The 144,179-nt window shown below is 38.3% G+C and overlaps 1 long non-coding RNA gene across 6 annotated transcripts; it reads left to right on the forward strand.

Moving 5' to 3' along the window:
• The first annotated feature begins 9,048 nt into the window (after window positions 1–9,048).
• On the forward strand, window positions 9,049–113,443 carry LOC112650297 (uncharacterized). Of its 6 annotated transcripts, XR_003130087.3 has the most exons (10): window positions 9,054–9,378; window positions 12,157–12,296; window positions 22,435–22,488; window positions 46,150–46,274; window positions 58,630–58,699; window positions 58,808–59,108; window positions 60,636–60,815; window positions 79,273–79,332; window positions 79,527–79,655; window positions 81,398–84,179. It is a non-coding gene; the product is annotated as an uncharacterized LOC112650297 (long non-coding RNA). The 6 variants fall into 6 exon arrangements; XR_007413932.1 differs by lacking the exons at window positions 79,273–79,332; window positions 79,527–79,655; window positions 81,398–84,179 and adding exons at window positions 26,651–26,850; window positions 112,921–113,443 and having other exon boundaries at window positions 9,049–9,378; XR_007413931.1 differs by lacking the exons at window positions 79,273–79,332; window positions 79,527–79,655; window positions 81,398–84,179 and adding exons at window positions 10,888–11,045; window positions 112,921–113,443 and having other exon boundaries at window positions 9,050–9,378.
• The last annotated feature ends 30,736 nt before the right edge of the window (window positions 113,444–144,179 follow it).

Consider the following 144,179-nt stretch of genomic DNA (forward strand, 5'->3'; position numbering starts at 1 on the left):
TGCCTCCCTTTGCAATTATTTTTTTAAAAAGACCACTTACTGGTAAGTTCAAAATATTCCTTGCTGCTATGACTTATGGCAATTCCTTTTTTTACTAAGAAGGATAACTTGGAGGACATTAAAAGGGTAACACTCATCCAATGGTTGCCCTGATGTCAACAGTTTTGACAGTTCTCTGACATTTGTCAAGACTCACTAAAATTACAGGATTCTTTCATGTTTTTGAATGCTATGATATATGAGATTCATGTATACTTTTGAGGAACAAAAAATACTTGAATTTAGAAATATCATAGGCAAACGTTGAATGCAAGCAAAGTAACTATCACATGTAATTTCTGAGACTATCTGACCACCTCCTAGCTCTTTAATAGCAATGACTGAATCTAATAATCAAAAGCCACTTTTAACATGATTTGAGTTTGAAGCTATCTATGATAACCAAATAAAAAAAGGTCAGATAATATTAAAGAAAAATTAAAATTTGGTATATATCATTGTATTAAGGCTAAGAAGTTCATATATGAGAAAGACATGACCTCTATATAATATGAAATTATGTCTCTTTGAAAGATCAAGCATCAAAATTGATTATGCTAATCAGCTGTTAGAGTAATCATTAATATTTATTTTGGTGTTAATGAGGGGTCAATAGGTAAAAGAGAAGAAATATTCCATTCTTGGTACAAATATGTTCCCTACTACATTTCCACTCTAATTTTTAGATATTTGCCATCCTATAGGTTTGGTATGCTGCCTACTATTTCATCTCTGTGTGTGACAGAATTGTAGTTTGTTTTCAAACTTGATGCAAATCAACATATCCATTACTAGCTTCCATGATCAAAGGCCAAAGATACTTTAACTTTTCCATCAAACCAAACTATAAATGATGGCTAGAGTCTGATAAAGCATGACAAAAACAGAACTAAGAAAATGGAAAAACTGTATTTGATAGAAATATGATAAATGAATTATCCATTGAACAGCCACCTGAGTTAATGCTAGCAGTTTTACAATATTTTTTTAATGTACGATTCTCCTCAGAAAACTCCAGTAGCCATTTACAGTTCCTTAAAATAATAAAAAGTTTAAAAAATTATCTTCTCTAATCTGCTCAACTGAGAAAATTTAAAGATATATTAAAATCAGTTTCACTTAAAAAATTCAGTTTTCAAATGAAAGGCTGATTGCAATAATTGACATTAAGTGCTGTTTTGAGTAGCAAACCAGTGACTTCTTAATTGACATTAAACAGAAAAAGTTTGTGAAATGATATTAGATTAACATTTACATTAAATTAATAAAAAATAGTTTGGAGTATGAGAAAAGAACTTTCCCATTAGTGGGAATTTCCATTAATAGAGTTGATATTAAATGAACTTGATAATAGTAGGCATGGGGGAAAAGATGTCTGGCTGCCTCGAAATGAAAGAAACTCAGTGAGCAGGGAAGAAACTGCTAGAAATGGCATCAGCTTCAAGAGAAAAGACTTGATTTTTGTTAATGAGGTAGTTAAAGAAATAGCACAAACTGCTTAGCAAAGAAATAAAAATGGAGGGTCTGTTCAATTGCCCAGAGAAAAATTTTTTTTATAAACCACAGCTTTTGAAAGCTGATTATCATCATGTTTTGGAAAAAAGTAGTTTATAGAAAAGTTCCTTCAAGAGGAAACAGAAATGGGATATTATTTTCAACAGGCATGATTTAAGAGAACAATTTTAGTGACTAGTCAGTTTTGTGCTCTTTGTTTCTCAGGTTTTATGAGCATCACACTAAAAAATAAAGCCTCAGATGTTTACTGACTAAAATATTGAAGTACTCTCAATGTTTAATCTATGGTTACAGAGTCATTCTATACGTATATGTAGGTAGATTACCCCAAAGAAGACAAAAAAGTAACCACTGATCATCCAAATGCCGGCTGTGGTCTTACTATGAAGATTAAGTCCCTATGAAGCTCAGATAATTATGCTTCAGAATGCTATTTTCCTATTAGCACCATTAGGATTACCATATGATAGGAATGAAAGATCATCCCAATGAATGATGGTTTTAGCACACTGCTTTTTTCCAAAACACAGAGGCTTCAAAATACCCAACACTCATTTGGACAGGATTTAGTTACTCACACACAGGATCCTTCATTTTACTTCTGAAACTAAGGACATAAACAGTGATGGACAGGACCAAATGTTTTGGTTGATGTCGCTGAAGGCATTGACACCCATTCCCTGGGATGGCGTTACCCAGGTGGAGCATGCTACGGCAAGTTGTAGGGAATGGTAGCCAGTTGTGGTGTTCTCATTGCACTGGGTTAGAAGCATGTTTGGCTGTGGTACTGGCTGTATGGCTTCCCTCTGTTCTGAGCTAGGTTGGCCCATATTCTCAGTCAGCCTGTGACCTATTTTTTAAAGTTCAGTAATTTTCTTTTCTCCAGAATAAGTCCGAATTAGTCCTCTTGGTTGCAAATAAGAACCTTACTGATATAAGTAACTTGCATTTAATTACATGGGAATATAACAACATATACTGAGTATTCAATAAATATTTGTTGAATGAATCGAAAACGTGAGTAAGACTCTTGATTCTCAAATATAAATTTACCTTATCTTGACACTAGTGTCACTGCTAATAAATGAAATGTCTCGAGGAAATGTATAAGCCGTCCTTGAAATACCTTTACCAATGACAGACAGCTGTGAGCACTCTCAGGGAAAACAGCATAGAAAGCTGTACTAACACTCCAAAGAGGATCTTGAAACTCTTGTGATCTGCATCACAGGGACATGTGTGCAAAAGTAAATCTGAGGATAATAGAGCCTTGTGGTACATCATCTCAGAATCAACATATACCTTGTTACAAGTGGTTTTGGTATTTCCACTCTAAAAAAGTGCCTCATCGGGATGCTGGCTGGCTCAGTTGGTAAAATGCCCTGAACTGTCAGAATCTTGATCTCATGGTCATGAGTTCAAGTCCCACCTTGGGCAAGGAGCCTACTTGAAAAAAAAAAAAATCAGATATCTGACAAAGTCAGAGCCTGCTCCACCTTGTGGGTAACCAGCTGTGGGATTTGTCTGGGAACTGAATGTCATAGTCCTCAGCACCCTGGGGATACGTGAGGTCCTGACACTTGACCCATGTTCTCCAGACACAGCTCCTTGGGCCCCCTCCTTGGGGTAATAGCCTATTCTCTTTAAAAAAAAATAAATAAAAAATAAAAAAATAAAAAAGTGCCTCATCTACTAACCCTAATTTCTAGTTTGTGAAAAACATACCTGATAAAGATATAATGATTAGCAATGAAATGTATATGACAGTGAATGTATATTGCACTGTTTCCACACAGGGCATGCAATGACTCTATGAGAGAAGCTAGTAACTTCTTTTAGAACATGTTTGCTCATTACTGATGACTCTCCTCTGTTCTTGTGAAATACCATTTCATTAGGCCATTTAGTAATCCATCTCAAAACTTGACAGGACCAAAAAAAAAAAAAAAAAAAAAAAAAAAAAAAAAAAAACTTGACAGGACAGAGAGTGTCATCCAAGAACTTAGAATAAACTTGTGAATCAGGGAAATACAAATCAAAACCACAATGAGATACCACCTTACAACAATTAAAATGGCTAAAATTAATGACTCAGGAAACAACAAGTGTTGGCAAGGATATAGAAAAAAGGGAACCCTCTTATACTGTTGGTGGGAATGCAAGCTGGTACAGCCACTCTGGAAAACAGTATGGAGATTTCTCAAGAAGTTAAAAATAGAGCTACCCGGGATCCCTGGGTGGCGCAGCGGTTTGGCGCCTGCATTTGGCCCAGGGCGCGATCCTGGAGACCCGGGATCGAGTCCCACATCGGGCTCCCGGTGCATGGAGCCTGCTTCTCCCTCTGCCTGTGTCTCTGCCTCTCTCTCTCTCTCTCTCTCTCTCTGTGACTATCATAAATAAATAAAAATTAAAAAAAAAAAATAGAGCTACCCTATGACCCAGAAACTGCACTTATAGGTATTTACCCAAGGGATACAAACACCGTGATCTGAAAGGCCACTTGTGCCCCAATGTGTATAGCAGCAATGTCCACAATAGCCAAATTACAGAAAGACCCCAGATGCTACTGACAGATCAATGGGTAAAGAAAAACTGGGAGATACACATACACACACACACACACACACACACACACACACACAAATGATGGAATCATACTCAGCTATCAAAAAGGATGAAATCTTACTATTTGCAATGACATGGATGGAACTGGGTGGTATTATGCTGAGTGAAATAAGTCAATCAGAGAAACACCATTACCATAGAGTTTCAATCATATGTGGAATTTAATAAACAATACAGAGGATCATAGGTGAAGGGAGGGGAAAATCAAATAAGTGAAATCAGAGGGAGACAAATCATAAGAGAGACTCAACTTTAGGAAACAAACCGAAGGTTGCTGGAGGGGAGGTGGATAGGGTGGGTGATGGGCATTGAGGAGAGCATACGATGTAATGAGCACTGAGTTAGTTATATGCAACACATGAATGACTGAACTCTAAATCTGAAACTAATGACACACTATATGTTGACTAAGTGAATTTAAATAAGTTAAAAAAGAAAAAAAAAGAATAAACTTGCAAACCAGTAGCTAAGGATATAATAATTAGAATATGTCAAAATAGTGTTGCAGGTATTAACTGTGGGTTTAATAAAGGAGAAATCAAGAATCCTAGAGCAATTGAGAGTTGATCTCAACAGAGTGCAAACTGAAGTATGTGAAGTCCCTTAACAGATGGACTCTGGCCATGGATGTATGGCATTGGGGAGAGCAGTAGGAAGACTGAGAGGTAGGGATGTTTGGTTCTTCAAAATTTCAGTGAAATATTTCTCTTGTACTTGGGTCACACACTGGGTTAAAGGGAAGTCTTGACTGGCAGGATTCTCTAGTTATAAAATTAAGGCAAAATGTTCATGGGATTTTAGATTTCCTCTGGTCCTAATCCATTTGCTGTATGGAGGGTTATGGAAATTGGCCAGTTTTTTTTTTTTTAATATTCACTCAGTTCTTCATCATATTCCATAACCAAGGTCTAATTTTTTTTAAGAGAATGGCTTTTTAAAAAAGATTTTATTTATTTATTTATTCATGAGACACACACACACACAGAGAAAGAGAGAGAGAGAGGGAGGGAGGGAGGGAGAGGGGCAGAGACACAGGCAGAGGGAGAAGCAGGTTCTGTGCAGGGAGCCTGACGTGTGACTCAATCCCAAGTCTCCAGGATGACACCCTAGGCTGAAGGCGGCGCTAAACCGCTGAGCCACCTGGGCTGCCCCCAAGGTCTAATTTTTATAAAATAAGAAACTAAAAAAAATATTTGGAATTCCAGGAAGCAATGCAGAGCTCCAGGTGCCATTAGAGAAACTCAATAGAGGTCACAATATATTTAATGTCAACTAAACAGAGCTACAATTGTGACTTGGTTTGACTTGACAGCCACGGAGTTGATTTCCAGCCACTTTTCATTAGAAAGGTCACACACCAATCACAGTAATTAGAAATTTTTTTGTATTAGGCTTATACAGCTTATGAAGACCAGTAAATAGTTACAACTTCAAAGGTACAGTCTCTACAATGTTAACCATGGGTTTTTAAGACATGGAAGCCATCTTGAGTTATCCTCACTTGCACTGTGGAGATTGATTTTATAATAATATTTTTGATAGTCACTGTTAACAAGTAGAAAGCCCCAGACAACGAGACAACCTACAATGGATTAATCATGTTAAATACACAAACGTTCCAAGATGACAATCCTTCTGAAAGCTCAAGCATTTCAGACACTGTTTTGAAAGATGCACGGTGAATCTTACTTTCCAATCAACATCAGCCTAAATGATAGCAATTCTTTGCTGAAGGCAATTTTCTGCTGAGTTTATATGTATATGTATGTCTGTTTAGCAAAAACATAAATTGCAAGATTTTATTTTTTGCAGGAAAAAAAGCAGCTGTTGGGAGCAATGCAGGCTTGAGGAACTCCTGCCTGGCAAAGCCGGGGCCTTGGCTCTTCCTCTTCTCTTATTCAGGATATTGCTCATGTTATCCTCTCTTGACTTGTTGTTCATTGGCTTTGTTACCATGTAACATGCTATATGTTTAATTATGGTCTCTGCTAAACGGAGGTCAGAGGTGTTTGTTTTGTTCAATGTTTAATCTCCAAACCAGAAGCACCATGACACCCAGTAGGGGGCTCAATAAATACTCATTGAATGAGAGGAGGAAGAAGCTGCTGACTTTTCAAGAGCTGTCTTTCCAAAAATACTCAAGTCCCTACTCAAGTATCTACTTATCTTAGAAGTGGAAATGCAAATGTATAGGCAGAGTTTTTATCAGTTTTCATCTAAAGCCACAGGAATGGGGGTGGGGTGGGGGGGAAGGTGATGGGCCTGCCAAGTGAGCAACAACCTGTGACACAGAAGGTATTTGAATTACCAAGGGACAAGGGAAATATCAGTCTACTGTCTAAGAGTACAGAGGACTATCCGGGGACTGATAGTGTGAAGCAGAAATCCTTTGAGTACAAATGACTTCCTCTTCCCTTGCCTGGGTCCATGAGCCTTAACATGGGCGAGGGTTCTTCTCTGCTTAAGTTTCTGCTTCATGTTCTATACCCTTGATTCCCTTGCTTCTCCAATACCTATGATAGGTAACAGGCCACTAAAATATTCTAGTCCCACTACCTAAAAACAGATTGGATTTTTGTCTTTAAGTTCTGATTCCAATATTCCTAGGGAAGACCTCTGTTTCATTCAAATTGGACCAAATGACCACCTGTGGAAGATTAACTATATTCAATGGACAGAGTCACACTGTATTAACAATAGGATGATCAAATAGCCTCCCCAAATGGGCGTGACAATAACTATGTAGTTTTTGAAATACTGTTTATTGAGCCACAAATAGGGTTTTATTATAATTATACTGTTTTAAAAAAAAAATCTTACTCAGAACTATCCCAAGAAAATTTTCTTTCCACAAGAATGAGATGATTTAAATCCATCTACAATAAAGCAAAATAGAAAATTACTTCCTTATGTCAATTATCAGAACATTAAAAAAATAACATAGGGTTTTAGGACCAAATAAGAGTAGGTACTCAGTAAATATTTGACAGATAAAGAGATGAAGGAGACTTGAGGATTTCAATGACCTTTTATTGCTCTGAGATGCTAACTAGAGAAATTCTACAACTGTTATTAAACCCTCTATTTGAGTAGGTCTGGATTCAGACCACAGCTCAGCTACCCTGAGAATCTGTGAGCATTTCAGAGATCCTTGGAGGAGAGATGACATCTCTTTGAAACATTCCCTGTGACCAACTGAGCGAGACAGGGACTTCTTGGTATCAGAGATAACCACGCTTCTCTTGCCAGCAGTGCTTCCTCAAGGACTTCCATCCTGCAATCCACTGGTTTAAATAACCTTCCTAAGGGGTCAGGCACCACCTCTGCCTCTAACTCTTTCTGCATCTCTCATAAATAAGTAAAATATTTTTAAAAATATTCTCTCTATAGATCTTGAAGGACAGAAAGAAAATTCTGCTAAATCGTGGTTATCGATTTAGATATTCTGATTTAAATTTTTTTGTTGACAAATAAAAATACTTCTTTTTTAAAGATTTTATTTATTTATTCATGAGAATATACAGAGAGGAGAGAGAGAGAGAGAGAGAGAGAGAGAGAGAGAGGCAGAGACACATGCAGAGGGAGAAGCAGGCTCCATGCAGGGAACCTGATGTGGGACACAATCCTGGGTCTCCGGGATCATGCTCTGGGCTGAAGGCGGTGCTAAACCACTGAGACACCTAGGCTGCCCAAAAATACTTCAGATACAATACTTTTAGAGGTCCTATTTTTTTTTCCTACATGCAAAGTACCTTACGCTGAGAAATGACTCTAAAACACAAAATTCCATAAAGATACTGCTATGATCTCTTGAAGATTTTTCCAAACTTGGATGTCCTAAAATAATGGGCCTTCTTAATTCCATTCTTTTTTAGTGTAGAGTATATATTTATTCATCTAAAAACAAATCCACTAAAATACTCTTCCCAATACTGGATTAAAATCAAAGAAGGGAGGGGGACTAGATTCTTAAAAAAACAACAGAAATAACAAAAAATCCAAAGAAACCCCAATATCATAAAACAAAGAAAAGCTGTGAAAATGTTCAATGTTCCACATTAAAGGAAACTAAAGGGATAAGCCCAATGACAACAAAGTGTAACATATGACTCTGAAGAGCAGATTTTGTACTAGGTGAGGAAAACGCTCTCAAGAAGGTTATTAGATAAACTGACAAACTTGGAACATGCCCGGGGATTATTCTACAGATATAAATTTATATATCAGTAGAGAGTTATACAAGAGAGTATCACTGATCTTAGGAAATACATAATATTTAGGGTGAAGGGTTACAATGTAGGAACAAACTTTGAAAAGCGTTAAGATAGAAGAAGGGGAAGGGACAAGAAAATTGGTGAGGCAAAAATGGGAAAAATAATGTGAGGAAAGGGTATATGGGTTTTTGTGTGTGTGACAGTTTTATTTTAGCAACTTTTCTAAGTTTGAAGCTTTTTCAAAATTAAAGTTCAAAAAATTATATTTTACTCCAATCAACACATTGTATAATGTAGGTACAGCACTTGAAAATTAAGTCTCCTATGGTGCTTGAGCTCTCACGATCTCAGTTAAGAATTTCTCTTTTCCTTTGTAGAATTGTCATTCTGATCATCTGTGTGATTTAGTCACATGCCCAGGGCTGAGAAGTTGGTTCACTGCCTGGGCATCTCACTGGCTGCTGGATGTGGTCAGGGCAGAAGTCAATGTATCTAGTGGAGTCCTCCAAACCCATCTTGGCTTATTTTAATACAACTCCTCATGATGCCTCAAAACAAGTAGGAGATCCTGGACAAATGGCTGAAGCTGAAGATGTAGCAGTTGTGAACAGGACTGACTCAAACCAAAAGGATGTGCGGATGCTGTAATTAACAGAGAGACCCCTGTGAAAGCCATGTGGAAAGATGCAGAGTGAATCGACTCCTGGAAGAGGGATGATGGGTAAACAATACCAGTGACTCTCCTACTGGTGATAGAGGCACAGTAGAAATGAGAAGTCAAAACATCAGTGTTAACTAGTCACATTGGAGAAAGGAGTTCCAAATAGAGTGAGGCTATTTTGACAGTTGGGGGTCAGTAGAACTTGATATTTGAAACAACTGCTGGCAGTTCATATGCATTCTTTTTAGAAGTCTAAAAATACCGTGTTGGCCCTGTCAGAAACAGATGAAAGATGACAACTTATAGTTTGTTGCTACCAATAGTGTAAGTCCTTTATATTTCTATCTTTGTGACATTCAGTTTCATTTCTTTGTGTGTATGTGTGTAGGGGGTGGAGATTGTATAACCTCAATAAGCTGTCAGGTGTCAAATGTAGAAAAGTCTCCATTTCTTCTTCTGGAAAGATGAAAGATCACTTAGAATATGGCCTCAATTATACATTGTAAAATGTTATCTATTTGCCCTCGATTATGCAACAGTTAGAAGAGTGCCTGATATAAATTTCATTCCCAGTCAGGGAAGAGAATTTTAAGATAGCTATATCCTACCTGGAAAACATGGTCTGTCTGTTTTGGGTGATGTCATCTGCCTAATGAAGAAAAGATAATTCGAAAACATAACAGAAACAATGTCCTTTTCTATTTGTTACTCCCAAAATGACTAGTATCAGAGCCTTTTTGCTTTCTTCATCCTGTGCCAATTTCAATGATTTTTGTGCTTTTTCTCTGCCAGACACTATAGTGTTTTTACATTTATTTTCTTATTTTATCCTTATTCTTATTTAACAGATGAGCAAAATGACACTAAATGGTAAACATTAACTCCCTTCCATCTCAGTTAATGAGAAACAAGTGTTGGCAGAGCACGGACTGGTTTCAAGTTGAGTGACTCTAAGTCCTAGGTTCAAAACCATAATAAAATTCTGCTTTCCAGTGAGCAATGGCCTTTATTCCTACATCAGCAATTTTCCTTTTGAAAAATGCATTTAAGAGACCTCATTTACCCTTTGCCAATCATCAAAAATACACTGTGATTCTCTACAGGTGTCTTTCACATGTTTGTAACTCTATAGATTTGAATAATACCTTAAGAGCCCGATGTCATTAGAAATGAGTTTATTTCCAATGCATTCTACTCTTGAGGAAACTAAATGTAAGATAATGATTTTAGGTATTAAGTTGAAAGCTGTCTTTATACCCAATTTCTAACCATCTGTCTATATGTATCTTTTGGAAATCCTATTTTACTTCTATTTGAGTAGCTTCCAATATTTTAAGGCAGTTATATTTTGTGCTATTTTGTTCTCTGTAAAAAACTTTTCAGATCATTGGTTGTTTACTTGGCTCCAATGAACAAAACTTATCCCCCCCCCCACCCCACGCCCCTGGAAGGTAGAGATGAGGCCAACACTTTTAAAGGGTCCACTTTTCCAGGATCAGACTTGTGGTTTTTCTTCGATCTCCAAACCTCTCCAGATTTCACCCCAAGTTGATCTCACTGGCTCTATTTATCATGAGTTAGAACATCACTGGCAGAGCAAGCACACCTTTAGGAATCAGTGTGCTGCCTTGGTTCGCATTCCAACCACTGTGAGTGAATGATTCTGGGGCTGCTGGACTGGAGCAGAAGGCCCATCCCTCCTGCATCTTCCCCTTTATTTCATGCAACAATCCTCTCAAGTAGATGTTACCACTCCCATTAAATAAGAAAACAGCCTACAATAAGCCCTGAATAAAAGTTCCTCCCCTTTCTTTTTCCCATTCTAACCTGCAGTTGAGAGCAATTATGCAAATGGCCAACACCATGGAATCCAAGACTCAATACCAGTTCTTTGGATTCCAAAACCTCTTTACTTTCTATGAGATACACTTTTTCAACTCTGAATCATTTTCTTGAATGAAGTCATACGTGAAGCTCAATGTCTAAAAAAGGTGAATATGCCATTTAACAGTAAATAATGCTGAGTTCTGAGTTAGATTTAAAACGTTTACTCACTCCAAAATCAATTAACAAGACAATGAGGCTTCTTGGATGCTGAATACAAGCTTTTAGTTTGTGGCTATAAATATTATTTATAGTCATAGCATATCAACATATCAAATTTCTTTTCTATGTTTTACATATGTGCCTACAGATAATGTTTCAATTAAACTGATTCAGTAGCTTCAAAGTGGAAGAGGAGCACAATTTTGTTCAAAGTGCAGTCATTAAGACTGAGAAGTACTCACATTGCTTATCCTTGAGTCATGGGAGGGGCCAGAGGGGTTCTGCAATCATACTGCTGGTTTTCAAATATTAACTCTTCTAAGAGACTGGCCTTGGGCAAATGACTTAAAACCCACTTTCTTATCAGTAAAAAAAATCAGTAAAACCCCACTTTCTTATCAGTAAAATGTTAGAGCTTCAAAGATATTAGCTATTGTTTTTAGGTAGAAATATTATGTAATATATTATAATATAGAAGTTGTACAAACTATAAATAATATATAAAAGTAATGTCATGATGATTAAAATCTGAAACATTCTTGCCTGCAGACTATTACATAGTATGGACTTGTTCTACAAGCAGATCTTACTTGAACCTTTTTAGGCATTGAGTAGCCTGAAGAATGGGAATGGTCGATGTGATATTCCATTTTATTAGCACAACCATTCCTTGAACTGAAATTTCAAAAGGGCCAGTCCTGAGCTATAAACCTCTCAATAAATAACACACTTATAACAAGTCCAAACATGTTCCCGGTAGGGTCGTTGAAGCTTTTTCCCAAAATTGAGTTAAAAATCAAAGTGCAAGGCAACCCCTATGTTAATATGCATTATGACATGAACTACTTTTTTTACAGGTTTAATATGGATTACTATGTTATATAGAGAAGTTTAAATCAGACGCTTTGTGGGACATCTTAAGTATTTGTAGAATACTGTTGGAAAATCTCTGATCGTGATATATATTGAGGCTAGAATGTTTCCTTATTAGCTGATCAATATTTCTTCCAAAATTCACATATGCTTGCCTTTTTTTTTTCTTTTTGTCACCAACAGGCTCTATCTACTTGTTTTAACCAGATATGTCATCAAACTTTTCTAAGCCTATTTTCTCATGGTAAAAACAGATATTAATGGTGCTCTAAAGATTAAGTGAAATAATATTTATAATGTACTTACCAAGTCCCTACAACATGGTAAGTATTCATTAAATAACACCTATTGTCGTTACTGCTACTGTTTTTCTTATATTACATATGTTTATGTGTTTTGAAGTGCATACATTAGAAACATTATTCTAAGAAGTAAATTAGAAAGGTCTCCACAACTCTGTTGACTCTCCAGAAGCAAATATAATTGATTTTACTAGCTTCAAACTCAACTTTCACATATTAAGGGAGCCAATTGTGGGGAAACAACTGGCTTCAATTATATGTATGCAGATGGTTTTATAATTCAGAATACTGCCCATGTGGGAGAATTTGGTAGGTGAATAAAATAAGAACTTTAATGACATGATCGCTTTTTATGTGACCACAGATTTAACTAATTTAAAATGCTTGGTGCTTGGTAGATTGAAGAGAGTGCCTGGTTTGAATCTGAATCAATTTTGCTGCAATGGAAAAGCATAGAGCAAACAACCTCCAAGGAGAAATACAAAATCCCCCTCGAAATTTATTTTTACCTGTTATACAAGTAACCTTTACTGGTAATAGGCTCTTCTTTCTCTTTGAAACCATGTTACTTTAAATACTTCAAGATTGCTATTGGTCTGCTAAAAAATATATTCCTAAATAATAGCCTAGAAAATAATTCAATTACAACATACTTTAATATAATCAGTTTATACAAAAACACACACATTAGAATAGACAATCTGTCTCATTAACATTCAGCAGACATCTCGCTCAGCTGGAACTGAACTTATTTCAGACTCACACATACCAAAATCTCAGATAGATTACAAGTATATGGGTATGCACAAAATTAATTAAAATACACTTTATAAGTGGTTAAGGTGCTAAAAGATTATTTCGGTGAGTGCATCTGCATATTTTTATGTCATACTGTGTCATTGCCTTTTCAAATTTGAGTAAATTACAGTTTTGCAAACCATAATTACATTGGCTCATGCTTGATGGTTATGCTTTGTAATACTGAGCCAATATTAATCAAGATTTCCTAAATTTATATCTCATTCCCTGTATGTCATGTTACTGCTTATGTGCTTTGGATAATTATACTCATCTATTGCTTTTATTATGTGGTTGGATACCACTCCCTTAGTCCCATAGCTTTCATCCAATTTAGAGTATTCAGACCAGAGTTTCAAATACCCTTTCTTTTTTTTTTTTCCTTTTGGCCAATACTTGTTACTGAGTGATACTTTAACCTTTCTGTCCACAATCCTACCTACTCATCAAAAACAGATTGCATTTTGTTGCAGAAGAAAGATGTGTTCAATACAACTTTGCCAAGAAGATGGTTATTGATATGTCTTTGAAGGGTAGCTGTATTGCTTATATACCACTGGGGACTAGAGAAGTGAGACCTAAATTGCTTGTGGTACCAAGCAAAAGCAAAGTGGTTTCTTTGCAATTTAAAAATCTGAAATAAAGTAGTCTCTATGCCTTTTGCACATTTCAAAAAAGAGTTTTTAGTAAAAAAGTGGTCCTTGGAAATAGCCTAAAGAATAAAACATGTGAATTATGGGAAATACTGTCTACAAGTACCCTGAAATACATTAGGGTCATAGTCTTAAGAATGTCATTAGATTTAAAACTAACACAGTAAAATAATTTATAGTTGCTTTGCAAATCTTTTTCAGTTCCTGTAAAGTTATCTTTGCAAGTACCAATGCATACTTAAAATCTTTAGAAAGGCTATAGTAGTTCTCTGTGAAATTTTTTATTTCAGAGAGATTTCATTTGATGGCTTTTACCAACTTGGGCATGTCTCGTTTGATATCTAAGAAAGCCACGTGGAAGTCTGTGGTTAATGCAAAGGGAAGTGAGTGACTTGTAGACATAGTAGGAACTACTTAAAAAAAAATCTTTTTTTTAAAGATTTGATTTATTCATGAGACACACACACAGACAGAGACATAAGCAGAGGGAGAAGCAGGCTCCCTGTGGAGAACCCGATGCAGGACTCAGTCCCAGGACCCTGGGATCATGGCCTGAGCCTAAGGCAGACGCTCAACTACTGAGCCACCCAGGCACCCCCACAATAGGAACTTATTAAAAGTTTGTTGAAAACATATATACATATAACAGTTACATATAAATGAAGCTTCACATGGGGTACAACTGAAATGCAAGAACATGTCCCTTTATGCTGTCCAGTGAGAAAGGTCAACTTCAAAATATGTGTTTGCTAACGGCAATTAGAGAAAATTTTCTTTTGGTGGCCCAGTGTGAGATATAAATACAGTTTTTCTAAGGCTTTCCTGAACAGATTTCTTGTTAAGGTTGAAAACCATTCTTGGCATTTTTTATTTCTTCATGATCCCTAATTTAAAAATTGCCCCTCAAATTTGAGTGTGTTTAGTGTGAATCAATTCAAACTGTTTATTTCCAACATTAAAGATTTGTTTTCCTTTCTTACTCTGCTCTTCTCAATAAAGTTCTTCTCTTAACTTAGCACATGGTATCTGAGATTCTTCACGTTATTCTCATCATTACTGTCATCAATGTGAACATAAATGCTTATGGGGAACCTATCTATCTTCACATTTTAGTCCTTTGTGCTACATACATGAGAAGATACAACGTTCATATGCTCAGCCCTGAAAGAATTTCCCTTTTCATGAGATGGTGGGAGGGTTATGTTCTTAAATGCTACTCTTGCCTCCAGATTCTTCCCCTCTCACACAACCTTCTAGAATCTCAACAGACACAAACATGCAAATTCCCAGTAACTTGACAAAATGATATAAATTTATAAATCTCTTCAATCCCCTTTCCACATCTCAATGCAGACATGGAGAAATGCAAAAGAACCCAGCAGGGGATAAAATCAAGGTGGTCTTTAAGACTGAACTTTAAATGCACTGCCAATGGGAGAGAACTGAAGTCTCACTAATTGCATGTGCTTGCAGACCACCTCTGTCCACTCAATGGATGATAACTAAGCTATGCAAATAAAAAAAATGAGAATGTCAAGTAATCCATACACACTTGTATTTCAGGAGAGAGTGAATTTAAGCTGGAGATAAAAATTAGGGTGTTAGCAGCATTTTGTTGGTATTTAAATACATTAGAGTGGGTGACATTATAAAGAGGAGGCCTAGGATTGAGCTCCAGAACACTACAGCATGCAGAGAACAAAACAATGAATAGGAGCCAGCAAGATGGATTAGGAAGGAACTGCCAAAGAAGTATGTGGAAAATAAAGAGAGTGTGTATCCTTGAACCCAAGGAAATAACATTTCAAGGAGGGTGTGATTAGCTGGTTAAGGAATCACATGGCATGAAAACTGAGAATGCTTGTTAGATTTAGCAATATGGTTATCTTTGGCAAAATAAGAGCAGTTTTATGGCTTGATGGGGGAAAATATTTATAGTGTGGGCTTAAGAGAGACTAGAATAAAAGAAATTGGATATACCCAGTATAAATAAATATTACACATCTTATTGTGAAGGTAAAAAGAAACGGAGTAAACATACAGAGCTTTACACTGTGTTCCAACTTAAGGTGTTACCAATTTAAGATAATATGTTAACATATCTTAAATTGGCGGTTGTATGTAAGCCTCATAGTAACCACAAAGCAAAAACCTATAGTAGATACACTAAAGAGAATGAGAAGGGAATCTAAAGATACACTAAAGAAAGTTATCAAACCACAAAGAAAAAAAAGGAAGAGAAGAAAGGAATAGAGGTGAAGTGTCAAACATCCAGAAGACAATTAATAAAGTGGCAATAACTATATAATTATTAGTAATTATTAAAATGTACTAAATCCAGGGCATCTGGGTAGCTTAGTGGACTAAGCATCTGCCTTCAGTTCAGGTCATAATCTCAGAGTCCTGGGATCAAGCCCCTCATTGGGCTCCTTGCACAGTGAGGAGCCTGCTTCTCCTTCTCCCTTTGCCTCTCCCCCCAACTCATGCTCTCTCAACTAACTAACTAACTAACTAACTAACTAACTAACTAACTAACTAACTCTTCCAGTCAAAAAACAGAGTGGCCAAATGGATGAGAAAAAAGACCCACCTACATGCTGCTTACAAGAGACTCAATTCAGATCTGAAATTCAGATCTCAATTGACACACATCTGAAAGTGGAGGCATGGAAAAGATGTTCCACGCAAATGGAAACCAAAAGATAGCTGGGGTAGCAATATTGGTATCACACACACACACACAAAAGGGCTTTAAAACAAAGACTATATTAAGAGACAGAGAAGGGCATTATATAATGATAAGGGGGTCAAATCCAACAAAAGGATTTAATATTTGCAAATAATTAGGCACTTGAAACAGGACCCCCCAAATATAGAAAGCAAACATTAACAGATGAAAGGGAGAAATAAGACAGCAATAATACAATAATAGAGGACTTAAAAACCTCTCCTTAAATCAATGGATAAATCATCCAGACAGAAACTCAATAGAGAAATATAAGCCTTAAACGACACATTACACCAGATGGACTTAACAGACATATACTGAACATTCCATCTAAAAGAATACACATTCGTCATAATGCACCTGAAATATCTCAAAGATAGATCATATGTTAGGACACAAAACAAGAATTAATTAAAGAAGATTGGAATCCTACCAAGCATCTTCAACCACAATGGTATTAAATCAAATATCATTTACAAGAAGAAAATTGGAAAATTCACAAATATGTACACATTAAACCACATGCTACTGAACAACTAATATGACAAGGAAGAGATTCAAAGAGAAATAAAACATACCCTCAAACATATGAAAATGGAAATAGAACATAACAAAATTTATGCAATGCAGTTAAGAGCAAATCTAAAAGGGAAAATTACAGTGATATCTACATCAAGAAAAAAGATGTCAAACACCTCAAGTAATAAAACTAACAACACCAAAAACCCAAAGGTAGTAGAAATAAGGAAATAACAGAGACCAGAGCAGAAATAAATGAAAGAGAGACTAAAAAGCCAATGAAACCAAAAGTGTATTTAGAAAGATAAAATTGGTCTTTCAGTAAACTCACCAAGAATAAAACAAAACTCAAGTAAAATAATCAATGAGAATGGAGATAATACAACACATACCACAGAAATGTAAAGGATCATAAGACACTAGTATGAACAGTTATACATCAACAAACTGGATAACCTAGAAGAAATGGATAAATTTCTAGAAATATATAACCTCCCAAGACTGAATCATAAAGAAATAGACCATTTAGTAATAAGGAGATGAAATTAGTAATAATAAAATTTCCCAACAAAGTTAACAGGACCAGATGGCTTCACTGGAAAATTCTAGCAAACATTCAAAGAAGAATTAATAGCACTCATCCCAAAATATAGAAAAGGAGAGAACACTTCCAAATTCATTTTACAAGGCCACAATTATTTTGATACCAAAATTGGTAAAGACATCACAAAAGAAAAAAAAAAAAAGATCCCAACATTCCTGATGAACATAGATGAAAAAATCCCCACCAAAATATTGGCAAAGTGAATTGAAAAAAACACTGAGAAGATCTTACACCATAATCAAGTAGGATTTATTCCAGGAATGCAAGGATTGTGCAACATCCTTAAATCAATCACTGTGATGGACCACATTCACAAAATGAAGGCTAAGAATCATATGATCATTTCAATAGATGCAGAATAAACATTGGACAAAATTCAAAATTCAATTTTGATAAACATTCTCATCAAAGCAGATGCAGAGGAAATACGCCTCAACATAATAAAGATCAGAAGTGACAAGCTCACATGTAATATCCTTAAAGCTGAAAGGATGAAACCTTTTCTTCAAGAACAGAAACAAGACAAGGATGCCCACTTTGGTCACTTTTATTAAATACAGTATGGTAACTGCTAACCTGAGCAATTAGGTATGGAAAAGAAACAAAAGGCAACCAAACTGGGAAGTGAGAAGTAAATCTGTCACTATTTGCAGATGATACACTATATGCAGAAAACTCCAAAGATTGCACCAAAAATCTGTTGGAACTATTATAAAAATATACTAAAGTTATAAAATACACTATCAATATACATAAGTTGTGTTTCTGTACACTAATATTGAATATCAGAAAAATAAATTAAGAAAACAATCCCATTTGCAGGTATATCAAGAATAATAAAATGTCTAGGAATAAATTTAGCCAGAAGGTGAAAGACCTGTACACTGAAAAATATATAACATTGATTTAAAAATGAAGAAACTAATAAATGCAAAGATATTTTGTGCTCTTAGAGGTATTGATATTGTTATAATGTTCCTATTATCTATCAGCGATCCACAAATACAATGCAATCCTTATTAAAATACCAATGGCATTTTTCACAGAACTAGAACAAATGATCCAAAAATGTATGTGGAACCACAACAGACCATGAAAAGCAAAAGCAATCTTAAGAACAGCAAAGCTTGATGCCTGGGTGGCTCAGCGGCTGGGCACCTGCCTTTGGCTCAGGTCGTGATCCCAGGATCCGGGATTGAGTCCCACATCAGGGTCCCTGCAAGGAGCCTGCTTCTCCCTCTGCCTGTGTGCCTCTCTGTCTGTGTCTCTCATGAATAAATAAATCTTAAAAAAAAAAAAAAAGAACAGCAAAGCTGGAGGCACCCCACTTCATGATTCCAAACTATTTCAAAGCAATAGTAATCAAAAGAGTATGATACTGGGCTAAGAATAGACACATAGATCAATGGAATAGAAGCAAGATCCCAGTAATAAATCCTTCATATGTGGTCAACTAGTTTATGACAAAGGAGTCAAGAATATACAATAGGAAAGGACAGTCTTCAATAAATGGTGTTGGGAAAATTGGACAGCCACAGGCCAAAGAATGAAACTGGACCACTATCTTATACCACACACAAAAACTGATTCAAAATGGATGAAATACTTGAGCTTAAGACTTAAACGTTAACATTCCTGGAAAAAAAGCATAGGCAGTGAGCTCCTTGATGTCTGTCTTGTCCATGACCTGATTTTGGATCTGATTCCAAAACACAAAGGCAACAAAAGCAAAAATAAGCAAGTGGGATGTTATCAAACTAAAAATCTTCTGCATAGAGAAGGAAGCCATGAACAAAATGAAGAGGCAACCTATTGAATAGTAGAAAATATTTAGAAATAATATATCTGATAAGGGACTAATACCCAAAATGTATGAAAAATTCATACAACTCAATAGCAAAAAAATGATTTAGAAAAAATGGGCAGAGGAACTTAATAGACCTTTTTCCAAAGACAACCTACAGCTGGCAACAAGCACATAGAAAGATGCTAAATGTCACTAACCTTCAGGGAAATGCGAATCAAAATCACAATGAGAGATCACCTCGCATCTGTCAGAATGGCTAGTATCAAAAAGATTAGAAATAACAAGTGCTGGCAAGGATTCTTATTGCACTGATGGTGCACTGATGTGCAATGATGAAATGTGAATTGGTACAGCCACTATGGAAGACAATATGGAGTTTCCTCAAAAATTAAAAACAGGACTACCATAAGATCCACCAATTTCATTTCTGGGTATTTGTCCAAAGAAAATTAAAACACTAAACCAAAAATATATTGACCCCCATGTTAATTCCAACATTATTTATAATAGCTAAGACATGGAAATAGTCTAAGCATCTACTGATGGATGCATGGATAAAAAAATACGGTATAGGTAGGTATACAAAAGACTCTTTTCATTCACAAAAAGGACTAAAACCTTGCCTTTTGTGACCACATTTACAGACTTATGGACATTATGCTAAGTGAAGACAAAGACAAATTACCATAGGACCTCATTTATATGTAGAAGTGCAAACAAGCACAAACAGCAAGCTCAGAGATAGAGAGATTAGAATTGGTGGCTGCCAGAGGATGGGGGGAGAGGTGAAATGGGCACAGGTGTCAACAGGTACAACTTCCAATTGCAAAATAAAGAACGAAAAATAAAATCTATAAAATAAAGAATTTTCTATATGGCATGTTTGAAAATTGCTAGGAGAATAGATCATAGAATAAGTCCTCACCACAAGAAAAAAATTTTTTTAAAGATTTTATTTATTTATTCATGAGAGATACAGAGAGAGAGAGAGGCAGAGACACAGGCAGAGGGAGAAGCAGGCTCCATGCAGGGAGCCCAATGTGGGACTCGATCCCAGGTCTCCAGGATCACGTCCTGCCAAAGGCTGTGCTAAACCGCTAAGCCACCCGGGCTGCCCCCAATTTTTTATTTTTAACTAAGTATGATGACAGATGTTAACAAGACTTACTGTGGTGATCACTTTACAATGTATACAGATATCGAATCATGTTGTAGCCATATCCAAACAGCCATATCCAAACATTACATGTCAATTTTATCTCAAAAAAAGAAGAAAAGAAAAAAATGGAGACATCCAGCACAAACACACACACAAAAATTCAAATTTTATTTTCAAGGTAAGGAGACAAATGAAGGGAGTGATAGGTGGCAGGGAGTGGGGATTGAGGTTTATAGACAAACTGCTCTTTAAATGGGAAAACGACTTACATATTTGATTGCTATTGGCAGAAATTTGGAAGAAAGACAGAAAAAACCTAATAATTGCTTCAGTCATCTTCTTGAACATAGAGGGGATGGGAGGTGCACAAGTTTTGGGATGGGGTGAGCAAGGAGTAGAGACACTTGATCTATATTTGTAGGAGTGACCATCAAATGGGTATAAATGTCAGTAGGTGGGAGACTACTTCTGTCACCATCCTCTGGGATAACCATCACTTTTGCAAGTCATGAAAATCCTGAGTCTACCTTTGCTCTCTTGATCGATATTACCAATACTATTCTTAGAAACCAGATTAATTATACAAGTCATCATCTTCTTTCAGTAGACTCTGGGTGTACCCACATTTCTCTATAAGCCAAAAGCACATTGCTGATGGTTATCTTCCTTGATACACAGAGACCACCCCCACTCTGTCTTTATTCACAGGTGTGTTATAATTTTTCCAGAAGGTTTGGTTAGCCAAAGTAGGACCATCTATTAAGTAAAATATTAAATACTAGTACACTAGTAACTACTATTTGTATAGTGCTGTGTGGTTCCCATGACATTTCCTATACTTTACCTTATTTACTCTTTGAAAACATCTGAATTGTGGACTTTTTTTTACTGTTACCATTTCATAGGTTAGGAAACTAATATAAAGTGGCATAGCCAAGATAAACACCAAACAACCAACCAAACAAAACCTATGAAGTGGTGAATCCAAAGATTCAAACTCAGATATTTCGATTTCAACAGTATCCAAATATACTGCACATGGGGTCTCCATCTCCTAATTCTCATTTACCTGTGAAAGCATTGGAATTTAAAAGTTTTTCAACTTAAGGGAGGAAACAGACAATTTCCTTGTGGGAGAAAGTGTCAGCCTTTAACAAGTTTACCAAGTTTAAGAGTGACATTGACATTGGGTGTGAGAGCGGGAACTATGGGAAACTGGTAGATTTTTTTGCCCAAATAGACTGCAATGTGTTTCTGAGGCTTTTTGTTGTTTTTATCATATCACAATCGTTTTAAAATAATGATGATTATAGCAATCTCCAGTAATGGTGTCATTGTGTATTTTATGACTGTATGTATATATATGTATTTATATGTATATTACATATTACTGTAAATTCTAACAGTAGTAGGATGATAGAGATTGTTGGCATTTGACTTGATCAAGGTCAAGGGTAGATGTGACCTAACCTGTGGTAGGTGAAGCTTACAACTGAAGTCCTCTTAGTACATGGCTTCGATTCTAATCACAGAAAAGGAAGCATGTTTTGTTGAAATTGGTGCTGAAATTAGGAATTCCACACGCCAGCATGCACTCGCTGCAGAACTGGAGTAAAGAGACCAGAATCAATAGGGTGAGGGCTCATAGCAAAGTCTGCAGGACACAGATTTTGGGTCACCTTTTTCTAACTTCCCTCTGGTCCTGAGCTGTGGGCATGGCTATCTAATTACTTGCAACTGGATACTCAACTCTTTGAGGCCAAAAGAAAAATATAAAATTTACAGTAATTTTTCTGCCAGTAAAAATTAAGGGAAGTACCCAATTTATTAGGTAAGAGCTAATTTACCATGCATATTTAAACAATCTATCATTTGCACTTATTTTTTTAAGGTCTTTCCCAACAGGATGGAGCTGGCACTTGATTTCTGATCCTTGTTTTTAAAGGTGGGTATAGTCATTCTTTATTTCTCTTTAAGTCATCAAGAAGCCAGGCACTCCTGGCTCCTATGTCCTTTTCCTCTGCCACAGGTGATGCACCACCAGTGTTGTATAGATCACTTCTGCCACAAAAAGGAACCAAGGCACCAGTGAATTGTAGTGGCTTTTAAAAAAGAGTTGGAAAAAAAAATCAATAATAAATTATCTTCCTATACAGCAGTTTAGGTTCTTTGCACGTCCCCTCTGACATGTAGATGTAGTTATAAATTGATTTAGTTGGGGACCGTAAAGAATCTCACTTGCTCTGGACTGCCTAGTGAATGTGCATTAGCAAAATAAAAATAACGCACCTTGTCAGGGGGCCTTTCTAGGAGCAGTGGAACCCACCAAGGTTGTTTTTTTTTTTCTTTCTTTCTTTCTTTCTTTCTTTCTTTTTTTTTTTTTTTTTTTTTAATACTTTAATGAGCTGGGCCCTGGCTTCCATGGGGAGACACAGCAAGTGGAGTGCTTCATAATTTACTGCTGTAAAATGATCAGGATTCATGTTGTCTATAAAACATGAAAAACATTCTTCATTCCTCACCAATTAGATCATAGTTACAACTCACAGTTCCTTTGAGCTTAAAAGAAAAAACTTAACTGCTAGACATAAATGAAGGCTGTGGTTAAATTAAACCCTTCAACAGCCCAAACAGGCTTGAAAGAAATGCCTTCTGGATGTTATTAACACGCATATTTAAGTGCTATTTTTAAATTTTAACTGCAAGCCATAGCTAGCACAAATGTTTAGAATAGCTATTCTGGCATCACAGTGTTGCTTTCACATTTTTTTCATCTTTACAATGTTTTCCGATAATTATCTCACCTTTTATTGTTTTAAAAAATTTTGCAGAGATAAGAAATTGCTTTGTGGCAGTAAGTGTACTCTCTTGCTTTGTGGCAGTAAATGTATTTGAGGAAGCCAAAAGTAATTTATGGCAAAGTCGCTGTGTAGTAAAAAGTTCAATGATCACATCAAGAGGATCACGTTTCAATCTTCCATGAGTATTCTAAGATTTGCCACAATTGAGAATTTGAACCCAGTAAATTTTTAGATGTTTTATTTGTTCATAAATACTGAAAAATACATTGAAGAATTTAAATATAACTATAAGAAAGACAATAAAAGTGAACCCCTACCAAACAATGTCAAATCTGGGTAAATTTCTCCTGTGTGTATGTGTGTGTGTGAGATCGAGAGAGAGAATTTGACTTTCCATATTGTCTATTTGACAGCAAATACATTTTCTTATGACAGTATATACATCTAGAAACATGATATATTAGTTTTCCACGGCTTCTCCAACAAAATACCACAGCCTAAGTTCCCTCAACAACAGAAATTTATTTTCCGAGGTATGGAAACTCAAAGTCCCACATCAAGGAGTTGGTAGGTTTGGTTTCTCCTGAGGCCTCTCTCCTTGGCTTGTAGATGACCACCTCGTCTCTATGTTTCCACATGGCCTTTTCTCTTTTAAAAACCTATTCCTGATATCTCTTCTGCTCCTCACAGGAACATCAATTCTATCTGGTTAGGGTCTCACCCTGATGATCTCGTTTAACCTTGATTATCTCTTTAAAGGTCCTATCTGCAAATAGGGTCACCTTGGGGGTTAAGATTTGAATATATGATTTTGTGGAAGACACATTTTAATTGGTAAGACAGGACCTTAAAAGTTCACATTTTATTTTATCCTCCAGATACTGTATACTTTTATAATTCTCCTGGTTTCAACAATTTGAATTTCAGATAGATTCTGCTATCAAATTGTCATACTCTTATCTACACCTCACATATGAAAGAAATACATGTGCATTTTCAAACATCTTTGATAACTTCAACAGAAATTATTAGAAGTAAATTATTTGATTGAAAGAACATTTTAAGCCCCTGCCTCCTCCCACCATGTGAATATACATGTATATACACATAATGCTTTTGTTTTCCACGAAATTTTTACCTATGCCAATGTCTTATAGGTACCATTTTACATTTTCTTCTAGAAAACCTATAGTTCTTGCTTTTATGTATAGACCTGTGATCCATCTTGAGTTAAGCTTTGTTATGAGATACTGAGATTCATTTTTTTTTTCTCACAAATATATCCTGGTGTTGCAGCATCAACTGTTCAAAAATTTTCTTTTCTCTATTATATGGACTTGGTGCCTTGATTGAAGTTCATTTGACTGGACATGAATGGGTCTTTTTCTTGACCCAACAGTGTTTCATTTGTCCTTATTTCCATCCTTATTTCTACTGTCTTGATTACTTAAAATTTTATAGTAAATTTGAAATCAAGTAATACAAATCCTGCAAATTTCTTCTATAAGATTTTGATGACTCTAACTCCTTTATATTTCCTTTTAGTTTTTAGTATCAACTCATCAATTTCTTTTAAAAATTTGCATTTTGATTGGTGGTAAATCTACATGTCAACTTTGGGATAATGAACATCTTACTATTTAGTCTGCTACTTCATATGTTTTTTTCTCAACTTATTTAGGTCTTCTTTCATTTCTCTCAGCAATGTTATGTAAGTATTCAACATATAGAAATTGCACATATAGTGATCATTTCTAGGTGATGTTATGATGCTATAATGTTTTCTCGATTGCATTATCCAATTGTTTGTTGCTAAAATTTAGAAATAAAATAGAATTTTGTATATTTACTTGTATACTGTGCCCTTGATAAATTCATTGACTATTTCTACTGGCTTTTTGTTGTCTGATTTTATAGGGTTCTTTACATACACAATCATAGTATCTGTCATGCTAACAATTTTCTTTCTTTATGCTATTTATCCCTTTTCTTGGCATATTGCATTGGCAAGATCTCCATGTGACACTGACATTATGAAAATGACTATTTTTGTTTTGCTTCCAATTTTAGTAAAAGAAGTATTCAGTATTTTCACTATTCAGTATCATTTTAGCTGTAGGCTTTTCAGTTAAAAATGCTTTTCAGCATTTAGCTGTAGGCTTTTCTAGATGTGTATACTGTCATAACTAAAAGGCTTTTAGTTACCTTTTATAAACTCTAAGAAGTTTGATTCTATACTTAGTTTACTAAGAATATATCTTAAAATTATGGTTGCGTGCTCAAATCATTTTTTCTCTATCTATATTAAATGTTCTAATCATATATTTTTTCTTTTTTATGCTCTTAACATGGTGAATTGCATGGACAGATTTTCTCATGTGAAAATTTTTCTCATGCTTTGCTGGGATAAATGTCATGACGTGTTATCCTTTTTACATATGACTGTATTTGATTTGCTCATATTTTGCTAAGAATTTTTGTATATGTTTATAAGGGATACCAGTCTATAATTTTTTCATAATGTCTTCATTAGATTTTACAGCTCAATGGGATGTCTGGGTGGCTCAGCGGTTTAGCACCTGCCTTCAGCTCAGGGCATGATCCTGGAGTCCCAGGATCAAATCCCACATCCAGCTCCCTTCATGGAGTCTGCTTCACCCTCTGCCTATGTCTCTGCCTCTCTCTCCTTCTCTCTCTCTCCCTCTCTTTGTCTCTCATGAATAAGTCAAATCTTAAAAAAAAAAAAAAAGAAAAGATTTTACAGCTCAAGTTGTACAGTCCTCAAACATGAGTTGGGAAATGCTTTGTGTTTCTCTAAATTCTGAAAATAAGTTGGGCAGTTTAGTATTTTTATTTTTTAAAATTTTAACAGAATTTACTTGTTTTTCAATTACAGGATTTCTTCTTGAGAAGGTGTTTCATTTCCTTATGAGATATAGAGCCTTTTAGATTTTTTTCTTCTTGTGTCAGTTTTGAGAAGTATTTTTCAAGGAAGAAGTCCATTTCACCTAAGCTGTTAAATTTATTGGCATGGTAATGTTTTTAAAAAGTCCCCTTACTATACTTAAAAAAAAAAAAAACATAATATCTGGAATCATGTGCTTCTATCAGTTACTCAGAGGGGCGAGCAAGATCTACAGCTATGATTGGACACTGGACACGGGTTACTCCATTTTTTCTGTCTTTTTGTTTGTTTCAGGTTACTTTGAACCTCAGCTCTAAGATGGTCACATTTTATTGGTGAACTGAGCTTTTATCATTATGGAATGTTCATTATCTCTGATAATCCTCTTTTTTTCTTTAAAGATTTTCATTTATTTATTCATGAGAGACACAGAGAGAGAGGCAGAGATATAGGCAGAGGAAGAAGCAGGCTTCCTGTGAGGACCCAATGTGGGATTCAATCCCAGGACCCTGGGATCACATCCTGAGGCTAAGGCAGATGCTCCACCACCGTGCCACCTAGGCGTCCCTCTGATAATCCTTCTTGTCTAGAAACCTACACTGTGAGTAGGTTTAAATTAAATTGTTAACACTACCTTTTTTATGCTTTGAGTTTGCATAGTCTTTTTACTGCTTTACTTTCAAACTTTGCCTTTAAATATTATTATAGATACTTGTAAATAACTTGATAACTGATTCATCCAGTTAATGCTGAATTTTAATCATATACTAGTTAGTAAATATTATCAACCTCTAGAAAAGGTCATCCCCCTTCTTTTGTCATACTGCTAATGTAGACAGATAAATTCATATAACCTACAGTTGAATTTGGGTGAGATTGTGTGATAGTTTTAGATAAATTTAGTATGACCTCAAATGGTTTGAAGGTGAAACTAAAATTTTCACTTTAACGATGCTTGCAATCTGGGCATTAGCCAGATTTTAGATATCTCTTAATGTTTTACATCCTAAATGCCAGTTTTTTCTCTGTTTTACAACCTGGTTGACAGCTTTGTGGTTCACCAAGGAGTTTCTTTTTTCCTCTCCAGTCCTTACCGGCTTTCTAGGTTTTTAAAGACTTTGTTCAACCTATTCCTCTGCCTCCAGCATTCGGAACATACTGCCTTACCCATCAGTGAAAGTCCAGGGTACCTTTGAGAGATTTTATTCCTTCTTTTGCCCTAATCTCAACCTTTGGCAGGCCACTGCTGGGTACTTGTGAACATCAGAAGGGCCTGGTCAGTGGAGACTTCTGTTTCCCCTGCCTTATACCCTGCCTCCAGCAAGCCATAGCAGTGAATCCCCTAATTGATTTAGAAGAATTTTCTCAACTCTCCTTTTCCCTTACAAGCTTCAACATACCTTTCCCATGCACTCATTTAGGCCTTTACGAAATAGGCCTAGATGTAGGTTTGTTTTATGACTGAGAATCCTTAGTACTGTAATCCGTCTTGTCTGCCCCCAAGACCATTAAAAGTTAATTAAAATTTCAACAGGCTTATTCCTTTGGCTGTGGTGGTTTTCTTCTCTTCCCACTGCTCCAACAACACTTAAAATATCCATAGGTCTTTCTCCCCTGGATGAGCCCAATGCTTTTAAAATTTAGTTCATTTAGTTATCTTTGTGCCTTAAGCTCTGATTTTTTTTAAAAAACCAAACTGTATCTTGCCCACCTATCCAGCTTGTATTCTCATTGCTAGGAGAGAAGCAACAGTGTTTTGTGGCTTTCCATATCTTAATTGGTAATGCAGGGTCCCTACTGGAATTCTTGCAAAATATAGTTCAGCTAATTAATCATTTGGCAAAACTGGTAACTCAACATAACCAAATTTGCCATCCTGAAATACACCCTATTTCTCTATTTAATGTTTATATACTTTTACACAGTTCCCACTTTCAAATATTTACCCAGAGAAACAATTCTTAACTGTGTTTTAAGTTGAAAACATTTGAATACATGAGAAACCATTAGCCAGGGTAAGCGAAAACTCCCAGTCAGAAATAAAAGGAGGGACATTATAACAAATGCCTTAGAAATAAAAAAAGATCATAAAAGACAACTATGAATAATTATATGCCAGCCAACAGGATAACTTAGTAGGTAGATCCCAAGAAACATACAACCCATAAAGACTAAACCATGAAGGCATCATAAGTCTGAATAGATCTATAACTAACATGGAGATTGAACCCAAACCTCTCAAATTAAAAACAAAGAACAAAAAACCAACTAACCCAAGACCAGCTGGCTTCCGTGGTAAATTTTACCAAACAAAGAGGAATTAACATCAATTTTACTCTAATTCTTCAAAAATATTTATCACTTCCAATGTCATTTTATGAGGCCAACAGCAACTGAGACCAAATCCATACAAAGATACCAGAAGAACAGAAAAACACAGGATAGTGCCCTTGATGAATATAGATGCAAAAATCCTCAACAAAATAATAGCAAATCAAATTCAACAGCCGACTAAAAGAATCATATACCACAGCCAACCAGGATTTATCTCTAGTATGTAAAAATGGCTCAACATACAAAAATCATCTAATGTGATACTCCATATTAGTAGAATGAAGGACTGAAATAATATGGTCATTTCAAGAGATGCAAAAAAAAAAGAATTTTGATAAAATCCAACACCTTTCATAATAAAAACTCTCCAACTCAGAAGAGATGAAAACTACCTCAACATAATAAGATATCCTACCACTAACATTGCACTCATGATGAGAACTTAAAACATTTGCTCACAGATCAGGAACAAGGCTCAGATGCCCAGTCCCATAACTTCTATTCAACATAGTACTGGAAGTCCTAGCCAGACAAATTAGGAAAAACAAAAGAAAGAAGGAAAATGCATACTCAAATTGCAGTGGAAGAAGTAAAATTGTCCATTTGCAGATTACATGATCTTCATATGGAAAACCCTCGATACTCTATCTAAAAACTGTGAGAAATAATAAATTCCGTAAAGTTGCAGTGTTACAAAATCAACATACCAAAATAAGTTATGTTTTTATACACTAATAATGAATTGTCTAAAAGGGAAATTAGGAAGATGATTACATTTACAATAGCTCTAGTAAATAAATACTTAGGAGCAAACTTGACCAAGGAGGTCAAAGACTTACCGACTGACAACTACAAAAATATTGATTTGTGAAATTAAACAAGACAGACCTGACACCCTAAAAATCTTTGAAGAGAGCACAGGCAGTAATTTTTCTGACTTTGGTCATAGCAACATTTTTCTAGATATGTCTCTGGAGGCAAGGGAGATATAAGCAAAAATGAACTAAAGCACAGCAAGGAAAACAATTAACAAAACTACTACTAAAAGACAACCTGCTGAGTGGAGGAAGGTATTTGCAAAAAACGTATCCAAGAAAGGGTTAGTATCCAAAATATATAAAGTGCTTACGCAACTCAACACTCCAAAAATAAATAAATCCAATTAAACATTGGGAAGAAGAAATTAACAGACATTTCTCCAAAGATGTCATCCATCCAGACGGCCAACAGACATATGAAAAGATGTTCAGCATCACTACTTATCAGGAAATTGCACATCATACAATGAGATACCCACCTCACACCTGTCAGAATGGCTAAAACCAGCAACACAAGAAATAACAAGTGTTGATGAGGATGTGGAGAAAGGGAAACCCTTGTGAACTGTTAGTGGGAATGAAAACTGCTGCAGTTATTGTGGAGGACTGTATGGAGATTCCTCAAAAACTTAAAAATAAAACCTCTCTACAATCCAGGAATGTACTACAGGATATTTACCCAAACTATAAAAAAACACTGATTCAAAAGAATATGTACACTCTATGTTTATAGCCACATTATCTAAATTGCCAAATTATGGAAGAAGTCCAAGTATCCATCAACAGATGAATGGATAAAGAAGATGTCATATACATACACAATGGAATATTACCCATAAAAAGTGACATCTTGCTATTTGCAACAACATGGATGGATCTAGAGAGTACAATGTTAAGTGAATTAAGTCAGTCAGATAAAGACAAATACCATATGATTTCACTCTTATGTGGAATTTAAGAAACAAAATAAATAAGCAAAGGGGAATAAAGAGAGAGAGACAGACCAAGAAGAGATTCTTAACTACAGAGAACAAACTGGTGGTTACCAGAGAGGAGGTGGGTGGGGGAGGATGAGTGAAATATGTGATGGGGATTTAAAGAGTCACTTACTATGGTGGGCAGAGTAATGTATAGAATTGTTGAATCACTAGATTGTACATGTGAAACTAATATAACACTGTATGTTAATGTAAAGGAAATAAAAAGAAAAACAAAAATGAAACAACACCAGGCTGAGAATGGGATTGCACTTTCAGACCCAGGAAAGATTAAAATAGAAGTAAAATAAAATCAATATGTTAACCTGATATGTTAATTAGATGCAATATGTGAATTCAGAAAATAATTTTCAAATTTAATCCAAATGCATTATAAATATTATAATGTAATAAATTTCATAGCCACATCTTCAAAAATATTAAGACACAAATGGAAAGACAACCCATGTTTATGAATTGGAAGAACTCATATTCCTATTGAAAATAATCTACAGATTCAATACAATCCCCATCAAAATCCTAATGCCATATTTCACAAAAACAGGAAAATAAATTCTGGAAGTCACAAAAAGAAAAACCATGAGTAGCCAAATCAATCTGGAAAAAGGAGAACAAACCTAGAGACATCAGAGTTCCTTTCAACATATGTTACAAAGCTAGAGCCATCACATTTCCTGCTTCCAAATTCTATTACAAAGCTACAGTAATCAAAACGATTTGGAACTGGCATAAAGATACAAAGACCAATGGACCGCAAAAGAGAGCCCAGACATAAATCTAAGCATATATGGTCAACAGAGCTCTGACAAGGGTGCCAAAAATGCACAATGAGGGAAGAACAGTCTCTTTGACAAAATAGTGCTGGGAAAATCAGACAGCCACCAGCAAAAGAATGAAGCTTTTATACAAAAGTCAATTCAAAATGGATTAAAGACTTAAACATATGACCTGGAACTGTTAAAATCTTGAAAAATCAACATAATGGAGGAGACTCATGACAGTGGTCTTGCCAGTGCTTTCAAGTAGAGGACACCAAAACAGCAAAACAAAAGAAAAAAAAAAAAACAAAACAAAATCAGACAACAAAGGCAAAATTAGACAAGTGGGACTACTAACTAAAAAGTTCTGTATAGCAAGGGAAACAAAATAGTGAAAAAGCAAGTTAGAGAATGAAAGAAATGTATTTGCAAATCATTCATCTTGTAAGAGATTAATCTCCAAAATATATAAGGAATTCCTACAACTGAATAGCAGAAAACTAATAACCTCATTTAAAAATGTGCAAAAGACCTGAAGAAACCGTTCTTCAAAAAAAGACCTATAAATGGCCAAAAGTTCTATGAAAAATGCTCAACACCATTAACCATCAGGGAAACATAAATCACAACCACAATGAGGTTTCATCTTGCACCTCTTAAGATGGCTAACATTGGTAGGGATGTGGACAAAGTGGAATCCCACACACTTTTCATAGGTATGCAGAATGGCGCATGGAAGTTTTTCTCAAAAAATAAAAAATTCAGAACTCCCATATGACTGACCCAACAGTCCCACTTCTGTGTATTTATCTGAAGGAACACAGATTAGTGCCTTGAAGAGACATGAGCACTCCCATATTAACTGCAACACTATTCATAATAGCCAAGATGTGAAAATCACCTGAGTGTACACAACAGATAAAATGTGGTATAAGAAACATCAGAGAAAATGTGGCATGGCATATATATACAATGGGATACTATTCTGCCTCTCAAGAAAAAAAATTATGCCACAACATGATAAACCTCAAGGATACTCTGCTAAGGCATACAGGCCAGACACAGAAGGTCAAGTCCTGCACAATCCTCCTTCTAGGAGGTATTGAAAATAGGCTCACTGAAGTGGTTGCCAGGTGTTGTTGAGGGGAAAGAAGAAACGGGCAGTAGCTGGTTAACAGGCATACATTTTCAGCTAAATTTAGTTAATTCCTAGAGATCTGAAGAGCAACACTGTATGAAGAGTCAACAATACTGTACTGCACACTTAAAACTTTAAGAGGGTACATCTCCTATTAACTGTGTTTTCCACAATAAAATGTTAAAAAGTTTAAAAAAAAAGAATGTTTCAATACATTAGCATGTTTATGCAAAGCTTTGCAAAAGACTAAGTATTTAATAATAATGAATGATGAGATATGTTGTTTTTTATTCCTGTGTTGAAATACACAGCAGCAAAGAAAAAGATCACATTTTTGAAGCCTCTGTAATATGAAAAAAAAAGGTCAAGTTTTTTTCAAAAGGGATTCTTTTGAGCACTCAGTAAAATTAAATACTGCAGCAGGGGCTGATTATGCATAAATAAATAAAATATACATGGAGCTTATATAATGTAGAAGAGACAAGATAGTAAACAAACATCGAATCACAAATTCTGGTGTAATGGCGGGTAAAAGCAAAGCTGCAGATCTCAAGCATCAGCAAGTCCAAAAGCTTTTCTTAGCAAAGTTAAGGCCTTATGAGAAAGATGCAGTCACAAGAGTGGCAGGAACAGCAGTTCAGGCAGTGGGAACAGCATGTCTAAGGAGTCTAGGAGGAGCCAGAACTTAGCACAGTTTGCAAGCTAATGAGATGTTGCAGGACTGAAGCACACCCCACGAAGAGGGAGTCGCGATGTTAAAAGGTTGAATAAGGTGGCCAGGGACCTTTACATTCACAGCTTTAAAGGCTTTAGAAAGTTTTAAAAGTAAGGGATTTAGAATTGTTTCTTAGTACATGTGTTTCTAATCTGTTTTTTTTTTTTTATTTTTAAAGATTTTTTTAATTTATTTATTCATGATAGTCACACAGAGAGAGAGAGAGAGGCAGAGACACAGGCAGAGAGAGAAGCGGGCTCCATGCAGGGAGCCCGATGTGGGATTCGATCCCGGGTCTCCAGGATCGCGCCCTGGGCCAAAGGCAGGCGCCAAACCGCTGCGCCACCCAGGGATCCTCTAATCTGTTTTAAATTGATTTTAAACATGGGGCAGTTTAAGTTATTAAACAAGTATATCTTTTTTGAGTGGAGTGTTAATTAAAGAGAAGCATAACAAGTAAAGAGACTAGATAGGAGTCTCCCTAGCAGTCGAGGTAAAAAAAAAAAAAAAAAAAAAAAAAAAAGAAATGTGGTTTACACAGATCGTGACCTGTTTTGTAAAGCAGGTTGCTAAGTAGGATGCTGGATTTGAAGCTGAGGGGCAGGTGTAGCCTGACACTAACTTGGAAAGTTCGCAGAACATAGTTTTAAATCAGAAAAAATCCAAGTACAATAAAGTCTGCACTGTGTGAGTTCAATTATTGTGAAGAAACATATAAGTAACTTCCCAAATAGAGTGTTATTGGTAGTTGTCCCTGAGTGGTGGGATGATGACCGGATTTATTTCCTTCCTCGTGACCTTAAATATTCATTGAACATTTTAACAAATCTTACTGCCTAAGGGAATTTTATTGAAAATATTCAGAAGGATAATAGTCTCTGAGACTTTGGCAATAGGTGATTCCTTCCATCTCTTTTTCTCATGGTTCTCTTGACCCCCACTGCAAATGCTTTCTCTCTCCAAAGCATTACATTTTAATTAGGAAAAAAAAAAAAGCCACTTCCAATACTCTAATCGTCTATTGGCTTTTGGTGTTTGGTGTTGCAGAAGAAAATTCTGAAGCCTTGTACTTTCCTTTCTTTGGATATAACTTCCCCTTCTCCTCAGATGTGCACAGAATCATTTTCAATCTCCAAACATATGCATCATATTTCTTGACCTTTCTTCATTATTTTTTCTATAGTTATTGTTAAATCCATGCAGTATGTATATTCAGGCCTTTTAATTTTTTTAACCAATAAAATTTTCTAGTTTTTCTTTAGTACTTCAAGCCAAATGGTACATTTATTACACAGACGCACTTTCTTGATCTTTCCTATCTTTTCTCTGTATTTTATTCCCTTTTCCTTCTGTGGCTTTTGTAAGCCAGGTTGCCTTTTTACTGCATGAATTCATTTTCCTTCCCTCCTGCAAGCTATTCACTACACTCATCACTTTTTAAAATTTGCAGTCCAATTTTTATTATCCAGGGAATCTTTTGTGATTGCAGGCGATTTCTTCCTTCTAATTTATTCTCCTAAATGCATGTGCACTTTATTGACTTGTGAGGAAATGAATCAAATTAAAAGGATTATTTTTTTTTCCAAAAGTGGTTTCTCTAGATTTTCAAAGGCCCCAAATTTTTTTTCCCTCTGTGTTTGCCTATTGTGGACAAAGGCTCTCCCCATGGCCTCATTGATTGCTGTGCCTGGACCTTGCCTTTTCCACTTCAAGTTATTCTGCTCCCAAAGGGAGATGTGCATTGGGCTTCCTGTTTGCCTGGCATAGAACCTCAACCCCAGAAAGGTCCTTACATGAATGTGGGGGGCATGCTTCTCTTTGAGAGGGACTAACATTGCCAATTAGTTCTTCACACCACCTCCTTCCCACTTTGTCCTCCGGCATAAATTCCAAGTTTCTGGAGTGTGAATGGCACCTGTTTTGGTTTCCTATTGCTGCTGTAACAAATGACAGAAAAACAAGTAACCCATTTATTATCTTCATATCCTGCCTAAGATTTATTATCCCCTATCTTCTGGAGATCAGAAGTTTGGTTGGGACTGGCCTGATCCTCTGTTCTGGGCCTCACAAATCTATAATGTCAGGTAGGTTAGGTTCTTTTTTGGAGGTCTTGTAGGTCTGAGGTCCCCATTTTCTTGCTGGCTGTCAGCCAGGGTCTGCTGTCTGCTCCTAGATGCTACCTGCATTCCTTCCTATCTGGCCCATCCATCACCAAAGCCACGATGACATAATGAATTCCCCTTACCCCTCCAATCTCTCTGGCCTTTTTCCCCCTTACTTCCCTCTTTTGCTTTTAAAAGTCCATGTGATGATTAAATTGAGCCAAAAGTACACATAATCCAGAATAATCTCTTTATTTTAAAATCAAACAATTTTTAGCCTTCAATGCATCTTCAAAATATCCTTTTTTTATATAAGGTAACATAACCAACAGGAGGCAGAGGTCATAGATGCATAGTCATCCTACCACCACATGCTTCCCAGAAAACATGGAAGAGAATGAGAGAACTAAAAAGTAACATTAACATAAAATGTTAGAGAAGTCATTCATTCTTCAAGAGAAAGCAAGCATAGACTACCTACTGTTATTCTAACTTTCTATAAATAATGAAACAACTAGGATAGTCCAGGATTATGCATATAAATATGCCCTAAAAGATGAAATGCTATGCAAAGAATTCATAATCTTAAAATTCCAACAAGCTTATAAAGCAGCTAGTTGGGTATCCTTCTTTCCCTCCAGATTTTGTCTATTTATTTGAGAGAGAGAAAGTGAGTGAGAGCACAAGAAATGGGAGGGTCAGAAGGAGAAGCAGACTCCTCACTGAGCAGGGAACCTGATGCAGGGTTCAATCCCAGGACTCTGGGATCATGACCTGAGCCAAAGGCAGACACCTAACTGACTGAGCCACCTGGGCACCTCCACTTGAGTGTCTTTCACACAAAACTCTAAAGGTTACAAAAAACAAACAAACAAAAAAAAAAAACAAAAAAACCCCAACAAAACCTCTAAAGGTTAGTAAGCTATTTTGGAGAAATGGTGTTCTGGATAATCTATTTAAAATTCCAGAGGGAATTAGAAAGTACTTGTTTACTTTTAATTAACAGTCATTAAATGGAGTGTTTAGGTAAATTTGATTTTATAAAAGAAAAAGAAAAGGGTAAAGAAAAAAAAAAGAATTTATTCAGTGAAACCTTTCTGTGAGCCAAAGAAGCTAGTTAATTAAAATACATGGATTATAAAGGTTCAGTGAACAGGCTGTCAGGGTATATGTCTTAATTCACCTGTTTTATGTAGTACTTGCTTGGACAGTAAGCACAGATTTTAGAGTGCACCTTCCTAATCTGTAGTTATGTACACTCCAATGGCAATAGACAATACACACTTATCAAAAAAGGACCCACTATAGGAGATACCCACTTCTAGATATTTGCAACTAGCCTTCATACTAATATCCTTTCATATTTCACCCATCTTTTTCAGGGTGATAAAAATGAAATGGTGTTAATGAAAGCAAAGGTTCTTCTGCAACATTTTCTTTAAGATTTTATTTATTTATTCATGAGAGACACAGAGAGACAGAGAGAGAGAGAAAAAAAGAGAGAGGCAGAGATATAGGCTGAGGGAGAAGCAGGCTCCATGCAGGGAGCCTGACACAGGCCTCCATCCCGGGTCTCCAGGATCACCCCCTGGGCTGAAGGCGGCGCTAAACCTTAGCTAAGCCATCCTGGCTGTCCTGCAACGTTTTTATTTTTTTATTTATTTTTATTTTTTTAAATTTTTATTTATTTATGATAGTCACAGAGAGAGAGAGAGAGAGAGAGAGAGAGGCGCAGAGACACAGGCAGAGGGAGAAGCAGGTTCCATGCACCGGGAGCCCGACGTGGGATTCGATCCCGGGTCTCCAGGATCGCGCCCTGGGCCAAAGGCAGGCGCCAAACCGCTGCGCCACCCAGGGATCCCTGCAACATGTTTTTAAAGATGAAATTGAAAACTTCTGGAAAGGCTGGTAATGGAGGAGTGGGTTTAGAGACCATTTTCCACTGAAGCCAAATACAATTACAAATACAAAGCAAATTCTGAAAAAGCCAGAGAGTGAAAAAATACATGCTCACTCTTTAACTCAGGAACCACAAAAAACTATAAGGAATTTTAGCCACAGAGAGAATGAATTAAAGGAAATGAAACGGACACACCTAAAGCCAATACTAGGGAGAAACGTACTTCACCAGGCAGCTGGAGAAGTAGCCTGCACATTCAAAGCTCAGACTGAGTCTCAAAGACCTAGAACCCTTCTGAAGGAGGCCTGGTCAGTGCCTGGAGGAAGGCTTCTGCGTGGAAGGTAGGCAGCCCACCCAGGACCTCCAGCATGGCACTTGAGGCTGGCTGACTACCCTCGGAGCAGCTTTGTGGGAACAGAAACAGCTCAAGTCCCTTTCTCTGAAACGGAGCTGTGAAATGTGCTGTGGGCATTGGCCAAGTGATCTTCTGGGTGCAGCCATCTCTCCTTTTACTCAGCTCAAGAAGAAGTACTTGTCCAAGAGGGATTTAAAAAAAAAAATCAGAAAAAAATCAACACCTGGTTCTATCTCAGCTGTCATCAGCAGTAGGTAATTTTTTTTTAATGATGATTTGAGTTGCTCATTGTTTAGTTCATATTTCTTATGAGGCTCCTTCCCTTCTCCTTGGTGGCTGAGGGTTGGTCAGGAGGGAGGTTATGGGTGAACTGTTTGTTGTTGTTTAAATAAATAGAATAAAAAAGTCAAAACAAAAACAAGGCAAATATATTTTCAAACTAATTCCTTCCAGTCAAGAAAAATAACCATCATAACTAAAACAATAATTCAATGAAAAAAAAAAAACAAACTATATGTAAAAGGAGGTGGAGGGAAGTCTGAATGTGCCAATTCTTTAATTTACAAAGAAAAGGGTCACTTGTCAGGGATTTCTGGTTTCCCATCCAGCAGGAAAGGAGCTCAGATGTTGCTACTCTATTCTAACAACTAGCAGAAATGTTTATAAATAGATATATCAAAAATGCTTCTTAGATGCATGAGAGAAGGTAAATCACAGGGCAAACTACCACCACAGAGTGGGAAGACAGAAAGGAGGATATAGAAAATCCCAAATTGGAGTAGAAACTTTCAAGGAAAACAATACCAGAGAAGGGAAATGTGACATGTAATTGATGAATTGCTGGAGCTTCAGTATGGACAAGCCTTAGTGATAAAAACTCCAGGGGAACCAGTTATGGAGGATCCCCCACTTTTTAAAGTTCTAACTCTGGGAAATCTACCAGATTGTCATGGTGAATGTCAGAGAAAATCCAGTTATGCTTTTGGCAGGAGGGCAGAAAAAGGATGCATGTTGAAATATGCCAGAGCACTCTGTTACCTCAACAGAATTTATCCTACCAGAGTGTCAACAACCTGGAGGAAGGAAAATATCCAAACCAGCCCCCACTGGCTGTCTGGTTCCACCTAACTGGGAGTGCAGAAGGAAATGAAAAGCAAAGGTGAGGAGCATGGTCCAGGAAACAAAAACAGTTAGGAGCATGGTTTTGCCGGGAAATGAAAACCTAATCCCAGAACTACAGAAAGCATCCTCTTCCCCATACCTTCTCACTACATTACTAATGTAGTTCCTTTTCACTAGTACCTCATGTCTACTTCTCACAAAAAAATTACAAGTCATACCAAAAGGCAAAAACACAGTTTGAAGAGACTATAAAAGCATCAGAACCAGAGACAGATACTACAGGTATGTTGGCATTATCAAGGAACTTTTTAAAATTGTGATTAATATACAAATGGCTTTAATGGAACAAGTAGAAAAGATGTAAGAACAGATGGATAATATAAAGAGAAAAATGGAAATTCAAAAAAACCTGCTAGCAATCAAAATTAGTAGAACTTTGAGTGGGCTCATAGCAGACTAGACACAGTTGAGGAATGACTCTCTGAGCTTGAGTATATAATGGAGAACTTCAAATCTGAAAAGAGGAAAAACTGGAAAATATAGACACAGGGATTAAAAGTAAGTATAGACACATGCTAACACTAATTAAGATCATTAATTTTATATGTCAACTTGACTGAATAAAAGGATGCCTAGATAGTTGGCAAAACATTTCTGTGAGTGTCTGGGACATTGTTTATAGAAAAGATGAGCATTTGAACTGGTGAACTGAGTAAAGCAGATGGCTCCCCACAATGTGGGCAGGTATCATCCAACCTATTGAGGGCCTGAATAGAATAAAAAGGTAGAGGGAGGAAAGGTTAATTCATCAGCTCTCTGCTTGAGCTGAGACATCCATCTTCTTCTGCTTTCATGGTTCTTAGTCCCTTATCTCAGACTCAATTACACCACTGGCTTCCTTGGGTATCTCACTTCTAGACAGCAGATCATGAGATTTCTCAAATTCCATAATCATCATGTGAGCCTGTCCCTAGAGTAAAACTTCTCATCCATCTATCCATTCATCTCCTATTCTGTGTTCCCAGAGAAAACTCTAATACACTAAATGAAAAGAAAGCAGGAGTAATTGTACTATTTCAGAACAGATTTCAGAACTTTCAAGGAAAGTTATCAGGGATACAAGGATAAATATGACATTCCATAATGATAAAGGAGTCAATATTCAAAGAAAGCACAACAGTCATTAAAGCATATGCACCCAATATCAGAGCAACAAAATTCCAAGGAAAAATAAATGAATCTACTCTTTTGATTCCGTATTTTAACACTCCTCTATCAGAAATGGACAAACCAGTCAGACAGAATATTAGTAAGAACACAGTTGAATTTAAAGCACCATCAATCAGATGGATATAATTTACTTCTATAGATTACTTCAGCAACAGCAGAATATGCATTTTTCTTAAGCTGTTACGGAACATCCCCCAACACAGACCATATACTGGACCATACAACATATCCTAATAAATTTAAAGGCATAGAAATCATCAAATGTCTGTCCTCAGACCACAGTAGGATTAAATTAGAAATCAATAATGGAGGGGTGCTTTGGTGGTTCAGTTAGTTGAATGTTTGTCTTCAGCTCCAGTCATGATCTCAGTGTCTTGGGATTGAGTCCTGTGTTGGGCTCTCTGTTCAGTGATGAGTCTGCTCCCTCTCCCTCTGTGCACTCTCTCTCTCCCTTTTTCTCTTTCTTGCAAATAAATAAATAAAATATTTTTAAAAAAATCAATGGAAAGATAGTTGGAAAATCCTAAATGTTTCAAAATTTAACAATACACTTCTGAATAACACATAGTCCATGAAGAATTCTCAAGAGAAATTTTAAAAATATTTTGAACTAAATGGAAATAAAATAGAACTTAACAAAAATTGCTGAGATGGAGTGAAAACAGTATTAGAGGAAAATTTATAAATTTTATAAATAAAATTTAATATATAAATATTTTTAAAATTCAATATTTGTATATTAAATGAAAATATTAGGAAAGAAGAAATGTCTAAAATTAATAATCTAAGCTTCCATTGGAGGAAAATAAAAGAAGCACAAATTAAATGCAAACTAAAGAAAAAATAGTGAGACAGAATTTAATGAAATTGAAAATTGCAAACCAAGAGAGAAAAACCAATGAAACCAAAGCTGGTTCTCTGAAAAGATCAATACAATTAATAGCCCTATAACCAGACTAAGACAAAAAGAACTGACATAAATTTCTAAAATCAGAAAGAAGGGACATCACTACAGATCCACGGAGATTAATAAGGTAATAAAGAAATACTATGGACAACTGTATGCCCACAAATTTGGTAACATAAACAAAATGGACCAATTCCTTGAATGCAAAAAAACTTATGAGAAGAAACAGACAATCTGAATAGGCCTATATCTATTTTTTCAAGTGAATTATAGCTATCCTCTACAATCTCTCTTAGAAGACAGAAGCATAAGGAATGCTTCATAACTCATTCTATGAGACCAGCATTATCCTAGTACAAAATCCAACAAGCATTACAAGACAAAAACAAAAAGCTACAGACCACTCTCTTGAACATAAATGTAAAAATCTCTAACAAAAAAAAATTGTAAATTGAATCCAACAACAAATAAAAGACAATTACACACCACAATCAAGAAGGATTTATCCTAGGTATGCAAGGCTGCTTTTACACTACAAAATCAGTTAACATAATCCAACTCATCAACAGGCTGAAGAAGAAAAGAAAACCACATGATCCTATCAATACATGCAGAAAAGTCATTTGACAAAATCAAACACCCATTCATGATAAAAACTCTCTGTGAACAAGGATTAGAAGGGAATTCCTTCAACTTGATACAGAGCAAAATAACCTACAGCTAGCACTGTACTTAATGATGAAAAACTCAAAGCTCTCCTGCTAATATCAGTAACAAAGTGAGGATGTTCCCTCTCAGCACTGCTTTTCAACCTTGTACTGTAAGTCCTGGCTCATTTAGTAAGACAAGAAGAGTGTACAAAAGGTATACATACTGGAAAAAAAATAAAACTGTCTTTAGTAGTATATGACTAAGTATAGTCTATGTAGAGAAACTGAAAAGAATCAATATGATATCTCCTGTAACTATTAAGTTACTATGGCAAGATTGTAAGCTACAAGGTTAATATACAGAAGTCAATTGCTTTCCTATATAACACAATGAACAAATGGAATTTGATGTTAAAAATACATTACCATTAATTTAGCAACCCCCCAAATGAAGTACTTAGGTATACATACAACAAAATATGTCTAAGACATCTATGAGGACGATGCAGATGAAAAATGTCAAAGAAGAACTACATAGAAAGACATTCCATGTTCATGTATAGACTCAATATGGTCAAAGTAGTTGGTTCTTTCCCACTAGATTTGAAGATTCAACTCAATCCCAATCAAAACCCTATCAAGCTATTTTGTGGATAATGACAAACTAATTCTAAAGTTTCTAGGTAGAGGCATAAGACCCACGAGAGTGAACACAATATTGAAGGAGAAGCACAAGATTGGAGGACTGACACTACCTTACTTCAAGACTTAGTATAAAGTGACATTGTCTTGGTTGTATAGCTCTACAGTTAGTCTTGAAGTAGTTTACTTTCTCATACAATTTTTCATTTTCACTTATTTTTTTATTGTGTCTTTTACTCACCTCTTGCACTCCAGTGTGTACTGGTGAAAGAAGGGAAAAACAAATCAATGAAGAGAATCGAGAGCCTAGAAGTAGACCCACATAAATAATAGTCAATTTTTCTTTAAGAAAGGAGCAAATGCAATGCAATGGGGCAAAGGCAGACTCTTCAACAAACAGTGGTGGGCCAAATGGACATACATGTGCAAAGAAATGAATCCATACACAGACCTTACACCATTTACAAAAAATGACTCAAAATGCATCAGGCACCTCTACATAAAATGAAAAAACCATAAAACTCCTGGGAGCTACCATAGAAGAAGATCTTGGCGGCCTTGGGGATGGCTATAACTTTCTAGACACAACACCAAAGGCACAATCCATGAAAGAAATGTCTAATAATACAGATTTCATCAAAAACTTCTGCTCCATTAAATATGGTATCAAGAGAATGTGAAGAGAGGCTATAGAATGACAGAAAATATCTTTAGAGGCATATATGATAAAGGATTGTTATACAAAATATACGAAGATTCTTAAAACTCAACAACAAAAACAAAAATTTAAAAAGGAGGCAAAAGACCTGAACAGACACCAAAGAAGATATACAGATGCCAAATGAACATATGAAAATATTTTTTTCATCATATGTTGTTAGGAAATTACAAATTTCAAAAACAATGAGATACCACTCTACATACCTGTTAAACTGGCCAAAATCCAAAACAATGACAACACCCAATGCTGGCAAGGATAGGGAGCAATAGAGACTCTCATTCATTCCTGGTTGGACTGCAAAATTGTACAGCCACTCTGGAAGACTGTGAAACCATTTTGGTGGTTTCTTAGAACACTAGGCACACGTTTACCATATGATTTAGTAGTAACACTCTTTGGAATTTACCCAAATGAACTGAAACCTTACATCCACACAAAAACCTGCCCTCACGTATTTACAGCAGTGTTATTCTTAATTGCCAAAACCTGGAAGCAACCAGGATGTCCTTCAGGAGGTAAATGGGTAAATAAACTAAGATACATCCAGACAATAGTGTATTTTTCAGTGCTAAAGAGAAATGAGCTATCAAGCTATGAAAAGACGTGGAGGAAACTTAAATGCTTATTACTGTGTGAAGAGAACCAACCGGAAAAGCTTTTCAAGGTGTATGATCACAACTCTATGACATTCTGGAAAAGGCAAAAGTTCGGAGACAGTAGAGTTCACTGGTTAGCAGAAGAATAAAAAAATCATTCAGTGTGTTACTACGATAATTGATACATTTGTCAAAACTCCTAAGATGTACAATATCGAGAGTCCCATACAAACTACTACAGACTTTGGGTGGTAATTACATGCCAGTGTAGGTTCACTGACTGTAACAAATGTACCAGTCTGGTGAGGGATGCTGGTAATCGGGAAGGTTGTATGTATATAAGGAGAGGGAGTAGAGAGAACTCTCTGTACTTCCTTTCAAGTTTGAGATAAAGCTAAAATTGCTCTAAAAAGAGTTTAATTAGAAAATTAACTGCCATTATTTCACTACTTAGAGCATTAACTGTACAAAGATGGTGTTCATTTTTTAAAGACATAAATAAAACAATACAATTAAAGAGTGGCTAGGGTGGAGAGAGAAAAATGTCAATGTGTCACAGAAAATTATGAGAAAAAAAGAAATCAATCAAAAAGTATCCCCCAAAAAGAAAACAAAATAAAAATTTATAAGCATATTATATAATATGAGTGACCTTAAATATTTGAAAGAAAAACCAAAGATACTTGATTGAATTCCAGAATCCAAGTATGGTTCATGCTGTTATATTTACATTTAGAAGGAAGTAACTCAGAAAATGGGTAAAATGCATTAGGAAAATGCAAAGAAATATAAAACCAAGGGTCACCATATTAATAACAGATCCAACGAAAATCAAAATAAAAACCATTCAAAGGGATAATTTTTTGAAGTACAGTTGACAAACGATATCCTATTAGTTTTACATGTACGTCCCAGTCATTCAATATTTTTTTACATATGAAATCATCTCCACAAGAAGTCTAGTTACGATCTGTCGCCATACAAAGTTATCACAATATAATTGACTGTATTCCCTATGCTGTACATTACATTCCCATGACTTACTTTTCATTTATTTATTTTTTAAAAAAGATTCTATTTATTTATTCATGAGAGACAGAGAGAGAGAGAGAGAGAGAAAGAGAGAGAGAGAGAGAGGCAGAGACATAGAGTGAGAAGCAGGCTCCCCCGGGGGAGCTCAATGGGGGACTCATCCCCAGACCCAGAATCTCGCCCTGAGCGGAAGGGCTCAGGCGCTGCCCAGGCAGACGCCTGGACTTACTTTTTAACAGAAAATTTGTTACTCCCAGTGCCATTCACCTATTTCACCGAGCCCATACAAGCTCCCCCATCTGGTAACTATGGTTTCTTGTATCTGTGAGTCTGTTTCTGTTTTTATTCCTCGGCTGTTTTTTAGAGCCCACATGTAAGTGAAATCATACAGTATTTGTCTTCATCTCTCAGATTTAATTCATTTAGCAGGATGCCCTCTAGGTCCATCCAAGTTGTCATAAATACTAAGATTTCATTCTTTTTTATGATTGATATTCCACATAATACACATACACAGTATATACATAGCACAACTTCTTTATCCATTCATTCACCAACAGACACTCGTTGCCTCAGGATCTTGTCTACTGAAAATAAAGCTACAAGGGACATACAGTTGCAAAAAGGTGTTCATATTAGTGTTTTCATTTGCTTGATAAACATCCTAAAGTAGAATCAGTGGATATAATAGTGCTACTTTTAATTTTTTGAGAAGCCTCCATACTGGTTTTCCATAGTGGCTACACCAAATTACATGCCCACCAGAAGCACAGGAGGGTTCCTCTTACTCCATAGTCTCACCAACACTAGTTATTAAGAAAAATAGCAAATTTAACAGGTAGGAGGTGATATCTCATTGTGGTTTTAATTTGCATTTCTCTGATAATTACGAATATTTAGCATCCTTCATGTCCCTGTTGGCCATCTGTATTGTGTTCTTTGGAAAAATGTCTATTCGGGACCTCTGCCTATCTTTTATTTTTTTTATTTTTATTTTTTTTAAATTTTATTTATTTATGATAGTCACATAGAGAGAGAGAGAGAGAGAGGCAGAGACACAGGCAGAGGGAGAAGCAGGCTCCATGCACCGGGAGCCCGATGTGGGATTCGATCCCGGGTCTCCAGGATTGCGCCCTGGGCCAAAGGCAGGCGCCAAACCGCTGCGCCACCCAGGGATCCCTGCCTATCTTTTAAATTGTTTTTTTTTAAAGACATTAAGTCATGGGGCACCTGGGTGGCTCACTTGATTGAGCGTCAGACTCTTGGTTTTGGCTCAGGTCATGATTTCTGCTCATAATCGCTAGCCCCCTGTTGGGCTCAGCACTGGGTTTAAGCTTTCTTGGGATTCTCTCTTTCCTTTCCCTCTGAATAGCAAAGATGTGAGACTCTGTTTAGCAAGGAATGCTTTGAGATGTAATCATTTCGGTATGGATGTCTTCTGCATTTTTTTTTTCTTTCTTTTCACACGTAGGCATATTCTAAACCCACACATGAGACTTGATCCTGTCAAACAATGTTGATTACTGGTCCCAAGTGACTTCAGCTGTGGCTATGAGCTGACTTTGTAAATATGCTCAGATATGCTTGCTAAAAAGAAAATGTCAACATTCAAACAAGATCACTTTGTTACCAAGGCCTAAGAGCACATGACTACCCAAAAAAGGCTGAATTACAGGAGAACAAAGATGAAGAACAGCTCACTGCTTTGTCAAAAGAAAACTAAAACTAAATATTGGCAAAAATACTATGGTTTGTTTTTAACATAGATTACCTTTATTTGTTAAACAAGAAAATCATATTGTACCCTGAACATTGATTCTTGGCTTAAAACAAGAGTTAAAAAAAAGAATTAGCCAACCCAAATTTTTGGTTTTTCTTTTAGGAGGCCCCAGGAGACCCTTGATGTAGCTCACCATTCTCTCCCACCCAGGTCTGAACAGTTTTAGAAGAAACTCAAGTGGCACATGGGATCAAATTCAAGGACGTGGCTTCATTCAAGCTTTCTAGGTAAGTAGTGTTGAGAACACAGAATGTGGCCAATGTATCTCCCCATGTAGACCCAGGCAAGTGTGGGAGACATCCCCCAGAGGATGAGCACTGGATCTTGTACTTGGACATAACACACCCCACTTAGTTTTCCTCCTTCTCCTGATCTCCACTGTTGCTCCTTCCTTTTGTCTGCACTTCTAAATGTTGGAGTGACCAGGGATTAGTCCTTGGGCCACATTTATTTTTCTGACAACATTCACATTCCAGGATGATCTCAGGCAGGCCTGTGACTTTGAATTCCACTTCTGAGCTGATGTCAGGTTTGGGCTTCTCCTCTGAGCACCAAACCACATCTCTAATCCCCTGATTACTCTCTGCACCAGATGTCTAACAAGCTTCTTAAACTCAGCTTATCTAAAACTAAACTCAGAATTTTTACTGCCGGCCCCATCCCAAACATGTCTGACCTCAGTCTTTCCACCTCACTTAATTGCAAATTCATCCTTTAGTTACTCACTTCAAAATCTTTGACGTGCATCTCCATCCTTAATGCTTATCTTTCCTCACACTGTGCATCACCTGTTGGCAAAACTTGCCTACTTCAAATATGCTCAGTAGCCCTTTCCTCCTCACCACCTTCCCTGCTCGCACCATCACATCACTTCTCGACTTTTGCAATGACCTCTTCTTGTCACAACCTCCTCCTTCCTCAGATGAGTCTTAGGACAGGAGACCAGTGATTTCATTAGAACACAAGTCAAATTAGGTGAATTCTGGGCTCCAGCCGATTATTGCCAATAATCGGAATTATTGCAGGAATTCTCTGCTTTAGCCCCTGTGACTCCCTTCTAAAATTCTGGCCCCCAACCCTTGATATTTCTTCTCTCTGCTCCACAGTTTTTCCTCCAACACTTGCCACTTTATTTGTTGTATTAATTTTTTAATCTTAATTGCAAGAGAGTTAACCTACAGTGTTCTATTAGTTCCAGGGGTATGATAGAATGATTCAACAATGCTAGACATGGCTCAGGGCTCATCATGGTAACACTTGCCACTTTAAAAGCACTTCTGTTTCTTATGTTTATTTTCTGTACCTCCTATTAGAGTAGGGGTTCTTTGTCTATTTTATTCATATTTGCCTATTTTATTTGCTTCGATTCCAGTGGCTAGAAAGCCATCTGACATTCATAAGCTCTTGATACTATCTGTTGAATGAACGAATGGTTGGCTCATGTCTAAGAGGAAGAAGGGGGGAATTGAGCCCAACATGCTCAGGTGTTTGGCCCAAATTCACCATCTTGCCAGAACTGCCCTTCCCTAAAGCAGAGTGAGGAAAGGAGCAAAAGGGAGTCCACCTGTGTTGGGATGCACGGAGCACCAAGAACACAGGAGGAGGCATGAGTAATAGGGACTAAGGTGCTCTCAAAGCATATGCTTGGTTTTCATATTCTCAGTGAAAACCCAAGGTAATACTGCAGTTACAATCCCAGGGAATCTAAAACTGAGGTCTTCCTACTATAGTCTGAGAGTCCAGTATGGCCTGCAAAGGGTTTTCTGTACCACTCTTGACTCAAGAATTTCCTTTCAATTTTGCAAAGATTACAAGGAAGAGCAGGAGGGCAGCCGCCTAATCAAATACATCAACTCCCAAGCAAGAGAACATTTGAGTTTCACTATGTTTAATTCTCTATGTGTGATCTCATCTGTGCCATCAGTGCTACACTCAGAAATCCCCCCCCGCAATACACACACACACACACACACACACACACACACACACATACACTATCATCTTTAGGAAGCACTGGATGACTCTGAAATTCAAACATTCTGCATTTACCCCCATCTCAGTGGGAAAACCAGCGCTTCCTCCTGACACATTCTGGGGCCCTGAGTGAAGAGCAGCAGGGTTGAGTCTGTCCTTAGCTTTTTCTTCCAGCCAGAGCCATCAGGTGCTCTCTGTAAGGGCACTTTGAAGAAGAGGCTGACACTGCAGTGCATTTGGGAAATGGTGTCTGAGAGACAATAAAAGGGGCCTTGGCTGAAAGTATATTAAGGGATCACAGGAGTACATCTTGACTGCATGCTCTGATCTTTTGATTCAAAGACACACATCTTCTCATCTCCCAAGGGGCAAGGCCAACCTAACACAGAATATAGACGAAGCCTCACAAACAGGGTTGCCAACTGCATGTCACAGATAATTAGTGAGAACACGGCGAGAGGTGCCCTCAGTGCAGAAGAAAAGCGGATTAGGGAGGAAACTCAAGGTGTGTGTGTGTGTGTGGAGGCACCAGCCTAGATGTGCAAGGCAAACAAGCACCGAGGTGGCACTGGAGCGGCTCACTGTTTACCTGGGGCTACGCTGAGGAGCAGGGAGAGAGTAGGCTGGCACTTCCTGGTGACTTTGCTGAGCTACTACTTTGCTTATTTCCCTTACATCCTTTTTCCCAGAGTAGCAGGAGGCTGGTGTGAGTGGGTGCGAGCAGAGAAGGCCAGGTGTAATCATTCAAATAGCAGATTCTGGCTTCATGTGTGGTTAAGAGTGGAACCAGCACAGTCCCATTTTATATTCATTTTATTTGTATAATGCACTTCTGTACATTGTATACAATGTATGCAAGTACATTGTATTTGTGCAAATGTATATATACACTTTATTTGTGTCACTTCCCAATAAGACTTGAGGATAATTATCAAAGGTATGCCTACCATAAAATATAAGTATTTGAAGTTGTGAGATGAGAAAGTAAACAGATTTGGACATCTGTGGCCTACAAACAGGTGTTGTCATCAACTTTCACATTTCTTTCACTTTGCCATCAGCCAACTCTTTTCTCCTGGTAAAGTGACAAGGGTCTCGCAACTCATCAGTCCCTGTGAGCCATCAACGAACCTCCATAAAACAGTCTTCTTATTCCTTCCTATAAGCCAATTGCCCAGGAAACTTGTGGAACAGATCCCCTAAGCTTTCTGATTCAAGATGCTTCTCTGAATTTGATGTTGTTTTTGCCACTGAAATTTTCGAGACACGGAGCAAATGGAACATTGTTCTGTCTTATCACTGATCACCAATTAATAAATAGAGAAATGGTCAGAGAGCAAAACTAACAGAGCTGATGAGCTGCCTTTTCCCCCCATATTTTTCTAATTCTTTTTAAACTTACTTGCTTACCAGAGATACTGCGAGTTTTTTTTTTTTTTTTCAAAATTTTACTCACTTCTATCATTCCACTGCAATTTAATTGGGCTGTTTCTCCACCTTCCACATCCTATTCACTCACTCCACAGGCTCCTGCCTCCTCTTCTGCAGAAATGAAGATGGGTGAAGGTTTCTTTGAAGTCATTTCAGCTCCCATGAGAGTACATGCTACATCGTTATAAAAAAAAAAAATACTGTAGTACAACTACAGACATAGCCAAGCATGCTTACCACAACTCCAAGGGCTTCCAGCCTTATCTGGGTTCTTTAAAATTATGTTCCCTTTAATGAATAGATGACACCAGCAGGATAGATGCCAATAACCCTGATATTTAACTATACTCTTCAGTTGCAAAAGCCATTATCCAAGGATTCTTTCTGGGGGCATTTTTTCTTAATGGGATGCCCTGCCATGGTAGGAACCATGCTGTCTTGCCTGTCCGCAGACCTCCAGACTAATATATACCAGAGCTTATTCAGCAAATCCATTTTGATATCAAAATGCATCTCCAATCTCAACATGTTTGAGAATGAATCAAAATGTCTTCACTACATGGTGCTCATTTCAATGACTCTATCCCAATGAATCACACTTCCAGCCATGCAACTGCACAAGCTCCCCAAACAGGCATGTGTGAGAACATTTCAAATCTTAACCCTCCACTCAATTCCATCACCAATCGTCTTTATTGTACATCTGAAATTGTTCTTAGGCATAACATTTTCCCTTTAATGCCACATGAACCTTGTCTGTAATTCAGCCATTTCTAACATTTGTTCCAGTGTACACCCCTTCTACTTTTTACAAAGAAGCTGGGATTTTCATTTAACAATGCAACTCTGATCAGAGTATCCACACTTTATTTGCATGGAATGCACATAACCCTGCAGTGATTTTCCTTTGCTTTTATGATCAAGGCCAAAATCCTCAACACACTAGTAACGGCTCCTACATGGCTCTGTCTCATCATCAGCCATACTCATCTTTCCCTTCCTCCCATTCTTCTAACACTCCACTCTCATTCTGCCACAGGACCTTTGCACATGCTGTGGTCTTGCTGAGTAACTAGCACTCTCATATTCCACTTCTCAGCTAAGTGTCCCTTTATCAATGAAGCCTTCTCTAGGCTCTCAGGCTACATCACATGAATTTCTTATACTCTCCTCTTTTTTTTCCCCCTTAGATCAATGACCTGAGAGTTTGTAATTTCATTTTCATATCAACAGTGTGATTTCTAAATTACTATTTTTCTCTCCCATGAAACTGTCAACTCCACAAGCGCAAGAGCTGTTAAGTTCAGGAACCACTCTACCCGAGTGTCAGAGTCAGATATGAGCCATCAGCAGGTTGACTGAATAATTAACAATTTTAAGACACAAATTTATGGGCTTTGCCTTAGACTTACAGAAGAAGAGTCTATAGATTAGGTTTCTAGACTCCCTCTTTTAAAAAAGTATCTCAGTGTGATTTTGATTTACCCATGGCTGGGAACCAGCTCCCTGGACATCAACTGGGTGTCCTACAATTAATCCAATTCCACAGATTCAAAGGCTCAGTCCCACGAGACTGTCCTCACTTTGGAAGACAGTCTCAAGTAATGGGACCCCAGGGTAACCACACTTCTGTCCAACTTGGCTACAAAACCAGGGTGTCCTATAACCACCAACCACCAACCCCCACCTTGAGGTTTTATAAGTTACTGAAACAGTTCAAAAAACTCAAGGAAATATTTACTATAGCTAATTTATTATAAAAAATACCGATGAATAGACAAATGAAGAAGTACATGGTATAAGGTCTGGAAATGTCCCAAGCACAGGAACTTCTGTTCTTGCAAGGTTGGGGTATACCACTCTTCTGGCACATGGAAGTATTCACCAAAAGCACAAATTCTCTGAAGCCTCCAGTTTAGGGATTTTTATGGAGGCTTCATCATATAGGTATGATCAATTATTTTTTTTAAAGATTTTTATTTATTTATTCATGAAAGATATAGAAAGAGAGAGAGAAGCAGAGACACAGGCAGAAGGAGAAGCAGGCTCCATGCAGGAGGCTCCATGCAGGAAGCCCCATGCAGGGCTCGATCCCGGGACTCCAGGATCACGCCCTGGGCTGAAGGCAGGCGCTAAACTGCTGAGCCACCCAGGGATCCCCAGTATGATCAATTATTAACTCCATCTCATGGCACTCTCCCCTCCTGGGGTTGAAAGTTTCAAGCTTCTAGTCATGGCTTATTCTTTCTGGTGACCCACCTTCACCCTGAAGCTACCCAGGAGCCCACCAGGAGTCACCTCATTAGAACACAAGATGATCCTATCATTCAAAAAATTCTAAGAGATTTAGGAACTCTGTGAATGACCCTCCTATCACCTCTATTACTCAGGTAATTCTTTTTAGAAGCTCTGTGTAAGGAACTGGGGACAGAGACCAAATATAGTTCTCATGTCACAACTGTCTTAGAAAACATCCCCATAACGCAGGAACTTTTCCTACAACTTCAAGAGGTGATCATCTTAACTCTGATTAAGCATTTTCAATGTGTGTGAGGGATTGGTGCTAGTCAAGAGTCACAGCTTAAAAAGCTGTCTATTTCATTTTAGAAGAGCACTCCCCTGTAGAATTTGAATTCCAATATATGTAGGTGTGTGATATTGAAGAATCTATGTAACCTTTCTGAGGCTTGGTTTTCTCACTTGAAATTGTGCTTATTTTAAAGCATCACTGAATCACTGAACAAAAACTCCACATATAAGTACTATGAGAAAAATATGCTGTATTAATCCAAGACATTCATGTTAAGAAAAAAAATGCTAAGATACAAACTTTAGGCATCTTTAAGAAACATTTGAGTTTCCAGAGAAAGATGGTGGTTATTTATATTCATCTCTTTTTATCTATTATATGGGAAAAAAATTCAGATCAACAAGTATCACAAAGTTTTTCAGAACCCACACTTACAGCCTGGGTAGGATCAGCTACTACTATAGATTTCCAACTCTGTTCAACAAGGCAAATCAAAACTTTGAAGCAGCAGACCAAGCTCCAGAGCTCAATGCACAGGGGGTGGCAACTATAGGAGGGCAAGACAGGATCAGAGGCCTAAGGACAGAAAATGGATGAAAATCATCTCCTTAGAGGAGAGACTCACACTGTAAATGTCAAACTGAAAGAGTGCTGAGACACAGTGGTTCTGTGCACTGGCTGCTAAAGAATCCACAGGTAGAGATTTGGCAATGCAGGAGCATGGATCAGAATCTCAAGAAAATACTATTCTGGGGAATAGGAATTGGAAAGGTTTTTTTCTAGGATTAGGGGTGAAGAGGAAGAAGGAAGCAAGTATTGGAAATTAAAGAGTCTAGGGGCACCTTGAGTGGCTCAGTGGTTGGTCATCTGCCTTTGGCCTAGGGTGTGATCCTGGGGTCCTGGGATCGAGTTCTGCATCAGGCTCCCTGCAAGGAGCCTGTTCTCCCTTTGCCTATGTCTCTGTTTCTCTGTGTCTCGCATGAATAAATAAATAAAATCTTAAAAAATACAGGATCTATTGAAATTTTAAAAATAATAGTAAAATCAGGAGACATAAAGTAACCCCTCTCCACCAAAATCAAGCACTATTGTTTTTCAAGACTGCAATGCAATGAACAGAGGAGAGGGCACCTGCAAACTAGAAATGGGGTCGGCCAAACGTATGCTTACCCCTGCCTACATATCCCATTATTGCTCATACAGAAAGAGAAGCCATTTCAAAATGAGCATGCACTGGCAAACAACATCCACAAAGGTATTATTAATAGAGAAAAAAATCTGAAGAGGTTAGCTGAAAAAAATTCTCCAATAAAGATAAAGCGGGTGAAAACCTAACAGCACAACCTGAAATAAACATTCTCACACAATCATTTGTAGAAGTATGACAAATCAGATTCAACTAAAACATATATATATATGACATCGAAGAAAAAGGTAAAATAGCCATGAGATGGAAAATAAAGAGATAAAAGACACGGATAAAAGATAGAAGACCAATCACATAACTAGAGAGTTTGAAGAAAAGCAAAGCAATGCAATGGCATATTTAAGTCTTTAAAGATGCCATCTAAGAAAACTTTCTAGAAAGAAAACGATGATGTTAGATATGCCAAGACTCCACTATAAACCTAAAGTATATAACCCAAGCTCATCGGTTCTAAGATATATCCTAGTAAAACTGTTAGATATTAAGGATACGGGGGAAAAAACATCCCCTGAGCCTCCAAGTAAAAAACAAAAACAAAACTAAGTTACTCCAAATAAAGAAAAATCAGGTTGGCATCAGACTTTTACACAGAAATATATAAAGACAATGGAGAGCAACATTTGAAAGAAACTTTATTATTGTTTAAGATTTTATTTATTCATGAGAGACACACACAGAGAGAGAGAGAGAGAGGCAGAGACACAAGCAGAGGGAGAAGCAGGCTCCATGCAGGGAGTCCGATGTGGGATTTGATCCCAGGTCCCGGGGCTGAAGGCAGCGCTAAACCGCTGAGCCACCTGAGCTGCCCTGAAAGAAACTTTAAAGACAAAGTGTGAGCCAGGACTCTTAATCCAGCTAGCCTCTTCAGACAAACAATGGGAATGTGCTAACACCTGGGGAACACGGTCCCCATGAACAATTCCTCAAGATCTGTGAGGGCACCAGCTTAATAATAAGCATTAAATATGTTTAATCACAGATTTAAAGTTAAAGGAAATGTGCGTGGTCCACATGGAAGAACAGGGCATATAGGTTATGTATTCTGCCCCTAGTAGAAATAATTCAATAAAAAGTAATTCAATAAAGGAAAAGTACACTAAGAGAAGTTAGATATGCTCACTGATTATCCAACAGGTGGAAGTCTTTTAAAACAAAGCATAGGTATCTAAATAAGGGAAAGAGGACTAACACACAAATTATTACCATAAATGTAACCAGTATCACAAAAAAAAACAAAAAACAAAAACAAACAACAAACCAATTCTTCCTAATAAACAAGGGTGCTCTGGAAAAAGAGGCAAAGAAAATAGAGCACAGAGAAAAAGAAAAGTAGTAAACACAGCTTGGTAGGATGAAGCTGGGACCAAACACATCATTTAAGTAATCTACACATTCATGATGCAAAGTAAAGATCAGTAGTTTATTACAGAAAGATCTTCTACTTCTCATTGATCATCCTGAATGCTTGGAATACTAGAGTCAGCTGGAGCCAATATCTTCCCACCAGCTGTACCCCATTTAGCTGTGGTGCCACTGTCATGGTAACCACTGATTTAGGCACTAGACCAGAAAACTCACTTCAAATTTCCTACGGGGCAATGGTTGGTAGGTGTTATTCATTTAGCTTTGCCTTGTCTCATCATTTTCAAAATCTGTCCCAGCACTAATTTTCATAACCAGCTGGAGTTTAGACTTCAAAGAGGACTCCCCTCCCTGCAAGACACAAACAGTCTCCACTTGGGGTTCCTCTAGCATTCTCTTACGCTGCTGCATTAATTACCACACAGCGATCCATACTCCCTTTTCTGCATCCTCAGGGGATCACGAGCTTGCAAAGAACTTGGGAGCTCTGTCTCCAGCCTGCAGTACACTTCTATATAATACTCTATGTAATAAGGTATATAGATGGGATCATATAGGACATATTCTATTTCATATAATATGAAATGGGCTTATTTTACCTACTTTAAAAATTCAGTCACCCAACAAAACCCTGTTACATACTAAATGCAAAAAACTGTTTAAAGCACATAAATCATGAAAGCTAGAAATAAAGGGTTGAGGAAATGTATACCACGAGGATACTTTTTGTGTTGAGCACCGGATGTTTTATGTAAGCAATGAATCACTAAATCCTACACTTGAAACTAACACTACAGTTTATGTTAACAATCTGGAATTGAAATAAAAACTTGGAATAAACAAAAGACACTAGTGACAGCAATTCTGAGAGCAAACAAGCTAGAATTCAGACCAAAAAGCACTAAATGTGACAAAGACCTTTTAGCTTTTGCAAGTATATGCTTGTATATAGTAAATACCATTATATACAATACATATACCTGTAAATAGTAAATACCAAATAGAAGCAAATCACTAATACGAGGGTCTTTAAAACACTTTTTCTCCCTTCCTTTGCCTTCATATCCAGGCTCCCAAGGATCCTACTCCCTCCAACCCCCAATAAATCAGGGTTCTCAGCTCCCTCCAACCCCCAATAAATCAGGGTTCTCAGCTCCCTCCAACCCCCAATAAATCAGGGTTCTCAGCTTTTATTGTGCATTGCCATCACCTGAGGAACTTCATTTACACTGATCCTGTGCTATGTCATCTAGAGATACCAAGCCAGTGTGGGAGACAGTTGAGCCCTGACAATGAGGCTTGCCAGGTATTTCCAATATGCTTAGCTGACTGAAAACCACTGAGAAAGATGCACAGTGATGGGAAAAGTAGCAAAACATTCTTTCTACATTAAGCATATTCACAATAGCAGGTAGGTCAAGTTTTAAACATCCCTAAGATAATATATAAATTTAATGCAGTCCCAGAAAACATACCAAAAAGTTTTCTGGGAGCTAGAATAGGTACTTCTAACATTCATATAAAATGAGAACATAGCTAGGAAACTCAAAAAAAAAAAAAAAAAAAAAAACCATTGAAAGGTTGCCTAGCCTTAGGATTTAAGACATTATCAAAACTCTAACTAAAATAGTGTGGTATTGGTGCATGTGTAGAATGACCAACAGAACAGAATAGGAAGTCCAAAAATGAACCTCAAAACGTAGAAATTCAGTGAGTGATAAATAAGGCATACCAAGTGGCTGGGGCGAAAAGGTGGGGTTGACAACAAATGTTCCTGAGACAACTGCTGAACATTAATTTTGGACTCAGACCTTATACCAAACAGATAGGAGATCCAAATATACTAGAATAAAACATGGGTTAATTTCTTTACAACCATGATGTGGAGAAGCCTTCTGTAACTCGGATTCAAAACCCAGTAGCAATAAAAAAAAAAAGGAATAAATTCACATAAAGGAAGTTCGCATTGCAAAATAATGTCAAAGAATGAATATAAATTTGGGAGAATACAACTGAAATGTGTTTATCAAGTAAAAGGCTAATTACTACAATAACTTACAATGAAAAAAATCTCACACTGATATAAAATGGGCAAAATACATTAATGGTTCACAGAAAAATTTCCAACAGAGGCCTTGGAAACTATGGAGAGATGTTCCAGCACACACTAAAAACCAAAGAGTAAACTGAGGCATCAAAGTCACAATCAAAGCCATCCCTTCTTTTCCCATTAAATGATTCGAGGCTCCTTGGGAAAATGGTGGCTTTCAGGTTTGGGGTGGTAAAAAAAATGATTAAGTAAACCCTAAATATTACATTCTAGAAAGCAGAAAGTGCTCAAAAACTACTGAGGGTATGCCAAGTGGGCATAGAAGTGGCTACTATTGGTCCAATCTGGGACAAGCAAAGGATCAGAAACATAATGAAAGTACTACATTATGGAACTGAATTTGAAAAAGAGATCTAATGAGTTCATAACGGTATTCAAGAGACAAAGAGGGAGAGAGAAGAACAAACAAGAAGGCTTCTGCTCTTCTTTCAGCAGAATGCCAGTCAATAAAAGTAAGGAAAAAGCAACACAGTAAACACCACCACTTACAAGTCCCCAAATAAGAAATGATTCAGGCAAGGATCATCAAGAAATGCTAAAATGAACCGACCCAATTTTAGGGGGTGTGTTAGTTTTCTACTGCTTTTTTGTAACATACTACCAAAAATTTAGGAGCTTAAAATAAGACAAATTTGTGAACTTACAGATGTGGGGGTTAGAAGCCTCAAAGTGGACTTGCTGTGCCAACATCATAGTATCAGCAGGTTTGGGTTCCTTTCTGGAAGCCATAGGCATGAATGTGGTTCCTCACCCTGTCCAGCTTCTAGAAGATGCCTGCATTGTTGGGCTTGTGGCCCTTTTTCTCCACCTTCAAAGCAAGCACATTTTACAACCCTGATCATTCTACCTTCAACACATGTCCCTCTGACTCTGTTAGCTATCCTCTACTTTCCAAGTCACTTGTGATTATATTGGACCCACCTAGATAACCCAGGCTAACTTTCCTATATTCAGGTCAGCTGGTTAACAATCTTTTTTTTTTTAATTTTTATTTATTTATGATAGAGAGAGAGAGAGAGAGAGAGAGGCAGAGACACAGGCAGAGGGAGAAGCAGGCTCCATGCACCGGGAGCCCGACGTGGGATTCGATCCCGGTCTCCAGGATCACGCCCTGGGCCAAAGGCAGGCGCCAAACCATTGCGCCACCCAGGGATCCCCTGATTCTATTGGACCCACCTAGATAACCCAGGCTAACTTCCCTATATTCTGGTCAGCTGGTTAACAACCTTAATTCCAACTGCTACCTTCATTCCCTTTACCTATCCTTTAACCTAACAAATTCACAAGTTCCATGGACATCTACAGGCTGTGGACATCTACAGGATGTGGGGATAGAGGTGATATTATCCTGTCTATCTTAGTAGGGCAGAAATTTTCATGGTCTCCAAGTTTTATACCCCAGATTATTCTTGATTCTTATAAAGGAATGAAAAGTACCTTTATAAGATAGAGTTCTAGCTTAATTAAGGGCTCAAATGTAGCTTCACCAATAATGGGATAAATGAGCCTCCAGGTATAAAGCAATAAGAATATTAACTCACTCATGTAATTTTTTGCCCAAAATATGTAATATTAATTAAAACAGGAAAGAAATCCACAAATTCAGGCTGAGACACACAGCCTATGACAAACAACTGGCCCAGATTCTTAAAAAAATCGCAATGGCATGAAAGAAAAAAGCAGCAAGTCAACTATTGGAGATTAAGAGAGCCCCAAGAGATGTGACAGGGGAATGCCGTGAGTTATCCTTGATTAGATCCTGAGTTGTAGGGGGAAATCAGCAAAAGAAATATTTCTAGAACAATTCGAGAATTTTAGATCTGGTCTGTTTAACCTGTACAATTACTTGATCCATGCGGAGCTTATCCATGACCGCGATGTTGTGGTCACATGAGACAATGTCCTTGCTCTGAAGAGACGACATTTTGGGTTGAGCCACCATGACGTCTTCTGTGTGCTTTCTGACAGCTTGGCAGGAAGAAAGGAGAGGTGGTGCGTAAGATGCGTGTGGGAGGGCACACAGAGCAAAGGAGCAAAAGTGAGTTTGACAAAAATTGTAACATTTAGTGAAACTAACTGAAAGGGGAACTTCATGGCCCAGATTTCTCACTTGTGCTTGTCATGTGCATGGTCTGTTTCACCCCAGGGCACCAACAACCACTTCATTTGTCTTGAATATTTGGCCCAACATGCCAAATAATGAACCCTCAATCTTCTGAAAAGCTACAACTTTTCCACCTACGTGTGCGGAATTGTGTGCCTCTTGCCAGATTTCCCAACTTGGCTTAAATGCTTCACAAGTGAGACTTGAATCATCCGGCTACTGTGAGCTTCCCTAGCCAGAAAACTTTCTCTCTTTGCTTCTTTCAAGACTCCATAGAACTTTTGCTTCCTTCATAAGCCGATGGTTAAGATGAACACAGTGAGAGAGCTTCTGTCTTTCACAGGTAAGGAAATGTCTTCATTTCTCCGCCCAGGTCAAGAAGTAATGGGCAATTTCTATCCTTATGGCAAAATTATCTCCTTTCAAATGGACAGGTTTGATGACTTGTTTGTTTGCAAACGATTCCATAACAGAAGAGATTCTTTTTTGACCTAAACAGCTTCTCACCACACTACAGACATTTTGCATGTTAGATATACATAAAGGAGATTTTTCTGAGTTGTATTTTCACACATTCTTTAGAATAGAAGCCTTTCAAACCCACGCCATCCTATTTTGAGGGTGTAACTATGATTTCTAAACAGCAGACGTGTGGATAAGCAGAAGGGACCCACTATAGGAGCATGTCCCTTTACAAAGCCAGTATAAATGTTTCAAAAGCCATTCTAACATTTAGGGTTTTTTTTTTTTTTTTTTTTTTTCTCGCAGAAGTTTCCTTATGATTCCAGTATTGTATCACCTGATGAGCTACAGGGCTCCTTACTATTCCAGATGATACGCAACTGGGTTTGGAAGAACTCTTTATTAAAATGCCCTTAAGTCATAAAAACGTGCTTTGAAGTAGAACAGTAGGCAGCTGCTTCAGTAAGTTGAAGATCAAAGATGTTGGTATCCCCATGGCCAATGAGAATGAAAACTTGATTTTAGTGCAGAAGTGTTTCGGGAGAAGAAATGATTTCTTGCTGATGAAAAAAAAAGAAAAACTGGAAACAGAGCAAGAAAGCTGTGGACCTATCTTCCTTACTCTGCAGTTCATGGATTTCTCCAATAGCCTATCAGACCTTCTTTCAATTGGTCTTTTTAAATTTGAAACCTTTTCTTCAATTCTCTGTTTTTTTTTTCTCTCTTCTCAACAGCTGGCCCCTTATCTTTGCCCTTAAAAGAGAACATGCTAGCCTGCCCCCCTACAGACAAGCCCTCTGAGGCGGGGGTGTGCCATTTCTTATTCTCCATGGCCTTGTTCTGAGACTTGCCACCCGACATTAGATTATTTTTCTTCCTCATTATTTTCCCATTCATGTGAAAGCCAGTGACAGGACCACAGAACAAAAATGCTCACAGCGGCCACTGCAAGAAGCAGTGTGGTATCAAATTTTGAGACGGACTGTTACTAGCCATTTGCTTTGTGCTTCAGAGGTTACTGGCTAGTGAGTGAAATTGAGCCAGTTCAACATCTCTTGATCATGCACCTCCCGGGGTTTTCCTGAATTCTGCAGCAAAATGGTCAGTTCATTTTGGCACATACTGTTGAAGAAGGTAGAAGCGGGGTAGGGAAGCTGGACCGACAACAGCTAGTCCTACCAATGGATCAGATCTTGGTCCTAGCCCAGAGGACCTTCTGGGGTGACCTGAGAGGGAAAGCCTACGTCAAGCCAAGGCTCAGTCTTGAGGCTTCTTGTGAGGTTTCAGTTTCTGTTCAGTAATGTACTCGTCACACTATCTGGTATTTAATTCATATTCAAGATTGGTTACCAAACCAGGAGAGGTAGAGTTCAGATCTGAGGATAACCCACTTTGTATTCTCTCTCAGAACTAATGGAGGTTGTAGCCTAAGGAGCCATTCCTTTTGAAATTTTCAAGAATTCCCACAACTACACAAAGGTCATATGGGGATGCCCTGAAGAGCTCAGCAAAGCCCAAAGCCGGTATCACATGGCCCATCCCAAATGGATGGATGGATACGTGTGTGTATATCAGAACAAAGAACTCGGTAAGTATGGGACTGAACACATTTCTGCCCTCAAACCTCCCTATAAAATGAGAATGCAATCGAAGAATTTATGACTCTCTTCTAGGACTTAATTCTGCATGTAAACACTCCCACTAAACAGATAGATGACAGATATCAACACATAACATGAATCTCTATAGTAAGTAGACTTTTCCCTTTTTAAAGTAATTTTCCTCAAATGCTTTAAATTTTAAAAAGGGAATGGCATGGAGACAATGAAGTCACAGAGATACACACAGTCATATAAATATTTCCAACTGCATATTGATATACATATGGATGTCTTTTGATATGCTCTTATATATGATCTTCCATATTTAAAAGCTCATTTTCTCTGAGCATTCCCTCCTTCCTACCTCTACCCCAAATAAACAAATGTGTTGGAGGACAAAGAGTTCTCGCTGGAACATCCTTTCATAAAATAGGCTTCAGCTTTTAAGAATTTTATTATTTTTTATTCAAGTATAGTTAACATACAGTGTTACATTAATTTTAAGTGTACAATATAGTGATTCAACGATTCTACACACTACTCAGTGCTCATCATGGTAAGTGTACTCCTCTTAATCCTCTTCACTGATTTCTCTCCTATCCCCCTATCCTCTCTGGCAACCATGAATTTGTTTTCTATATTTAAGAGTCTGGGGTCTTTTTGGTTTTGTTTTTGAGAGAGAGAGAGAGAGAACAAGAGAGAGTGAGTGTGCATGTGAGCAGGTGGAGAGGGGCAGAGAGAGAATCTTAAGTAGGCTCCACACCCAGGGTAGAGCCTGACATGGGCCTCAATGCCACAACCCTGAGATCATGACCTGAGCTGAGATCTAGAGTCACCGCTCTATCAGCTGAGCCACCCAGGCATCCCGAGAGTCTGGCTGTTTCTCTCTTTTAAATTGTTCATTTGTTTTGTTCCTTAACTTCCACATGATTGAAATCATATGGTATTTGTCTTCCTCTGACTGACTTATTTCACTTAGCATCATACCCTCTAGATCCATTCGTGTTGTTGCAAATGGCAAGATTTCATTTCATTTCATGGCTGAATAATATGTTGAAGCAAACTGTGCCATCATGACTGAAGACTCTGTGAGTCTCAGTTTATTCTAAAGTGAACAGTTTGGATCAAAGTGGCAATCTGCTGGCAAACCTATTAATTCATGGGTCGACCTTCATTCTTCCTTGCCTCACTCTACCACTATTCTTTTTTAAAATTAATTAATTAATTAATTAATTAATTAATTATTTATGAGGCGGGAGGTGCTGAGGGGGAGAGAAACTCCAAGCAGACTCTGCACTGAGCACAGAGCCTGACGTGTGGCTCAATCTCACAACCCTGAGATCACAAAACCAAGAGTCTGATGCTTCATCAACTGTACTACCCAGGCACTCCTCCACCGTGATTACTTCTGTGTAATATAGCAGCAGCTCTATATTCAAGGGCTTAATCAGGGAAAGTGTTTTGAATATCTAGTTTAGAGAAAGGGTGATGTGAGCCTTTTAAACTAGTTGGAAACATTTAAATTTAGAATGCACTTTTTGGGGAGAGGAAATGAGAACACCTCATGATCATGAAATGATGCTTCCTTCTTTTGTTTTCAAGTGAGGCTGATAATGATAGTCATACATCCTGTTTCCATGAAGTCAGCCATAGGAATGAACAAGGCAATTAGGAATCATGTCAGTGTTGCTTCATCTTCATTTTAATAAAGAGACTATTATAAAAGCAGTTATAAGTTCACAGAAAAAGTGAGTAGAAAGTACAAAGGTTTTTCATTTACTCTCTCTCTCCTTCCATGCACAGCCTGTCCGACTATCACATCATTATCACTCAAAGTCCATAGTTTATACTACAGTCCACTCTTGAGATTGTGCATTCTGTGGCTTTTGACAAATATATAATGACATATATCCACCATTGTAGTATCATACAGAACTGCTTCATTGCCATAAAAATACTCTGTGCTATGTCCATTCACCCCTCTTTCCCAGCAACCCCTGGCAACCACTGGTCATTTTATTGTCTCCATAGTTATATCCTTTCCAGAATGTCATACAGTTGGCAGCACACAGTTTGTGACCCTTTCATATTCACTTACTTTACTGAGCAATATGCATTTACATTTCCTCCCTGTCTTTTCATACCTTGATAGCTTACTTCCTTATAGAGCTAAATAATATTCTATTGCATTGATGTGTAACCTATTGACCTAACAAAGCACATCTTGTTGTGTCCAAGTTTTGGCAATTTTGAATAAAGCTTCTATAAACATTTTAGTATAGGTTTTTGTGTGGAGGTTAAGTTTTCAACTTTTTGTGGAAATACCAAGGAAATGACTGATGGATTAAATGGTATGTTTACCTTTGTAAGAAACTGTCAAATTATCTTCCAGAGTAGCCATCCTATGTTGCACTCCCACCAATATAAATATGAGTTTCTGTTGCTGTACATTGTCACCAGCCTTTGGTGGTGTCAATATTTCTAATGTTTTGAATTTTAACCATTTTAATAGATACATCATGGTATCTCATTATTGTTTTAATTTCTAATTCCCAAGTAACAGCATAATGAGCATCTTTTCATTTACTCTTTCCCATTTATGTATTACTGTTGGTGAGGCGTCTGCTCAGATCTTCTGCTTACATTTATTATTTTTTTAAGATTTTATTTATTTATTTGAGAGACATAGAACATAAGCAGGGGGTGGGGCAGGAGAGGGAGAGAGGAAGAAGTAGACTCCCCATGGAGCAGGGAGTCTGATGCAGTGCTCTATCCCAGGACCCTAGAATCACAACCTGAGTCCAAGACAGATGCTTAACGAAGTCAACTTCTGCTCACTTTTAAATGGGACTCTGAACTTTCTTACTATTCAGCAGTAAGAGTTTTTTGTATATTTTGCATAACAGTCTTTTATTAAATGTTTTTTAAAAAAATATTTTCTATTCTTTGTCTCATCTTTTCATTCTCCTAACTACTGCTTCATTTTAAAGTTTTTCTTCTTCATCCTCCATTTGACCGTGGGTACCAGAAAGAATGCTTAAACATGGATAATGCCAGTTCACTGGAGTAATTTCCCCTGAACACCACATGAAGGTCTCAACCATCTATTGGTTGGTCATTGAGTAACCCTAAAACATTTTACTTGCATAGTCTATTGGTCAAAAAGTTCTTTGTGCAACTTATTAAACTCTTCCTGGAAGGAATGAAGGGAGTAGATAACATTTTTCCATCTGACAGATGGGAACTTGGATATTCAGATGTTAAAGAGATCTCCTGACCTTGACTTACTAAGTGAGCAACCACACTGATTATCAGCTACTTTCCTTCACTGGATTATTTAAGTTTGTGAAGTTTTCTGGTATGCATAAATTATAGTCACTTCAGTGAGTAGCTACATCTGTATACACCACGATTAGGCAGTCCTCTGTATCACTTTGTAAGATGCTTTCACTCCACAGAATTAAAGAAAAAATGAGAAACAAAAAAAATCATCCTGATGAGAAAGGATGCAGGGCAGCCCAGGTGGCTCAGCGGTTTAGCGCCGCCTTCGGTCCAGGGCCTGATCCTGGAGACCCGGGGTCGGATCCCACGTCGGGCTCCCTGCATGGAGCCTGCTTCTCTCTCTCTGTGTCTCTCATGAGTAAATAAATAAAATCTTAAAAAAAGAGCGAGAGAGAAAGGATTCAATGTGTACATGAAATAAGAAAGCTATTTTTGAAATACTGGTCTGCTTCTTCCTTAGCAGCCTTATTGATGTTTAACTGCTATACCAAAAAAAAAAAAAAAACAAAAAACAAACAAACAAACCCTGCACACTTAACATACACAATTAATTTGGACATATGCCTATACCTGTGATATCATCATCAAATAATATTTATTATTAAGCTAATATGTTTATAATAAACATATCCATCACCCCCAAAGTTTCCTCATATCTCCCTCACCCTGTTTTGTCTTTTTAATGATATGGATTAGTAACCAAAGAAAAAAATACAATGTGTTATGACGTGTTATGGTTTAACAGGTCCAGCATTTAATTGTTCTGTAAAAAGATATTGGTTAATTCTTATCTCAGACACAAAACTCTCTGACCTCCCAATTCTGTCCATCAGACACTAAATGTGTGAACCGATTTTTTTCAGAGGAAAGGGGTAGAACATAATTACACCTATGTCTCAAAAACATGTATTGCACGTATTTGTGAGTTTCCTTTTCAATCACATACACCACACACACACACCTCCTATGCACACATACCCTACCAACACACACACACACACACACACACACACACATGTTCTCATACTTTGAAAAGAGAAAAGAACTCTTTGTCCTATATAGTTTTCTTTTTTTCCCCCTGTGCTTTGAAACCGCGAGTTCTCCCACCTCAGAAGAGCAGACTGTCCTTTTTCTCCCTGCTTAGGAAAGGGAAAAAAAACTCTTTTTTTCTGGCTGAGCTGAGAAGTGGCAAAAGACTACTTAGCATGTTCTCTTCTACCAGTGTCCAATTGCTCAGTTTGAGTGTATTTTACAGTGGTAGAAGTGTAATCTGAACTTAGACATTGTTATGAGCTGAATGTGGGTTTCCCCTGCAAATTCATATGTTGAAGCTCCAGCTCCCAGGGTGGCTGTATTTGGAAAAGCTATCTCTAAGGAAGTAATTAAGGTTAATTAATGAACTCATAAGCGTTTTTCTTTCTCTCTCTTTCTCCCCCTCCCTTGTCTGCCTCCTAGTCTCCCCCTCTCCCACCATGCACACATACTGAGAAAAGGCCATGGTGAGGACAGAGTGAGAATGTGGCCATCCACAAGCCAGGAAGAGAGCCCTCACCTGGCATCAAATTGGCCAGAAACTTGATCTTGGACTTTCAGCCTCCAAAACTTTGAGAAAATAAATTTGTGCCATTTAAGCCATCCAAACTGTGCTGGGTTTTTTTTTTTTTATCACAGTCTGATCTGACTAGTGGCCTTATTCTACTAAGCTACCGCCACATAATGAATCATTCTATAACTTGGTGTCTTAAAATGATAGCAATAATCTTCTTATGATTTCTGTGGATCAGAAACTCTCAAAGGGTTACATTGGGCAGTTCTGCCATGGTAGCTGTTCTTGTGGTTATAGCCAAATTCCAACTGGAACTAGGAGCTGAGGTCTGGCATCCCCCTCTCCTTGAGTAGGCTCAGGGCCTTCCCCATGGGGTTTTTCTGCACAGGCTGTTGGATTCCCTAACAGAATGAAACCTCAGGGTTGTCAGATTGCTTCCATGTTGCATGAAACTTTCAAGAATTAGTATTCAGGAAAACAAGGCAGAAGTGCCACTGTCTTCTATGACCCAACCTCAGAAATCATTGCTTTACTTTCATCCATTCTATTGGTCATAAGTAAGTCACAACCTAATGCATTTGAAGGAGAGGGTAGTTAGGCTCCACCTCTCTATGGTTTTAGAAGACCATGTGCAAGGAGAGCTATTCTGTGGCTACTTTAAAAATATAATTTACCACAGAAATGTTTGGTTTCAAGGACTATAATTTTCCCGTAATAATTTTATGATGCTAAAATGAAAATCCTTCCCCTCCTTCAGGAATTAAAATATGGAGTTGAGAAACAAAGAGATGAGTCATTATGAGTTATTTAGAATGAGTGAACCATGCCCCACTCTATTTTGTTAAGAGACCTAGAGTCACAGAAATCATGTTCAAACAGATACCTTTAAACTAACTCTCTTACCCAAGGTCTTTGGGGAGGGTTTGGGGTCTACTCGGTCCAGTGGAAAGAGGACTCTTCTTATAAAGTGTGAACTACAGAGCCCTGAGCATCAGCTCAGGGGATCTGACCCAGGACTGAGCAATGAGACACTCTGGTTGGACCCCAAATCTCTTCCCAGAGCAGAGGCAGAACCAAGGAGGGGTAGTGGTGGTGGTGTGAGAGAGACATGGGTACCAGGATGTCAACAAAATGGCAGCACTGTGTGGGATGGAACAGCGTGCAAAGTGCTATGCAAGATACTAAGAAACCGCATTCTACAGCAGCATCATTTAGCAAAGAAAGAAAAGAGAAAATTCTGCTTACTGGCAAGAGAGCCTTAGTTGTTCAGACTGGAGGAAAAATCAGAAAACCATAGGAGATGACCCAAAGGCTCTATCTTATTCATCTTTTCTGTCTGGAAAGGAATTATCTCCTAGAATGTAGTCTCTGGGGACACAATTTTTCTCCTCTTATCCCTGGAAGAAGCTTGCTAGAAAAGAGATCCTGTATGTTTCATATTCACAGTACCTTGCCCCAGTCCTGAACGTATGAAAAAGTAAAGAATGAAAGAAAAATCACTCAAAAAAATCTAGACTTAGTTCACAAAGAAAGAACAGATACTGCTCGAGGCTCCCGATGCCAGTGTTATCAAGACACTGAAATGTTAATTGCAGGTCCTGATACTCCCTCTGTCAACTGTTTCCCCAATCCAGGTCACAGGGTGAGAGGGCTGGCTACCAATTAAAAGTAAATCGAGATGATATTAGCTCACATACTGTTTTGAAAGGCAGAAAGGTGTTCTAGAAATGTATATTTTTTATTATTTATTTTATTATTATTTTTTAAAGATTTTATTTATTTATTCATGAGACAGAGAGATAGAGAGAAAGAGAGAGAAAGAGAGAGAGAGAGAGAGAGAGACAGAGGCAGAGACACAGACAGAGGGAGAAACAGGCTCCATGCAGGGAGCCCGATGTGGGACTCAATCCCGGGACTCCAGGATCACGCCCTGGGCCGAAGGCAGGCGCTAAATTCCTGAGCCACCCAGGGATCCCCTAGAAATGTATATTTTAAAACTGAATCTGACTGGACTGTGGAAAATCAACATGGCTGGGATCCACTGGTGTAAGATGTGTTTAATTGAGTTGGCTTGCCAGTGCCCATTCCCTCTTTTGTGTAACTAGTGGTAGCATCTTTTTTTTTTTTTTTTCCTTCTGAATGATGAATCTTCCTGAGCAACAACATACTGTGGAGGACTAACCTTAGCTCAGAGCACACTGAGGTTCAAGTGTTCAGGGAACTAGGAAACATGTTTTATAGTGTTGTCACTTCCTTTCACTTTCTTTCCCAATTTCAAGAAGGTATTCTACTGTTTGCGACAGATTAGCATGAAATCTTCCGAACCTGATTTTTCTCCCTATGCATAAACTGGTAACTGAAACCATGAGGGGTGCACATTCATGAAGAGGAATAGGCACTGAAGCCTTGGAGAATAAGTTCTAATTTTTATTAAATATTTGGAAGAGTGTATGGGGAAAATCTATCTAGTGATGTATTTTTCTTCCAAGTTTAGCATATTCCATCTTGATAATCTTTCATCACTGAAATTCATGCCAAACATTTCATTCTTGGGGCACCTGGGTGGCTCAGTCAGTTAAGCATCCAACTCCTAATTTCAGCTCAGGTCATAATCTCCAGGTCGAGCCCTGCATAGGACTCCATGCTCAGTGGGCAGTCTGCATGAAGAAGATTCTCTCTCTCCTTCTGCCCCTCCCTCTGCTCACTCACATTCTCTTTCTATATATAATAAATAAATCTTAACAAAAAACAACAAAAAACCCCCTCTCATTCTTATCCCCAACTACCTCTGCAACACAAAGTGGTCCAAGGAAACACTGCCGATCTAAGTGTGCATGATCAGAAGAATGAAGAATGTCCTTTCTCCATTTTGGGAAGATTTTCCACTCAGCTACTCAGCTTTGGGAGAAAGAAAGAAAACATCATGGATTCAGTGGATTCCATCTCAGTGCTCAGTGGAGGGGTAACCGATCTAGCCTAATTACTGTGCATACCATAAAAGTCACTGCCTCTCCAATGCCTTCCTGCCAATTAACCCACAGCACAGTTTGATCATCCAATGGCAGGAATTTCCTGTGAAGTGTTATCTTCAGAATTACTTCCCCTAGAAGAGTCACATCCCTGGAATGTTTTTTCATCCTGTTTCAACAACCCACAGATTTTGGAGTAGAATTCAAAGCCAAATTAATGGGAAGGCACGCTGGGTATCCACTGAGGATGTAGATCGAGAAGGGGAACTGAAATATCACTGGAATAAATTGGCTAAATGTAAATTGGTTTAACTCCTCACTGGTGTCAACCCGTCTGGGTTGAGTACTTTTGTGAATCTCACATGAGCTTGCTGTCAGCTGAGTTCAAAAATCAATAATGCATGTTGTTTTGCTTACCAAAAATAAGTGATTTAGTCTAATTATCTAAATGTCAAATCCCTTAATTTGCCTCCCAAGATATTGTCTCATCTAGAAAATTGCAAGAAAAAAAATTGAGAGAACTATAGAAAATGGGGAAATATATTTTGGGTTCTTTTTTCTTTCTTCTTCTTCTTCTTCTTTTTTTTTTTTTTTTTTTTTTTGGACTTGTTTTTCTTTTGGTCACTTTTCTGTGAAGCCAGTGAAATCAGTTGAGTGATTGTTTTTTATATACAGTTTTTGTTAATGGAAAAAAATCAGTTTCTCCTACCTTCCCTAAAACAAGGAGGCACAACTATTTAAAGGAAATATGATATAAGAAGTGTCAATTTATTAATCTCTCCAGAGGAAGCCCAAGTCTTATGTCAACCTTGAGACAACAAGATCCATTTGATGAGCTTTGCAGCATCTTTATTGTAGGAGGCAATCCATAAATGGAAAGTATTTAAAAGCAGTGTTGACCTTGAATGGCCACTTACTAGGTATGTTTTTTTATTAAATAATCTGCTCCTTTAGTTCTAGTGAATCATGCTTTTGACTGTACCTGCCCCTCCTCCCAACACTTTACTAGTAACTTCTATAGGCTTATAGATTGATTTCCTTGCTTTTATTCTAGGACATTTTTTGTTGTTTGGCTAACCTCCAATTCATCATCAATTATGAATCCTTTCTGTCATTTATAATCCACTGAGAAATATCATGAAAATTTTACATCAAGTTAACTTGGTTTCATTCAGTCATTTGAAAGCTAACCATAGTTTTTAAGGACTGACTTACTCAGGGACCAGGTTAAGAACCCTATACATTTATATAATATACATTTTATCCTCACGGTCACCTTCTAAAAGAGATCCTGCACCCATTCAGGACAAGAAACTGAGGCCAAAACACCCTGCATTCATTCATTCTTTCTCTTTTTTTTCTTTTTTCTTTCTTGATTTGCCTTTTTCACAGTAAGAAGTAAAGCTAGGATTTGACCCCCACTGTGTCAACTTTTGATGTCAAAATCCAAGCTCTAAGCCCCTGCACTGTTATTCATATCTTACCATTTATTGACCAAGTGAGAGGACTGTGCTTTGCACTGTGCATTTTGCATTCACTCCAGAAGGACTTGCCAAGATTCACAGCAGCTACATAACTTTTTTTGTGGTCTCACAACCCATGAGTGGCAATGCTAGAAGTCCAATGAGTGCTCAGGCTGTGTTAGACACTACACTATGATCTTTATGATTATATTACATCAACATTCAACATCTTTTATTATTGCTATTATCCATCTTTCTATGTTTCCCAATTCACAGATGGGAAAATGGAGTTGTAGGGAAGTTACGTGACTTGCTCATGGTCACCATAGTAAGAAGTGAAATTAGGATAGGAATCTGAATCTAGACCATTTGTATCCAGAGGTCATACTCAAATGCTGTCAAGTATAAAGAAAAAATTCTTGAAAAGACTCATCTTTATAAGAGTAGCTTTAGGTTCACAGCAAAAATGAGAGGAAGGTATGGAGATTTCCAACAGACCCCCCATCTGTACACATGCATAGCCTTCTACACATAGAACACCCCTCTTCCCCATCACAGCTGAATATCCATGATGAATGATGAACCTACAGTGACACATTACAATCACCTCAAAGTCTGGAGTCTACATTAGGGTTCACTTTCACTGTACATCCTTTGGGTTTGGATAAATGCATAAGGATAAGCAACCACCATTAGAGTTTCATACAGATAGTATTTTTGCTGCTCTAAAACCCCTCCATATTCTATTCATCTATCCCCTATCTCTATCTCCTGTAAAGAAAATTTAAAGTATAAAAAATGTACTTTAAGCCATCACAAATCTACAAACAACTATGTTAACACATTGACCTATTTGGTGTATTTGCCTTGTTTCCTAGAAAATTCTGCTTTTTCTATTTAAAAATATTTGTGAATATTTGTGAATATTTATGAATATTTTCTTATGGTATATTCTAAAATACTTGTGAATATTTTCTTATGGTATATTTTAGAAAACATGATTTCTAATGGGTATATTTCCAGCCTATTACAGATCTTAATTTTTAAATCATTAGGTTATTATTGGACATGTCTCTCTATTTCTCCTAATGAATAATGCTGAAATATTCTTGAACATGAAGATTTATATTCAAGAATACAGTCTTTAATTGCATACATACTGCCTGATTATTTTCTTAGCATAAATCCACAGAAATGGAAACACAAGGTCAATTGTACATCTTTAAGGCTCTTATTATATATTAACATAATTATTTTCAGGAAAAGAAAACCAAGTCACACTCCCTTCAACCATTTAAGTGCTTGTATGCTTGCCAGACCTTTCCTAGGATTGTTATATCAAAATTTCCAATTATGAAAAAAATTCATCTTGCAATTGTTTTTTTTTTTATTTTTTACCGAGTGTGAAAAAAGTTATCCAAATGTTCATTTGTTTGATTTCTAAGTTGATTAATTTAGTCCAGTGTTTACTGAGGGAGGGGAAAGAGGTGGTGAGACGTGTGGAGGAGAAAAAACAAGTGGAGAAGAGGTACCAAGATAGGAGAAGGCAAGACTTGACAACATATGAGAACAATTACAGACTTTTAAGTATGGAAATGACAGCATGAGAATTCTATTTTCCTAAGATTATTATGGAGACCAGGTGCAGAAAAAATTTGCAAAAACTGGAAGAGAATGCATGGGGAACCATCAGGGTACAAAGTTACTTAGAAGCTAGCTCAGTAAGAGACACAAGAAGACAGGAGTCAAGATAAACCAAAACTAAGGTGGTAGCCATCAAAGTGGAGATGAGGAGCTGGGTTCAAGGACATTTAGGACATGGAATCAACAGGGCTTGGATGCTTCTTGGATGTAGAAGAGAAGGAGAAATCTGAGGTGACTGCCACATTTCTGGTCACAGTTGATTGGTGGTATCTCTGTGGGTTAAGGTTGAGAAGAGAATTGGGACAACCCATGAAGACACCCAGGAGCCACTCAGTTGTCTAGATTTATCATTTGGCAGAGAAGTGGGAGTTAGGACATGGAAGGCTCGAAAGTTCTAGGTGGGACCTGCGGTGCTAAGTCTCTGTATTATCACTGATAGTGTGGAAAATAATGCTGAACTCATGGGACCATGGAAAAGATCAAGGGAATTAACATTTATAAAGTGTTCAGTTTAGTGCCTGGAGCTTAGTAAATAATAAATAATGAGAGCAGCCTTGTTGTTATTAAAAAGAGGGTAGGAATGGTCATCAATGTGTTACTCTTACAATGAAGAAAGAGAAGCCCTAAAATGCATCGGGTTAATATTGCAGTGGGAGGAATCTAGGTGACCTTACAAAGAGCAGTTTCTATGAGGAAATAATTGTGTGGAGAGTTGAAGGCTGTTATGAGAGTGTCAAAAGGGGCACTGCAAGCAAGAGATGGATGAGCCTGAATATCGGATCATAAATAGAAAAATAAGTAACAATGTTTAGTCTCCGGAGGAGTCAGAATAGTAGCCCCTCAAGATTGTTCATGCTCCGATCCTTGTGACCTGTGAATATGTCATCTTGTGTGGCAAATGAGATTTTACAGATAGGATTAAGTTAAGGAACCTAAGTGGGAAGGTTATCTTAGATCATGGGGTGAATGCCATATAATCACAAGGGTCCCTAGAAGAAGGGGGTAGAAGGTTCAGAGTCAGAGCAGATGGGACGACAGAAGCAGAGATGAGACTGATGCAGCCAGAAGCTAAGGAATGTGAGCAGCCCGCCTTCTGCAGTCTCCAGGAGGGACAGAGCTTTGTGGGCCCTTCAGTTCAAGTCCCATAAGGTCCATTGCAGACCTCTGACCTGCACAACTGTAAGAAAAATATGTGGGTTGTAGTAATGAGTTACAGCAGCCATAGGAAACTGATAGAGTCCCTTAAGAGCATGGTGGAGGGTGGGGGTGGTGAGATCTAGGGTCCATGTAAAGAGATCCAACTTGGCTTGGACAGGTGCCTGAACTGCCCATATATGGTAAACAGTTGCCTGGATGACCACCAAGTGGCTGATCACCATAGCTGTGACTGGAATCTAGAACTATCCTTGATGTGCCATAGATGCTCAACTAATATGTACTAAATAAATTAATATTTCAGAGCATTTTCAGGTTTTTTTTTAATTGCACTCTGACCTCACTTCTATCTTCCCAACCTCCTCAGCTGCTCAAACAAAAGCTCCAAATTTTATCTCTTAATTTTAATTTTTATTTAAAGATTTTACTTATTTATTTGAGAGAGACAGAGACAGAGGACGAGAGAGCAGGGAGAGAGGTAGAGGGAGAGGGAAGATCCACGTGGAGCCCATGTGGGGCTCAATTTCACAGCCCCGACATCCAGAAATCAAGTCTGAGGCTCAACCCACTGAGCCCCCAGGCATCTCAGAAGCTCCAAATTTTAAAGGCTGCCCTATCTGCTCTCAAAATTGTTTTCATCTCCTGTGTTTTGCCCAGTGTTATTCAAAAGTGGACACGTCACCTGAAAGTTGATGGTGCGAGCTAAAACTTGACGAATCTCCGTTCATCCCTGTGGAAGAGCTATTTCAGACTAACCTTCTCTCATTTCTATCTTCCTTAAATGAAATGCCGATCTGAACAATTCAATCTCCGTTGAGATGAATTAGAAATTAGAAGCTTTCTCTGCAGGTTTAAGCAGCTCCGGGATTTGTCATTACGCTTTTACCAATTTCTTTAGAGGGAGCGAACGATAAAGATGAAAAGCAATAACCTTGCAAAGTACATATTTTGAGCTGGATTTGAAAGGGCGCAACAAGCTCCTGCTCACAAAGAAAAATCTTTGTGGCTGAGGTTCTGGGCTCCCGTGTGTTCATCTCTTGCTCCCACTGACATGCTTTGAAAGCAACAACCGCATCACTTAATTCAGCATTCAGAGAAACCAGTGTTACCCTTGCAGTCCACCGTGAGAAAGCCAAAATATGTGTGAGCTTTCCTCCAGGAGTACCGGAAGGGCCCAGAATTCCTGTCATCGTCAGCATCCACCTTTCCTTTCTTGAGACTGATGATTTCAATCTAGTCATGTGATTTGCTTCCTTTCCCCTACCAACCTGGACACCTGTCTCACCAACCAAAAGAGTGCTGTTTGAAGCTGCTTGATCTCTCACTAACTGTGGTTTCACATCATCTTTTCTCCCCCAAGCCTTTTATCCTGGGTTTTAGAAGATTATATTTTTTAAATACAATTCGTCCACCCCGGTCTCCTTTCTACTTCTCCTGACATTCTTTACCTTCCTTTGTTTCTAACTGCTTCCAGTCCATGAGAATAAGAATCTGACACTAATCCTGACTAGCAATCCAAGCCAATATTTGGAAGAGAGTATAGAGAGTGTTCTGGGAGATACAGAGGAAGAGAAGAGCAGATAGGTGGGTAGGTAGACAGGTAGACAGAGAAATGGAAAATTATTTTAAATATTATTATCAGATAGCAAAAATTGCACCTGTGAGTGACTCCTTCACCGGCCCACTTCCTCCACCACTCAGGATTGCACAGATTCCCATGGCAACTCTCCTTAATTGTTACTATGCCAGGGTAGCAATTATCACATCCACAAAGGAAGAGTGGTCATTTTCTCAGTAGGGAAAGAAAAGAACCACAGTCTATGGAGGATCCAAGGAAGATGAATCATTTATACTCTTCTCATCTAAGTACATCCTGAAGCATTCCCTAGCACTTCTTCAAAACCTGTTCCTTGTAAGTTTGCTCATTAGGGGAGGAGAACGAACCCTTTCAGGCCACCGAGGCACCCTGCAACAATACCTAATCTACCATGAGTCTACGTAAGTAGGGCTCACCCTGTTGGCTTTTACTGGTTGTCTGCAAATGGACAGAAGCAGAGCAGAGCAGGTCAATTTACAGTCCTGTGGACAGTAATGAGGGAGGGGCTTGAAGGTACAGTTGTGCGCATGTGCGCACACCCACCCACCCACACATATTCTCCACCAACCTTAGAAGATTCTTCAGTGATGATTCTTTGGCTCAGGTATATAGATAAAAGCTCTATTCATACGAGCTTCAGAATTTCCTGCCGTCAACCATGACTAATGTTTGCAAATAAACCTTGGTTACTTTGTGTTTGAAAACGATGGTTAGTACCACAAAAGAATCCATAAAACAAAACAGACTAGAGCCTTCCCACAGTATATTTTTCAAATGCTTCAGATGATAAGGCTGGGCTACAAACAAGCAGTAATTTGTGTGCAGTAGTCTCTCCTCTGCCTTCATTATCACATTGGAACAGAAAAAAAATGCCTACTGGGTATCAGTGAGATTCACAGCTCATATGCCTCCAAAGCATCCTCCTGTCTACTCTAGGGTGGAAGATTCTTTATCACTTGACAGATACTAATCTTTGGAGCCCCTACGAGGAGCCAGGCACAATCCTAGTGCTAATGAAGACTGCAGTGGGTGGAACAGCCACACTCTCGTGCTCACCGAACTCACATTCTGACGATGGGCAGTAGCCAACCAATGAATAAGTATATCCTATGACAGCTGATGCTAGGTGTTGCAAAAGCAAGCAAGCCAGCCAGCCAGCCGGACAAAGAGGATAGATACTAATAGGAGTGAGGTTTATTGTATGGGGGGTGGTCAAAAGAAGGCCTCTCTGAGGAGGTGACATTTGACATTTGGGGAGAATTTAAAAGAAATGGCTTTTCAGTATTGCTAAATGCTCTCAGATCCCCACACTGCTTTCAATAAATCTGGAGATGAAATAAACATCTGCCAGATGAAAGAAGAAAGAAGGTAAAGGCAGAAAACCTGACTGATAAATCCACACCGCTCCAATTCAGGGACTAATTTATGTTTCCTAAGCATGTTCAGAAAAAAGTGAAAGAGAGATCCCCACAGTGAGACCCTGTGATGAATCACCAGTAGCTAATTGTTGCCGAGCATCCCCCTCAGGAATGACATATCATTTGAAATCTGGGTGGATTTCAGGAGAGAAATGTTATTGCATTTAAACAATACCATTAGCCAATCTGATTTCACTTACTGGTATGCACTTTGTTACAGCTCTCTGGTCTAAAGATGAATTGCCCGATGGTTCTATTGTCAAAATGACAGCATGAAAAGAGAAGCATGTGGGTTGTAATAATAATGTGGTACATGTGTAGAAGGTCAGAGAAGCAACAGATTAACATTCCAGGGAAAGATTTCCCCTGGGACATCTCTTGAAAGTATCAAAGGCCAAAGATCAGGACACTGATAATGTGTCTGGCATTGGTGGTGAAATTGTTGTATGTATTTAGCTCTGTGGAGGACAGAGATGTGTTCTTTTCAATTAGTTGATGAAATCTCCCTTGAACAATGAAGAAGCCAAGCACAGAAACGGCTTCCATGCAGCTGGATGAATGGAAATGAGGTTGTGTGAAAATATGAGTTGCTTATTTCAGATTAATGAAATAAATGTGAACATGTTCCCTCGAGAAAATGACTACATACCTCCCCACCCTGGAGATTGAAGGCTGCCATATATAGTACAGCCCTTCTTCATTGCATTTTAAACCAAATTCTCAAGCCTGCAACCTTTCTGCAAAGTGAACCTGGGATTATTGGGTGGGGGAGTATCTGGGGTCCCATCTCGCTGCTGGCAATGTGGAGCTCCGGGGACAGAGGGCCCTGTAAGCCTCTTCAGGCATATGGATCTGGGTTCGAAACCACATTCCAGAATCTACTGCTGGGTAAAAAAAATCAGAGTCATTTTCCTTAGTTAGACACATACAGACCAAACCTTTGTAGGCAGATTTTAAAAGCAATGTTGACGGAGTGTTTAATAAAGTCACGATGAATGGGAGCCCTTGCTAAATGTCATGGTCTCTCTGTCGTTTCTTTGACGTTTCTGCTGCCTCACCTCCCCTGGTAGATAAATACCAGGTGACTTCCCACACATTGAGAGGGAATGGCCACTTTTGTTCTGTTGCAAAGACAAGCACCCCTTAACTTCAGGAAGATACTTTGTTTGGTATTACACTCAGGAGTTTACTATAAAAAATAAAGACATGACAAAAAATAAGGAGACATTGAAATTGTCACAATAACCATTTGGGAGGAGCGTGCACGATGGTTAGAGTGGTCACTGGATCCTGGGCATGGGTTTAAATTCTCACTCACTCTGCTACTACTAGCTGGATAACCCCCAGCAAGTTACTTGACCTCTCTGGGTCTTACCTCTTTACCTGCAAACTATGGGCATACAATAGTACCCACGTCATTAGGACTGATGGAGATTTAACTAATCTGCAAAAAAGCTTAAAACATCCATGTTACTCTTCACAATTCTCAATTATTTCAACCGTCTTAACCGTAATTCCATCCATGGAAGTGTTTTAAGGACATTTAAAAATGTTTTTCCGATGGAAACTTTAATGGTAATTCATGCTTTTATTACTAATGTGGGCGGTTGTTGGTGTTATTATCTCTTTGCCATAAGGTTTTATTTTATTAGAGAAACAGGAGTGCCTGAAATTACAATAAAGTAGGCCTACGCTGAGCTGGCTCAACTTCAAATCATTTCGAGAAAGCAGGGTTGTCCTCATCACAGAAGATCCCTGGGCACTGTCAGAGTAGCCCTCTGAGGCGGACAGAGCCTCTGCCTCCCCCCCAAGGAGGCACAGCTCACAACACCATTCTCGAGTCCCACACCTTTAGCACAAACCTAGAAGACCCGGGTGGACCACCCTATCAAAACAGGTTATGACTCCAAAAAGAAAAAATTCCGTGAAGATACTGTATCTTGATGTGGCAAGTACAAATCTCCTCTCAAGAAAAACTTGTGGCCTCTCTTATGACTTGGGGGTAAGCCAATGTGTGGGTAAGGTGTTCAAAACCAACGGACAGAGCTCCTCATCATTGTGAGGTGCCCGGACAATGGTGTCACCTCCTCTTCTTGAGCCCTTGACGATTATCACTTGATAGCCTCTGAATCAACAATGAAATGAAAATGGAAGAGATTTTCTGACCTGGACCTTTCGAGGCTGCTGTAGAGGGCTTACAATGATTACCTGGGGAAGACGTGGGCCGATGGGCTCTAAACCAAGGGATTAATAGATTCAACAGCGGCTTGATGAATTTCTCTGACAAGAGAGGCCTAACAGACCCTGCCAGAAAGAAAGGGGAGAAAACATAAATGCCCCGTGAGAAAGAGCCAAATAGCCTTTTCCTGTTTCCTTAGAGACTGACTGTCCTATGCTACAGAATGTGCTGTTTCTTATAAAAGCTTCTGGAAATGCACTTCCTTACCCAAATTCAAAGCAGGGCCACAAATCATTTATAGGAGACAAAAAACAATAAGTAGTGTCAGCACAGAGGAATATATTTTACTTTGCTCTGCCATGAGGAATTACGGTGGGTTGTGATGAGTGGAATATAAAGTAACATAAGTTGCCTGTTGACAACAGAGTTTGAAATTATAAAATGTAAAACCAATATATTTCTTCCACACTATGAAACAGCTGGGGTATTTTTATGGCTTCTAGCAGGATACCATGCCATCTCTCAAAACCCTATAATTCTGTAAGCACGTTAAGTGCAGCCTGTTATTTATTTTGTTTATTTGGCTTCAAGGATTTCACAGGCGGCTTTGCATAGAATCAAAATGTAAAGAAAGTGATCAACACTGAATCGTGCTGTCTTGAAGAATGTCCAGCCCTGGCTCTATTACAGAGTGGCTTGGACATTATGTTCAAAACACCAGTGTATCTGGGCGGAATGCCATCTTTTTTCCTGTAGGAAGGCAAAAAAAAATAAAAAATAAAAAAAAAGGGTTCAATCAAAAATGCTTTGGGAATGTCTCCTTCTGTGGTCTATCCAGAATCTAAGTATAAAAATTAAGTCTTTTATGAGGTTGACAGCAGCGGAGTTCATATAAGATCTCTTTAAATGACAGATGGTGATAAGCGAGTCAACACTTCTGATGTGCTAGACATTAGTGGTGTCCCAACTACTGACCCACATTAATGCAGCACGCCGCGCTAACAAAAGGCAGAAAACTCTGCCCAGCATCCTGCCCAAAACAATGACTTGTTTTATCATCTTCATTCCGGTTTCTCTGTCCAACCCACGCCTATCAATCAGTACAAAACACATGGCTTAAATGTTTCAGCTGCTAAATGTTGGGGCTTTTATGTTTTAATCAAAGATCACATTTTCGATTATTATTTATAGGCTGAACTCCTGGGAGGTAGAATTGACTGGAAATTTGTCGGGACGTGGGAAGCGCAAGAGGTTAGTGATTTCCAGGGCAGCCCGGTGGAGCAGAGGGCTGGGAGGGGTCTGAGGTAGGGACCAGATCATGCTCCGCTCTAAGATGCACAGAGCCACCCTCCCCTGCGACAAATACCAGCTGCATGAAAGCAGTAGAGAATCGAGGCAAACATACTCCCCTTGTTTTAGACAGAGGCCTTTTCTTTGCCTCGTAGGCTCAGGAATTTGGCGAGGAGAAGTATCCCTCTTCACACAGCAGTCTGCCAGCTGTCAGCAGCTCCTGACATGACAAAAATCCCAAAGCCGGGGGACTGAGGATGCGTAATACAGAAGGGCCCAGTTGTGTGAGTTGAAAAGAGAGGAAACATCAGATGTTGCTTTTCAAACAAAGACCCAGTTTCATGCTTAACACCACAAAGATAACTTGGTTTTCTGTTCTTAGGATTAAAAAAAAAAAAGGAAAGAAAGAAAGCAAAAAAAGAAAAGAAAACCTTTGTTCCTTTGAAGTAAGAGCAAGCTATGTGAAATGAATTTTAACCAGGTTCTGCCAATATCTATCAGCGCACAGCATTTCATATTGTAGATAATAAGAGTCTGGAGAAAATGACAGGCAGGAGAAAGGGAAATGTGGAGGCGAGGGCTGGAGTTGGCAGGATCCAGGGCAGACAGGGGCTTAGGAGCCCTTTCGGGACGAGTGTCATGGGGACTTGAGGCGAGTGTGTGCCCGCTTGCAGAGGTGTGGATTTTTATTTTTTTAAAATAATTACTCAACCAGCAAGGTGGTGCAGGGGTGGGGGTAGGGATGGGGGTTAATCTTTCTTTTTAAGAGTCCTCCTGAGCAAGAGATAGTCTGTCAATGCAATAAGGACTCAGTCATAAATGAATGGAGCATGTAGCCCATTATCTGTGGTAATAAATACCATTTATTAATAAAGTTTATGAAGACCTTCTCCTTTAGGTAATATAAAGGTGTGAGGATTCCTTTTTTTTTTTAAGAAAGAAGCCAATATAAAAAAGATGAAATGTCCTCTGAAAGACAGGACCTAATAAAGGACATGATAAGATTCAGCGTGTGTGATACCCACAGATGGAGCAGTAGAACCATGAGGGGTTGGTGAGGCTTAGGCATCCTTCTTAAAACAGTGTTTTTAGATTGCTTTAGAACACTAGAGGATTTTTTTTTAAATTTATTTGTGAGAGACACACACAGAGAGAGGGACACAGGCAGAGGGAGAAGCAGGCTACTACGGGGAGCCTGGCATGGGACTCAATTCCAGGACCCTGGGATCATGACCTGAGAAGAAGACAGATGCCCAACCACTGAGCCACCCAGGTGCCCCTTACTAGAGGATTTATTTTTTTTAATGTGAAAGGAACATGTCTTAACCATAGCTGGTAGAAATAAATGATTGAGTGAATGAGTGAAAGAATGAATGAATATGAAAGCCTGAGATCCTATTAGTAAGGCTGCTAGCTGTTTCTGGGCTACTGAAAAGAGAGGCCAGAAAGCTAGAAGCAAGTCCAAGGAACATCTCTAATATGAGGCTTTTCTGTGGGTAAATTCTCCACTACAAGGAAACAGGATCAGCAATCATATGGCACTGAGATTTCGAGCCAGGCCATCAACTGTGTTTGTATTTCCCTATGGTTTATCTTTATCTTTTTTTATTCAGTGTTTTCCCCCCTTTATGTACGTGTGCACTTGTGTTTTGTTTGGCTTAGATGTGGCTGTGCAGAGATAAAAACAAGCAAAGTTAGTTTAAAGGTAAGACAGGTGATGTGGTGACAAGGGCACGAGACAGGTGCAGAAAATCAAAGGGTAAACCAAAGCAGTAACTCCTCCCTTGAGGGAAGCCCACAGGGAGCTTCCCCCAGCCTCTCTCCCTCACCAACACCAAGAGGATTTTGCTTGAGGCCTCCCTATGACTCTCTCAAGAGTCTCCAATGTGAATGTTCTCCCCATCATCCCAAGGGCAAAATCATCAATGGTGCGTGCATAACAGTGGGTGGGTTTCTAACAGCATACACCAAGAGTGATAATAATTTTAATTGCATGTGGTTGTATTTCCTGTTAATGTTGGAACAGAACTGCGATGTGTTAAAGCAACTGCGGATGACAGAGCAACTTGGAAAATAATTATTGTGCAAGAAAAAGTCGATTTCTCTGGAAATTCTGCATGCGTCTCACACTAAGTGAAAGGATACTACACGGAGGCTTAGCATTTCTGAGTTTAGACTTTGCTCTCTGCGACACTTGGGCAAAGCTTCCATTTTCCATTACTTCGAAGTGAAGTGAGGATTTGGGGTAAACGATTTCTTAGATGACTTCACAATTCCCTTTTCATGATGTCCTGAGAGAGAGAGCGTGGAGTAATGGAAAAATCTGGACTTTTCAATCAGCGAGACCTGGACTTGAATCCCAGCTCAACAACTCACTGTGCTATGATGTTAGACAGGTTGGCTCTCTGAATCCCTCTTGGCTTTTGAGATTATGTCAAGCACGAGGCTGCATATCAAGTTGTGTGTGTGTGTGTGTGTGTGTGTGTGTGTGTGTGTGTGTGTATGTAGCACAGATATATAACTGGAAGTGGGGGAATGTTAGTGATGATTATGGAGACTGCTCTGATTCCCCTTTGACTCTGGGCTTGCAGACCCAAATCATTTTCACAGTTTAATAGACAATGATCTGTCTGGAAAGAATCATCTTCATGTTCATCATACAGCAAAAAGCCCCTCTGATTTGTATGTTAACATGCAAGTTTAACTTGAAACCCCTATCAAATCCTTCCAGGACTTCAGGGTCCTTGGAGACTGCCCCTGCAATCTTGTTCACAGCAAAAAGCAAAGCCTGAAATACTGTAACTCATACAGAGTAAACCCAAAGGATACAGCTCCACCTTAGTAGGGAATCCATATAAGCCAACATTGACTCCTGAATAAACTCAGGAAAATGAAATGTGTCCAGCGAAAGGGCTCACAAGGAACCCCCAACCCCTGGAGGGAAGTCAGACGAGCACACATCCACCTGTCTGTCTACAACATCCGTTTTATTCAAATTATGCAACAGATCTACCCCAGAGCTAGGGCCTCTCCCACAGCAATTCTGCATTGTTAACTGGAAAAAGAAAATGAGTTTCTAGAGGAAAAAATAATAGAGCAAATAATTACATTTCTTAATGGCAGAGTGTGTTGGCATGCATAGTACATTTCTAGGGAGGAAATGTAAAGAAAATACTGATTTATATCTTGCAGAGATAAAATATATATGAAATGGTTTGACTTGAATTCTGTATTTTCAGAAAGCATACTACCCTATGCATTCAAAGTTTAGAAGTTCAGATATAGCCGACACCTTGAGATCACATAGTCAAACACCAACAGTCATTTTTGGAGAGGAAAGCTACTTTAACATTACTTGCCTGTATTTCACCTCTCTGAAGTTCCCCACGTCCCCTGACTTATATCCAACACAATATTTTACATATAACTTGGTCACTGAGCTAAATGTTCCCCAAATAGTTAGGTGATGTATGTGCTCATGTTGGTACCCATTTCCAAAACTCTACACGTTGACCACACATTGTGTGTGGCTAAGAACCTTAAAGAAATACCAAAGGATGAAATTCAAAGGGTTCTATATGTAAAGTCTGATTTTACAGACTGTACTTGACTATCAAGGCCTGGATTCTCAACCACCCTGCAGGAGTAACTCTGTTTTTAGATAATGCAACTTGTAGCTAAATCTAGGGTCTTTCATATTTATTTTTTCCCCAGGGTCCAAGGTCACCTCCTAGGATAGAAACTAGTCTCTTAAAAGAATAGTTTGTTTTGTCCACCAAAATTGCTTCCTGCAGCAGATAAAGACAACTGGCACATTTACTGATCCAAACCCAAAAACGCTGATAGAAGGAAATCATGAAACAGGTTTCCTAGCGCCACAGGCAAATGATAGAAGCTACTATACTCAAATGGCATAGAATAAAACACTGAAATGCAGACTAATTCCCCATACATCAGAGATTTAGCAATTTTAGGAACATTTTCAGTAAGTTAAGGTCCTTCAATAACCACCTGAGTTTCTAGAGTTTCTGAAAAACTAATATGCTCCAGAGCACCTAGCACACACATGGAAGGCCTGGGAAGATAGAATTCACTCTCTGCTGGCTTATTTTACTCTAAACAGAGGAAATTCTCATATTCTGCTGAGCCATCTGAATGCTGATAGAATGAGGTTTGGATTGAATCATGCCTTTCTTTCTGCATGGAACAATCTTCTACTCTTGCCTTTTTAGATTTCTGGTAGGAAGTCAGCCAGACTGACCAAATGATAAAATTTTCTTGAGTTTGTTTGTTTATAAAGATTTTTTATTTATTTGAAAGAGAGAGAGAGAGAGAGAGAGAGAGAGAGATAGAGAGAGAGATGGTGTGCGGGTAGGGGCAGCAGGAGAGTGAGACAAGCAGACTCCCCACTTGGCAGGGGGCCCAATGCAGGGCTTGACCCCAGAACCCTGAGATCATGACCTGAGACAAAATCAAGAGTCAAACAGTTAACTGATCCAGGTTCCCCTTGAGTACATTCATTAATATATAAATGATGCATTATTATCTAATATCACTGAGCTTAATTTGTTCATACTGTATTATCAACTCTGGATTTCATAATTAAACATAGTATCTAAAAAGGGTGAAAGCCTGATTTTCCTAACGACATACAAACAAAACTTTTGACAAATACCAAGGCACAATATTATACAAGACTTTCTTAAAATGTATAGGGAACCCTAACCAGATCTACAACCAGATATTCAAGATTCAGAGCTAGGGCTGTTTTTCACAATTTGATTAGCTCTAAACTATGTCCACGTATCAGGAAGCCTTATTTACTGAAGTAATATATGTATTTTATGTATATATATATATATATATGTGTATATATATATATATATATATATAGTTTTTATTACATATATATCTTCATAATGTCCTTTCCAGCTATTTATAATGTTTACATAGGAGACAGAAACCCAGATTACCTAAAAATGTGGTAGGCATGCATCTCATTCTGCTCAGGAGGGTCTCACTTTTTGCCAGTTATCCAAGAATATTTATAGTGTCTACTTTCATTTTCAAAGGTGTCAATAACTTATGGTAATAAATTATGTAGTCCATGTACCAGGAAGGAAGGAAGGGTAGATAGATAGATAGATAGATAGATAGATGGGATTCATTCTATGGATTCGTGACAAGGAAAGAAAGCACAAGGAACTGGAATAGCCATTAGATGGCCAGGCAAGATGCAAAGCTAGAACTATGCTGAGAATACCACCACACTCCAGGCACCCAAAGATGGCTCCCTATGGTCAGAGAGCAAACATTAGCAGGAGCAGAAATAACAGTAATTAAATTGTCAGTGATGGTTATAAAAATGGCAAGGAAACTGCTAGCAAAGGCTGGAAAAACATTGACAAAATGTTTATTGAAAGTTGGAAAAATGGTGCCCCAGATGACTTAGTAGTGAAACAAGTGGAAAACTGATTCTGGTGGGAAGGTGGAAGAAAGAAAGTAAGCTAACTATCTTCGAGATCACAGTAAGACAATTTTTAGGTAGAATGTGAAAAGGGTCAGATGGCTTCTTTAATTGCAAAGGTGTATGAGATAGCAGATCATTGAGCAAAATTTCAAGGGACCAGAGAGGGATGAGGAATTGCTGATTTGAAAAATAAAACTATTTCTCATTCCTATTCTGAAAAGATTCTCAAAGTGAAACACTGCCTGGGGTATAGATCAAGTATGTGGCTATAAGACTTGGTTAAGATTGCTAACAGATCTAAGGCAGTGTCTAAGATACACCCCCTCAGCTACACACACATATACACACACAGACTTAATCCAATCCAGTGTCATTTTATTTGTAAAAATTTTCATTTCTCTACTTGGAACTTTTCTTGATACTACAATATGATTTCCATAGGATTACATACATTATAGTTCCTCAAACATCTTTGACCATGTCATTTCTTAACACACAACACTTATCTTGAGAACTAGTGCTTTGGAGAGCAGAGTTTGGAAAACATGACTACATAAATTTAAAAAAAAAAAAAAAACCTCTTCTTTGACCTTTCCCAGTCTGGGAAGACTAGATGTCAGGTGTTGTATTAGCTGCATTTGTTTTAATATCCAATATAAATAAGTTAAAATAAATTCTTTATTGATTAGTAAGGAGACACACAGCAAAACACATGGTAGAGATATAAAATAGAAAATGCGCTATCTGGTCCATGGCAAGGAAAGTGATGGATCTGGTTATGTCCTGCAATGACTGATCTTGTCTTTTTGTGTTCTTGTTCAAATAGATAGCTACCTTATTTTTAATGACCACTTTGATGCTTTATGTTCACATACTCACATCAGGAATTTCAATTTGTCTCTATCACTGATGAATCAGGTGTCTAAGTTAGGACTGTGATGTGAATCATTTGAACTAGGTTAAAATCATGAAATGAAAAGAGACGTGATAGGTAACATGCATGCAGTTATGTCAAACAGATTTATATAGGAGATGATTATATTAACTAGCTAACATGTGTTTTACTTTTTAATTATTATAAGTAAACCCTTAGGAATATGTTACTGATTTTTTCCTTTCCCCATAAGGCCATTTCTTTAAATCCAAATTTCGATGTGGATGAGCTCTGAATAATGGATAGAAGTGTTGAATCACTACATTGCATACTCAAAGCTAATAGAGCACATGTTAACTCTACTGGAATAAAAAAAAATTCCATCTGGCACACACACAACAAATAAGCTCCATGTGGGCAGGAATCTTTGTTCTATTGTCCTAAGTGCCTAATGTCTGGCACAAATTTTTATTCAATAAATTAATAAAAAACAATTTGTTTGAATAAAAATTTGTTGAATTAAAAAAATAAAAAAACTCCTTGCATGAACTAGAAGGGAGAAAGTCAATTTTTTTTTTAAATTACTTAAGGCTTACTGCCAATGAAGGACTATATGTAATAAATGCCCAGCTGTGTTTGTTGATTTTGTGTCCTTCCTTTAACATGTCAAAAGATAGAAAATATAATAATTTTTAACAATAAAAATCAAATATGTAAATGACTTAGCTCTTAAAGGATGGATCTCTTACTAGTCATTTAATACCCTTACAAAATCTACTGCATGGATGGTCAAGGACCAAATTGAGAGATAAAAAAACGCATCATAGGTATTAAACATAATTAGTTTACCTTAATTTAATGTTAGATGTGATATGTGATTTCTAAAAAAGAGTTCCTAATGATATTAGATTGTTTTATCCTAGCAAAGAAGGCTTTAGTATTTGGAACAAATGATTAATCTTTTTTTTTTTTTAACCAAAGTTCTTGTTGTGCTTTCTCAACTAGGCATTTTAATTTCCAGGTTGACAACCAGTCAGAAAGAATCTATTATAAGTGATCAAAGAATATGCTTGATAGGCTAGTTTCTTAAAATGACAAGTAGAACAGTTTTGTGATAGAGAAAAATTGATGCTTTAATCTCTGTATTTTGATGCGCTGTATACCACGTTGCCTTAGCTGAAATGCATTTTGTTCTTAAAGCTTTCACTAAGTGTTTCCTCTTTCAAACACTTTGTCAGGTAGAGAGATGCTCTGGATGGAATCTGTTACTAATGGTGTAATAACTGTTTTACTACATAACATGCAGAAAACTGGTTTGTCTTTCTAATATCTGACCCTAAACTCCAGTTCATAAGTTGAGAGAAAAATGAAAACAGAAAAAAGGACAGAAAAATAAATATTTTCCTTTTGAGTATTTTAATAGTCAGGGGCTCATTATAACAAAGGAAGTTAATAATGATAAAAATTGGTATTTGGAGTTTTCCAGAAATGCAAAGGCCTAAGCCTGGAGGTATCAGAGCATAAAACATGAGTTAGCTTGGCAAACCATGCATCTTAGGAGTCTGAATCACAAGGGAATTTGCCTCTGCTATTCTAGGTACATAAAATGTAACATCGCTTCCTATTTCTAAAATAAATCATATCTACCTCCAAGCTTCAATGGCCAAGGTTCACACAAAGGTTAATATTTTATTGCTTCCATATCCTTCCTAGTCAAACACCGGGACTTCCAGGGCTTGTGTGGTTCAGGAAAATTGTGAAGAGGCCTCTGATGGCACTTTTTGTTGGTTGCTAATGAGTTGCTCATTGTTTGGGCTTCGGTGATTCTCATAAAAGCAAGGGACTCCACTGGTGTCATGACAGGCTCAGGCACAAGGACTTGATCCCAGCTCCCCAGGCCATGACATATGTTGGTCAGAGAGATGTGAATGAGGGCAGGAATCCCCACCACTTACATAACAGCAGAACTGCACAACTCCTGAGACCAGTCAATGGTCTCTACCCCTCAGACCACAGAAATGCAATTCATGCCATCTTTGTAGTCACAGCACCCCTTTCCTCTCACGACTCAGGGGTTAGCCTTTTTACCTTCAGAAAAGCCACCTTGATGCTCCCAGTCTTCCTATCACTTTCAAAAACAAACTTTGCCTGTAGATACTCTATAAGTACCCAGGAATGTGACTTTCTGTACTGCTGAAGCAAAAAGATGTCATTCCTTCCTGTCACAAGGAAGCAAAGAAGCTATGAGCCACACCCCTGGTCTGCATTCCCTGGATGAGAGGATCGTCTTGTAATTCTTTGGAAACATGGAGCAAACAAGAAAAGCCATTAGTTGACTTCCTCATCACTAACTCTTTTCATTTCATATGAAGGCATTTAACAGAATAAAAACTCTAGGAAGAAGAAAACCTCATAGAAATCAGTAGATACCCAAACAGAGGAGAAAAGGTTAGGAATTAAAATGTGAGGTTAGAGGGTACATGAGAAAGTCTTACTACAAGTGGGAAGAGTTGCTGAGAGATTAGATCTTGCTCAAACCTTGTTCCTTTTCTGAGACCCCCTCCCTGCAAACAAAAAGAAGTTCACATCTTCCCAGGTTTTTTCACTAGAACAGCAGCAACAACTACATTTAACTGAGAACTTTCCATGTACCTAGGCACTATATAAAGCTAAGTGCTTTATATGCATTATTTCTTTCAAGTTTTATAAAAAACTCTATGAAGTCGGTCTATTGTTTCTGCCCTTATTACTGAACTTTTTGTTGCAAGTCAAACGGACTATGTAATGAGCAGAAGCCTAAATAGAAGGCTTCAGGTTTATCAGATCCTCAAGAGCATCATCAAAGAGCTTTCAGTGTGTTCATCCTCCCTGGATGTGTTGGCTTCATCCTAAAGCTTGACCACCCTCATGGTCAGGAGATATCTGCCACCAGCAATTGAGTAATTCCTTGTCCACATACAATAATAGAACTAGCCACTCTTCTGTGTCTTGTTTATAATTACGATTGTTCTAAATAAAACTCCAAGTAGCACGGGCTTGTCCATGTGTGAAACAAATACTGGAAAGGAGCTTGCATGGCAACAAATATCTTAGACAAATCATCAGAAGTGGAATGATGTTTGGAGGCCAACCACAATGACCACTGTGTGCAATACTCTACAAACACAGGAAATAAAGAGCTAGGAAGTTAAATGATTTGCCCAAGATCACGTAGCTGTCAAAGGCAGATGTAGGTCTGCTTAGCCACAATGGGAATGCTCTTAAATTTTGTTTTAGAACACTCGAGCACATTATGGAGGTTCTGAGAACCCAAATATAGATGCTTATTTAGAAGTAAGAGAGATCTACCAAAAATGACCTTGTTTTTTCAAATACAAGAAACCAAACAGATAAAACCACTTAGGTGAGGGAATACTATGATACTGTATTTGTGGGACTTGGGACCCTGTTGAGTTTTTGTATTTACTTATTACAATGGAAAACAACAAAGGCATGGAAAGAAGAGGGAATGCTACCATCAAAGCAAAATACAACAGCTGGTTACCCCACTTTATTTCGAGCCAAGAAGATGGTTTGCTAAAGACTCACTTGTTTCTTTTCCATGACTGTGTTCTAACTACTCCTCAATTCATTCTTGTCATGTGAATTGAACTCCAAGTTTAAAAAAAAAGAAATGAACAAACTATTCATTTTAGCAAATTGTTTTCCTTCCCTACTTCAAAAAATTCAAAGTGGCCAAATAAAATTCATCATTCAAATATAAATCATTTTTAACAGGTCATATAAATGACTGATTCTATTAACTACTGAATCAATAAAGTAGAATCTCCTTCAGTGCCCTGGGAATTATATGATGGATCTTTCCTTTTCATCAATAACTCTGAATAGCTCTGTGTTAATAAATACTTCATATTTCTCACACAGATTATTTGTCAAGTAGTAGATTATTTGTAAGTAGCAAGATGAGAGGAACTTCCCAATCCTGATTTGATTCACTGTCTATATGAATTTAGGGATCAGATTAAGAGGTCCTGCCCTCAAATGATGAGAATGGGACACATTACGAGAAATGCAATTATTCTGAATAAATGAAAAACAAAGACTTCCCTTTGTTTCTTATCTCCTTTCATTCCATCTTTATCTTAATCATGAAAATGCTATGTTCGTAATGATTTTTAATTTTTTCTGATTTTCTTCTTTGAAACCATAGGAAATTAATACTATTTTTCCTCTCTTTCCCATTTTACTCAGTCATTCCTTTTCCTTGTATGTTGTGGGCTGATTATCAGTTAAAGTACATGGATAATTTTTTTTCCACAAATAGATCAGAATTTTAAATGACTTCTAGTAAAATTAGTATTCTGTGAGGTTTTAAAATTCAGTTTTCATATTTGACAAAGTATACGTATTTGAACCTCCAGATAAAATGAGAATATTTTGTTGCTGTTGCTGAGGTGGTTTCCTTTTGTGTATAGGCATGATCTCAACAATTCCAGTAATTTTTTACTGGGCCTGTTTATCAGTGATAAGAAACTCTGAGGTTGATGAAGGAGGAATTCTAAAAAATCTGACTGAGTCCAGAGATGAGCAATATATTTTCTAATGAACCTAAAGATTAAAACAAAAAAAAAATAATTTAGCTTTAATGACCAACATTTGGAGATGTCCATCTCTTTTTTCATTCTGGTCATTCTTGTGACTATGAATAGCATACCATTGTGTGTGTATGTTTTGAAGATCTCTAATTGGATTTATTAAATGATTCATGACCTGGACAGCAAGCATTCCATCTACCAAGAGGAAAGCTCCATTGCATTATACAAAGTGGAAGGATGGAAGGTTTTTACAAGTGGAGTGGAACAAGAAAGTCAGTAGCAAAAGGAAAGGATTGTTTGAGGCAAGGTCGATTTCCCTGGGGTAGGGTGCGGGGGTAGAGGATCTTAGAAAGCAGATTACCTCATCTTCCTTTGGGAGTAGAGGAGGGCCCATGTGGCAGACTCATTGGCGCCCACCATAAAATTGCTTTCTGATCATTAAGACTAAATTTCAAGGGGATGTTAAAAGGGCAATCGGATGAGGTATTAAACTCCCCTTTGCTGACTTGGGACTGTAGCCTAAGTGGCCTGTGGTTTCTTTTTAACAACTGACCTCTTTGGATCAGATTCTGAAGTTAACTGAAAAATGTGATCAAAATTTAAGATATTAGAGCCACACTCACCCACTGCCCTATCCTTCTAGAAGCCTTTGTTGATCCTTTGTGTGGTAACTTATTATGGTTTTAATGGCATAGGCTTGATGACTGATGACAGTAAGCACCTTGTTCATGAGCTTTGTGACTATTCACATATTCTTTCATCAAGTCCCTAAGCTTTGCTCTCACTTATTTGGGAGGTGGGGATATTTGTCTTTCTATCATTGATTTGCAGGTGCCTGTTAGCTATTCTAGGTATCCATTCAGATAATTTTGCTGCAATAATTTTTTCCCCAGTCTGTGGCTTCCCTATGCATTTTCCATAGTATCTTTTGATGAGCAAATATTCTTAATTGTGAAGAGGCCCAATCTATTAATTTTGTCTTTATGATTAATACTCTATCTCAAGGCAATGAAGATATTCTCTTACTTCAAAGAATCTTATGATTCTGAGCTTCATGTTTGTACCCATGACCATTTCAAATTAATGCTCATATAAAGAATGAGAATTGGATTGCTGTTCATTTCTAATTATCCCAGCAACATCTGTTCAACATGACTTGGATATCCCTTTAGGATTGACTTGGTATCTCAATCAAAACCCAACTTGCCATATGTGTGCTTGTCTGTTTCTGGAATTCCAGGTCTTCTCCACTGAACTATTGTCTAACATTGTGCCAAAGCACACAGTCTTGATTGTCATAGCTTTATAAAATCTTAAAATTAGATAAGTTTCTGGAATTATCTTCTCAGTGTTGTTTGGCTATCTTAGATCCTTTGCATCTCACGTGAATTTTAGAACCAATTTATTAATTTCTTCCAACAAAATTCATCTGCTGGAATTATGATACTGCTTTCAATCTATATATCAATTTATAGAAAATGAGTATGTTGTTTCTACCTAACCAAGAACATTTTGTATCTTTCCATTTAAGTAAGTCTTCTTCTTTTTTTTTTCTTAAGATTTTATTTATTTATTTGAGAGAGACTGAGTGAGAGACAGAGACAGCAGAACAGAGGAGAGGGGCAGAGGGAGAGCTAGAACAGACTTTCCACTGAGCCGGGAGCCCAATGCAGGCCTCCATCCCAGGAAGCCAGGATCATGACCTGAGCCAAAGGCAGATGCTTATGCAACTGAGCCACCCAAGTGCCCTTAAGTCTTTAATTTCATTCATCCATGTCTTCTAATTTCAATGAATAGACCTTTTCCATATTTTGTATATTTTACATATTTGATGTTTTTTGATGTTACTATAAATGTAATTGTTACTGCCATCTTATCAATTTTACAGAATCAATATATATCAATTTATACCAATTATATAGAAATATACTGATTTTTATCCTGAAAACTTATGTCTTGACAAATTCATCTTCTGCTAATATGGAATATCTTTATCTCTAGTAATTTTCTTTTTCTGATGTTAATATAACTATTATTTTTTTATATTTAATGGATACATTATATATATATATATATATATATATATATATATATATATATATTCTTTCCATTTTACTTTTAACCTGTGTTTTCTGTAGATAGTTTTTAGTTGGGTCTTACTTTTTAATCTTGTCTACAAATCTTTGCCTTTTAAGTGAAGCATTTGGTCAATTTATATTTGATAGCATTATTAATGTGCTTTATTTTCCCCAATTGGTGTGGCTTTTTTTGTTTTTATTCTACTTTTTAAAGATTTTATTTATTTGAGAGAGAGATAGATAAAGCACACAAGTGGGAGAGGTGTGGAGGGAGAAGCAGGATCCCCGCTGAATAGGGAGTCTGATGTGGGGCTCAATCATGACCTGAGCCAAAGGTGGACACTCAACATACCCAGGCACCCTGGGTGTTAATTTTTTATTTACTCCATTTGTACTTTGTATCTCTGTAACTTCTTTCCTGCCCTGTTGGGGAAGAAGTGGGTATTACTGAGAATTCTATTTTGTTTTGTATATTAATTAAGTTAAACATTTTATTCAAAATTTTAATAGAGGATCTGAATATAATGTACATTTTTATTTCTTTCAAATAATAGTATACTCATTCATAAATAGTATAAAAAATGTATAGTATTATTCCATGTACCCCTCCACCATTACTTTTTCTATTTTACTTTTTCTATATTTGTCTTCTACTTTACTTTGATATACGTTAAAAACCTCATGATACATTGGTACTGTTTTTGCATTAAACACGTGGTCTTTTAAAAAACAAATATATATAACTGTAACATAAAAGGATTTTTAAAAAAATTTCTTGAGTTCCATTTGATATTATCTGGTTCACCCTGAAGAATTTCTTTCTGCATTTCAGTGGTAAAGGTCCCCTGGAAATAAATAATTTCAGCTTTCTTCCATTTGAAAATGTAATTCTGTTGTTTTCCTTTTTTAAAGGATATTTTTGCTAGATATAAAATGCTAGGTTGACAGTTCTATTTTGTTCTTTCGGCATTTTTAAGACGTCTTTCATTAGTCTTATGGCTTCCACTATAACTAGAAAGAACATAACTATCCTCTCTATTGCTGTTCACTTATATACATGTGTCTTTTTTCTCCAGCTACTTTGAAGCGCTGCTTTTTCTGTTTGTTTTTTAGTAACTGACTACAGTGTGGTTTTCTTTTTATTCATCCTCCTTAGATTTGCAAGTGGCTTGGATCTTTCATCAATTTTACAAAGTTCTTAACTATTATTTCATCAAATATTACTTCTGCACCATTGTCCTTTTCCTCTTCTTGAACTATTTGTTATTTTCCCACTGATCTTAGATGGTCCTTGCTTTTCTTTTAACTCTTTTTTTTTCAACTTAGGTATTTTATATTGACTATTTCAAATTTATTGAAATCTTCCTCTACTGTGTGCAATCTTTTCTCAGGTGTATCTAATGAATTTTCCCTGATGTTACATTTTTCATTTCTAGCTTTTCCATTTAGTTTGATTTTAAAAACTTTTTTTGTACATCTGCCAACATTCCCTATTTCTTCATGAATGTGGTGCACCATTTCCACTATATCTTTTATCTTTTCTATCATGTATATTTGAAAGCACTTTCTGATGACTCCAACATTTGGTCCATCTCTGAACCTTTTTCTATTGACTATTTCCTCTCTTGACCATGGATGCCATTTTCTTGCCTAATTGTGTGTCTTGTAACCTTGAAGTATGCAGCAGACTTTTCATATAAGAGGACAGAAGAGTCTAAAATAATTTTTACTTTCAGAGGTGCAGGCTCCTTTCTCTGTCAACCTACTGGAGGTGAGGTGTGTGTGTGTATGTGTGTGTGTGTGTGTGTGTGTATCTGTGTTGTGTCTGGACTTTGTTGCTGCTTTAGTTTAACCCAGTTCGCCATTCACTTGAAATATTTTGAGGGTGGGATTACAGTCCCTTCATCAGGAGGAACTGAGATCTGAGCATTGAAAATACTCCAGAGGTATGTCCACGTTTCACATCCAAGCCACCAGCTTTCTGAATTGTTTTATATATCACCATATTTTACTACCCAGTTGCAAGATTTTTGGGATTGCTCTGTAGAGTCTCTTTCCTTTCTTGTCTTACCACCAACTTCTTTGGGTACCTCAAGAGATATTTTGCAATCTTTCTTCCACCTTTTCTGTTCTTTACAAAGCAGATGGACTTACACTTATGAAGAGACTCTGTGCCTTAGAGCACTTCTCTTAGCTCTTCAGCCCACATCAATTTTTGATAACTAGAGCCTGGAGCTCCTGGGCAGAGAGACTGTTTGTTCTCTGAGCTCTCCTACAAGCCCAACAATATTCTGAATGTAAAAGTCTAGATTGTCTCAAGAGGTTTATCTTAGCTGTTTAAGTAAATATTTATCCTAAGAGGATGTGTCTCAGAATCATCATTTAGAGATATCATATTACTACCTCACCAGACATCTGTTTTTAAAAATCATGCAATCCACACAAAGATGGTTTGACAGTACATAGGCTAGTTGACATTAGTTTTATTAGGTAGATAATTTATTAAAACATCATCATTTTAAACACTCTAACTGTACTGTTTAGAAAGCTTTTTGGTCTAGTGGAACTCTTTCACAAGGTGATTCTTGACTATATTCTTTGTTTCTTCATCGCTTACTAATGAAGCTTGGGAGTACCATGTGACTTCATTGCTTCAATTTTCTTAATCTGTTCATTATCCACTCCAGGGAGAAATGTGAGAATTAATAAGTCTCTAAAGTACCTTGAAAACTTTTAAAAAAGAACTACATAAATTGAAGCAGTCATTGCCACAGACATCTATTTTAAAAGTTATTTTTATAGTTAAAAATTATACTAGTCTTTTCAGTTGTATAGTATTCATCACCAAGTAGATGTGAATGAGCTAATAATTCAGGGATCTAGCTTCTAAGTTTCTAAACAAAACACTAATAAAATACCAAACTGGTTCACTTTAATTTTAAACTATAATGATATGTACACATGGGAATCCTCATGGAGTTTCTAAAATCTTGGAGGGAAAGACAGTTTGCAGGATTCCAATTAGATGTAATAGTCTATTTGAATCAATGGTAGTCCATCAAATTGCATTTGCGATTATGTCTCAGTGATAGCTCATGGGAAAACATCATGTAATCCCAGAAAATGAAGTGTGCCGGATGGTCTTGGTAAGGATTTGAGGACAGGATTATTAGAGTGCTTGTCACCCAGCATAGCAAGACCATTGAGAAGACTCCTTTTGATAGTGTTCCAAGGAGAAAACTGAAGTTCCAAATAAGCATATCTATTATTGAAGCAGCTAAAAATGCTACTTTAGAATTACGACATTCAAAACATGGCAGGAGTGAAATTAAGTTTCCAAAGAGTGTTCATCATTCCCTCACTCAAGGCCCACATTCTGCACTGGCTACTTGGACATACTATGATATGCAGAGCAAATAGTAACCCAACCTAAACATCAGTGCCTGTGCTATGTGGCAGTTCAGTAGAGTGTCCACATCCGTAGGGCATTTTACAAATCTTGGTCAATAAAGAAACTTTTGACTTTTGCTGTATAGTGACTTAAGGAGAAACAAGTATATTTGTAAAAGCCCTGAAAATCTTCTGTTCTCAAAGCTACATTTTAATGTTATAGAGACCTTAATGTTTTGTCATTTCATGAAAAAAAAAAACTATTCATATTCTCCAATAAAAAATGCACTAGATCAGAGGTCTCCAAACTTATGGTACATTCCTATTAGTAAAATGATGTTGAACAAAAATCCTCCAATACATGCATATTTATTTATTTATAAATTATATGCATGTAGTATCATTATTAAGTGGTACCAAAAAGCAGGATATACACTTGAGATTATAACCACTTCTAACACTGATATGCATAAAATGATATTTGAAAGTCTTCTTAATAATTTCAATTTTGTTGCCTAAGTACGTGTCAGATCTTTTTACAGTTTGTTTGTTTTTTTCTTAAATGAATATTGGCTGATGTTGAGCTTGCTTGAAAAGTAATAGTGACAACTCTGCCAATGTCTAGTTGTTTGCCTGTGCTTGCATTACGAGTATAACCTTTACTCCATGGTTTTTCTGCCATAACCTTTTAAAGTCACTTGCACTTTTTAATGAAGAATGGTCTTTCATTGAAGTGCGTGGTAAAAGGCACAGACTAACTAAATCTGGCACACATAAACTGCAATATGCTACACAACACTGAACATGTGTATAGCATGTCTGATATAAGATAGTGTAATATACAAACTAGGTAAGAAGTAAAAGTCAATTTCCTTCATATTTTTTAAATAGAAAAGAGGGACATTATGATACTTCCTTTCTGTATTTCATTGTGCTCACCCCCTGGGCCATGTGCCTCCACTCTGGAGACCATTGGCTTAAAAATGACTCACATTTGAAAGTGGAAAAACAGCACGGTTAAAGGAAGGAAAAGTGCTATTATTAATCCTCAAACACATCATGCTCCAAGGAAGAACCAAACTGAAAATCAAGAAAGGATGACAACACAGGCAAGAATCAAAATACATTAATTTCTAGTGGTACTTTTCCAAAGGCATGGATGATTCCTTTCCCAGAAGAGAAGGAAACAAAGTAACACAGGATAGGGAGAGGTGACCCCAGGGATATATGGGCAGCATGGGGGACACTGATGTGGCTGGCAGGGCAAGCATATAAAAATGAAGAGGAAGAAAAGACAGCTGATGAGAAGAAATTTTGATAAAAATGAGAGAAATTCTGGGGCACCTGCATGGCTCAGTTAGTTAAGCATCTGCCTATAGCTCAGGTCATGATCTCAGGGTCCTGGGATAGAGTCCCATGTTGGGCTCCTGGCTCAGTGGGGAGTCTGCTTCTCTCCCTCCTTTCCCTCTTCCCCTCGCCCTATTCATGTCACTGTCTTGCACATGCTCTCTCAAACGAATTTTAAAAATCTTTAGAAAAAATAAAGAAATTCAGTGGAAATCAAACCAGGGAAGAAGAAACACATTTTAATTGTGAGTGGGCCTAAGACGTGGTAGTAAAAGAGAAGGGAGTTATCAGCCCCCTCAGATACTGCATTTACATCACTGGTAAGATCAAGCCATCATCTGTGGCACATTTAGTTACAGTGACTCAGAGACATGACTTTGTCACTTCTTATCCCTGTCTCCACAAGAAAGAAATCCTCTCAAGCTCAGAGCCCCTCTTTGTGCCATGCTGCTCCTCTCTTCCCAGTCCCATCAAGATCCTAATTCTCCATTTCTGTCCACCCACCCTCTCAGGCACCTTCAAACCCTCCCCACAGCTGTCCCCCTATGCCTTCAAACATGTATAGTTCTCTCCTCCCCTAGAAAATGTTCTCTTGACCCAGGTGCCCTCTACAGCTACTGCTGTAATTTTTTTTCCCTTTTGCTGCTGAACTTTTCAAATAAGCAGACCATGTCTACTGCCTCCATTTCCCCTGACATACCCTGAAACCAGGGTTCTGTTTTCTGCACTTTGCAGAAAAGAATTCCTCCCCGCCCTTCTCATGCAATCATTACTATGACCTATTTATGTTTCAGAGCTGTCTCCTATCATGATTTCTCTTCCCTCTCCTTCCCTGTTTCACCACCAGCCTGGCTTTTTCCATTTTCTGCCCTGAATCCAGACTCCCTCCTTCTCTTTAGGTTCTTTACTGCTCCTTTGTGCTACCTCTCTGTTCATTTCATTAACATTCCCTGCATTAAGACATAGAATGTTTAATTCCTCACCTTTACTTTTGAGTTCCCCCTATATTTTCCATCCCCACGTACTGTATCATTACTTGTAGCATTAGAAGGGCTGGCATAAAATTTGTTGAGTGAATAAATAAATGAATGGATGTGTAGTCTATGCTTTGGTCAAGAAGTATTCTTGTTGCTCTATCAAATCCATAGTTACATTCTATCTTTATTATGTCAATAAATTATAGCCATTGGCTGTGGTAGGTCGAGTCACTTGATACATAATTAAATATGCCAAGATACTAAACTTTACATTAAGTAGCCATGAAACCTTAAATTGCAGTATGTGATTACTACTGGTATACAGGGTTGAGTTGAGTGGTTGTTCATGGTTGCATCCTTGTGTAAACTAATAGCAACTACTATTCAGGCCCATTTTCATTCTATCACTAAAGCACAGGGAACTACAAAAATGTTACCAGCATATACACCAGATAAGAGTTGCAAAAAATAGGGTGGAATACTTAAAAGGTAAAAGTCATAAAACAGAGGCAATGGGGGATGATCTTGACTCTCTTCCATTTCCATCTTTAATAAATTTAAACTAGTTTTGTCCTTCGGTCATCTGAAGCCGGGTATGTGTTGAAGCCTTTCAATTAACTAGCTAATAGATCTAAGCTTTTCTGTGGGAGTGACATTCACTACTTTCTCTTTGAAAGCGCTTGCCAATCGATACCAGTGGAGATGAACTCAAAGTCATGAATATGGTGATTATCTGGCTTTTGTGCTTGCCTGACTAAACTGCTTCCCTCCCAGGAAAACTTGACATGCCTCAAGTTCCTGCATTCCTTGCCATATAATATCCCTGAGTTTCAATTTGGTTGATTTAGTGCAGAATGAAAATCATATATACTCTTCTACTTCTTCCCAACAGCTGATTCTAGAGGTAAGTAAGTTTAGCAGAATGTGAAATCTGTGAACAAGTCTTCCTTTTTGGTGAGAGGCCTTTATCAGCCAGTTTGGAAGCTAATGTCACAAATTCCTTTTGCAGAATATCAAACTTTCGTATAATAACAAAGTAAATAAATACAACACAAGACAGAGCCTTATAAAAACGGTTCTATAATGTACTAGGTTATTCAATTTTAAAATCCTTTTCTATTCTAGGAAACCTTGTATAACTAGTCCATTACTGATGTCTTTTGCCTCTGAACCCTTACAGAAATTAAAATATTGCACGGAACAGCACAGCGCATGAGCTATTGCTTTGTTTGTTGTTGTCAACCACCTGTCCTCTTTTTTTTTTTTTTTTTTAAATTATTTTTTATTTTTATTGATAGTCACACAGAGAGAGAGAGAGGCAGAGATATAGGCAGAGGGAGAAGCAGGCTCCATGCACCGGGAGCCCGACGTGGGATTCGATCCCGGGTCTCCAGGACCGCACCCTGGGCCAAAGGCAGGCGCTAAACCACTGCGCCACCCAGGGATCCCCCACCTGTCCTCTTTTTGGTTGAGGACTCTATCTTTTAATTTAGAACTCTACCATATTGCACAATTATAAAATATGTAGCAGTGAATTGGCATTCACTTATGCTATGAACAATTCATGTTGGCCAGTGGGGAGGAGTGGTGTAGAAAGTAGTGACCAAACTAGTGAGAGAACATATTAGTCAGGAATTTGCAAACTGCAAGTAACACAGGTCCAACCCACACTAGTTTTTATTCCCTCTTTCATTCAACTAACATTTATTCAGCACCTACCACATGCAAACACTGCCCTAGATGAGTAGAATATATCAGTGCACAAAGTAGAGCAAGAGTCTTCCTCCTGGGGAGCTTGTCTTGAAATAAAATGAGAAAGACTATACGTGATAAACGTAATAAATCATTAGAAAATATAACAGAAGATTATAGAGGCAAGAAGACAAAAGAACAGGATCAATGGTCCTGGAGAGTTGGTGGCAGGAAATTTTAGGTCAGGGTAGCCTCATTGTGAAGGTAAGTTTGGAAAGACCTGAAATAGGTGAGAGTGAGTCATGCTGTTATGAGTGTGTTCTAGGCAGAGAGGAAAACCAGTGCGAAGCCCCTGGTATGTACTCATGCCTGACATGTCGAGGTCAAGGCCAATGTGGCTAGAGCAGAGTGAGCAAAGGGGAAAAGAACAGAGGAAGAGATCAGAGAACTGATAAGGAGTGGGGGGCAGAGTTAGGTGGAATATCATCATGTAGGTTTTTTAGGGAATTAAAGAAATGAAATTTTATGGAAAGAAATGAAGTTTCAGTCATGTGAAAGGGAAAACCAATGCTAATGCAGGGTTCTTAGCAGAGGAATGACATAATGTGACTTTCATCTTAAAAATTCACTCTGCTGGGGTGCCTGGGTGGTTCTATGGGTTAAGCGTCCAACTCTTGATTTCAGCTCAAATCACAATCTGAGGGTGGTGGGATAAAGCCCCGCCACAGGCTCTGCACTTAGCGTGGAGTCTGCTTGGGCCTCTTCCTCTGCCCTTCCCAGCTTGCATTCTATTGATCTCTTTCTCTCTAAAATAAATAAATAAATCTTTAAAATAATTAAATAAAAGATTCACTCTGCTTTATGTGAGACAAAAATCAAAGCAGGGGGACCAATGAGCAGGATTTTGTAATAATAAAGGTGAGAGATGGGAGTGGCTTGAAGCCCAGATGGTATAAGGCTATTGAGATCATAGATTTATAGAATAGATTCTAGGTACACCTAGGGAGTAGAACCAAGAAAATGTTCTGACGGATGAGACTTGGGGTTGGAGAAATGGAAGGATAGGAGGATAATTTCAAGGGTTTTGGCTTGAACAGGTGGAAGTTTACAGGGGCCATTTAATGAAGATCGAGAACACTGCAGGTAGACTCAATAGCAGGGGAAAGGTTAATCGTTCCATTTGGGACATCTCAATTAAAAATTTCTATTAGGTATCTAAACAGACACTGAATAAGCAATTAGATATGCAAGTCTGAAGTTTGGATATGAGATGTGAGCTGGAGCACAGTTATGGCTTCAAACCAGAGTGGCCAACAGCAACCCACTCTGTGACTGTGAAGTAGTTAGCGTATGACAGCTCGGGTGTCCACACTAATCTGTGTGAAATCATCCGGGTGCCGATAATAAGGGGAGACAGCTCATAGATCTGCTTTCACCACCTTCTACTTATATTCTGAATATCTGTTAAATAGAAAAATCTGCCTCTTACACTGACCCCTACTCCCCAATTTCCATTTTTCTCCAAAGCAATGAGTTCCATAAAATGAAGCATCATAGAAAAATACTTCCCCGAAAACTTGAGGGGTAGGTCCTATGAGACTAATTTGGATGAAAAACAGCTGTCCATTGCTCCTTTGTAAATATGTTTGAACAATGGTCAGAAGTTTGTTTTCATGTACAGATACTAGAATTTGCTGTATGTATGTATATGTGTGTGCATATGTGTGTGTGTTATACATAGAGAACAAATGTATGTCTTGGAGACAATAACTTACATGCCACAGATTCAAAAGTAAAATGACCGATACAAACTAAAAACCCTGTTCTCATTCACAGTTAAGTAAATAAAAGTAAGGATGCATTTTCTTCCAAGAGTGATTTTCTTATATGTACGTGTTCACTTCACCAGCTTAAATGTGGTACTGGTAAATTTAAGCCAGTGCACAGCTGTGCTAATTCTGCACACTATCTGCAGTCTCACACTGTTGTACAAAACAACACATTTTCATTGTCAATAGTTCTGATTCTATATCTATGGCACAGGAAGTTTGGAACCAAATTTATCTTGAGATCATTAGGAACTGTAGAAAATGTTCCTAAATAACACACCATAGAGCAACAAATCTTTACTGTCCTGGGATGGCAAAATAGAAAATAGGAAAGTACCATAGCTGGTTCAGAAAATCGACACCAGGAATCAAATGCAACATTTGGTGATACGCAAAAGTTGTTTGCTGTGAGGCCAACTTAGCATTTTAAGAGGAGCATCCTAGAAATCTCATATTCAGGTTCAGCTTAAGATCTAGGAATTTTCTCTGAATCCTAGTTTCCTCCTCTGGAAAATAAAAACAACAACATCATTTTCCCTGAAAAGTATGAGCGAAAAGAGAAATTATATGAAAAATCCTGATAAAGTGTACCTTCCCTGAAATGCCATGCAATGCCAAGGTAAGAATAGTTTTATTAATTATAATAATCTCATTTCCCAATATTAATTTAATACTCAACAGAAATAATATTCAACTGAATTCCTGTATCAGGAAACCCTGATAAATGTCCTTTCAATAATTCTATTAAATGTATATATCCCTTGTCTCTGCAAATCTTGATACAAACATATACCTCTAAGTCTTTCCTTTCGGGAACATAAAAGCTGCTTTATGACCACCTCATTGGCCTTCAAGCACCTGATTTTGCAAAGCATGGATTTTAAGAGGACAAGGTACAAGAATTTCAAAATATATAACCTTCTTGAGCTAACTTGGGTGCTGACAGGAACATCTTAGACTATAATTATTCTAACAATAGCAATGGGTTACAAACTCCCTCACCGCGTGGGGTCAAAAGCTTCCCCCAGAAAGGCAAAGGTTTCTCACAGTGAACACTTGGAAACATGGCTCATAAAAAATTCATTATATTGCCCTTCTCTTCCTGTGGTAAGACAGATGTAAAATCATGAATTTTCCCAGTAGATCCTTCTCACAGTGCTGAGAAAATGAACTTGGGAACACACACAGACACACACACACAGACACACACCCACACACACCTACATACATAGACATGTTGACAGAGCGTGTTGGGTTTGATGAGAGAGTTGTAGGTAAAGCATGCCACATGCCTCAGATCAAAGGTGCCACACATTTAATGGCAGCCCCTCAATGCAAAGGACCGCCATATGCATTGCTAGGAGCCTCCATTGCCAACAGCGTTATGGGAAAGGCGGGTGGAATGTCGAACATGTAGAGAATGGCCTATAATTATTCACAAAACTTCAGGAAATAAACATTCACTTCCAAAAAATTGTTTTCAGCTGCTTTAAAGCCAAGTGACAGCTAAATTACAGTTCGGGGAAAGAAAAGTTTCCATTTTCTAATTTGATGCATTTTGTTGCATCGCACTACATTATCCAGAGTCAGGGCTGCCACATCCTGTCAGGCTTCAAACCCTAGGCTGAAAGCCCCACGCAGCTGAAAGAGCTGTTTGTCCAGCCACACAGTATGTGAAGTGTTCTGGGAGAAAAGTGTTTGGGGACTCGGGGCAATTCTTTTGGTTAACATTCCTAGGATTTCCACAAGTGCTTTTGGCTGTACATGCTGTGGCTGCTCCTTCAGCATTTTCTTTGTGCCAAGCTGTGATATGTTTATGGAAACTCTGCTGGCCCTGCCAGGGAGCAGCCCTAGACTCACATCCTCCCATGGCTTGGCCAGGACAGAAGGATGGGAAGGCGGAGAGAAGAAATGGGAGATTCAGGACAGCAAGTCTTGGGTGCTTGCGAGCTGACCGGTAGCTGTCAGGAAAATAAATAACAGGCTGATATCTGACAGTGTAAGAAGGAAGAAAGGAAATTAAGTTTTTATTAAAAGAGATAACAGAAATGCTATCAGCCAGGCAGCTTCCTATGGCCTGCTGAGTCGAGTGATGAGGATCCCTCGTCCTATAAATGATGGACTGTCAGACTGTCAGAAACGGTCTATGGATGCACACTACAAGATTCCTAGAGTTTTGCTCTACTGCAGATCCTACTCTCATTCAACATTGAAGATACTCAAACCAATTAGATATGAAAAATTCTTTTTTTAAAAGGTTTTATTTATTTCTTCATGAGAGACACAGAGAGAGAGGCAGAGACATAGGCAGAGAGTGAAGCAGGCTCCATGCAGGGAGCCCAATGTGGGACTCGATCCTGGCACTCCAGGATCACCCTGAGCTAAAGGCAGATACTTAACCGCTGAGCCACCCAGGCATCCTGAAAAAATAAAAAATTCTATATAATCCAGGGCCTTGAGCTAGGTTTCCTATAATAAATCCTAAGCCCTCATGAATCGTAAATACATATTCAAAAGGCAAAATATTCAACACAATCATTTTACACACCAAAGAATGAAGCCAAAAGTTCTGAGATGAATGTTTATTATAAGAAATTCAAGGTAATATTCTCTGACTCTCTCTCATTAAGATCTTATGTTTCCATTTATCATGACTTTCAGCAATTTAAAAAAAATTTAAATTACACATTAACTTCAAGGATCTACTCATCCCTCTCTTTAGATCAATGCATTTGCTTGTCAAAGTCAGCTACACAATCAACTGCTGATGTAGCCATTTTTTACTCCCAAATAATACCAATGCCTTTAAAACCTTTTATCTTTTTAAAATTGTGAACAGCTGAAATAATTTAGGATAGAAAAAAAAATAAAGCAGAGGATTTGTTCCAAATGAGGTAGACATCTTGTTAGCACAAATTAAAGGTGTTTGTGTTATCTGCTTCTTTCAGGACACTGACATGGGAATAACTAAGAGGTCCCAAGTAGTACCTCTTTACATGCCCCAATTTAAGTATGAAAAATTCCTGGTTTGCTTTGAAAATAATTTTTTCCTAAATAGGTCTTCAAACTCAGATACTATAGCCATGTTTGGCTGATTACATGATTCATGGTGGTGAATCCTTCAGTGCTGGTGAAAGAGAAGATTGGCAGACTTCAGTGTAGTCAGGTTACAAGTACAGACACTCCAATTATCAATTTAATGGGTTATTTTGGTGTGGAAAGGACTGAAGCTTCAGTGATGAACGAGAAAATAATTGTCTGGGGCAGGAGAGCTCTGGAGTGTGGCTTTGGATTTTAAATAAAGTTATTTTTTACAGAACCCAAAAACTATACTACATTTTCTGCCAAGAAGAATAGCTAATATCTGAATTATATTTTTTAATTTTCTGCCAAGAAGAATAGCTAATATCTGAATTATTTTTTTAATTTAATTAAGTAAATTTTTAATTTACTTAGTTAATTTGAGAGAGAAAGAGAGCTAGGGGAAGAGCAGAGGAAGTAGGAGAAACAGACTGGGTTGAGCATGGAACCTGACACAGAGCTTGATCCCAAGACCTTGAGATTACAACCTAAGACAAAAATCAAGACTTGGGCATTTAACTAATTGAGGCAATTTGAAAAATTCTAAGAAAGAAATGGAGCTTAAGTCATATTTGAATGATACTTAAAATCTTTGGGGGAACAAAGCATGATAAACAAATTTTAATTCCTACATGTGTATTTCTTATTGAACTAAAGGAGTTAAAGTCAAGCTTGTGCCAGAATATGCATAGCTCACTTATATATTCAACAGGAAGCCTAAGCACATAAATTATTAAAATCTCTAAAGAAAAAGATGAATTATGGAAACATAGGACATTTAAATAAGTTTTAATAAGATGTCTCATTAAGATGGCTCTGAAAATTCACACTTAAGCACATAACCTCTTTTCCAAAAAGTAAGGCAATGGCAGATAAAATCAATTAGAAATAACACAGCTCAAAGAACAATATAAATATCTCCATGTACTACAAGTACAGAAATACAAAGGAATAGAAGAGCTGAAACCCAGTGCCTACTGTATTCTTGGACAGGTTAGACAGAACTGTGGCTCCTTCAAGGTTAACAGGGCTGGAAATACTTTAGGTGAAATGGCAGGCAGAAGCCAATCTTAATATCTAAAGCCAGAAACTGAAGGAAGGACTCTCTCCAAACCTATCACAAAAAGAGGCCAAAGAAAACCACTGCTGACAACCAAGAAAATCAACAACTAGAACACTGACTTATTACAAGTAAAATTAATTTGGGGGATTTCAATTGGCAGTCTTTAAAATGAGGATACTTATTATGCTCCGGTCATCTTTTTCAAAATGGAAAAGAAATTACACAATAAAATGCGGAGAAATAAAGAACAAAAAAAGTGGCTATGTAAAAAGCTTCTTAGAAGCCTTCAGAATAAAAACATGATCTTAAAAGTCTCAATAAATTGTATAAATGCTGAATCATCACAAAACCAAAACTAGATAAATAATTTTTTTAGATTTTATTTCAGAGAGACAGAGAGAGAGAAAAAAGGTTAGAGGCAGAGAAAGAGAGAAAGAATCTTCATGCTAAGTGAAGAGCCTGATTCAGGGCCTGATCCCAGGACCCTAAAATCATGACCTGAAATGAAGTCGGATGTTTAACCAACTAAGCCACCCAGGCTCCCCAGAACTAGAGAATTTTAAGAACTGATGAATTCACTTCAAGTGCATCACAGAGAGATAAATAAAATGAAGGTCCATTAAGAGGTGGAGGATAATCTGAGAGGCTCTATTGGAAGTCAAAATTGATTTCTAAATGAAAAGGAAGGAGGATGTATTCTGAATACCAAAAAAGATACATACCAGTAAGTTCCAAATCTAGAAATGTACTGCAAAATTGAAGATTATTAGTGAAAAAAGAAAAGTGTTAAACTGCCAAAGAGAAAAGACTATGCATCTACCAAGAATAATCCTTAAACTGGGAAAATCTTTATGCAGTGATAGCTGAAGCAAGAAAACAATATAATAATATTCAATGCTATCTTCCAAATGCTGAGAGAAAATAACTACTAACTTCAGATTTTATACCTAGCTAACCTATCACTTAAGAAAAAAATAAACAGAACAAAAACAGCAAGGAGAACAAGAGTTAACTAAAGAGGCTGTAAAGAATGTACTTTAGCAAGAAGAAGTAAAGTGAAAAATTACTGGGTGAAAAAGAAAATGTTAAGCTGAAATTGATAAAAATCCATCAGTTAATTGAACTATCGACACTTAAAATGAGAACTATTTTTAAAAGGTAAAACTAAGCTCTAGCATATAAAAGTAAGCTTTATCCAATAATAAGAATTACAAAAGTATATATTTATTTATGTATTATCCAAAGAGAATATAAATATCTAGAGTAAACATCCTAAATATTTCATATTTCTGGTCATGATGCTGTAAGCACTCCACATTCATACTCACTAAGGATCTTTGCACTTGTTCTCCTCGATTGGAAATGGATCCACATAAATTTCCTCATGGTTTTTGTTTCATTCAAGTCTGTTCAAATATTGCCTTTTCAGAAGTTAGAAGCCAGGGAAAAGGTGGCAAGTTGATTTGCAATAGCCCCTCTTTTATTTGTCACCACATGACAGTATAGCCTCTTTGACCTAAGCCTCATAAAGAAATTCAGCTGATTCTTGTGGAGTGAATGGAAGAATAAACAAAAGAGAAATAACGGTAGTAGTGACCTCTGTGACCAAGTATTTTCTGAAATGTTTATTTGAATAGTACCATAAACTAATAGAGTATTTGAATAGCCTTTGTAAATGTTAAGTACCATGATATTGTCAACTATATGGAAAAGCAATGGGCCATATTTACACAGCAAAATCAAGATGCATTCCATTTACTATCTCATTTAGTCCTCAGAAAAGTATAATCAATGGAAAAATGAAACTTAGAAAGATAATGCCAGTTGTTCAAAGCTATTGAGGTAGTGAGTAGTAAAATCAATATAGTAAAAGAGTCCTATTTGACTTGAAATTCAGTGCCTCTTCTACCACACTGATCTTCCTATTCAAATTCAAATCAGAGAGCAGGAGAGGGAAGGATGGGCATCCTTTCCTGAGACACCCGCAACCAGACATACAGACAGTGATGGGACTCACAGGAGCTTACCAGGGAGCTGTTGAGAACCAACTGCTTTATAACTTTATAAAAAAACCTCTCTATATATAACTTTACATTAAAAAAAACTTTATAACTGAGATCAGAGGTGGCTCTTCTGATCTTTGCTTCCCTGGCTCTTCCAATATAACCCTGCAACTGTTATATTAAAGCCCTTCATACCCGGAGCACATGGAGTGGGTGCTTAGTTCCTGATCAAATCCTGAATACATGCATTTTAAAAAATATTTTACTTACTTATTTATTTATTTATTTATTTATTTATTTATTTATTTATGAGACACACACACACACACACACACACAGAGAGAGAGAGAGAGAGAGGCAGAGACATAAGTACAGAAAGAAGCAGGCTCCATGCGGGGAGCCCAATGCAGGACTCGATCCCAGGACCCTGGGATCATGCCCTGAGCCGAAGGCAGAGCTCAGCCACTGAGCCACCCAAGCATCCCCCGAATACATGCACTTTGCCTGTGATATTTTATTTTATGACAACCTCTCTAAATCTTGTACCAGATGAAAAAATGGAGGCATAAAAAATTGTGGCTCTAGATCACAATAAATGACCAGGGGTTGATCCCTCAAGTGTATGCTGATTCTGCTTAAACTGGAGAAGCGTCTGGGGGAAAATTCTGAGGCTCAGTGAGAAACAAGGTCATAAGCTCCTAGCAGTATCATTAACGGTGTGAGGGTACAGAAGCAGGAGGTAGTGGCAAATGTATTTATCAGTCATGTACTCAAATATTAAGGGAATGATAAAATGACAACTCTGGTTTAGCCCTCAGTGACCCAGGTTGGTCTTCTAGAAAGTCATACTTTCATTGGAGAACTATTGAGCCCTTTGCACAAACCGGGATTAAAGATGTCGTTCTTGTGTTTGACGCTGTAAATTAGCTTTATCATTATGTTTTACTTTCATATTTTTAAAGCTCTCCCAATCATTTTTTATTGCCCATTCAATTATAATAAACCCTAAGTGGGTAAATAACCTTTCTTCTAAAAGGTATTTATAGTAACGTGTTCTTTTCTGGGCTTACTCAGACAAAACACAGGCTTTTACTAAAAGTCCTTGGTCACTCAGTCAAATGTGTCATTCATCCCATGGTGCTGAGCAACCTTGTGAGGAGCCTGCCTCAAACAGAAGATCAATAATAACTGTAATGTACTCTGTACAGGCAAGATTGGGTACTTCCTTCATGAAAGACTAAAAGACTGTAAAAAGAATAGTATTACTGTTACCCAGCACTTTTATTCTTGTTTTACAAGAAATATGCAATTTAATTTGGATTTAACTTCTCCATTCAGTAATCTGTAGTTCTTTCAGACCGCCAATATGAAGGAAATGGCAAATCGGAAGAGTCTGGTAAATGTGCCTTTTAAACAAGGCTGGCATTTTTAGATCTACCATGTATCCGATCTTTGTTCTTGGTTCATCGGGCCACGATTCATGTCAAATCATTTATCTTATTTTTATTTCAAGACTACAATTGATACATGATGTAATTTGGTAGTTAGAGAAAATGATTTATAGGTCTCCTTAGCTTCTGATGAATGGGTGGGAATATAAAAATGGAACAAACCCAACAACAACCACAGACTATGCAACTAGCGATTCATAATTACGAGTGTAGTCCTTTGCCTGTTTCTGGGGAAGAAGGCAACAATTTGACGAGAATCCATGTTTTCCAGCTTGGGGTTTCAGATTTATAAGTCAATTTATATTCTTAATTTACCTTCTGATAATGCAGTGGATCAGGACTATATTTTAACCAGATTGTGTCACAGAGGTTTTTAAAACTGCTTTCTCTATGTGTCTAATTTGAGGTTAATGGGTGCTTTGGTTCAGCCAGGGTGTCTAATGTCTCTTGTTCCCATTTCACAAGCAGAGCGTTTGGCCCACAATTTGTCAGGTGATTATAATCTGCTTATCTCCATTCAGGTGGCCACTGAATTGCCTGCAATCTGCACCATTAATCAACTTGCCTACTCGGTTGTTAAGGGAGCTGAAAACATCAGCTCAGCTATTTTTTCCAATCTGGTGTTTTTCATGTTTTCACCACTTTATCATGTTAGTTACTGAATTTCTCTGTTTTGCATTCACTTTTCCACTCGCAGTGGAAAAATACATCAGTGTTTCATGATTTTTTTTTTTAGCCTGCATAAAAACCTGGCAATGCCTTTTCCTTTTAACCTGACCCTGATAAGCAAACTCCCAAAATTTTCACAGTGAGAGAAGAAAAACAGGTTAGTTCAGCAGCACGGGAAATCATGAAAGCAGAATCAGTTTTCTATTTCCCAACCAAAAGTACGTCCATGTATTTCCACTATATTGCCTATGTCATACTTCGTGGAAAGACTTAAGCAAATATTAATAATCACTGTAATATTCCTGGGTATTCTGGTTCTGTCTTCACAGGTAAAATTATGGAGAAAGCTGGGAAATTATCAATCAGGTTTCATTCACAAAGACAAGCATGTAGAAAAATATGGTCAAAGCTGCCACATGGCCTTGTCTTCAATTAAGAAAATTCTTTCTTTAATCCTTTTCAATTTGTTTTTTTTTAATATTAATCCAACAAATATTTTATCAGTGCTTAATGTGTTACAGGCTTTTAGATACTCAGAGGATAAAAACACCCTCAAGAAGTTCTGGAAATGGAGATTCAGAGTGAATTCAATCCCTTGCCTCTCCTCATCCCCTATCCACTTACCAAACTGTACCAGTGAAATGGTTATACCTCCATGAAAAATATAGGAAGCTACATAAATTATGAAATACACTCATGAGGTCTTTAGCTAAGTGTAAAAGCATGTACACTTTTCAAGGGAGAAAAATAGATTCAAAGTTTATGACTATATGACACTTGGTAAGCTCTGATCATGATCCCCGGGGTCCTGGGACAGAGCCCTACACTGGGCTCCCTGCTCAGCAAGGGGTCTGTTTCTCCCTCTCCTGCTAACTGTACCCTATGCACGTGTTCTCTCTCCCTCTCTCTCTTTTTCCCTAAGGAATAAAAAAATCTTTAAAAAAATTAAATAGCCTTTAAGAGAGAGGAGTCGCTATACCATCCAGGTTTTATGGTTATATCTCATTCCAAGTTATTCCTCCTTGTATATTCCAGCAAAGACAGAAGCTAAAATGCCTTGATAAAGACAAAGACAGAGCATCATGGGCATGTACAGAAGGACCCACTAAAGTTCATCAGAGACTCCTTACTTCAGTAAGAAAGAATGTCCTCCACAGGAATGTCTAGTTCCCTCTTTTCCCTGATCAAGAGACTAGATCTCTAGGAGACAGCGGCAAGAAATAAGCTGTAGGCATTCACTTACTAAATGTTTGCTCATCGTCTATTATTCATTGGACATATGTTCAATAAATATTTCCTGAGTATCTATGCTAGGCATATGGCATTTATGAAGAATCCCTTATGTGCCAGGTACTGCCTTAGAATCAGTGATGCTTCTATGTCCTTGAGAAGGAAACTGAAAATTCTAGAAAGAATTTCAAATACATTCTTTTTCTCTACCCACTGATGACCCAAAGTCTTCTAAATTCTGTTTAGGAAAGCCACACCTACCTTCTTAGGGTAAGTTTCCCAAATATTTTGTGGGGGAAAAAAACCTTCCCATTATGAAAATTATACATTAAAGAACCCGAACTACTTTTTTTCTAGCTTGTAAACCACTGTAAATGAAAAACAGAAACTCTAAGCCTAGGGCAAATCCTAGATTACACCTGAAAATAGAAATACTTCTGGCAGAGGATATTGGGAAGAAACCACAGAGAAGGTAATTTTTCTATTACCTTTGTTTCTATAGTCCTGGAACCTTGTAGAATCAAAGATTTCCCTTTAAAAAAAAAAAGGTAAACTGAGTTGTTTCACTTAAATGAAATCAAATTTTACCTGAAAGGACTCTATTTTTTCTTTTTAATATTTTTATTTATTTAGGAGAGATATATAGAGAGAGAGGCAGAGATATAGGCAGAGGGAGAAGCACGTTCCTTGTGGGGAGCCTGATCCAGGACTCGATTCCAAGACCCCAGGATCATGCTCTGAGCCAAAGGCAGATGCTCAACCACTGAGCCACCCAGGTGCCCCCTGAAAGGACTCTTTTCTTCTTTCAGGAATTTAATTGAGGAGACCGTTAACCCCTGAAATGTCAGATATATAAAATCATATTAAAATCACCTTGAAATTTGTGGTGAGCAATGAAATAGATCTGAAGACCAGGAAAAGAGTTCAGCTAAGTGACTAATCTAAAAGGTACACCAAATGAGAAAGAAGAAGATCCAGGCATAATTAAAAGCAAATACCCAGTTTCCTTTCCTACATTTCTTTGTCTCTTCACTCAGCTAGAGTTTCAAAGTAATTTTCTGATTCTTTCCGTTAAGATTTCTTCTCTTTATTTTTTTTCTCCCTCTTTTTCAGACAGGTTGTCACGAGTTTAGAATCTACTGAAAAAAGCTTAGCTCCATTAGAAAAATCAACCAACTCCCTGCTTCTCAAATATTTGATAAGAAATTTTGCCTGTGTTAAGTCTACAACATACTGGTTTTTGGAGGATTACATTATACCAATGATATTGTTCCCGATTAAAATTTTAAAATGCTTTGGGGCTACTATATTCATATTTCATAGAAAAGGAAATAGATTTACAACTCGAAATTTAACAGATTCTTTCAACAACACATTAAACAAGGAATCAAACCTTATAATTCAAAGCCATATCCTGTTTTTTAAAAAATGGAAATCATTTGAAGTTCTATAAATAGCATATATTTCATGTCCTATAAAGCAATGAAATATTGCATAACCTTTGTATCATCTGCCCATGTTGAATGTTTGCTATTTATTACTAGTAATGACATCTTTGCCAACAGAGTAAAACAATTTTTAGAAATGTTCACTGAATCGACATAGCCACTAGACATCTGCTTTTCATAATCTTGCTGTCCTACATTATTACCAATCCCTGAAATACATTTCAGCCAGTACTACTGTTTGTTATGAACAAGAAGAATGTTATGGCTGAGCTGGGGGTGGGGGGACACTAAACTATCTCCATTATTAACATTTCAATAGTCAAAGGGTACTTCCTGAATTTGCTTCTTCCAGAGCTGACCATGATGAGGGAACAGAGGACTAGCTGAGGACAAAGCACAAACCTGGAGCAGCACATTGACAAGTCCTTGAAACAGGCAGAAGGACATTCTTCTACAGACTCATCTCCCTCGATGTTCGTACTTTGCTAAGGGCAAAAGCCAATCTTAGCCTGACCCTCAGGGTCCTGTGAGCCTACTTTAACATATAAAGATTCCTTTAGAAATTTCCTTTATCTTTACCCCCCAAGATAGGTGTTGGCAATCATCCCCCAAGCACAAGGGCCACTGATACACATCTGATGAGTCTCATGACTAAGATTTTATTAGATGGTAATAAGTGACCTTTTCCCAACAACAGCTAGCCTCCTCAAGGTCCTAGAAACCTTGCTTCCAAAATTCCTTAGAGTACACTATCCCCAAACCCCTCCCAACCCCAAGGTATATAATCAGCTACCGCTCACAGGCCTGGGGCAGCCGCTCTTCCTACCCATGGGTCCTGTCCCGGTACTTTAATAAAACTACCATTTTGCACCAAAGATGCCTCAAGAATTCTTTCTTGGTCATCAGCTCCAGACCTCACCACACCAAACCTTACTTATATTCTAAAACTTCATCAACCACACTTCAGAACAACATGCACTGACTTAAGAATATCTTCCCAGTTTTGGGGGTTCTCCTGCTTGCAAAATCAAAAATTGTAGGATAAGAGCAGACCCATTTGGGTGGGCAGCCTTTACATGTACATCTATGTCATTATGAGACTCCTATATCCAGGCTTGGTGTTTCCATGGAAGGGGGGGGGGCGGGAATGGTGAGTTCTCTATCCCAATTATGCAAAGAGAATGTGTTCATTTACTAGAAATACTTGTACCACTTCTCAAAGGTCCTCTGTGAGAAACAGGTACTGGGCAGGCTTAAAAGTGAAGATGGGTTATCCTGCTGAGGGACAGAATGGAAAGAATAAGATAGAGAAGCTTATTTTAGCTTTGGTACAATACTAGAGGAAAGGAACAAAAGCAAAGAGGCTTGGGGAAGGAGACAGGAGCAGAGGGAAAGGATAGGAGTGTTGGAAGAATTACTAGTCTACCCTTATAACAGATGTAGGTGATTTCCCAAACAAGACAGAGGTACTCTGAGAAGACTTACACACTAGGGAGTCTCAAGATTGTCTGTCTGTGGGAAAGGAAGACAAAGAAGGAATCTGATGGCTCCTTTTCATTCACTGAATCTCTCTGATCCAAGATGGCCCTTTGGAATGTTAATATTCTCACATTTATCTGTCTCTGGGCTGCTCTGGGTAACAATTGCCTGAGCTAGAGGTCCCAGGGCTCTAGTTTGGCCAATGCACATGTGTGGGGTTTCTAAACCTGCATCCACATCTTCAAAAATAGTGCAAGTTATCACCAGGGTTGCACCAGCATGACAAGCAAATGTGGGCATCTCAAAAAGTGTACAAAATGACCCAAGACAAAGAGGAAATCTAAACTGAGAAAGCCTATCATCCCAGGGAGGATTAGTTACTTCCTCCCTTGTGTTTCTGTAGCATCTGATATATGCCAATACTGTTATTTTAACCCACTGGATCATAATTAATTATTTATAAGTCTGTCTCTCCCCAAGACGGTGAACTCCTTAAGGAGGGTGACTTTACTTCCAGATTTGACTGAGCATTGGTTTCACACCAGGTCACAACAGTTAACAGTGGATAATTATTTTAATTCCCTCTTTCACTGTCAAAGGGTCCTGGTTTGGATAATAAATTACAGGATTACTATAGTCACATGACATGGGCTGCATCTTGTTTGACAATGAAAGCATGTTAGTACCTCATGTGATGTCTGGATCATAATAAGGGTATGATCATTTTTTTTTAAAGGAAATGATGACAAGATTGAACACCTTGAATACTTTGGAATGTTAAAATGAAAAAAGAAAGATATCAAGATTTGCTAAATGAAGAAATAGAATTTGTTTCACAGAAGTTCACGGATAGAAGACAAAACCGTTAAAGTTCACCTCTCCGTAGACTTCCATTTTTTGGTTACTGAAAGAATCACAAGAAAGAAATAGTATTAGTTGATAAATAAGCAATAAGAGCTACAATTTACTCAGGGATGATTCCGTGGCAGACACTGAGCATTTCACATGCTGGCAAACATTTCTCGTGCCCATTCAGTAAGGATTCTCTAATTTTGTTCGGAGTGGAAATGTGACCAACCAAAAATCCCCTAATTTTCTAGCTTCCACTGCAGCAAGTGGTTGCCATGAGATGCAGTAATAGTCTCTGAGACATAGTAGGAACGTACGCAAAAGATTTTTGAAAAAGGAGTTGCTACCTCCTTCTCGTTCAACTAGCAGGAGTGACAGCAACTTCACAACAATAAACATGAAAAACATGTTAGTAGAAGCCCCAGTCCTGTGCTGCCAAATGCCACGCTTATCATGTTGTGAGAAATGAATACCTAACTGTCAGGCCACCATCACTTGAATTTCTGTTGCCAATCTAATTTCCAACTCATATATTATTTAATTCCTCTAATACCCCTGTGGAGTAGAACCATATGAAATTTTGACCTACAAAAACAGCAATTGCATTCATTCCTTCATTTTTCAAAATTCATTTAACAAATATTTATTGAATGCCTACTATGTGTTAAACACAAACACATGATAGTCAAACAGAAAAAAAGTGCCCCTTATTTTCAAATGTATTACCAAAATATTACTGTTTAGCACCCTCCCTCCCCCACACCCTGCTCAAATTCATAAAACTAAATTACTAAACTAGTGAACCACATGCAAAGGATAATTACTTGAGCATCAGTCAGACATGATAAGATGAAAATTATATAGAGAAATTTATTTAAACCAAAGAGATAATTTCCTTTTAACATCAATATGGGAGCACTTTGAAATTCAGTATCCTGTACAGTGGCTGTGACAAATTTCAGAAAATTGGAACTCTATGAAAATAGGGAAAATCGACAAGGACAATTCTTTGAATAGCCTGCAGTTTCAAAAGGAAATGATAGGATTCAGGATCTACTGGTGAGGGGCTCTCATTCCTTTACAAGGTCTCTTTAAGATGCTGGCCATTGACCTAGGACACCAGCTTCAAACTGAATTCACACCTAAGTGATTTTTGTTTGTTTTACTGCCAAGAATAACTAGACTTGGCAGAAAGCTCTGACACTCAAGTATTCGTTCCCAAACAATACCAAATACATCTCCTAAGGGCTGTGGTCAGACATTCTAATAAGGTTCTTATGGGGAAAAATAACAACCTTTGACTTAATATCTCAAAAACAACACATCACCAAAAAAAAGAGTTTCTTTAGTTGGCTTTTAAAAACTTCTATAAAATTGAAGGAATTTGTCTTTATTAATTTTTTTAGTTTTCTTAAAAAAAAAGATTTTATTTATCTATTTATGAGAGACAGGGAGAGGCAGAGACACAGGCAGAGGGAGAAGCAGGCTTCCCAAAGGGAGCCCGATGCGAGACTCCATCCCAAGACCCCAGGATCATGACCTGAGCCAAAAGCAAACACTCAACCCACTGAACCACCCAGGTGTCCCAATTTTCTAAGTTTTCTTGATACTGTTTCTTCTACAAAGTCTTGATTTGGGAACCCAATTATATTTTCCACAGATTTGCACAGAAAGAATAATCTAATGGTTCAGGAAATGAGACAATAATTTTGAGATTTAAGGACCATAACAATGAATTTGAAAAATGGAGAGAAAATTTCTTTGCTTTGCAAGATTTTCAGAGTGATTACGAGGATTACCTAATAAAGACCACATGTTATTTTGTCTTTGCAATTAGAGGGACAAAAAAAAAACAAAAAACAAAAACAAAAACAAAACAAAAACTATCAGTGAGAACACTGAAGTTTTCACTAAAAAAAATGTAGTAACGTGAATAAAAATATCATGGTATATATTTATGGCTCATGTGTATTAGCTAATCTCAAGCACTATCACATGATAAGAGTCTATTGTAGACAGCATGGATGTTGAAATATCTCTTCCCCAGGACACACTGTTTATATAGGTGCTTTATGGTTTTGTTGAGGTTATTAGCTTATCAGAAGAGTACTGGGGCACCTCAGTGGATCAGAGGGTTAAGTATCCCACTCTTGGTTTTGAATCAGGTCATGATCTCAGGGTTATGGGATCAAGCCCTCCAAAGGGTTTTGTGCTCAGTCGGGACTCTGCTTGAGATCCTCTCCCTTCCCCACCCCCTCCTTCTGCTTCTCTTCTTGCTCACTTGTACTCTCATAAACAAACAAACAAACAAATAATTTTTTAAAAAAGTACTGATCTTTTCTGAGACGAGCTAAATAAAATGACTTGGGGTTCTGATCTGCCTGACACCATATTCTCCAAAGCAAAACTTGAGTCCCATATACAGAGACCTGAGGAACCCATGACCCTGTTCATGTTAGGCAGCATTACTGTTTTAAGGATGAAACCCCCAAAGGAATGAAGAGATAATAGCATCCACACATAATCGCATATTAAAGAAAATAATTTCCTGGGACGCCTGGGTGGCTCAGTGGTTGAGCGTCTGCCTTGGCTCAGGGCGTGATCCCAGATCCTGGGATCGAGTCCCACATCGGGCTCCCTGCATGGAGCCTGCTTCTCCCTTTGCCTGTGTCTCTGTCTCTCTCTCTATGTCTCTCATGAATAAATAAAATCTTTAAAAAAAATAAAGTAATTTCCTTTAAAAAATTATTTCTTAAAAATTTTTTCTTAAAAATTTTTTTTAGAAAGTTAGTCACAAATAAAGCCTTCTAGATTTGATGATGAACCAGCTCCAGTTCACGGAAGAACCACATTGCAACCATCAAGCAAGCATTCCATTTAAAAGACGTCCTTGGGTTTTATTGCAAACTAAAAAAACCCAAAACTTTTAAAAACAAAAAATCTTGGCCCATTTTGGCAATGAAAATAAGGAAAAGTTATAATTAAATGAACTTAATTTTGAATTCTCAAAATCTTGAGTTTAAAATAGTGTATTTATTTCTAAGAGAAATTTATGTTGACTGTGGATAAGTTGGAACACACTGAAACATATGAAATAAGTAGAGTGTTTATAATCCAATAATCAGCAGTGTTATTAAGAGCTTTTGCTATGTATGCATGTATATTTTCTTTTCTTGTATTTTTATACTTAATACAAATCATGAATATATTTAACATAAAACTCATACTACTTTTTGTCTGATTTTCATCCTAACATCATACTTGGAGCAATTTTCCAAATCTCAATCATAATTTCCAAAAGCATAATTTTTTAAAAAAGATTTTATTTATTTATTCATGAGAGACAGAGACAGAGAGAGAGAGAGAGAGACAGAGACACAGGCAGAGGGAGAAGCAGGCCCCATGCAGGGAGCCTGATGTGGGACTCATCCCAGGACTCCAGGATCATGCCCTGGGCCGAAGGCAGGCTCTAAACCACAGAGCCACCCAGGGATCCCCCCAAAAACATAATTTTATTATTAAAAATATTTTATTTATTTATTCATGACAGACACAGAGAGAGAGAGAGGCAGAGACACAGACAGAGGGAGAAGCAGGCTCCATGCAGGGAGCCCGATGCGGGACTCAATCCCGAGTCTTCAGGATCACAGCCCGGGCCGAAGGCAACGCTAAACCACTGGGCCACCAGGGCTGCCCAAGCATAACTTTAATGTTGCAGAGTGTGGTGGACAGACTCTAACAATAGCCCACATTATTTTCATCTCTTGGTGCTCACACTCCATGTGCTCTCTGTGTGGGACCTGTGATTTGCTTCTAATCCACAAAATATAGTGAAATCGACAGGGTGTATGTATAAGGTTACTTGTACATGTGTGCTATTATACCCAGATAGCAATCTGGGTTCGTAGCACCCATCATTCCGGGTCTCTCTCCCTTGCTAGCTTTGAGGGAGTACTTGGCCATGCTGGGGGTCCCATGTGGCAAGGAACCACAGGTGGATACTCGTGGCTGAGGATGGAATTCCAGGTGACACCCAGCAAGAACTTGAGGCTCTCAGTAGTACAACCGGAATTTGGCCAATAGCCTGAGTGAGGTTGGAAGCAGATCCTTGCCCAGTCAAGCCTCAGATGACACTGCAGACCCTATGGACACCTTGAAAGTAGCCTTGTGATATCCCAAGTGAAAGACCCAGCCAAGCTATTCCAAGATTTCTGATTCACACAAACTGTGAGACACTATGAGTATGCCGTTTTAAGCCATTAACTTGGTAGTGATATTGCTACATAGAAATACACACAAAGTGTTTCACCTTATGAATACACTATGGTTTATGTGCCCAAACTCTTATTGCACACTTAGCTTATTTTATAATCTTAACATTTTTTTAAAAGATTTTATTTATTTATTTACGAGAGAGAGAAAGAGAGAGAGAGAGAGAGAGGAAGAAGCAAGCTCCATGCAGGGAGCCTGACATGGGACTCGATCCCGGGTCTCCAGGATCACACTCTGGACTGAAGGTGGCTCTAAACCGCTGGGCTACCGGGACTGCCCTAATCTTAACATTTTTATAAATAAGTCTGGAATGACTTCAACATGCAAATTTTTTATTAAAATAAGATCTGGGGTGCATTTATTTTACCTTTTTAAAGGTATACAGTACATTCCAATATGATCACTCAGACACATATTTCCTGGTTGCTGATGGGTATCCTCCAGGACTCACAAACTGATTTAAAAAATAACAAAAGCACTATGTACTGACTAAAGCCATAGGGCTGCCTAAGGATTATTAACGTGAATAACGGTTGGTGTGCCAGATGAAAGTTTGCTGAATGAACTGGGGATATCTGAGTACAAAATTATTTATGCTCCATAGGCTCCCTAGCAATTTATTATCCAAAGCAAACAGATGTATTTTGTAAAGCATTCCACATGAAACACACTTGAGATTCAGTTTAACAGGGAATAGGGATTTTTTTTCCTATGGTCCCAGAGGCTCTATTTGACCTACCTGACTATCATATTTCACAGGCTTATAATTTTCTCTTTACTGATCTGAAAAAGTTTTAAAACTTTGTGGGTATCCCATCCTACAAAATTGATTTCTAAGTGTAGAAAACCGATGTATAAAAAAGTATGACTCTGAACACCATGTATTTATGAATACTGGTAATGCAAATCACCAATAGTAAGTAATGTTTTTAAAATTTAGGTCAGAGAATTGTAGGTATCGACTGCAGTAACTAACCTAAATGAAGATCCCAATCAGCATTATTGTATTGGGAAAGGCTGGACTATTTAAAAGACCAGGATTTACCTTGTGGGGTAAGGCTTGGGCTTCTACCCAAGCCTCTTCAAGTATTTAAAATCAAAACTAAAAAAAAAAAAATCAAAATAGTTTATGCAAAGCCTTCAGGGGCTCCTGGGTAGCTCACAGCAGTTGAGCATTTGTCTTTGGCTGGGGGCATGATCCTGGGGTCCTGGGATCAAGTCCTGCATCAGCCTCCTTGTAGGGAGCCCGCTTCTCCCTCTGCCTATGTCTATGCCTATATCTCTGTGTATATAAATGTATACATTTATAAATACATTTTAAAAATCTTAAAAAACAAAACATGTATAAATACATTTTTAAAAATCTTAAAAAACAAAACAAAAACAAAAAGACTTCAAGGGACAGATGGACAATTAATGGCTGGGGATAACAGGGTGAGGGCTCACGACGGTCACCAGAAGAATCCAGCCTCTATCTGTTGCAAGCATCTGTCACTCAGTGTGCAGAAGTGTGGAGAGTAATGATACACCTTTGGGTTTTTCAAGAGAAAGCTGGGAGATTTCCTATTTTGAACATGTTACAAATTAAACCAAATCTATCTGCTGGGTTCATCCTACAGGCTGCCAGTTTGTGACCTGTAGTCTTATTATTTACTTCTTAAATATGACAACTGCATGCCTACTTAGCAACCAGGGGAAAGAATGTAAATTAAGTGGAACTGGGAATTAATAGTAACTAATTTGCAAAAAGGGATTGCTAGTCAGGCATAAAATCAATAAATCAATATATGTACCTTTCCTAGGCCTCCTGTGCTTTCCATGGAACAGAACATCACCAAAGGAGTTTGCCCTGAAATTCACAATCACTTAAAATTTTTGGATTTGTGCTTGTGAAGACTTTCATCAAAGCATTTTTTGGTGGAATAAATGTTATAGGTAAATATGCAGAGAATTAATTATTCAAAAAGAAGAAATGAAAGCAACAAATCATATGGAAAAAAAAGGCTCTGCTCCTACTCTATCTAGTTGTCATGAATGTAGGCAAACAATTAGCAGACTTTCAGTTCTGCTTTCCAAACACACAGTGTTTGATCACTGAACTAGATACTGCTCTATTTGGCAAAGCTTGCTCCGCATCTTGAATTTCAAAAGCACTGAGGTAACCTCATGAGCCAACTTTCTTGAAAGAGTTCCCCCATGGTGGACATAAAAAATGCAAAGTGTTCTATGAAAATATGCTCCCAGAGCTCCACGGTACTACATCCAGCTCAACTGCAACTCTTCTGATAGAAGCAGGTCAGGCTGGAATGCTCTTTTAATTTTAGCAGAAATCTTGTTTTTGTAACTCACTATGTCTACATCCTTGTAAATTCACAACTTAATTTTAACCCAAAATCAGACAATTTCTTATGCAGTTACCAATAAAGGACAGAGCATTCAGAGATTTTTTTTTTCTTGCCCTGAGTTAGATTGCTCCTGGACAGGTCAAACATCATCCACCTCAATGATGATTGCCTCCACTTACAGAAAAATGTACAGTGTTTTTGCAAGAATCTTGAGATTCACACAGACCAGGAAGACCATGACACATACAAGGACTCAAAGTGGAAAAACATACTGCTTTCCAAAGAAGAGTGGACAAAGGGGGGAGTCTGGAAGAATGTGCAGGTGGGCCTGTTGCATGGGTCAGAAGCTGAACAGTAGGAAAAGGCCGAGAGCAGGGCAGGAAACCAAACTGGTTAAAAGAAGCCCCAGTAAGAGGCAGCAGACTGGAGGACAGGAGCCTTCTGGACAACAGACGTGCAAAGTTAACAAAATGGATCCTAGAATGTCCTGCCTTCCTGCCAGCGTTTTATATGTCAAAGAGGAGGAGGTAATGGAAGCTTCCGTCTACAAAGTCATCTTTGAATTCAGATTTTAGGAAACACTAAGTTCCAAAACACATGCTGTTTTTTGGCTTTTTTTTTCTCCTAAGTGTCTAAGTCAGGATGCAAGCGACAGATACGGACAATTTTAAATCACCCATATCCCACAATCTGGTTATGTAACTATGCTTTTGGACATGCCTTTTATAGCATAATTCTTTATTGACATCACTGAATTCCCTGTGTTTCTGAGTACCTTCTTTTAGAGAAAATTACAGGAAGTTAATGAGTTTGAGTACAATTTCCAAGATTTACATTTAAACGATCACAAACCTATTTTTAAAAGTGGGGAGTAAAACCTGCGGTAAGCCTCGAATCCAATGGGTAAAATAAAGTCAAAATACTGAGATACAGGTGGTGTGTGTGTGTGTGTGTGTGTGTGTGTGTGTGTGTATAGTATTCCCAAGTAAAATTTACCCACCAGCCCCTCGTTGTCTGGGAAGGAATGCTTTCTGATGGACAAAAAGGTCTTAATCAACCCATCTATATCTGAGGGAAGAGAAATAAAGATGAGGCAGAGGGAGTGTAGTTGGATGTATGGACTACTTGAATAATCCAGTTATTTTATGTTGTCCAAATTACTTGGAAAATTGTCAACAAAGAATCGAACTTTTCTAAATCAGGCCCCAAATTAAGATTGCAAACTGAAGGCACACTAAAAATCAGAGTCTTAAGGACATTTAAGCCCTTATTTTTGACTAATTCTACTTTGAGAAAGAATCCAGGAAGAAAACAAAAATCTTAGTAAAAGATGCTCATGATAGTATTAAAAAAAAAAATCAGAGTGAAAATTATCTGATTTCCTAAGAACAGGAGGGGAAGATAATTCAATTAAATTTTACAGAATATTTAAGAGCATGTCAATTAAAGATGTTATTTGAAAATCAGGCAAGAGGCAGACCTTTTAGAAAGGATTCTTTTCATATGAGAGAAAATGGTATTTCTAGGTTTTCTCTAACAGACATATAAATATTTTTTCTAACAAAATAATCAATATTAAGAAAGAAAGATATTTAAAAAAAATACTCCCTCCGGGTTAAGAAAGTTGCCTGCCAAAAGTAAGCACTCTCTTTCTCCTCTTCCTCCTCCTTCTGTTCCAACATTAATGAATTTTGTATGTATGTTTCCAGTTGACATTTTGGAGATTCTGGCTCACTGTTGTCCATCATTTGACAATAATCCCATTGTGTTCTTAAGTTACAGATTTGGTTCCTTCATATGCCTTGTATTAGTGGTGGATTTCTTTAAAAAAAAAAGATTTTATTTATTTATTCATGAGAGACACACAGAGAGAGGTAGAGACACAGGCAGAGGGAGAAGCAGGCTCCCTATGGGAAGCCTGATGTGGGACTCGATCCCAGGACCCTGGGATTCAGGCCCTGAGCTCAACCGCTGAGCCACCCAGGCGTCCCATTAGTCATGGATTTCAAAAGAGAATCACAACACAAGGCAACCTTGTGGATTCCCAAAGACAAGGGTCTGATACGTTTGCAGACATCAGCAGACTTCCCTGAACCCCTATCCAAGCGCCCCCAAATAGTCTGAGTTGCTCTCTTTTTCCCTGAATTTTGCATTCCAGCATCTTTTTTGTTACCTGCCTAGATGTGATTAAACCTCTGATTTTCTGTGAATTAAAAAAAAATTACTTGGCGGGCAGCCCTGGTGGCTCAGCGGTAGAGCCACCTGCAGCCCAGGGTGTGATCCTGGAGACCCTGGATCGAGTCCCACGTCGGGCTCCCTGCATGGAGCCTGCTTCTCCCTCTGCCTATGTCTCTACTTCTCTCTCTTCTCTCTGTGTATTCTCATGAATAAATAAATAAAATCTTTAAAACAAATTACTTGACAAGATTTTTACTAACTGCTTGTTTACTCCGTAGTCACAAAACTCTGAATTTATAAATCTTAAATTTCCAAATATTTTAGCTTCATTTTTTAATAGCATTTGATTAAATCCAGTAAGTTCCTTTCCCCTCTTTTTTTTTTTCCTATCAAACTCAGCTTTGTCTAGCACCTCTATCTTTTTGATCAGCTATGGGAACCTTTTTCTCAATTTATAGAAAAATTAATAGTTCTCCTTTCTTTGTAATTTCTGTCATTTCATGTTTCCTTCCTTTCTTTTAGTCCTCCTTCCTATCTTTTGATCAGTTTATTCCTTTCTTGTCTCTTTTCCAGAAGCCTTTATGAACTCTGATGCGTTGCTTTGTACCACATCATTCTTTCCTTTACAAAGCAATGTTTAAAAAAATCATCCAAAATAGGACCAAAATGCCAGGACAAAAAATATATATATATGTTCGCTTTTCTTTAAACAGAACTTCAGTGACTCCCACGATCAAGGACATTTTTCAACAAATATTCTACACTTTTTCTTCCACTTACACGTCACTAACCCCATCAGAGAAGTGGTTTCTTTTTTTTTAATAATAAATTTATTTTTTATTGGTGTTCAATTTACCAACATACAGAATAACACCCAGTGCTCATCCTGTCAAGTGCCCCCCTCAGTGCCCGTCACCCAGTCACCCCCACACCCCGCCCTCCTCCCCTTCCACCACCCCTAGTTCGTTTCCCAGAGTTAGGAGTCTTTATGTTCTGTCTCCCTTTCCGATATTCCCACACATTTCTTCTCCCTTCCCTTATATTCCCTTTCACTATTATTTATATTCCCCAAATGAATGAGAACATACACTGTTTGTCCTTCTCCGATTGACTTACTTCACTCAGCATAATACCCTCCAGTTCCATCCACGTCGAAGCAAATGGTGGGTATTTGTCGTTTCTGACGGCTGAGTAACATTCCATTGTATACATAAACCACATCTTCTTTATCCACTCATCTTTCAATGGACACCGCGGCTCCTTCCACAGTTTGGCTATTGTGGACATTGCTGCTAGAAACATCAGGGTGCAGGTGTCCCGGCGTTTCATGCATCTGTATCTTTGGGGTAAATCCCCAACAGTGCAATTGCTGGGTCGTAGGGCAGGTCTATTTTTAACTCTGAGGAACCTCCACAGTTTTCCAGAGTGGCTGCACCAGTTCACATTCCCACCAACAGTGTAAGAGGGTTCCCTTTAGAGAAGTGGTTTCTATTAACCATGCAGAGATAGTGACCACCTCTGTGGCCTTTCCATTAAGACATGTGTCTTAATGGAAAGCCAGAGTTTAAACAGAGTAGAGGAAAACATACCTATGGCCTAAGATAAAAACAAGGCAGTTGAATAGCAGTGTTAGGTAACTTGAAAGGCATGGTGGAAACCATTTCTAAAGTCTTGTAAACTTCATGGTAAGTTGCTTTATACTGATAATTGAGAAAACCTAATGAGAAAGCCATCACAGCTGTAGTGCTCTGTCTTTCACATGTTTTGGGGGGGTCCTTAGTTGCAGTTGAATATAATAAAGAACGTACCAATTTTAGGTACATATATAACTATGCCTGAGGACTGTATCTAGGTATCCTCTAAAAATAGCACTAGTGAGTAGGGCTAAAATTTATGGGAGTCAGAGAGGCACTTTAAAGTCTTTTTTGGGGGACACCTGGGTTGAGTGTCTCCCTTTGACTCAGGGTGTAATCCTGGGGTCCTGGGATCAAGTCCTACATCTGGCTCACTGTGGAGAGCCTGCTTCTCCCTCTGCCTATGTCTCTGCCTCTCTCTGTGTGTCTCTCATGATTAAATAAATAACATTTAAAAAAAAAAAAAGTATTAGCCAAGGTCTACTCTTAAGTATAACATGAGTGGTTAAAAAGATGAGCTTTGGACTCAGAAGGTCATGGGATGAAATTCTGTTAGGAGCCAGCTCACCCTCATCCAGCAGAGCCTCAGATTCTTCACTCAAAACAATAAGGATAGTTCTACTAACTTCGGATAGCTGATATAAATATAGATTGTAATAATTTACAAAAACAGCCCTTAGGAAGCACACCATGAATATTGTCACTGCTGGTATAAAGAAAACATTTCTCTGCCTTTCCACCTGGATGGCCGCTGTGATCATGGTAAAATTCAATTATTGCCAAAGCACCAATCTCTCTGCTTTGTTCCAATGAAAGGTGTCCAGGCCAAGTTGGTGCAAGTTCATAATGCTGCCCTGTAAGAGCATGGGTCAACAAAAAGTACTGCTGAGAGATTTAGAAAAAAATAAAATATTGCAAGTGCTTGCTAGCCGACTAACACTTTGAGATCGTAATTTGAACTAATCATTGTTTACTAATGATTCAAGATGTACACGACACAGTAAATATGACTTGTCTAGCAGCTACACAGTTCTTTCCTTGAAACCTTTTTCTTCCTTTTCCCCTCATTTGATTTATTCTCGGTTTTCATTTAGTTGCATGTATAAGGAAGTCTGCCAAGGTTGGGAGGACTGAAATGTGATCTACTTTTAAATATTTCTTCATAAAACTCCAGTGTTTTTCCAAGTCAGTATTTCAGTGCACTTGCGCCCCTACCCTCTGAAGGCTGATGCCAGCAGCTCAGGAAGCAAGAGTAGTCCTTGACTACCTAACCAGGCTGTTGGCACAGCAGAGAAAAACATTTGATTATGCAAATACCCTCAAGTCTCAAAAACTGGCAAAAAAAAAAAAGGGGGGGGGGGACAAAGAATGATTTGACAAAGTATTCAGAAATACTTTGGCAAAGAATTTCTGTATCTATAGTAAAACTCTTCCCATGAGTCAACTGTCTTTTGCCACCTCATCTTGTTCCCTATCTTCTCAAGGTGACTTCTTCCTTCTTTTCCTTTAGATGTGGCTGTTAAAAGTGGATACTTGTTTTGTTTCCCATTAACAGTAACACCTCTGGGTCTCTGTCAATCTTAGGGTCTAAGGTTTTCACTGGGTGCTTGCCCTGCCAACAGTTGATTTTCAGGATTACTCTTAGCTCCCATCTTTTCCCATTCCGATGTGCTCAAAATAATACTGTCAAAGGAATAATTTTTTTATTTTCAGAATCTCTAGTTCCAGCAAGTCTACTATCACCCCACCACCATCAACAAACACACACAAACACACACCCTTCATTTCTCCTTGAGGCAAAATGAGATTAAGTCACAAGCACAGATGCCACTTGACAAGCCCAAAAATGTTACTGGAAGTGAAATATAGAGAAAAATGCCAAAAAAAAAAAAAAAAAGTTGCAGAGGAGAGGAAGGGAGAAACTTTGGGCACAGATCTAAAAGAACGAAAGACAGAGCTGAGAGCAGTGGGCGTTGTGTTTAAGTCTACCCCAGGAGCCAATCTGTTCCATTAATTGCTTTTAATTCTTTTGCTCAAGATAAGCTGATTACAGAACCTTTCAGAAATCCCATTATGGTTCTTTTTTTTTCTTGCTCTGAACTCTCTTCCTTTCAATTTCAACTAAAAATTATCCTCTACTGTCACTTCAATTTGCCAAAATTTCACTTCCAATCAGTTCTATTCATTCTCTTTAGGACAGGTTGATTACACACAAATGATATACCAAGACGATGTTGGCCATCTTTAGATAAGACTCTCTAAGACAAATCCCCTAATAGCTTATCATTTAAAAAATGCATCTAAGATATATATATATTTTAAATCCATTCCTGTCCTAACACAGTGTGCCCTAATGTTTGAGAATATTTAGTTAGGGGCTTATGTAGACCAATCAGAGCTGATTTGACTGGAAAGAGTCTGAACTTCAAAGGCCAGACCTTTGAAAGACAGAAAGACATTCAGTGAGTAAGGAAGACAAAGATATGGGAGTGTAAACGTTGAGAGGTACAGTTCAGAGTTCCCTCGTGCTTATACTATCAGAAGTATACCAACAACTGAAATAGCCATTCATTTAATTCTTACTACACTCCTTAGGCTGTATAAACACACATCAAATTCTGATAACCACCCTGTGAGTTAAGCACTACAATCATCATGAAGAAGACATGTGCTTTTACTTTCTAGCATCTATTCCCCCTTTGTGAACATGCACGATCTGAAATTTCACGGGTCTCCACGCATCTCCTATGCTCAGTCCATCTGTTTGGATAAGGCTCTATGCTCAGCTCCAGGAAATAGACATCACAGCCAAGCCCTGCTATGCTAAACAATTCATGCCACAGGACACAGAAAGTGGCTGGGGACAGGCATGACTTGGGAGAGCAGAAGTGTGCTCTTTAAATGATCTTTATCGTTAAGGGCTGTATATCGAAGCTGCCAGTAATGGCTTGCCTCCAGAGCAGGAGAACTATACGAGAAGGAAACTAACACAGAGCAAAGGGAGCTGAGATCTAAGAGAGAAGAACCAGATCCTAAGTGAGTCACCATGACACATGTGGGCTGGATCAAACTAAATCCTGAATTCATGCTGACTCAAATCTGTAGTCACCTGACCCAATCCATTCTCCCTTTCTTATGTTTGAGTAGACTGGGTTTGCTGCAACTTGCAAAAGAAGGGACCTTAATTGAAATGCATGATTTTATAAGTTAGAAAACTAAGGCTCCAGATAATTTTACACTTGCTCAAGGACATACAGTAAGTGGCAGATCTGGATTTTTGAATCCAAGTCTCTCTCTCAGTCAACATACCATATTCTTCCAATTCAACATGAAATGTGAAGGCAATAGTCTTTTTATGAAAGATGTGATGGTGACTTTTATGTGTTAATTTCAATAGGTTAGGCTACAGGCCTATGGTACTAGTCTGGTTGCTGATGTAAAGGTATCTCATGGATATGATTAACATTTACAATCAGGTGACTTGGAGTAAAGTAAATAATCCTGCATTAATGTGTATGGTGGGCCTCATCTAATCAGTGGAAGGCCTTCAAAAGCAAAAACTGAGGTTTCCTGGAGAAGGGACTTTGTCCCAAGACTATTACATGGAAATCCTGCCTGGGTTTTCAACTTGCTGGTTTGCTCTATGGATTTTGGACTTGTCAGCCCCTATAATCATATGAGTAATTTGCATTAAATCTCTCTCTCCAGAGAGAAAGATATATAGAGACATATCCTGCATATCTATATATATTCTATTTATCTCTGCATATATATTTTTTTCACTATATCTATATATCTGTCTTTATACTGTTTATCTGGAGAACCCTCACTGATACAAAAGTAACCCAAGGCCACCCAGAGTACCTGGGAAAGGACCAAAGTTCATTTCTTTCTTCCCTTCAACAGATCATTTTCTTGGTGACTTTCTAGAATAAGACAAGAAGGACAAAGCTCCATGACCAGGGTCATAAAAATACTTTTTCTGTCAGGTGCCTCCTGAGAAATTTTGCTTGCTTCCTTTTTTCCCCCAAAGTGAAAAGAATGTGTGGATATTTACAAGTAATTCATGTCAAACTATTCCTGTGATACACTTTCCTAAATGCAGATCGACTGTGACAAATAAAAGGTCGCTAAGAAGCACTGGTTTGCATAGGTATTAGAGGCTTTTCACATTCTTCCAAATTGCTGGATGGCAGTTAAGTGTAAGGATGGAGTCTCCGAGGAAAACGGACTGGTTCCACCTTGATTCACACTTGATTTCTCATATCATTCTTCCCGGTATTCATAACATCCACTCCAAAGATGCAGCAATGTTCAATATAACGTAGAGGGGAACTGAACGATCAGCTCGGCTCCACTGCAACTGTGCTGACGTTTGCTAAAATTGCCCAAACCCGATGGGATAAATAATTCAGTTTCCCTGAAGGATGTGAGGGAAGGCTCTCACGGGCTGATAGAGAAGAATGCTGCTCTCCTCATCTGCTTTCAAAGGAGGCAAAGGATTGTCAACTCTAGCCTACTTCTCAAATAAACCATGAAATTCACAACCCCAAATTGAGATTCTCGTTTTCAGGCATGGCCATCCTTAATTTCTGTTCCACCAGCACGAGAGGCAGAGAGACAAGTTGGATGATTTGCAGCTCCAACGATAAAAAGAAGTTTCAGAGAAACAATAGGAAAAAAAGAAGGTTTGGTAGGTTTCGAAAATTCTTTTTCTTTTAATACACTATAAAATGTGAAGCAGAAGCACAATGACTTAATGAGTTTCTGTCTCTGTACTGTGACAAATCTACAATTTGGCCATTGTAAAAGTAATGATATGTTTCATTAATTTCATATGTTCTTTTAATAGAGTATTTGGAGGGAAGGCATTTTTGCTTTAGAAATTAGAGCAAAGAAAAGCTGATAAAAGCTTCAAGTTGGTGTTCACTACTTCCTGGAATACATTAATAATGTTCAACTGCCTTTTCAAACACAAAGACAAATCTCAAAGCGATGCTTTGTCTTTCCCGTCATGACGCTAATAGCAGAAGACTAGAAATCCTTACCTAGTCTCCCCTCCTCCCCGAAGGATGCCCCCTACTCCTGCTTGCACATACACACACGTGCGTGTGCACACACACACACACACACGTTTGGATTTGGAAATTAAGGCTACAACCCCCACACATGTATTTGAATGCTTCTGGGCCATGTCCTCTGAGCTATTTCCAAATCTACTACGAGGATCACTCTTCACAAACAAGTCACCTAAGTCCCATGGTCTCACCTCACCCTTTCACAAATATCCTTGTGTTGGGTTTTCATAGGTTGGGATCCTCCTAGGCAAGGGTTTGAGTACCAGAACTTTATTTGTGAGGGGGGGTCCCTGAAATAAGGAGGGGGAGTAAGACAGGGAAGGCAGAGAAGTCATTCAAAGGTAGATAAGAAAGCAAGTTTGTGTCATGGGCAATGAGGATGCACTCCCACTGGGGTCTGTTGGGAGCCCGTGGCAAGCGTATCTTGGTTGTCCACAATTGGGGCACTTACCCTCCAACTCCCATGAGCCAGAGGCCAAAAGCTGTCCCCTGGGATTTCATTCACTGTATCATTTGTGGATCAAGGAAAGCTGTCAGGAGGACAGACGGGAGGGCTTGCAGCAGAACCCCATCAGCAGGTGTAGGAGTGTGAGCGCTGACAAGATAGGAGTAGAACACATGTGGCTATTAATGGTGACATAGGACATGTCTGTCCCCCACATCTTTCACTCAACAAGCTCCTTTTACCTCAATTATCCAAATGCTACTCTCCATGAGCCATACTATAGATTGGTCACTGAATCACCTTTATCTGCCACATTTCCTCTTGACCTTCAGAAGATTGACCTTGGTGGGTTTGTTGTTGTTGTTGTTGTTGTTTCCTGACTCTGTCTTTAGCAAACATCTTGGGCTTATTCTGTAACCCCTTTAACAAAGAACACTAGACCCTACAAACCCACTGTAAATTTTGGATGGGATCAATGTATTTATCCCCTTAGGAATGTTATTTCTCTCAGTGAGATTTCTATCCCAATCCCATGAATAGAAAAATGAAGCAGGCTGGGGGGTGTGGTAGAGGAATAAGGGGAATTTTACATCCTAGAGAAAATATGTGTCTAGAAAAAATTAGCAGGAGTAGCGTAAATCTCAAAGTTGGTTGTAGGTTTCTGAAGGAGGAAAGGTGGACTTTCCTTGCCAGCAGCTGTTTTTCTTAGAAATACCCTTACCCCAGGTCTGGAGAACTAAGGGCTGTCCTGGCAGCCCCTCTCAGGGGTGACCATCCTGGTCAAGGATACTGTTGGCATCCTGGGGTTACTGCAGAGACATTTTCAATCGATGCTGCTCTTGGCCAGGTGTTAAGAGACTCACTCACTGCCTGGTCTCCGTCTATTTGCATTTTTAAAAAATATTTTATTTATTTATTTATGAGGGACACACAGAGAGAGGCAGAGACACAGGCAGAGGGAGAAGCAGGCTCCCTGTGGGGAGACTGATGCAGGACTCGATCCCAGGACCCTGGGATCACGCCCTGAGCCAAAGGCAGACACTCCACCGCTGAGCCACCCAGACATCCCCCATCTATTTACTTTTATAAAATCAGAAGCCCTGCCCAGATAAAGCAGTAATTAATACCATATTGATAATCACATCCTATTTCTCATTATCCTCTCACCTGAATGCTTCCTGAGAGCAGGGCTGGTGAGGAGGAAGGGGATACAGGGAGACTAAGGTGAGGCGTGAGAGAGTGCCCACAGTGGCTGCAAATGCAGATACCACTCAAAACAAAAGCAAAGAAATTCATTTGCAAACTCGGTTTGGCCAGTGAGCTGTGACTGTCCCCAGCGCAGTTGTGCTCTGCAGGCCTGAGCCTCTTCACCGATTCTTCAGGTTCACCCATCAGCTTCTACCTTCACGCGGGTCTAACAGACGAGCAGGTGTCTCCCTCCAAGGACTTGCATACCTAGGTCTGGTTCCCTTATGTTTAAAGTGATGAGGTTTCCCACTTGAAGCCCTAGTATTCTTGGACCTGGCGGGTTGGCGGGTGGCACCCCAGGACCCCAAAGCACCCTTCCAGAGAGGTGCTTTTCTCACTAGGTTTGAACTACTTAAGGCAACCATTTGCTCCTTGAAGACACAGGCACACCCACCTAAATGGAGACCAGGCAGGTATGTGTGTGTGCGTGCGTGCGTGTGTGTGTGTACACACGTGTGCCTTATGCATTAGCACATGCACATTGGTGAGAGCTGACGGGGAGCATAATAATTCCCCAGCATGCCACAAATAAGAGAACAGCTGCTTGTTTCAGATATTAAAAGAACGTAAATTGGGTTGAGTTTGCTTTTGGCACGAGAACAAGGAATGCATAAGTTTCCCACTTGCACTTAATTTATTTTTAGGTTTATTCACCACCATTTGTCAGGTTCCTTGAGCTTGACCTGAAACTAACCTCTAGATAAACGTGAAGGCAAACAGAGCCCTGAAACTCTATCTGTACGTTCTTTTGTCTTGGGAACTGTAAATCGGGGCATTAGGTGAATAACACAGCTTGGCTTTGTGTCATGAAAAGTAATTCGGGGCTGCAGTAAGGGCAGGATTTATGAAGCTGTCTGGCCAAGCTTGGGCAGGATGCCAGCTTACACCTGCTCTGCAGACATGGCTGTGTGTCCTTGGACACAAGGCTGAAGCAGCCAAATTTCCTCTGACTGCAGAGCCAACAGCAGGTAAGGGAGGAGGCTGGGGGCCCCCATCAGCCTTTAGGAAACAAATCGGTCACAAACTTCCCTTTCCTCATTCTCGAGCGGGAGTCCCTTAATTAAAAAAATAAAATAAAAATCCAGCTCTACTTTCTAACCACCGTAACTCAGTAATCTAGTGCGGTTGGCAAGAAAACAAAAGCAAAGGAGTTTGTAAAGTTTTAGAGCTTTTAAAGAAATAAAAGACTGAGTCCTACGTCAGGTTGCTAGATGGCTTATGCCCCAAAGAGGGCAGTGAAAGGGGGAGGAGGGCTGTAATTAATTAGGCAGAGACGACACCTGTAAACTGAGACGGTCTGGAGCAAACGGGACAGTGACCCGAGTCATGCACATTGACACTGCCAGACAATGAACCCCCTAAATGACTGTCGTGTTACAAGGATGCTTTTCTAAGAAGTTGACAGAAATTATATTGTCTCTTTGATGGAGCTGGGCTACCTCCACCAAGCAGATGGCCAAACTGTCACAATGCCAGAGCACACTGCAGAACATCCGTGGCAAAATCGCCGTGCTCCCTTTCACTGGATCGCTCCCCCTTCTCAGAAAAGTGCAAAAAGCTCAGCAAAATCTCTGCGTTTCTGGACAAGGAATGGCCAGCAGGTAACATACCAGGCTTAGTTGGTATCTGATTAATTAGGATTAAAAGCACGAGGTGGAATGTACATGAGGAATAGCTCCTTTCTTTGTGATCTCAACCCAATGAAATTTCACACGAAAACTCACTTCTCTAGCAAAGCCACCTCTTAGCATTTTCCACTTTCTTCCCACTTTCCCATACTCATAGGTTCATTAGTGCACCCGCTTCCAACGGATTCCATAGCAAATCACCAAAAAATGGGGTCTTCAAACGATAGCAACTTATAGTCCCTTAGTATTGGAGGCCACAAGTCCAAAATCCAGGGGGGGTGGGGGTTTAGGGTCATGCTTCCTCCAGAAGCTGTGGGGGAGAATCCTTCCCTGCCTCTCCCAATTCCTGGTGGCTCTTGGCACTGCTTGTGGCGGCATCTCTCCAATCTCCGCCTGTCCTCATACAGCCCTCTCCCCAGGTCTCTGCATCTTCTCATCTCTTATAAGGACACCAGTCCTTGGGTTTAGAGCCCAATGAAATCCAGCATGATTTCATCTTGAAACTCTTCATGTTAGTTCTACCAAGACCTCGTTTCCATTTAAGGTCACATTCTGAGGTTCCAAAAGAGGCATGAATTTGGGAGGGGTCACCGTTCAACCCCCTACAATGAGTAAACATGTCTATTCCTAAAGAGTAGTCCTTCAGCTCCTGCTGTCTCCTATACCCCACAAATCCAGGTGGCTGACTACATGCATTCTACCAACACCATCACTTCCACCCCGTTTATTTTCTGCAACACTTATGGATATCTGCCTCTAATGCCTTTGCTTCCAGATAGTTCGCGTAGGCTCTGAGGATGCCCAGGGATGACTTTCCCTTTCCATCTGTCCTCCACCATCCAACTCACTAAACTACAGAGAATTGCCTCATTACTAATTTTCCAGGCTATCTTCTAAGACTCTAGATTTTAGGACTTCTATGCACACAAAAGAACTGAGCAAAGGAGTATATGCTGGACACCTCAGGAGTTGGACCAGGAGATAAAAGACCAGAAGAGGCCATCCGAAGAAAGTATGGAACCTGAACTCCACCTTACGAGGAGCTCAAGAGATGTTTGGAGGAGGTGGATAAAGGGCAAGGACATTTAAGGCAAAAGCTTTAAATCTCTCTTTTACTCTACAGCTCTAATGGGGACCAGAAAGTTCTCTTTTTTTCTGAGAAATTGGTGAGAGCCAGGAACCTGACTCAAGCAGGTTGTGCACAAACAGATTGATTTATCAGTTCCAATAATGGGAAAATCCCATTAAGTCAGGAATGACTTAATGTTTCTTCAAGAATGCTATCCAAAATATCTTTCTCCTCCCCTTGGCTTGGGCTTCCTCTATCCTGATTTGATTCTCTGAGAAACGGCCACCAGCAGGGCCAGGCTGGTAACACATCAGGTCAGTAAATCCAGCAGATTGTGCACGTCTCTTCTGCAGGCGTTCCAGTAGATGGGAGATGGCTGTGACTGTCATACAGCCACTCCTGAAAAATCATCCTGGCAAGAGGCTACTGTATTCCTGCCCTTGTCTGAGTCATCTGCCCAACTTGGTGACGTGGGGTGGGCCGCACCTGCACTGTAACCATGTGGATTAAGAGAAAAGGAGCCATTCCTCATGGGGAAGCTGTGGTGGTGTTATTGGGGAAGGAAGAGTAAATGCGAGCAAGCAAAAACCAGAGCTGTCCACTCAACCTACTCTGACAACATTTACAGACACTTCAGACACAATGAGAACTTCCAGCTGGATGCTAGAGCTGTTCCTGCTCCCAGATATTTCACAACAATACAAGATGATCATTTTGGCACCAGAGATACTTGAATGTATTTTTACCCACAGTGCCTTAGCCTCTATTTTCAGGCAACTACATAAAGTTTATTAGTCTGCTTAGTCTGCTAGGGTTCTCATGACTAAATATAAGACTGGGTAGCTTACGTGATAGAAATTTGTTTTCACAGTTCTGGAGGCTAGAACACAAGATCAAGGTGTTGGCTGGGTTAGGTTCTCCTGAGGCTTCTCTCCTTGGCTTACACAGGGCTGCCTCCTCTCTCTGTGCCCACATGGATTATTCTATGTGTGTATGTCCCTGGCATCTCTCTCTCTCTCTCTCTCTTTTTTTTTTTTTTTTTTAGGAAGATACCAGTTCTATTTGAATAGGGTCCCACCCTCATGACCTCATTTGACCATCATATCACCTTAAAAGTCCTATCTCTAAATACAATCATACTGGCAGTTTGGGTATCAGCAATGCTGGGTGGCGAAGAGGGGGGGAGTGTTGGGTGACACAACTCCATCTGTAACAAAAGACCAGACTTATTTTCACTCCTTTACCTTTTGCCTCTAAGAGTAAGATGTGGAACAATACATTTTGATGTTGATTAACTGTGGCATGTCAGGCTGTGTCAAATATTTTTTCAAGTGCAAGAACTAAAATGTTTTCTAGTTTCTTATTCATGATATCTCAGGGGTCACATTTTGACCCCAAGCACAGTCAGAATCCTATTAGTCTTCCCCTATCAATTAACCCTACAATTTTTTTCCATTTAATTGCCAGATGTTTTTCCTTAGGTCAGCAGGCCAAAGCTAGACGGCTGCACAAAAAGAACTTTCAGACATGAAACACACACGCACGTACACACATAATACACAGGTACACACAAATATTTCATGGCACGCTATATGGTTATATCCCAAACATACAGTGATGTTACAGCAAAGCACAATTTATGCATATGATCTCAAAGGATGGCGGTGCTTTACTATTTAGCATTCCTTTTCCCCCTAAGCAATGTCTGCATACAGAAAAGACCAGCAAAAACACGTGATACCTGTTAAGTGTAACATGAAACATGACACTTAAAAGCAAATTGGTGACTAATTGCTGAGGCTGTTTGTTCACTCCCATTTAAACCTAAGTATCTGCCTGTAGCAAAGATGTAGAAACCCAAATCCAGAAAACAAAAGCAAAATTGGACTCTAACTCTAGGTTGCCTTAATAAGATCCATTTTGCCTCATTTCTTCAGCTCCCAACGGTGCTAAATCCTCCCAGCACTTGTAACACAATCCTCACTTAAGCTGTCGAGACACTCATTACCCCTGATCACCAATGCACCAAGTCACCGCACCCCTGTTTTTGCCAAATTGACTTCCAAGTCATATGCTAGAATTCGTACGCCAAATATTGGATATCCCTTGGTTATCCAATAGTGTGCAATTAGAGAAGAATTTACAAGTGAAAAAGGAATAGTATAGAAGTCACCTCTGAAATGTTTCCATTTGGAAAAAAAATAGTATCCACGTAACACGTGTAGATACTTTGGACACGCCTTAGCTTTGGCTGACTTGAATAGAGCTTGGCCTTACTTTCTCACTGGAACCATGACAACATCAACACCTCCATCTTTGTAAAGACTAACACTGGAGTTCCCGCAATTCTTGGATTAAACGTTATCTCATTATTCATGCCCACAAGTGACCTCTCTCTCACAGCCTCCTTTTTTTTTTTTTAATTTTTTTTAAAATTTTTATTTATTTATGATAGTCACAGAGAGAGAGAGAGAGAGGCAGAGACACAGGCAGAGGGAGAAGCAGGCTCCATGTACCGGGAGCCCGATGTGGGACTCGATCCTGGGTCTCCAGGATCGCGCCCTGGGCCAAAGGCAGGCGCCAAACCGCTGCGCCACCCAGGGATCCCCTCACAGCCTCCTTTTGAGAAAAGGTACCAAGAGCAGAGGAAGGGTCCATGGAAGTTCCGTCTCTGAAGACTGTGTGTACACACTTATACAAAACTGAGGAATCCACATTGACATGATGGTCCAATTTCAGGCGGTACCATTAAAAGCTGTTTTGTATTGACAAAACCAGTTTTTAATAAGCTTGGGTATCTACTTATCTTGCACGCTGTAGGATGCAACATGGATGGAGAATGACCACCTACTCTGGGGCTGGACTTAGATATTACTGACATCCGCAGGGTTAACCAAAGGCAAATAGTACTGGCAGGTGCTATCCTACCTTCACGAGGGCTACTTTAAAAAAAAAAAAAAATCTTTCTCAACTGAAAATGAAGAGGATGACGTTGACAGATTCTATTATGGATTCTGTCGCCTTTTAGTATATTTGCTAACTGTGCATCCTATAGAAAAGGGCAAGGAATTAATCAGTTTGCCAAAAGAGCTGGGTTACACAGCATGCAGAGAGCACTTCAGCTACATTATTTGCACAATTTCTGTAGGGAGTTGTGCAATAGAGGCCTTAAATTTAATATGTCTGGCCCCCTTCCACCTGGACTCGATTCAAACCCACCGCCTGCAGCTCACTGAATCTGGAGTGGGAAATCAGTCATTACATTACGGACGGATGGCAAATGATTCCAATTCCCATTTTTCAGCTGGTATGTTTTTTAACCTGGAGCAACACCAAATTGGAAAATTCTGCTATTCTGCAAGCTGGGCATTAGATCTATATTGCTGCCTAAATGCATTTCTAGTTTGAGGAAGCTGACAAGATGATTTTTCTTTAGAATTTCTTTAGCGGCCATGCCAGCCACAGAAGTTTCAAGGTCCACCACATCCTCACCATCCTGCCGGTCCTTTGGTTTTTCCCTGGGGGTGGGAGGACGTATCAGTGCAATTAAGCTGCAGTGATCTATATACACAGTGACCTGACTCCTTCATGCTTCTGGCCACATTATGTAGACTGATGATCGAAGTCTTGTAAAGAGTCTGTTTTGTGCAAAAAGGCATGTAATGCTATTTTAAAAAATGGACACAGGAAATGAAGAAACAAGGGATACAAAAAGAAATGTCAGCTGGCTCTTCACCACATGAAAATGTGCTCAGTCATTTCAGCAACAATTTGAAATAGAATATACATGAGAGCTCATTTTTACACACATACCATTGAAAACTAACATCGAGTGCTGGTGAGGATATGGGGCTACATCCTCTGCTGGCAAGAACAATAAAATGCTATAACCTTCATAAAAGTAACCTATAAATGTACATTAAACACTCAAATGGCTTATATTTGGCCTTCACCAACCTAACAGCCCTAATCTGACAGGTTAGGTAGCCGAGGTGGGGATCCTGTCTCTTGCTAAGTATGTCTTTTCCAATGATGCCTTCCAGAACAGAGGAAGTAACTACAAGATGGGCTCAAGGAGCCATTGGACCCACCGAGAGATGGACCTGAGCCAAAACTCCACTGAGCACCTGACCTCCATGACGCTCCCTCTGACTGGTAGATCACTGTGACAGTTTTTAGTGACCATTCAGACCCCAATTAGTCATACCTCAGAGGTTTGATTATTATTATTTTCCTTTCTCCCAGTACACAGGCACTCGTAAAAGGCTGCAGGTCCCTTTGGGAAGGCTGGGATAAAGACTTTTACTAGTGCACCAAGATCCTTCCTCAAGGGGACCTGCCCTGTCCTTCATTCAAGGGGCCTGGACCTCAGAACTGGCTCAAGTCAGGAGATGGGCTGAAGAACCCTGAATCCATTTTTGTGATTCACATTAGACTTTTGTTCCCCTGACCTAGAACTGTTCCACTGATAAAGATCAAGTAAAAATTTACCAGGCTTGTTATCAGTTTTGCTTCTAGGAATACCATGATCAACTAGCTAATACCATAGCCTTTGTCAGTGAGACCTATTCTCATTGCTGCTTTGACTTTGCTCTCCAGTTAGACACTGTGCCCACCTGGCCTCTGGCTATCAAATGTTGCCACCTGGCCCTGCCACCCTGGGATACCATTATCCCCACTGCATTTAGGTTTTCCAAATCAAATGCAGCAGCTCCCACTGTAATTTCCTATATGTGGAAAAGAGTGATCACCAAGCACTTCAAAAGACAGTGAACTCCCTTAATAAATTTATTTCTCACAAAGTGAAAGGTGTGCCCTTTGGACTCTCCCATGGTGAATGATCAGGTCCTAAACTGATAAATCCCACTCTAACATTCAATTTTCCTAAGCCTTTGAATTCCTTTCTCTATAATATACTAAGGCAAGTCAGTTTTTCAACTCCAATTGACCAGAGGCCACTTTTTGGTGCATGTTTTAGACAACAAACCAACCAACCAATTAGAGACCTAATGTTGCATTCCCAAGCTGCAACATTAAATGCAATCTCTGCTTAATGCTCCCACAGCAAGCAGGTCAGCCTGATCCAACTTTATGTTCCTTCCACCATTATCCTACACCCTTCATATCCTTTCTCATATAGTCCCCAGATTTCTGTCTGCATAACCTGGAACCACACACAGTTCTTCTGGAGTGCAGTATACTGCCTCATGGGCTACTCATTGCATCTCACCCTTCGGGACCTCCTGAGACTTGACTCAAATTATAAGTCTAAAAGTGGGAGTGGAGGTGTTGGTGGGGATAGGTCCTGAGGAGATCAGCAGTCACTTAGAAACTTGCTTTTTATGAGTGTTTAATTAGGAGTGTCTAACTGATATTTTGTGTATCTCTACTTCTATATTACACCATGGGCCATCAGTGTCTTCTCTACCACTGGAAATAGTCAATACCTTTCTCAAAACTAATCAAATTAGAGAACCAATTCCAGAAACTGGATAACCATTATTGAAAACTCATCTCTAACACTCTGTTCTTCTAGAACCATTCTTAGTACCAAAATCTTTATAAATCAATGTTTCCAGAGAAACAGAACCAATAGGATAGTTAGGTAGACAGGTAGAATGAAAGGTAGGTAGATGTTAACTAAATCTACAAAATACCATCACAGAAATACTTAGATTAGCATTTGATTACACAACTGGCTGTTACAGCCTAGTCAAATTGACACATAATAAATAACCATCACAACAAGCGACAACCAGTAGTAGCTTTTATTAGAATATTATGCTTGAGTCTGGCCTAGGGCAAAGTTTCCTGAGGACGTCCTGATTATCCTAAAAAGATCTCACCTCAATCTAATGTGGACACTTCAGGGGAGGATCTAAACTGAATTATAATGATACATAAAATCTTTAAAAGCAAGTCATGAAGTTAAGAGATCACTCAGATTTGTCCATTTGCTAGGTGAGGAGCTAATATACGTTGTGCTTTCATTAACAGTGTCTTCTCTGTCGGACACTCTAACCCTTCCGAGCAGCTCAAGGGGAGTGCAGAATGCCTGGATTCAAGTTTGAGCACAGCTTCTTCCTCAGGCAGATTACTTCATCTCCACAATCCCAGAGTCAGACCCTCATTTCTGCATTTCTCTGTTACTGGCATTGTAACATGAAATAATTTTCAAACCTTGAAATAACAATGCAAATGTATGGATATGCCACAAAACAAAATGTTGCTTCATTTCCTGAGTTTGTTTTCACAAACCTGCTTTCAAAAACATGAGTTAACAACAACAAAAGATTTAGACTCCCATTGGAAGAAGGTAGATGAGATTTTTCCTGGAGCCATGTTCTGTATTCAACAGCAGGAGCTGTTCTAATGGGTATGGTGTACCCTTAAGTTGAGGTCATGGTCATGACATTTGGTATGGAAACTGTTGCCTTTGCTAAATAAAACTGTGACCTACTGGCTGCAAAGTTTATTCTCTGAATTTTGCTCCCAGGATTAGACAGCCTACATTCTTTTCCTTTTTTTTTTTTTTTTTTGTAGTAAGTTAAGAAACCAATTTATAAATTACCTAAAGAGCTGAGACTGCTACTTAGGAAGGAGAAGTCTTCTTCCTGCAAGACAAACGAACCCTTTTCTGCAACTCTTTGTCTTTTCTAATGCCCTGAATGTTCTGCTGGAAATAATAGAGCACTTGCTATAAATACTTCTGGAGGCCTTGATAAAAAAAGAAACAAAAACTTTATATCCAAATAGAATGGAGCCGAATATCTTCAAATATACTGCCTTCACCTTCTACAGTAAATGAGTTGTTGTAACAAAACCAGAAATAAGGACATCACAGTCGGTGGTGAATTTAAGACTGGAGAAGACATTTTCTAGCTGAATAACACTGGACAGTTCACTGAGACCCTCTGAGTCTCAACTGCCTCATGTAACTGTAATACTATTGTCTCCTGCTAATTATTAAGGAGATCATCAAGAACATAACAGTGGACATGAAAGACATATACAAACTTCACAACACTGGGAATATTAATTTTTCTCTGACAATGTTACACCTTGTAAAGTCAAAACCAGTTATAAAAGAAGCAGATGCTATTTGAGAGTACTAACCACAATAATACCTCCTTAAAATGAAATCAGAATTTCAGAGACACAGCAACATAAACCCACAAGTGTTGATCTCGAGCATAAGAGAAATAGGGAAAAGTCATAAGTCTTTCGTGCAAAGCAACTGTGGTTTTAAGTTTAGAACAGTGCTGAACCATGAGTTTCACATATCTGTTCCTACTAGCAGGGAGAGATGAGCCAGGACATGAAAGACAGAGCGCCTCAGAGCACAGAACTAACCTTTCCGGAGAAAGCCTGGGGACAGCCTTTTGGGTGGGGGGAGCCTGCAGATGGGAGCAGCGTAGACCACTCTAACAGGCGGACTGTCAGTATATGTCAGGACTTAGAACAGAAACCTCTCAGTACACATAGCATCTGTTTCTCCAGCTGGTTCTCAGCCTGAAATTATAAGAGAAACAACGTGGAGGCAGAAAAGGATCAGTTTGGGAAAGTTTAGATTCCACTCCAGGAGCCGTAGCATCAACAGGAAGTTCTTGCGTGTGATCTTTATTCAAAACCAGAAGCGGAATCCAGTGGAGAACGTTCATTCGGAAGTAACTTTAGTTTGGATCTGACTACCCACCCCACTCCTTAGGGATCTGACTACTCTAAATAATAATTTTTAGTAAACGGTCTCCTGAACTTCCTTGTAACAAAAGAACTTAGGCATCTTTCTTGAAACTACTTCTCAAATCGTTCTCACATGTGTCCACCTCTTTTCATTCCCACCTCCACCTTATAACCCTCCACTAGACAACTCCCTCTTGATTGTAGGCTTGCCACCTCTCTACTGGCACCCAGAACCATCTTGTTAAAACCTCAGTATGCATTCTGACATCAAAATGTCAATGGCTTCCCACTCTACTTAAAATCCATGCTTCTTCCTGTGGCTACAAGATCCTATATTTCAAATTCTTCCTCTTCCTCTAGCGTCTTTTCCAGCCACTCATCTGACATGGACCTTGTTCTGCAGATTCTAGCCATCCTTAAATGCTCTTTTCTACATAAACACCTTCTCCACATGCATTCAGCCTTTCAAGTGGAACACTGCTTTCCCCCCAATCCTCCACTAGTTCCTTTCTACTCATTCTTCAGCTCACAGATTGTGAAGTGATCCCTGGAGAACTGATGATCCCCTCATATTGATGGGCCCCCTGGTATTCCTGTCACTGCCCTCAGGCCTCCTCCCTCTAGGCAGCTCCCACAGCATGTTCAATTACAAATCTGTGTTTACCTAAAGTAGCCTCCTCCTCCAAGACCGGTGCCATGAAGGCAATGACCATGTCAACTGTGTTCATCATTTAACAATGCCTAGGCATTAATCAATGCCTAGCAAAGTGCCAGAAATAGTTGTTGAATGGAAAAATGACTTAGTATCAAGTATATGTTTATAATAATTATTTATTAATTTAAAACAGTAAAATAATGTTAAATCTTCATTGTTATTACTGGAAAACTTCCTCCCTCCCCACCAAAAAAGCTTAAACCAACTACCTTCTTCATTCTAAGAATGACCCTAAAGGATGTCGAATTTGTATATAATTCTGTCTCCTTAGCTAAACAACAAGCAACATCAGACTGCAAATTGTGTTTTGTTCTTTAGTAGACATGTAATATTAGATGGTAAATAAAATTTATGCAATGTTTTCTACCTTTAAACTCAAATTAGTGAGGTAGGGATCTTGAAAAATACTGACCACATCTTAATTTTTCAAAACCCATGTTTTTCAAAACCCTTCCTAATCTGCTTGATTGTCACATTTTACAAAGTGTAGCCCAGATAGGAACAAAATGTCATGCCACTGAGAAATCCCCATATCCTTACAAAGGAAATCAGGGCAAGTAAGATACCAAACATAGCACATTGACCTCTACATGTTTCCATGTGTTTGATGATGATACAGGATACGGTATCATTAATGTGTCCAAATTATTTAACAAAGGCAAGAGAGTGCAGCTAGGAAGAAGGACTCTGGATCCAGAATGCCTAAGGAGAATCCATCCTTGGGCTCTAATGATAGCGTGACCTTGACCGAGTTCCTTAACTGTCTGCATTTCAATGTTCTCATCTATAAAGTGAGAATACTAATAATCCTGACTTCACAAGCTTGTTGGGTAATAGAGAAGGTATCAGCCAAGATGAATGGGGGAGACAGAAAATCAAAAGTTAAAAAAGGATGGAAATTTTTAAAGAATAAACTAGAACCTAGAATGCAAGAGGGGGTATGGTAAGAAATAAATTAGGGTGGTCAAAAACTTTGAGTGCCACACAC

The sequence above is a fragment of the Canis lupus genome, chromosome 11 (assembly GCF_003254725.2).
Source record: "Canis lupus dingo isolate Sandy chromosome 11, ASM325472v2, whole genome shotgun sequence".
NCBI lineage: Eukaryota > Metazoa > Chordata > Mammalia > Carnivora > Canidae > Canis > Canis lupus.